The 144179-nt window shown below is 31.5% G+C and overlaps 13 protein-coding genes and 1 long non-coding RNA gene across 20 annotated transcripts; 9 read left to right on the top strand and 5 right to left on the bottom strand.

Annotated features, from left to right (window-relative positions):
* Positions 1-12543: 12543 nt before the first annotated feature.
* On the top strand, positions 12544-16293 carry LOC107413766 (small ribosomal subunit protein eS4z). Its single transcript, XM_048469722.2, has 5 exons — positions 12544-12699; positions 13569-13646; positions 13772-13952; positions 14567-14664; positions 15671-16293. Exons 1-5 carry the CDS (start codon positions 12697-12699, stop codon positions 16103-16105), a joined length of 795 nt encoding a protein of 264 aa, XP_048325679.1. The 5' UTR covers positions 12544-12696; the 3' UTR covers positions 16106-16293.
* A 25883-nt stretch (positions 16294-42176) lies between these two features.
* Positions 42177-45992, top strand: LOC107413773 (small ribosomal subunit protein eS4). The gene is made up of 5 exons (XM_016021815.4): positions 42177-42332; positions 43164-43241; positions 43367-43547; positions 44159-44256; positions 45370-45992. Exons 1-5 carry the CDS (start codon positions 42330-42332, stop codon positions 45802-45804), a joined length of 795 nt encoding a protein of 264 aa, XP_015877301.1. The 5' UTR covers positions 42177-42329; the 3' UTR covers positions 45805-45992.
* A 3865-nt stretch (positions 45993-49857) lies between these two features.
* Positions 49858-52854, bottom strand: LOC107413760 (uncharacterized). The gene is made up of 2 exons (XM_016021802.3): positions 52783-52854; positions 49858-50343 (listed from the first exon to the last, which is right to left on the bottom strand). Exons 1-2 carry the CDS (start codon positions 52852-52854, stop codon positions 49858-49860), a joined length of 558 nt encoding a protein of 185 aa, XP_015877288.3.
* On the top strand, positions 52793-54352 carry LOC107413759 (glucan endo-1,3-beta-glucosidase). Its single transcript, XM_016021801.4, has one exon. The coding sequence runs from the start codon at positions 52916-52918 to the stop codon at positions 54080-54082; it is 1167 nt and encodes a 388-aa protein (XP_015877287.3). The 5' UTR covers positions 52793-52915; the 3' UTR covers positions 54083-54352.
* A 948-nt stretch (positions 54353-55300) lies between these two features.
* LOC107413764 (L10-interacting MYB domain-containing protein) lies at positions 55301-58356 on the top strand. 2 transcript variants are annotated; one of them, XM_048470492.2, is made up of 4 exons: positions 55301-55541; positions 56973-57496; positions 57599-58076; positions 58311-58356. In XM_048470492.2, the coding sequence occupies exons 1-3, from the start codon at positions 55535-55537 to the stop codon at positions 58073-58075; spliced, it is 1008 nt and encodes a 335-aa protein (XP_048326449.2). In that variant the 5' UTR covers positions 55301-55534; the 3' UTR covers position 58076; positions 58311-58356. The 2 variants fall into 2 exon arrangements, with proteins under 2 accessions (XP_048326449.2, XP_015877292.3); XM_016021806.4 differs by having other exon boundaries at positions 57599-58356.
* A 755-nt stretch (positions 58357-59111) lies between these two features.
* Positions 59112-62865, bottom strand: LOC107413763 (uncharacterized protein At2g39920). 3 transcript variants are annotated; one of them, XM_016021804.4, is made up of 6 exons: positions 62708-62861; positions 62099-62154; positions 61838-61991; positions 60885-61332; positions 59966-60166; positions 59112-59580 (listed from the first exon to the last, which is right to left on the bottom strand). In XM_016021804.4, exons 3-6 carry the CDS (start codon positions 61905-61907, stop codon positions 59370-59372), a joined length of 930 nt encoding a protein of 309 aa, XP_015877290.3. In that variant the 5' UTR covers positions 61908-61991; positions 62099-62154; positions 62708-62861; the 3' UTR covers positions 59112-59369. The 3 variants fall into 3 exon arrangements, with proteins under 3 accessions (XP_015877290.3, XP_015877291.3, XP_024927976.3); XM_016021805.4 differs by lacking the exon at positions 62099-62154 and having other exon boundaries at positions 62708-62865; XM_025072208.3 differs by lacking the exon at positions 62099-62154 and having other exon boundaries at positions 61838-62048; positions 62708-62856.
* A 2736-nt stretch (positions 62866-65601) lies between these two features.
* Positions 65602-69654, bottom strand: LOC107413761 (uncharacterized). The gene is made up of 10 exons (XM_016021803.4): positions 69345-69654; positions 69037-69204; positions 68623-68838; positions 68325-68507; positions 67872-68093; positions 67274-67390; positions 67046-67189; positions 66659-66760; positions 66252-66320; positions 65602-66147 (listed from the first exon to the last, which is right to left on the bottom strand). The coding sequence occupies exons 1-10, from the start codon at positions 69513-69515 to the stop codon at positions 65914-65916; spliced, it is 1626 nt and encodes a 541-aa protein (XP_015877289.3). The 5' UTR covers positions 69516-69654; the 3' UTR covers positions 65602-65913.
* An 8217-nt stretch (positions 69655-77871) lies between these two features.
* LOC107413771 (sedoheptulose-1,7-bisphosphatase, chloroplastic-like) lies at positions 77872-81156 on the top strand. Its single transcript, XM_016021814.4, has 8 exons — positions 77872-78218; positions 79241-79360; positions 79461-79646; positions 79872-79953; positions 80055-80276; positions 80379-80479; positions 80565-80636; positions 80735-81156. The coding sequence occupies exons 1-8, from the start codon at positions 78105-78107 to the stop codon at positions 81014-81016; spliced, it is 1179 nt and encodes a 392-aa protein (XP_015877300.3). The 5' UTR covers positions 77872-78104; the 3' UTR covers positions 81017-81156.
* A 264-nt stretch (positions 81157-81420) lies between these two features.
* LOC107413770 (uncharacterized protein At2g39910) lies at positions 81421-85448 on the bottom strand. Its single transcript, XM_016021813.4, has 9 exons — positions 85154-85448; positions 84507-85056; positions 84259-84345; positions 83437-83627; positions 83079-83274; positions 82667-82731; positions 82126-82227; positions 81940-82039; positions 81421-81736 (listed from the first exon to the last, which is right to left on the bottom strand). The coding sequence occupies exons 1-9, from the start codon at positions 85192-85194 to the stop codon at positions 81725-81727; spliced, it is 1344 nt and encodes a 447-aa protein (XP_015877299.3). The 5' UTR covers positions 85195-85448; the 3' UTR covers positions 81421-81724.
* A 21346-nt stretch (positions 85449-106794) lies between these two features.
* LOC107413774 (LIM domain-containing protein WLIM2b) lies at positions 106795-110660 on the top strand. 2 transcript variants are annotated; one of them, XM_016021817.4, is made up of 7 exons: positions 106795-106928; positions 107057-107122; positions 107640-107862; positions 108262-108361; positions 108460-108494; positions 108621-108710; positions 110175-110660. In XM_016021817.4, exons 3-7 carry the CDS (start codon positions 107728-107730, stop codon positions 110385-110387), a joined length of 573 nt encoding a protein of 190 aa, XP_015877303.1. In that variant the 5' UTR covers positions 106795-106928; positions 107057-107122; positions 107640-107727; the 3' UTR covers positions 110388-110660. The 2 variants fall into 2 exon arrangements, with proteins under 2 accessions (XP_015877303.1, XP_048326266.1); XM_048470309.2 differs by having other exon boundaries at positions 106807-106925.
* A 1647-nt stretch (positions 110661-112307) lies between these two features.
* On the top strand, positions 112308-114667 carry LOC107413758 (proliferating cell nuclear antigen). Its single transcript, XM_025072245.3, is given in 5 exon segments — positions 112308-112618; positions 112621-112680; positions 113571-113747; positions 113845-113942; positions 114152-114667. Coding segments are annotated over 5 exon segments (786 nt in total). The 5' UTR covers positions 112308-112356; the 3' UTR covers positions 114341-114667.
* Positions 114668-116573: 1906 nt separating this feature from the next.
* LOC107413769 (proliferating cell nuclear antigen) lies at positions 116574-118906 on the top strand. Of its 3 annotated transcripts, none has more exons than XM_025071704.3 (4): positions 116574-116979; positions 117705-117857; positions 117963-118057; positions 118194-118906. In XM_025071704.3, the coding sequence occupies exons 1-4, from the start codon at positions 116652-116654 to the stop codon at positions 118515-118517; spliced, it is 900 nt and encodes a 299-aa protein (XP_024927472.3). In that variant the 5' UTR covers positions 116574-116651; the 3' UTR covers positions 118518-118906. The 3 variants fall into 3 exon arrangements, with proteins under 3 accessions (XP_024927472.3, XP_024927473.3, XP_024927471.3); XM_025071705.3 differs by having other exon boundaries at positions 116575-116931; positions 117960-118057; XM_025071703.3 differs by having other exon boundaries at positions 116575-116979; positions 117960-118057.
* On the bottom strand, positions 118777-125568 carry LOC107413768 (probable sugar phosphate/phosphate translocator At3g11320). The gene is made up of 6 exons (XM_016021811.4): positions 125347-125568; positions 125032-125267; positions 122076-122543; positions 121280-121383; positions 120923-121151; positions 118777-119326 (listed from the first exon to the last, which is right to left on the bottom strand). Exons 1-6 carry the CDS (start codon positions 125402-125404, stop codon positions 119177-119179), a joined length of 1245 nt encoding a protein of 414 aa, XP_015877297.3. The 5' UTR covers positions 125405-125568; the 3' UTR covers positions 118777-119176.
* Positions 125569-127858: 2290 nt separating this feature from the next.
* LOC132804942 (uncharacterized) lies at positions 127859-128795 on the top strand. Its single transcript, XR_009640246.1, has 2 exons — positions 127859-128056; positions 128464-128795. It is a non-coding gene; the product is annotated as an uncharacterized LOC132804942 (long non-coding RNA).
* The last annotated feature ends 15384 nt before the right edge of the window (positions 128796-144179 follow it).

Here is a 144179-nt window from a genome sequence, read left to right as displayed (position 1 = left end):
TATTATTCAAAAATTATTTGTGAGAAGAATTGTCTTTATTCTCTTTGAACATCTAAAACATCGAGTAGAGATCGAGTGTTTTAGATTGACTTATTAATAGGACATCCATCACCTATTGTGGCGTCTTCGACATATACTAAGATTTCTAATCACAAGTTGATTAGGGATCAAGGTGACCATTAGAATCTGAACTTAATTTCGATCCGAGCTAATATATTACAAAAGCAAGTCGATCTAGGTTCGTATCATCTACTTCACAACTGTTTACGATAAAAATTGTACAATGCCAATGAGAAAGCCTGTTCTTTTACTTATGTTTTGTCTTCTTTAATTTCCTTGGAGTTTTTTAAATTATTGATGTTAGTAATTCATTGTTCAGTAAATTATATTGGATGATAGCATGTGAATGAGTTTCTAAATTCATTTGTTAGGGATAAATCTAATTTTTAAACATGTATTTATTTGCAGTTGAAGCTCTGGAAAGTTCCTTCTACACAATTCAGGTAGAAAGGCATTCTGAATTTGAATGCCTATGATGGGTGAACTATCTACTATATGTGACACCTAAATCCGAGAAAATGCTTTAAATTTGAATTTTTGACCAAGTTTGATTGGAGTTGACTAGATTGACCAAGTGGGCTTCATAGTTGACTTTTTAGCACAGCTAGAGTTTGATTTTGACTAGGGCATCATTGAGAAGTACGCATTATCACAAGTTCGTAAACTAGCAGCATGCAAAAATCAGAATTAAAATCAGAAAGTTATGGGTAGATCAAGGTGAGGTACAAATTGAAAAAGCGAGGTCAAGATTGAATTTTTATTTGTATAAATTATGGCTGAATTATATATCATTATATAGTGTTCGACGATATGAGTCTGTAGACTAGTGACACACTTAATTTTGGACCTACAGTTGAAAAGTTATGGATCTATAAAGTTACACTTATTTTTCTAAAACTAATTTTACCAGGTAGTTTTTATCAAAAAGCATGTAAATAGATGTTTGAATATATCCTTGAGCGGTGCCATGTGTCACTAATCTACAGATGCTATGTGGCATATTTCTTTTTCTCTCCTCTCCCACAATGATGGCCATCTCTCTCTCTCTCTCTCTCTCTCTCTCTCTCTCTCTCTCTCTCTCTCAGGTTCAGCTGGAATAGATTATTTTTGACCACCCAACATCGACATGAACCAGCCACTGCCCAAACCTAGATGTCAATGACCTTGTTCACCAAATTTCATAGTTGGCTAGCTGGCAATGTGCCAAGGTTGGGGCTCCTAAAGCCAACGACTATTTTCCAACCACTGGCTATGAGTATTGTGAATTTGAGCTAAATATTCTTAATCCTTACCTTCCAAATTTTCCATTTGGTATATAGTTTGCCAATTACCATTTTGAATTAATTTTGGTTTGTGCTGGAAATTTTACTTGAAAATTCTTATTGCGTTGAGGTTTCCAATGATTAAAAGAGGCTAATGAAATACTCAGTTTTATGAAATTAGGTATATATAAGAAAAATCTCAATGTTGGGTAATAACTATTCATGGTCATTGTATAGCTGGACGCCTCTGGAGTCCAATTTTGAAAATCCAAAATAATAAAAGTAATTTTAAGATATTTAGAGAGTCCCAATATCTTTGAATAACATTATTGTTTTCTATGTAACTTTTATGGTATATGTTAGTATTCGAACAGAATTTGCGTTTAATTCTATAATAGAGCGAGGATGAGTAAACATCAGTATTGTGAGTTAAATATTTTTTTAAATGTATTTTGGGATTGATTAAACTATTGACCTTAAGCTAGATTTATCATTATGTTGTTTTAAATTGTTTTAAGGAATTATAGTGTGGACGTTTTATAAAATCTTATGAGTTTGAAAGTTGAATTTACATCAAAAACTGGAATTTAGATGAGCTTTCTATGTAGAGAATAATTCAGAAATTTCCGTTTATAGGAGAGACTTTGTTAGACTTTTTGTAAAATTTTCTATTGGGTTTTTCCTAGTGGTGACTATCCTAAGGTTTTGATAGATAACTTTGGAAGGGTCCTCACATATCCATACCCTTTTATTAGTATCAATGACAAAGTAAAACTAGATTTAAACTTCATCAAGTTTGATGTTGGGAATGTGGTCATGGTGACTAGTGGAAGGAATAGGGCGTGTGTTGGTGTTATTAAGAATAAGGAGAAGCACAAGGGAAACTTTGAAATGATCTATGTCCAGGATACCATTGATCATGAATTTGTGATCTGATTGAGTAATGTTTTCACTATTTGCGAGGGAACCAATCCATGGGTATCCTTTCCCAAAAGGTAAGGGTATTAAGCTTTCCATTATAGAAGAAGCAACAAAGAGACTTGGAGCCTAAGTTGCATTGACAACTTAAATGGTTGTGGTATAAACAATTTTTATAATCTTTAATGGAATTTGGTTTTCTAGTTTTAAAATATTAGCTTTGCAATTTAAGATTCAAAGTTTGATTGGATACAAAATTAGTTTCAAGAATAATCTTAACTTGTGTTATTTGAAAGTGAATTTTTACATAATTATATTTGATTTTTGTAGTGATGGTTTATCATGCCAACTTGGCATGTCATATCTAACATTTTGTTGAATCTCACCTTTTGGCCTCCTATCCCTAGTGTTTTGTCATTTTGACTTTGTGATTTTACTTTACTTTGAAACTTATGTATAACCTATAGTGCTCATCTTGCAGTAAGACAATTGAAGCATAATCTAATACTGCAAAGTGTCTGGTTAGCACATTTCTATTCTACTTGTTCTATTGAATACACTTCAACATGGATACTTGACATAGGAAGTCATAAAGGAAAACACTTGAGTTACTAAAATTGAAAGCAGCAAGTAGAAACCCAATACTAAATTAGTTCAATTCATTGATAAGCTAAGCTCAATAAGCTTACAAATAGCAACAATAGAAGAAAAACTCAGACTAACTTAGGCTTGGGGATGACCAAGCATTTATACAAGCTCAAATGAAAGAACAAATGGTTTTGACTAATGGTTACTGACTCACATGATGGCGTGGCAAAACATAAACAATGAGATAGCTTTTAGTTGACTCAACAAATGACATGATGCATCTTTGCTTGGTAACCAAAAAAGTTGAAAGTGCACTGTTTATCTAAAGGAAAACAAATACAAACAAAACAAAATAGACACATGGACCAGTAAGATTCAAACAACACCAACGGTAACTAATAAACCCTAAACCCCATTTGAAAATGAAGCTTGACTATAGCTTGATTCACAAAGAAATTCGTAGAAATTCCAAGCTTTTGGTTTATGGCACCATGTCAATATCTCTGTATAAAATCATATGAGATGAAACAGGGGCACTAGGTCTCTCCTTGAAGTAACTTTGCCATATAAATAAATAGGATGGGTCATATGTGTTTTCATAATAACTTGATTGTTTAGGCTTTGTATGAATAAATGTTTCTAACTTAAGTTGATTATTGATAAATTGAATGGTCTCCTTTTTTGACTATATTGAGAGCCACAAAGTACAAAGGAAAATTAGAGGTAATAATATATGTTACGTTGTACATTTATATATAGATAGTTAGTTTTTTATTGGACACCTTGATGGAAAAACCATTAAAACATTTAATCATATATTAGCCTTTGAGCTGCTTCAAAGGTTAACATTTAAAGATGTCTTAATGGTCTAAATAAATCAGGTGATGTACTAAAACTATAAGAGAGCAAATTTAACCTCAATTGGGCTAATTTAAACTCTAAAAATTAATTTTATATCTCAACCTTTAAAATGCCGAAGGTAAAGTTCTAATAGAAAACTATTAGGACATATTAATAATAAAATTCTCATGTACATATACCTATATAGAATAAGGTTCCAATAAAATATCCCTAAATTTTTTATGTTAAAAATATGTAAATCTAATCATTTAAAGCATTTGGATTTCATAAATGGTAATATATTACATCAAATCCAAAGGTTTAAAATGATTGGACACGAATATTCTTAAAAAGTTAAAAATAGCTTTGAGTTTTATTGTATATATATATATATAGGGGCTACAATTCAGACAGTCCTAATGGGTAGAAAATGGACAAAAAGCATGTTTTTTTTTCCTAGCCATTGGAGTGCAATAGATGGTCTAAATTAGAGATAGGATTTTCCTTCCCATTTCCTTCTTTTCCCACCCATCTTCCAACAGAGCCACCTACCATATTCTCTCCCATTTTCGGCAGCCATCCATTCGACACCCATATCCTTCCCACAATGTTCTCTCCCACCATGAGCCCGATCATTCGACACCCATTTCCCTCCCATCGTATGATTTTGAAGTTTCAAATCTTTTATCTAATTACTTATTAATTATTAGAGGTTCAAGAAGTTGAAAGTGGAAGCATTTTTGTCTAGATACCAAATGTCTGGATTAATTTGGTACATGTTTATTTTGAGCAAGGCAATTTTTTTGGCGGTGAAAATGGTAAGTCTCATCTTTATTTTATGCATTTTTATTATGTACCATGGATTGTAATCCCATTTCTTAGTGCATTTGTAGGTCTGAATGTGTTGAATCTATCGAGAAATGCCATAGGTTTGCAACTTTGGCAGCACCCTGTTTTGTTTGTTATTATTATATATTTTTTCTTTTATTTTATTTTGGGAATACTTGTGGTTTGGTGTTTTGTCCCATTGAACTTTGTTAATGATTTTGTATGCTGATTATTTTTCTTTTTGTGTACTTATTTAAATGAGAATAATTGCAAGTGTATTTTGATTTTGCATTCTGACTGTGTTGGATATGTGTTTTAACAAAATATCAATAGCTAAATGTCTTGGCCAACTTGCTGCTAGCTACAATGCTTTACAAGCAATAAGCTTGGAAGGGAATCCAGAACAAAAGAACGATGGAGATGACTAATTGAAGAAATATCTTCAAGGCCTTCTTCTTTATTTGGCTTATTTCAACAGGTAGTCTATGAAAGTCAGCACTTTGAAAGATGCTGCAAATATACCAGTTCGATTACACAGCAGTTCCTATTAGTTTGATCGTAGCCTTAGGCTAGATCATAAAGCTACAAGGAAGGGTAGCCACTCTAGCTAAATGGTCATTTGATTTGTACCTCCACAAACAAAGTTTATTGTTCTTTGTATTTTAAATTAGACTTGTGAGCATTCAAATTATTTTATTATGGTTTGTCTTCCTGTTATGAGCTACAAACTTGTGCTTGCAAAAGAATAAAAGATAGAGGAGTGGAATTATAATTGTAATTTATGCTTTGACTAGCAAATCGTATATTTCGTTGTCTGTGTTTACCTATATATTCAAAATGGAGTATAAAGCTGACTACACAGTTTCAAATGAATACGTGAAAAACTTCACAAATTGATTTAGTGTAATATTAGCAAAATGCAGTGAGTGAGCTATGGAATATTCTTAGTCAACACAAAAAAGAAAAAAAGAAAAACAAAATGAAATGGACTTCTAATGTGAATTTTACAACCAAGAAGAACAACTGAGATCTTCCTCTTCCCTTGGAACAAATTTATTTTACATATTTCATGTTATGTAAAAGAATTAGCAACCACTATCTCCAACAAAAAAATTTCAACCACTATCTTCAGCAACCACTATCTACACGCAATAATAACTCCATAATACTTTTTTTTCCTTTATTTTTTTTAATTTTTTTTTTGGAGCTTGGCGGTTCTACTAATTGAAGAGTTTCTTATATAGAGGTATGGAAAAGCTTCTTATATAGTCAAACATTTATTTATTTGTTGTATGCCAATATAGAATGATATAGACATTTTATATCTCCAAAATATATAATTGAGTATTTGTATCATATTTTTTGTTTTCCTAGATACACCTTGAGTTCAAGTAATCATAAAGAGTTTGACGATTAAAGATTTAGTCAAAGCCCTTTTAAAATGCCAAGACTAACAAACCAATGAATGATTTCTAAGAAAGCCAAAAAAAAAAAAAAAAAGGAATCAAGAAATAGATCGATCAATGAATGTTCTCAATAAATCATTTCTTATATCTAGCTAAGTTTAGCATACCTAAAGTGACTTATATGCCAAACTACTCGGCCAACAACTAACGAGGGAAGCAATAAAATTAAATCACAAAACCCAGTCATATAATTAATAATAATAATAAAAAATTCACTTTGCAAATTGTTTTGGCAACAAATACATTTTTTTGTTGCCGTTGGAGCTTCCTCTACTGGATTCATCTCCTATGTTGGATATTTCCTCTTCTCCATGTTCTCTATTTTTTTTTAATTAATTTATTTATTTTTACAATTGAATCTATAAACCAGGACTGATGGGTATGGGATATTTCTTCTCAAATAATGCTCTGTCTCTGTATCGAACATGGTGGGAGGGATATGAGTGTCGAACGGATGGCTGCCAAAATTGAGAGAGAATACGGTAGGTGGCTTTGTCTCTCTATCAAACATGGTGGGAGGGATATGGGTGTTGAACGAAATGGCTATCCAAAATGGGAGAGAACATGGTGGGTGGCTCTATCGAATGGGTGGGAAAGAAAGGAAATGGGAGGGAAAATCCTATCTCTAATCTGGACCATTTATTGTAATCCCATGACTAGGAAAAAAATCATGTTTTTGGTTCGTTTTCTACCCATCAGGATTGTTCGGATTATAGCCTTTCTCTCTCCCTCTCTCTCTCTCTCTATATATATATATATATATATATATATAACAATAGTGTGTTTTTTAGTTTTATAAAATTCCAAATTTTTTTTTTCCAATTTTTTGATATAGATATGATTTGAATCAAATGTATAAGCCTGTAAAAATAATAATATTTAATTATAAAAGTTTTAAATTTATAATTAAAATTTAAAAAAATAAGTTTTTGGAAACAGTTTCGTCACTCATAACAAAGCATACCAAGTTTGACAAAGCATACCAAGCGAATGAATGAGAGATTTCATCCAATTCAGGTTTGAACTTGTACATGCATTTTGAATAATTTTCACTTATTTGGACATCAACAGTTTTTACTAACCACTAAGCGGAAACTACCCAAAGAGATTTCGAGTATGAAAAAAATTGGAAAAAAAAGAAAAAGAAAAGGCACGCAGCCGATAATGGTCGAGCAACCGCAAGCCCCAACTGATGTGTTGGTTATTTGGGCCTAGAACACGAAAGAAAACAAGGAAATCCATCAATGTCAAATTCCTTGCATGAGCACGTCTTATTTTCTAAGTTAACAACTCCAACGAACACGCCATGGCCAACAACTTGAAACTCATATAAGTTCAATGGAATAACACGTAAGCCTCTGCCATTATTTGAGCGCTCTTGCATGATATTTTCCAACCAATTAGTAATAGGAGTTTACATTGTAGCTGCGTTAGTTCGACATTCATACCACCACTTTTGCAAGACATCATGAATGTGATCTAGTACTGTCAAAACAGGTTTATCCCTAGCATCAAGAAGCACAGAGTTCATTCTCTCTGCGATGTTAGTTGTCATTATGTTGTATCTATTGCCCGGAAAATGTGATCTAACCCATTTTGCAGGATTTGTATTCTTGAGATATTATACAACTTCAATACTAACCCCTTCTAAAAGCTGCATGGCCTTATCAAAATCCTCAACAATATATACTCTAGTTGCATCATTAAAAGTTGATATAATCGCATTGACATTACCTTTAAACTTCTTAGCACGTAAATTTGTACCAAGATGATATGTGCAGTGGCCATGGTGATTATTAGGGAAAACTGTACATATCGTTTTTGCAATGCTCTTGTGTCTGTCCGATATAAAAGCTATATTCGGATCATCCCCAAATGCTTCTTTAAATCTCTAAAAAAACCACGTGTAAGCCGCATCCATCTCCCCAGGGCCTATTCCATAAGCAAGTGGATAACTTTGATTGTTCCCATCCAAACATGATGCAATATATAACAAACCTCTATATCTATTCTTTAACGTAGTTCCATCGACAGCTACGACTCTTCGCATATGCTGAAACCCTTTAATGCTAGCTCCAAGTGCCATGAAAAAATATAAAAATCTGTTTTGATCGTCAATTTCAATTCGAGTAAACGTGCCCGGATTTTTGCTCTTCAAAACGTGACTCCATAAAGGAAGTTTTGCATATGAATCTTCTGGCGTGCCCCACAAACCTGATAATGCAACTTCCTTAGCGGCCCATGCTTTGTTGTAGCTTATGTTTACTCCGTAATTAGAGTGAATGTCATGCACGATATCTCAGGGTTTGTATTGCCGTGAAATCCCATCAAACGTTGGCCGGATGATGTCTCCAATAACTGAACTTGTTGCTTGATGATGATCCCTTTTCATGATATTTAAAGAGCAAATATGCTCATCCTTGAAGGCTTTTGTATTATCACCATGTAGCTTGGTAGCACGCATTCGCCACATGCAATTGTTGTTTACACATACAACCTCATATCGGACCCTATCGGACTTCTTGACCTTGAATTCAAAATTTCTCCTTAGTGCATAAAGACTAAGCTTCTTCTGTAGCGCATTCTTACTCGCAAAGAGTTGGTTGATTCAAATGATTTCATGGGCATTTACAGATGAGAAGCGACAATTAACCCTATGTTCAGCCATGGATGCGGTAGAATCCTGTCGAATGTCCAAATGGTTTTTGGTATAAGGAGAAGCAAGCACATCATCATTCACATTATCAATTGGACTATTACCATAAGGAGAATCATCATGTCGACTATCACCAGCTAAAAGTCCTGAATGTTGGGTCCAACAAATGTCACGTAACCCATCTTCACTACGATCAGTGTTGACCTCAACCTCAAATTGTTCATCTTTATCATAATCATGTCCACGATATTCATTCATATCATTAATGTCGAAGCACTCATTATCATGATCATGTTCCACAGATTGCACATTGTTTTCACAAATTTGATTTTCGGAGAATCCAAGTTGAGTTTCCGGCACATGAAGTTCGGTCGCTGGGGACTGCATGTCAGCATCAGAGGTACATATAGCTGTCTCTAGAACTGCAGATAGTGGGGCAGTAGTCATAAATCCTGAACTTGTAGGTACCCTATTCACAACATATCCAGCAGTATTAATACTCTGTGGAACCCTGGATAACACATCAACAATAAGTAGAGATTTGTCTTGAGGTCTATGTGAATTATACTCTTCTATAAAACTTAGTAGGTCTTCCTCACATTTTCCACAACGTACGGGTCACATGACAAACACACATGGTATATAAATTTGAAGATTAATTGATGTTGTGTAGAATCTAAGTTGAGAGCGTTGTAGACAATATCTTCAAGTTCTGCCAACGTACAATTCCTTTTGATATATATAATCTTCGTTCTTTGACATTGGTATCTCCAAGTACCTTCAGAACATACACTCCATGTTCCATCATAGAACAGTAGAACTGAAATTTGTGACATTGAGCACAAAGGGTTTACCAATTCAAAACATAATAAGTATCTCCTTGTCATAAGCTTGTGGTAATTCGTGAGGTCGTATGACTAAAAATAATTGCAATCGTAGAATCTTTGCTGGAAGGTTTAACTATAATCCTGAAGCAAATGTAATGAAAAAATACAAATGCATTTTCAGTAAATGAGTACAGAAAATAAGCCAAACAATTATGTTTAAATGTTGCATATTAACGCCTAGTAGAATAGCTACTCCTGATAGACATAGTGGATCAAGTAGATTAAGATGTCAAGTTTGTGGCATATGTGCTAAATCATAACATAACGGTAGCTTGAATGGATGCAATGTTGACAATGTGGTGTTCTATGGATTATTTTGTTTAACATCATAAATATAGTTACATTTAGCATGTCATTCGTATATAATAACATTATTAAAGTGGACAAATTCGATTGTCCAATTGGTTTGCTTTCAGAAAATGAAAAAATTAAATATTTTGATGGAACCGCTGTTAAATTTTCCAACAAGCAAGTGTTTCGTAATTACCAATGGACTGTATGTAACAAACAAAGGTTGTAATTTTCAAATGAAATTTTCCGAACCATTTATGGATTGTTTTACATAAAATAGCACCAATATAGAACTTGCACTTATATATTATGTCAAAACATGATAAACAATGAATCCAATATAAAGGGAAAAATATATACATATCTGTACATATATTTATATATATATACACATACAAAAAAATCTTTAACTCTGATCTGCACAAACGTACACTTTAATTACACCCTTTTGAAGTCTATGGGCTCCACAATGAAGATTTTCAGTCTTGTTGTTATCACAAAAGATTGGGGGTATGCAGGGAGAGTGAACTGAACTGAAAGTGGTATTGTGTTTTTTACAATGGTTGGTCAGTGCGAAGAAAGGCTAAAAGGTACGTAAGTAACTAAAAAGAAAGAGAGAGGGAGACACACAGGATTCATTGAATGTGGTAGCAGAGAGAGTAAAAGAGAGGGATAGAAGTTAATAAGGGTAGATGAGAAATGGGAGATGGTAAAAAAATTTGTTTAAATATTTTCCACTTTATTTGACAGTTAATGAGAAATGAGGGTAGATAAGAAATGGGAAACTGTTACATTTATTCTACACTTTCATATCCATTTATTTAAATATTTTTCACAAGTGCACAATTAATTCCCTCCTGACGACTCTCGTTTGGACATACTGCCACGGAGCCGCATTTTAAAAGTGATTGGAAGAAGCTTGCAAGTTGGGAATAGTCTACAATCTAAAACTAACTACATTTCAATGCATACCATTCAAACAAATTCAAATGGTTAGAAACTAGAGAGCCAATATTTGAGAACTCAATTACCATCCATTTAAATTCTCATCCTTTTTATTTATTGCTTTTCCACATTTCAAATAATATAAAGAATTTAATAATGAAATTGGGTCCTTACACATCATCTTGACACGAGAATCATGTACAAAAACTAAAAACTAAATCTGAATTAGCAAGAGAAAATTGTACAAGTGCTTTATGAATAAAAACTAGAGAATATTACAGCTCCTACAGCTCTGTTGGTATCAATCCCAAATTGACCCAATGTTCCCCATCAATGTCAAAATCTCGAACACCAACTGACACCACAATTGGTATAATGCCAAACTTTAGTGATAGCATTAAAAGCATATAGGATACCTCCACTAAAACTTTAGTGATAGACATTTTATATCTCCAAAACATACAGTTGAGTATCTGTGTCATATTTTTTGTTTTCCTAAATACACCTTGAGTTCAAGTAACCATAAAGAGTTTGACGATTAAAGATTTAATCAAAGTCCTTTTAAAATGCCAAGACTAACAAACCAATGAATGATCTCTAAAAAAGCAAAAAAAAAAAAAAAAAAAAAAAGGAATCAAGAAATAGATTGATCAATGAATGTTCTCAATAAATCATTTCTTGTATCTAGCAAAGTTCAGCATACCTTAAGTGACTTATATACCAAACTACTTGGCCAACAGCTAATGAGGAAAGCAATAAAATTAAATCACAAGACCCGGTCATATAATTAAAAAAAAGAAAAAAGAAAAAAATTCACTTTGCAAATTTTTTTGGCCAGAAATACCTTTTTTTCTTGCCATTGGAGCTTCTTCTATTGGATTCATCTCCTATGTTGAATATTTCCTCTTCTCCACGGTCTCTTTGTTTTTTATTTTTATTTTTATTTATTTATTTATTTATTTTTACAATTGAATCTATAGACTGGGATTGATGGGTATGGGATATTTCCTTTCAAATAATGCTCTGTCTGTCTGTTGAACATGGTGGGAGGGATATGGGTGTCAAACGGGATGGCTGTCGAAATTGAGAGAGAAAACGATGGGTGGCTCTGTCTCTTTATTGAACACGGTGGGAGGGATATGGGTGTCGAATAGGATGGCTACCAAAAATGGGAGAGAAAGGAAATGGGAGGGAAAATCCTATCTCTAATTTGGACCATTTATTGTAATCCCACGACTAGGAAAAAAAAGCATGTTGTTGGTCCGTTTTCTACCATTAGGATCGTTCGGATTATAACTCCTCTATATATATATATATACTGTGTTTTTTAGTTTTATATATTTCTAATTTTTTTTCCAATTTTTTGATATAGATATGATTTGAATAAAATATTTATGCCTATAAAATAATAATGTTTAATTATAAAAGTTTTAAATTTATAATTAAAATTTAAATAAATAAGTTCTTAGAAACAGTCTCATCACTCATGAATGAACGAAAAATTTCATCCAATTTAGATTTGAACTTTCACATGCATTTTGAATCATTTTCACTTATTTGGATATCAAGAATTTTTACTAGCCACTGCACGGAAACTACTTATAGAGATTTTGAGTATGAAAAAAAAAAAAATTAAAAAAAAAAAAAAAAAAACAAAGAGGCAACGCAGCCGATAATGGTCGAGCCATGACAAGGCCCAACTGATGTGCTGGTTATTTGGGCCTAGAACAGAAAGAAAAGAAATGGTCCAATTTATTTGGGTCATGTGTTGGGGCCTAGTACCCGAACCAAGCCCATATGCAAACCATTGTCTAGGGTTTTTTCTGAACGGAGAGCGTGCTCATATATAGCATATTGAGGAACCTGGGTGTGTCGGACTCGGATCCAGGTTCACAGACGAAGAGTGTTGGTCGGCTGCTTCCCCGTAGATATCCTTCCAAGCTCACAAAACCAAGATGGTTGGTTTTTTCGTTTTTTGTCTTGCGGTTTATTATTATTGTTATTATTAATATCGGGTGGATGTAGCAGGAGAGATTGAGCCATAAAATTCGATATGGAGTGTTTCCAAATGATTTTTGATTGCAATAGAAAGTACCAATTAAGCAGATATTTTTGTTTTTTTTTTTTTTTTTTTTTTTTTTTTTTTTTTTTTTGGGGTGAAACCATTATGCAGATATTTTGTCCTACAAAATTTTCCCTTATGCATATCACAATTCGGTGATCAAGCTATAGGGATTTTTTTTAATATATATAAATAAATTTAAAGAAATTCATAAACACATTTCCGTGTCTTCATTTTGTATATTGTTGGTACCCAATGTCTTGTCGTCCACTGTGGCGTTATTGCCTATGTTGGATTGGATAAATTAAGACTACAAATCAGTGAGCTGGTTTTTTTCCGGTGGGTATAAATTTTATTTTGTAAGTTGTGGCAGTATATTTCCTTGATTAATTTTTAAAGTATTGGGTTAAGTTTATACCAAAGTTCGTTGCCTACGTAACATTTGGATGAAGTGCAGCATTTGCAGTTAGAAATTAAAAAAAATAAAATTGGGGAATTGGAGAATTTCGGAGGTATACCTGTTGAAAAGATGAAATGCTAATGATCAAATAGTTTTTCATTTCTTTTCTTTTTTTTTCTACCCATTAACTCTTCCTCCCCCCCGATTCATTCTATTGTTTCCTTAGTTATAAAGTGTATTACACAATTTTTGTGTTACAAGAGTCGAGCTTTCTACCTAAACATTTTGACAATGACAAGTTTAAATGTGATTGTTTGAAGGCATCAAGAATTACTTGTTTACTTGTTTACTTTTTGCTCTGGCAGGCGAGAGGTTTGAAGAAGCATCTTAAGAGGCTAAATGCCCCAAAGCATTGGATGCTGGACAAACTTGGTGGTGCATTTGTATGTTGTTTCCACTACTTGGCTTTCCCTCTATTTTTTGTATAGTATGAATTAAATTTGATGGCTTAATGCATTATCATCATTGTCATTTATTAGTGTTTATACAAATGTTATTTCTTATTTAGGCTCCCAAACCTTCATCTGGACCTCACAAATCCAGGGAATGCCTGCCGTTGATCCTCATCTTGCGTAACCGATTGAAATATGCTCTTACATACCGTGAAGTGATTGCCATTTTGATGCAAAGGCATGTTCTGGTTGATGGCAAGGTTAGGACGGATAAGACATATCCCTCTGGTTTCATGGGTATGCTCATCATAGTCCTTTTGCACTTATCACTGCTTTTAATTTCTTTGATTTCCTTATATATTGTCTCTGGGAATTTGTTCAATTTGGCAAAGAAAATTCTCATGGAGAATCCTATTCATGGAATTTTTGTTCATGTCAACAATTAATGGATTCTATGGAAAATAATATGATGAACCGCGTTATATTCAGTATGAATACATTTTGTTTCCTTCAATGGCTTGGATTTGCCTCTTTGGCAGGTGAGAATGCTGAATTTGTAATGTTTCTGAGAAAAATGGCTGTTTTGTTTGGTTTTGTCAAATGTTTTTTGGGTCTAGAAAATTTTGAAATAATAAGTCTTCAGCGTTGTGTACAAAGTTTTTAATATCATGTCAAATGCTGTTTGTAGTTTAGAATAAAATATTACTGATTTGATGTATATTGTTTCCTTAATGGCCTGGGGGTGTCTGTTTGATTGTTAGGAAATGCTAATTGTAATATTCTTTGACAGTTTATTGTTTCCTTATTTTGTTGGTTTTATTTAGTCCTTTTGGCCCAAAAGTTTTTATTCCTATCATATTTTTGGTTGAAATGTTAATATTCACGATCTGCTTTGTGCATTTATTTGGCAGATGTTGTTTCAATCCCCAAGACAAATGAGAACTTTCGTCTTCTTTATGATACCAAGGGCCGGTTCCGCCTCCACTCAATCAGGGATGAAGAGGCTAAGGTCATTTGTTATCCTCTTAAATAGTTATATTGATGGTTCTAATTATATATTGGGTGAAAGTAGCATTATTACTTTTTGCTTGACCAAGTATAATTTCTTGGATTAGAAGGCCCATGGTATGATTTCACATTCGAGCAATGGCATATGTTTTTGTATGATAGCAAATCTGTTTAACTGGTCATTTTACTGTAAAGAAACACAGACTTTATTAAATCAAAAGACATTTCAATCTCTTCAGTTCTTTTATGAAATCTTGTTTGGTAATTTCATTTGTAGAAGAAGTAATGAAACTCTAGAATTAAAAAATAAGAAAACTACAGCCTCTCACTGTTTATGTGCATCACTTATTTTTCAAAAATATGGATATTTTAATAAATGTTTGTGTGTAGTTTTTTTTTTTTTTTATGAATGCCTGTGAAATGCTGTTGGCAACATGAACACCTTATGAGTCTGTGACATGGGGCAACCCTTCAATAAAAGTATGCCTCACTTCATGTTAAGAGTCAATTTAGAATCTGCTGTATTAAGTTCCGTTCTTTTACTTGTGTTACTGTTTAATGTCCATGGACTTTTTAAGTCTAATGATGTTAGGAGTTCACCGTCCAGTAAATTATACTGGATAAAAACTTCGTGAATTGATTTTTAAATCTATTTGTTGAGGTAAATGTCCCTATGATATTTTAGGGACATTAATATCTATGTCCGTGAAATGCTCTTATTTTTTTTGGATGATGAACGTCTATTAAATGCTGTTGGCAACTTGAACACCTTACTATGAGTCTATGACATGGGGACTCTTCAGTAAAAGTATGCCTCACTCCACAATTCTTTATCAATTTATAATCTGCTGTATCAAGTTCTGTTCTTTTACTTGTGTTTTGTCCTGTTTAAATTCCATGGACTTTTTAAGACTAACAATGTTAGGAGTTCACCCGTACGGAAATTATTCAGGATAAAAACTTTGTGAATCTGTTTTTAAATCTATTTGTTGTGTATGTATTTGCAGTTCAAGCTCTGCAAAGTCCGATCTGTGCAATTTGGGCAAAAAGGAATTCCATATTTGAACACTTATGATGGGCGAACTATCCGCTATCCAGACCCCCTAATCAAGGCCAATGACACTGTAAAGCTGGACTTGGAAACAAACAAGATAACGGACTTCATCAAATTTGATGTTGGAAATGTTGTCATGGTGACTGGTGGACGGAACAGGGGGCGTGTTGGAGTTATCAAGAACCGGGAGAAACAAAAAGGAAGCTTTGAGACAATTCATGTCCAGGATGCCACTGGCCATGAATTTGCAACTCGTTTGAGCAATGTTTTCACCATTGGCAAGGGAACCAAGCCGTGGGTATCCCTTCCTAAGGGTAAGGGTATCAAGCTTTCCATTATTGAAGAAGCAAGGAAGAGGCTTGCAGCCCAAGTTGCGTCGACAGCTTGAATGATTATGGGACAAACTGTTTTTGAGCTTTAATGGAATTTAGTTTTTTATAGTTTTGACGTATTAGCTTTGTAATTTTATGCTTCAAACTTTGACTCGATACAATGAGTTAGATGCACAATCTTTATCTGTGTTATTTTTGAAGTGAATTATTTCTATCGTTATGTGATTTTTGTGGTGGTTCATTAGATCACGCGACCTTGGTGTGTGTGTGTGTGTCCACAGAGAGGTGTTTTTATCAGGGATTTCTGGATGGAATTAAAATTCAGGAAGCAATCCAAGAAGTAATTATGGATCATTGGATTAAATAAGATTAAATGAATGGCTCAGATTGATTTGAACTCTCAGAAATAATTTGACTATTCATTGTTACTGCTTCAGGTAAAGCCATGCTTCAAAAAATACCACGCTTCGCTTTGAACCTCCTGGCGATCCTCTGATGAAGAATACTCCAACCACCACTCTTCCGGCAACCCTTCCTTACTACCCCCCTTCTGACTTATAATACTCACGCATATATTTTAACTAAACAATATAATGAATCAAGGACCTAATCCATTTAGGAGGAATCAATGAGAGCATATAGAAACCCAGATTATCAAAGTTCTCCATTTGCTGCTTCTCTCCGCTTCTTTGTTGGCTTGGGTGGCATCCAAACCATCTTAAAAGAATGACCAATCGGTTAACTATTTTGTACGACACCTCCACCTAAATTGGCAATGATTTTCATTTGTCCCTTTTTAGTTCCCACCAGTTGTAGAACTGCTGGCTTGGCGTCGTTCTCATTGCTCTTCCCGTCTATTGATTTTTTTATTTTTCATCTAACCATTTGCTTCTATTATTATTACTATTAGTATTGATCTTGTAGGATCCACAGTCTATATAATCGCAATAAATGATTTTGAAAAAAATAATAACTTTTTAAAGAATTAAAAAATAATATAACAAAAAATAAAATTAAAAAGAAAACATTATTCAATAGTTATATATCTGGTTGATTGGAAGTTAAAAAATCACTTATTCCATTGTCTATTTATAAGTAAAAATCTTTAAAACTTGATGAGGACACAATATTATTTGGAATGATAAATGTAAATATTTTTTAATTCTTAAAATCAAACCGTTGTTTCAAACTAAAGTTTTTTATTTTATTGTTTAAATTAATTTGAAAAATAACCATATATGGTTATCACCCTTTTCAATCTAAATATTGTAAACTTAATCTTATTTATATCCTCATCCATTCAAGGAAAAAAAAATATTTATTTTCAAAATAAATAATTAATCTTATTCAAGCTTTATTTGCTTTAAAAAATAATTATTACTTTAAAAAGGTATCATTTACTTTATTCAGATTCATTTATTACCTTTTAAATATTTTTGGATACAACCAATAAAAAATAAAAAATTCCATACACTTTCAATTAATTATTTCAATTCGGAACCATATATATGTAAATGCACTTATATAGTATATAATACTATAACAATAAAAATATATATTTTTGGATACAATCAATTAAAAACAAAAAATCTTCTACTTTTAAATAACAGTTATATTTAATATTTATTGATATTTTGATAAGGTTATAAACAATAAAGAGAAAAATAAATATTTTTTAATGATTTTGGAGGAAATTTAAATGAATACTATAGTGACACGTGACTTTTTTTTCTTCGTATACTGACACTTCTACTTTTAATTACTAATAATTTATAATAAAATATATTTAACTTATTTAGTAAATAAAATTAAATTAAAAAATTTATTTTGAATGTAAATCTTATTTTATCATATTTAACAATTATATTCCGAAAATGAGATCTCAAAATTTTTCTACTAATAAAATAAAATTTATTATTTATGTAATTTTTTAATATCCAAATAAGGAAATATTTTTATTATTTTCCATGTAATCACATTTGTATATTAAAAAATATTTAATATACTTTAATAGTATATGTAGACTTTAACACGTTTTGTATATAATACATATTATATATGTAGATATATTTTAATTTATTAATTTATAAATATTATATTATATTTTTGTTATAATTATACATTTTAACATTTTTGTCCCAATTAATATAATATTATAATAATAAAAAATATAATTTTGGGTTCAACCAACAAAATGTAAAAAAATCTCATACCCTTTTAATTATTTATTTTAATTTTGAAACATATATATATATATATATATATAGATGCACTTATATAGTATATAATATTATAATAATAAAAATATATATTTTTATATACAATCAATTAAAAATAAAAAATCTCATCTTCTTAAATAGTGGCTATTTTTAATACTGATTGACATTTGATAGGGTTATAAATAAAAATATATATATATATATATATATATATATTTTTTTAATGATTTTGGAAAAAATTTAAACGAATATTGTAATGACACTTGGCAATTTTTTTATACTTACTCTTCCATTTTTATATATTATATAGATATTCGATAACATGTAATATTATTATATAATATAATAATAGTATTATATTTTTATATTCAAATAAAAAGATATATTTGTTAATTTCCATATAATTATATTTGTATATGTAAAAATGACTAAAATATATTTAATTAAGGAAACTATATATATGCAAATCCATTTTACGTATTTGACTTATTTAGTAATTAAGATAAAATCAAATATTTTATTTATTCTAAATTTATTTTAAAATTGTTAACATATGTAATTTTATCAATATTTTAATAGTCATGAATAGTTATATCAAAAATTAATTTTATATATATTTGATTATTTTCATAAAAGATAAGATAATAAATAAAATAAAATAAAAATATATTTTGAAAGAAATTTAGAAAAAAATATGTTGATACGTTGTGTATACGATTTTTTTTTTTTTATACTATATGGATTATTATTATTATTATTTTGGTGTATCACAATAACCGTTTGCTATATATATGAAAAAGTTTCAATTGGTTGGCTTTTATCTCGGACCATAGTTAACTTTGTAATTTATTACGAATATGATCAGGTTGTATTATAAAATAGGAGCATATTTTAAGTTGATAAATTCTTTTTGCAATTCTCAACTAATTATATTCAATACCATAAAAATTAATTTTACTAAATTATCCTAATCTTCTTTTCATTTTGAATTAGGATTAAATTTTTCTGTTAATTTGTAAGCAGAGCTTAAAGATTAGTCATAGGGACATGTCACCTTCAATTTCTGTCATCCTCCTTAATCACCAACAAAAGCTAAAGCTCACTCTCTGTCTCTTTGATAAAACAAAACCCCATCTTAAACTTACCGCTTGCTAAAAAGTGAAAAAAAAAAAAAAAAAAGAAAAAAAAAACTAATCCTAATTCCTGCGAGAAAGCCACGCTCATTAGCCCAATCGCCTTTCTTTTGTGAGTTTTTGAGCTTAAAACATCTTATGGTTGTTCTTCTACTCCTGCTTACGGAAGCCCTCACTTTGTTGTTTTTTCTACCTTTATTACACTAAATCAAACTCACTGCAACTTGGTTACTGGAAAAGTAAAAATAAAACATAAATAAAGAATTATCCACTTTATTATCTTCGTGTTTGGGAGTAGCTAAAATCTTGGTTCTGACCGTTTCCAATACGCATCACTTTATATTTTATTTATATTTGCCATTTGGGTCAAGGGAAACTGAAGGAAAGAGAGAGAAATATTATATATAGATATACATATAATTTAAAAATAAATGAAATAAAAAAGGGTTATTTAGGAAATTAAAAAAGTTTATAAAATTTTTTTGACAGTGCAATTAGAATTTTTTATTTTATTTTTTTAAATTTTAAACACGAGGCAATAGGTAAAGGATACACATATAGGACAAAAAAGGAAGAAAAATAGCAACCTACAATTACAGGTTCAGCAGGTTAAAATCCATGGGAGGGGAAAAAGTTGTGGGAAGGAAAATTTGAAATGGATAGAAAAAATTACCCGTGGAGGGTTAAAAAAAAATGTATTTTTTATTCTAAAACTCATGATTAAGTAATTAAAAAAATCATAATATAATGCTTAATTGTTATTTAAGTGAAATTAATTAGTTTAAAATTTTATAATTAAAACAAATAAAATATTTGAATTAAATAATAAAAAAATTTACCCATTTTATATACAATTTACCATTTTATGGACATGCTACTATTTTATGAACAATGTTACTACTTTTCAGACTTTTACCTAATTTATTGAAAATGTTATCATATTTATGGACATCTTGCCACCTTTATGGAGAACGTTACTACTTTTCGGCTCTACCAATTTTACAGATAATGTTATCATTTTATGGACATGTTACCACTTTTATCGATAATGCAACCATTTTTTTGACTGTTACCCGTTACTATTTTGTGGATAAGTTACCATTTTTATTGACAATGTTACTACTTCTTGGATAATTATCCATTTTTCGAAAATGTTATCATTTTATGGACATATTATCACTTTTACAGACAATATGTTACTAATTAATGAGTTTCATGCTCACTAATCTAGCCCATTCTGGCTTAATTATTTGTATGTTTTTTGAAGTTTCTTATGTTATTTGATATGTTTTGTTCTCTTTTGTATGAAAATCTTCAATTATGTGTTTTGGAGATTATTAGCTTAAATATTGAAGTTTTTGGACATAATGAAGCTAGTTCTTGAGAGCCAAGACAAAATAGTTGAAGATAAGCTTTAAAAGCTGTGTTACGTGTGCACATTCTCATTTTGAGAGTGCATATGCCACTTTAGGATTTCCAAGGGCAAAATTTCAGCAAAGGTCATATGTGTATCTCGCTAGGAGAGTACACATGCCGCTCTTTAATGGTCACCTAAAGGATGTGGCATGTACACCCCATTTCCATGGTAATTGCAAGAGATTTTCCCTTCAAAATTTGGCTAAGTATTGGATGGAGCAAGGGGTTTTAACAAAGCATGTAAGTTGTATGTACCTCTTTATGAACCAATTGATGAAGATTTAAGCATGAGATTAAGCCTAATCGGGTAAGGATTATGAAGGCTCTTGAGAAAGTGGCTATATTATGCAAAGCTTGGTAATTAGGTTTGGAGACTACACCACATTAAGAGAGAGAAAGGATTTTAGAGAGAGAAACTTTAGGGATTTGGGAGATTTCTTGAAGACCCATGGCTTTGGGTGATTGGAGAAGTCATCATTTATTTAAAATTTCTTTATTTCTCACTCTATACTCTTAATTTCTAGTATCTTGTAATAAAATTCTTGGTTATTTTGTACAAGACAATTTTAGATATATGAAATTTTATTTTATTTTTTGTAGTTGTTGTTTCTATGGACAAAAGTGGGTAGATCTTTAATCTAGGACCTCGATGTGGCTCAAATTTTGATTATGATTGCTTAATTTGGTTAGTTAATGGTTTAATTTCTTTCCAATTATTTGTGTTTCTTTGGATTAATTGAAGAACATATCTAATTGGAATGAGTATGTTGTTGGGTGCTGGTTAGATTGAACAATTAGAGCTTGGATATGTCTAATTTAGTAAATTAAGTACTAAGAAAGCACAATATAAGCACTAATTTGAGATTGAGAGAGCTAATTAGGCTTGGGCAACCTAGATCTTTGCTTAAATTGAATTTCAGAGAACCAATATGAGTTGGGTAATTGGAAAAAAGGAATTAATTGCATGGTTAGTTGGTAGAATTAGGAAGAAATTTCAATTTAAGTAAATTTGCTATATTTCTCGTTTACCTTAAGAGAACGAGTGAGTGAATTTAGGAACCTTTGTTGATAATTAGAGTGGAATCGGTCATTAATTACCAAATTAAATAGTCAAATAATAGGTTTAAGTGAAGTTATAGTCCCAAAGTTTGTATTTTATAGATTTCCAAATACATCTATGGGGTGTTTGTTTATATTTCTTTGAATTTGCATTTTTAGTTGTTGATTTAGTTTAAAGTTTTATTTCTTATTGATTTGCAATTGTTGTTAAATTTAATTTCCTAAATAAAATTAGCTAATAAATATCTTTGTTACCTAGTTAGAATAGTTTTTATTGGCTTAAAATGTAGTCTTTGTGGAAACGATACTCTACTCATTGATTTTATGACTTGTACGATTTGTGCACTTGCGATTTCGACTCAATTAAGTTTATGGCACCATTGCTGGGGATTGAGTTGTTTTTAGTTCTTCTACTTTATCTAATATTGAAGTTAAGCTAGTTAATTTTAATTTAAGAGTTTTTACTTTTGTTGTGTTTACTTTGAATTTTTTGTTAATGTTGCTTAGTTTTAGTTTCTTGCTTTTTTGTAGGTAAATGTGAAAAAGTCAAAATCTGGTTATTATGCCTTACAATTTGGAAATTGAGAAAACTTTGCATAATCTAATGAAAGTAGGAAGACTACAAGAAAATAAGTTGGAAGCAATGTTGGAGAATCAAACCAGTGATGCACCTCCACAACTAAGATTTATTTAGGACTAGACTACAATTGAGCATCTTCCAGGTATCAGAAGGCAACCTATCAATGCAAATAACTTTGAGTTGAAGCCTACTTGTATTATGATAGGAATACCTTCGGGGTCTTTCTTGGATATTTAAAATGGCTATGCCTAGGCAAAGCCCTATCAAAATCTCTATTGAAACACCGTCAAAATCTTTGCCATAAAATCATATATTACCCCAAAAGCAATTAATATGTAAAAAAATACTTTCGAAAGGAACAATATATCAGCAACATAATAATAGACCAATTGATACAATCCTAGGTCGACTTGCTCCTAAACCTATATTATATTAGTCCAGATCGAAAAATTAAATTCAGGTTATAATGGTCACCTTAACCCCTAATCAATTTATGACTAGAAACCTTGGTATATCATGAAGACACTACAATAGGTGATGGATGTTATATTGATAAGTCAAACTAAAACAGTTGATTTCTGTTAGGTGTTTTAGGTGTTCAAATAGAATAAAGAGAATTCTTTCTCATAAATATTTTTTTGTATGCATAATGTACTTAATTTTATTGAGAAGATAAGCCTTTAAATAGGTTTGAAAACACAAATAAAACCCTAAACAATTAGGTTAAAACAGGCCATAGAGAATAGGAAACTATGCTTGGCCGAATTTCACATTCCTTTCCTAAACTAATTTGTATTAATTAATTCCTTTATTTTGAATTAGGAATTAATTAACTTACAATCAAAATAATAAAATTCTTTACAATCAAAATAATAAAATTCTAACTTTTCTAAGTTGATTTGTCCAGCAAATAAACAAATAAAAACCAAAATAAAAGATAATTTTCTAAAACAAAAAGTCAAACTCAAATTAGGAAACTAGTTGACTAGTTGACAACTAAGTTATTTTTATTCAATCTCCAACTAGTTTAGGCTCCAAATCAGCTCCTATATGCCATGTAAGATGCCAAATAGGATTGATGATGATTCTCATATGTTGCCTCTTGATTGGAATAAGTCAAACTTGCTTGATCAACAAAAGAAGTTAAAGCCAGCACCTAAAGTGACAATTTCGGCCAAAAAGAAAGGCTATGCGCAAATGAGCTCTTTCATTGCTTTTGCTTTTGCCTTGACATGATTCCATGGCCTCTTGGTGATATCAATTGAGATCACAAAGTGTTGAATCCATTCCTTGCTGCCCAGGGTCTAAAAATGTACCAAAACAGCTTGTTGGGTCTATTTGCACCTTCATGACTTGCATACACAAGATGGGCTTTGGTTCTTCGGATAATTTCATGCCCTTTTGAGATTGAGTCACATCTTGAATGAAGCTAACCATATTATCCTTAAATTTCCTAGCTTGTGCCCTAGTGATTAGTCTCATCTTTATTTGTAAAAGATCAGCACCTCAGCGGGTAGTCAGTTATATGGGTACCGGCGAATTCTCATCATTCCCCTCCTCTTGAAAAGGATTTTCCCTCAAATCAAAGTCATCACCTGCAGCAAATGGAGATAAATCAGCAACATTAAATTTAGCACTCACATTATACTCACCTGGCAAGTCAAGTTTACAAGCATTCTTATTGATCCTTTCCAAAACTTGAAAAGGTCTATCCGCTCGAGGTATAAGCTTTGACTTTGTTTGTTCAAGAAACCTCTCTTTTCTTAGGTGTAAAAAACCTAATCTCCAGCTTCAAATAAAACTTTTATTCGGCCTTGATTAGCATTCTTTGCATATTGTTCCATCCTCCTCTTAATGTTTGTTTTGTCTTCTCATGAATCTTCTTTACAAAATCAGCTTTTTACTTTCTATCTACATTAGTATGTTAAAGTGAATGTGTTAAATCTAAAGGAATCAAAGGATTATTCTTCCCATGTTCTTAAATTTCTACTTATTAATGCTCTCAACAATGTCGACAAAGTTCTATTTACTACTTTAGTTTGTCCATCAGTTTGTGGATGACAAGTAGTTGAAAATAAAAATTTAGTTCCTAACTTAGCCAACAAACTTTGCCAAAAATAATTTAAGATCTTAGCATCCCTATTCGAAATAATAGTCCTTGGTATTCCATGCAATCTTACAATTTCCTTAAAGAACAAATTAGCTATATTAGTTGCATCATCAGTTTTATTACATGCAATAAAATGTGTAATCTTAGAAAACCTATCCATAACAATAAAAATTGAATCCTTACCTCTGTGAGCTACCCCTCCTCTTGAATTGATTTTCAATATTGATGGCCACATAAAGCATCTCCTCCAATTCTACATATTGTTGAAGCTCCACTTGGTTGGCTATCTCGCGAAACCACCCAAAAACCTCGCCATGGTTGTCTCATGATCCTCATTCATATTTAGCCCCATCATGAGCATCTCCATCTCTTTGTACTAATTCTCCACGGTCCTGCTTCCTTAAGTTAATGATTGGAGTCTTTGAAGCGGCAACATATGATAGTGAGTCGGCACAAATCTCTTTCTCATGGCTCCTTTCATTTGTCGCTAAGTAGTAATCAATTCATCACCAACTCTCATTCGGATACTTTGCTCATTTATCCACCATTGGAGTGCATAATGTCCAAATTCCAAAGCAGCAAAATTTAACCTTCTTAACCTCTGAATAGTTATGACAATTGAATATCATCTTCATTCTCTCCTCCCACTCTAAGTAAGCCTTCGGATCACTCTTTTCTATGAATGGTGGTATGTTGACCTTAATGTTTCCAAAATCATCATCTTCCTCCCATGTCTCCCACGGGTTGGCCTTCTTTGGTATGCAAAAATACCATCGACCCCCTCTTCAAAATCATTGCCAAAATTACCTCTTTCAAATTCTTCCCTAGGCCATCCATGACCTCCTCAACCTCGACCTGGGCCTCCATGTGTATCAAACCTTGGATTCAGCCCATCTTGTGATGTTTCTAATTTTTCCATAATTTGATCTAGGTGATCAAAGTGAGCATTCATCCTTTGAAGTTGTTCTAAGACCGCCATCATATCAGTAGGTTCACCTCCACTTCCTATTACTCGAGAGTCACCCTTGAATCCTATGGATTCTTTTTCATTAATTCTAAATGAGCCGTCTCCTCTTCTCATCCTTGAATCTTCCATGTTAGTATAAATAACACAAAAATTCTTACCAAAATCACTCCCTCACTTGTCTCACTCAAATAAGATCTTGACACTCGTGTTTGCACACTAGTTTCGGCTTTTATCCTCTTTTAAGCTCACACTCTCTTGCCTTTTTCCACTCATAAAAATATGTCAATGTTCTAATTAAAACACACACAAAACATAAACTAGATCACAAGTATGCTTTAATTAAACTTATCAATAAAACAGCAACTAAAACGAACTAATACCAAGTGAATTGACAAAACCTAGTCTCGGTCTAACTAACAAAAAATAAGGTAATTCAACAAGCAATTTTTGGAATCAATAAAGAACTGACCAGAATATTAAGAAACTAATAATTCAAGGATAAAATTTAGAAAAGAGATTCAAACAATAAACAAGAACAACTTTGAACAAAATATGGAATAGTTGTTAGTTGTCGTTCTTGTAATTTAAGTATTTGTATCAAATCCTTTACCAATTTTAATCCAAACAATTTTAGCACTCAAAATTCAATTTTTCAGCAATGAAATATTGAACAAATAGGCAATAACTCAGCAACTCCAACAATTTTTCAGCAAACAAATACGAATTCCAAACTTCAACTAAAACTAGCCTTTTGTAAATCCTTTTTTTTTTTTTTTTTCAGTATTCGGCTTTTCTATCTTTCCTCTCTCTCTTTTTTTTTTTTTATTTATCTACTCACAGAATATAAACACAAGTTCAGTAGCAAGAATCAACATTAAAAATTGTAATTCAACACCAAAAATTCCACCAAACCCGAGACTAACTTTCAACAAAAACAAATTGCACAATTTTTGGATTTTAATGCAATATGATTTCAAACTCCTTTTTTTTTTTTTAATATATGAATGTAACTAATTAGGATTAAAACAAAAAATTAAAATAAAAAATAAACCAAATTACGAAGAACTATGATGCAAAACAACCAACAAACTAGAAAACAAAAATTTGGCTAAAACAAAGAGACAAATTCGGCAATGAAGAAAAATATGGTTTTTATTTTATTTTATATTTTATGTAGAATGTGAATGAGGTAGAAGCAACCTTAACCTAATGCTAAAATTGTGGATTAATACAAAATAAAGTAGAGAAAATAAGATAGATCAAACTTGAACAAAATTCGGCTCTGATACCAAATGATATGAACCTAGGTCGACTTGCTCCTAAGCCCATATTATATTAGTCCAGATCGAAAAATTAAGTTCGGGTTCTAATGATCACCTTAACCCCTAATCAACTTGTGACTGGAAACCTTGGTAATTAATGAAGACACCACAATAGATGATGGATGTCCTATTGATAAATCAAACTGAAACACTTTAATTCTATTAGGTGTTTTAGGTGTTCAAACAGAATAAAGAGAATTCTTTCTCACAAATATTTTTCCGTATGAATAATGTACTTAATTTTATTGAGAAAATAATCTTTTGAATAGGTTTTAAAACACAAAATAAAACCCTAAAGAATTAGGTCAAAACAGGCCATAGAGAATAGGAAACTATGTTTGGCCGAATTTCACCTTCCTTTCCTAAACTAATTTGTATTAATTAATTTCTTTATTTTGAATTAGGAATTAATTAATTTACAATCAAAATAATAAAATTTTATTTCTCAGTTGATTTTTCCAGCAAATAAACAAATAAAAACCAAAATAGAAGATAGTTTCCCAAAACAAAAAGTCAAACTCAAATTAGGAAACTAGTTGACTAGTTGACAACTAAGCTATTTTTATCCAATCTCCAGCTAGTTAGGCTCCAAATCAGCTCCCATATGCCATGTAGGATGCCAAATATGATTGATAATTATTCCCATAGGTTTCCCTTTGATTGGAATAAGTCAAGCTTGCTTGATCAACAAAAGAAGTCAAAGTCAGCACCTAAAGTGACAATTTCGGCCAAAAAGAAAGGCTATGCCCAAATGAGCTCTTTGATTGCATTTGCTTCTACGTTGTCATGATTCCATGGCCTTTTGGTGATATAAATTGAGGTCACAAAGTGTTGAATCCATTCCTTGCTGCTCGGGGCCAAAAAATGTACCAAAACAGCTTGCCTGGTCCATTTCTGCCTTGGTGACTTGGATACACAAGACGGGCTTTGGTTTTTCAGATAACGTCATGTCCTCTTGAGATTGAGTCACTTCTTGCATGAAGCTAACCAGATTTTCTTTGAATTCCCTAGCTTGTGCCCTAGTGGTTGGTCTCGTCTTCATTTGTAAAGTATCAGCACCGTAACAGGTAGTCAGTTGTACGGGTACGGACAGATTCTCATCACCAACAATGAATATATTTAGACGTGATATATGTAACATGTCAGCTGAGGTCTAGGGGAATTGTTAAAAAGAAATAAAATTATAAGACAAGCTAAGTAAGTAAACAAATAGTATAGTATGAAAATAATCATGTTATCCTTTAAAACCTCATTTTCACTCCATGAAAGTTTTTTTTTCTTGAAACAGCTTTCACAAAACCCATAATTATTTCCAAACATAACACATCTCATATTCTATAGAATAAAAATGGATAGTATCCATAGTTTCCATAATTTTATAAGTAAAATAACATTTTCATATATTATAGTTCATATAAAATCTATATCCATAAATCATAACTCGGTATACTATACTCCCTGTACATCATATTCCCTGTATATCATATCCTTATAAATATATATATATATATTTTTGTAATATCTCAATGTACCATATAATATCCCTATGAACCATAGCTTGTCATAGGATCACACGTGGCATCCTAGTATGCCGTAAACTAGTGAGGAGGGGAAACTATTATATAGCCCTAGTGTTTTAAGGCATTGCAAATTGAAACTTCTCATCCAACCTTGATAATCATGTGATCAAGTAAGTGATGGTTAATAAAGCGCACGTAGCTGAAATCCATCAAATTCATAATCATTGTACAGTATGGTATATTAATAAATTTAGAAACCAGTATCCAGCCCACAATCTAAAATATAAATATATATATATATATATAATTAAAAAAAATCCATTATCATCATAATAAAATATTTCTACAAGTATCATCATATATAATACCAATAATAATAATAATATACAGTAAACATAATTCTATAGATACAACTTTTGTAATATACTAGAAAAATGATACATCAAATATTTTCCCATAGAACAAACTAAAGTATATGATTATAATAGTTTCTAGGTATAATATGTATCATAATTAAATATATAAATTCCCCAAAATCATTTTTCAAAATAAAAGTTTACTCATAAATCCTCTGCCAAATTACCTCCAATATCCGTGCCGATGGCTAAATAATAATAAAATATGTTATAGGCTTCAAAAATTAAACCAAAAATATTTGTGTGTATCAAATGTGTTAAAATAACTTTACAACTCCAAGATTACAAAAATTGGACAATAAAGAATCCAATTATACTATGAACCCTAAGGACCCGACACCCAAACTTAGAGATTTTTACCTTATGGCCAATTTCATAAAATTGAACCGTCTATTGGGTCCTAGTAGTAATTACAAATGTAACTCCAACTTTAATTTATCCTAGGTTATCCAAACACAGTTTAATTTTATCTATTATTTATACAAACTAACCCATCTTGAGTAACTGTCCAAACCTTAACCAAAATTGATAAATTATATATCAAACTAAACTTTTGGAATGGGTAATAAGATGGTAAGCTCACCTTGTTGAATTGTCGCCCGTGGTGGTTATAAAATGGAATTAAAATTTCAACTAACTTCAATTCTTCATATCCAACAAATGACTTAGAATATAACTAAAAAAGAGTCATATTCGAATTTAGAAAGTCCAAAATAGATGGGTAATAGGTATGAGAGGGCTTGAAATGGCCAAATTCTTATGACCTGATTAGAGCAATATTGCTAGCTTCGTAAACCTGATCTAGGTGCGACCGATGGTAGTTCAGCATATAATTTTGTGGTTGAGGTCACCCAAGGGTGGGCAATAATGGTGGTTGACATGCGTACTATTTCAATAGCAAGAAACTGATCAATTTTGTCAAACCCAATGGTGGAGGGAGGTGGGTTGCAAGTCAACTTGACCTTTTGCGGGTCTGCTTGTGTTTTGAGGGTGAGATATTTTGGGTATTTTTTGAATTGTTTAGTAGTTGGCATGCTTCCGTATGTATATATAGACCTTTGGATTAATAACAGACAAAAACTTAAACTAGTTTGGACACATATAAAAATACTTATATTTAAAATTTGTTAAAACCATACTATTTAATCATAACTTAGAATTAGATGTGTTACCAATCTATGAATTTGTATTGATGAGCTCTACACAATGGTACAAACATCTAAATTTTATTTCAAAGAGTCAAATTTTATCCCACGTAAGAATCCAATTTTGTTAAACTTAGTCAACATTGGTCAAACCGCTCAAAATTTCAACTTCTGAGTGTCTTCTTGGGATGTATTGTTATAACTTACCCCTTTAGGAAAATTTTATCTACGAAATTTCATACCTTGTTATTGGAACATGTAAGAATGCTAACACCATATGGTCTTATCGTTTGTAATCCAACATAACTTCCATTCTCTAAGAATCTATAAACTTTCCATTAGCAGAATTACCTGTATGACAGATCATAGTCAACCCAACCAAGCTCATACTTAGAGAACATGAATGCCACAAAGCAAAATCAGTAAGTACTCACTTTCTAACCTTAAAAGGGTAGCACCTTTAAACCTTACCAAAATAGTCAACCTTTCTAGTACCATAACTACAATACAAAACAAACTCTAATATCTTCACAAATAAACCAAAACAAAACCAACTCCTGATATCAACAGCAAATCCACAAGAATCATAATGGTAATATGAGGTCTCTATTAAACTTCCAAAATTAAAAATTACATAAGAATGTATCTTCTAGCAATCAATTAAAAAGTCATCTCATAACCATTAATATCACTCATACAAAAATCACATCTCTTACTGTTTATAACTAACTCTAATAATTCATCCGTCAAAACTAAAAATATTTTTATAATTTAAGTCTAATTTCCTCAAACCAACTACTAGTGATAGAAAATTAAAAGTGAGATCATATTTCTTGCTTTTCCTCTCGACTTCTCATTCTCACAATTATAAGGTCTACATTCTTCACTAATTCTATGATCCTCTAGTCATCGATCAACATGATCCTACTCATTAATTTACCAGAGCCACAAAACAAAATTTTCACATTTATTCTAATAAAAGGTCTTCAAATCTCTCATAAAGCCTAGTATAATAATCAAGATTATCAACCCACAAGTAACCAAATATATTAACAACTACCAAATTAAAATACAAATAGAAACAAACATCCAAAATATTAAATTCAAGCTCTCTCATCAACCCAAATATCATTTTTAAGAAAGGCACATTTTTCTTACAAATTTGAGCAGACTCCAAGAGTTTATACCTAGTAATAAAGAAATTTAAGTCTTAATATTAATATCATAACCAATTAACAAGAGATTAAATACTAAATCCTTAAACTAGTGAAGAAAAAAGGATCCATCTAATCTTTTAGTCTTTGTACATCCTCAAAACCAACAATACCTTTAAAGGTGAGAAACCATTGAAAAGTATCAACTAGGAGAGTTAAGTATCCAATACACCTCTTAAAAAGCAAAAGTCCTGTAATAAAACAAAAACCAAACCTGAGTTCAGTCATTTTTATTCTCTATAAAAAACTATTCTTAAGCATCTGTCAATAGCATAAAATATGGGTATAAACTATTCTTAATCACACCATCAGAACGATCTAGGTGTCGGGTCACGATGAACACTCTACATTTACCTACCTATCATACTTTCTCATCTTTATCTCTAGCTGTAGTGGTAGAATGCTGCCTAGTGCAAGTGGAACCTCCTACAGTTTGGCCTGCCTATGCCCCATAATCTTTCAACATCAGTAATCTGCTATTAGCTATAAAAACTCCAATCTCGTCTGAAATCGCCCAATTGTCTACTATAAAAATAATCTTCTTGCCTCTGATAATCCAAAATTGATGTTTGCACATGAACTACAAGAAATATGAAGACCACTTTTAAACTGTCCTCATAATTTCATATTCGTGGAAGCAGGAAAGTTGTGAATGTTGGAATTTGCTCTACAGGTTTCCATGGAGATTCTTCATTTACATGGTTCCTTTACAATATTTTCTTCATGGCAAGGACTCAGGATGAAACACATAGTCTTTCTTGTTGCGAATCTTTATTAGTTTCTCCTCATATATTAACATCATGCAACTATAAATAAAACTACTATTAAAATTCTATTTTGGTGGCAACTCGGAAGATCATCGGGCCTTCATTTGTAAAGTCATGAACTGAATGAAGATATTTAAGTATCAAGATGTGAGCTAAGTATCAAATACACTTCAAACAAAGTAGACATCATGTAGAAAATACATGTATAAATCCTAAGGAAGAATTATGCACCTTTTGTAGGATAACACCTCTAGTAGATTTGATTGTCTAAACATAACATCCTTGTAAAGAAATCCAATGAAGCTTAATTGGTAGCAAACTTTTCCATCTTCAAAATAACACAGAAGCCTTGAAAGTCCAAAATAATTAAGTTTACTTCCATTTGTGATTGCTAATCATGATTGTACATCCAAATCAACCATAAAGACTAAAGATTTCTACTTGAATGTGTCACCAAATTATGTGATATGAAAAAATGTATATTTACATAGTTGATAAAAGTATATGCATAAGTCACACAATTTATGTATCATACCAATATCTATGTTTGGAGTAGCCTGATCATCTCACTTGTGTCATGGAAAAAACTCTACCTTAGTTTGATGGTCATCCCTTTTAACCATTACTTTTTCCTAGGTTTCAGTTGTACTTAGCTGCTAGCAGAAGTACCATCAACGTGTCCTTTTTTAGTACTCTATCTCCTAGCACCACCAGCCTGTTGATGAAAGAAAAAGGAAAAAAAAAAAAAAAAAAGACTAAACCTAGAAGCTTCAGCATTACAAACGCCCAATTAGGGCACTTTCTTTTGAAATGACCAAGCTATCCATAATGTTAGTATCCAATTTATTTCTAACAAATCCCTAAGTGAAATTTGCCACAACGGCTATATGAACACAATAATTATGCCTGGATTATCCATCGTGGTGACCATTAAACTATCTAAAATGTTGAGAACCACTGATGCAAACCACTAACTATGAACTAGTATCATTTAAAAATGTGATTGCATAAATTCCACAACCCCTAACACCAATACTACCCTTACTAATACCAATACTACCAAATAGCATTTAACTGTAATAGCTCATTTTGAATAATCCTTTATTAGGAACACCTAGTGAAGTACCGTTATCAAGTCATCGTCGAGCATTACACAAAGCACTCTGCCTTTCAACCTTAACAACTACACTTTGAATAGTCTTAGACAAAATCTTAGCTAAACAATTTATGTTATCCATCCCTTATACAATCTAATTAATACTCCACATCTAGAAGGCATCCTAGATCAATATGAAAGAAAAGTGAACACAAAAGTCACTTTCAAACCAATTAATAAAACTGTGATAAATACACATGTTTGAAAGGATGAATCAAACATTGAAAAACAATAGGAAGTTGCAACTCAAGTATCACAACTTAGCATAAATATCAAGATAGAATGCAATTGTCTAAAGGATAAAATAATATTGTACGAAAATAGTAGTGCCACTCAAGTGTCATATTGCTGACATATCAACATCAAGAACGAACATAAATGGCAAAAATGATAAAGCATATATCTCAAGCAAATGGACACAAACATAGGTGCAAATATATAAGAACAAAAAAACCTAACGCTCTAATATCAAATTGATAGGATAATCCTTAGGGTCCTTCCTATACACTTGAAATGGTCCCTCCTAAGGAAAGCCCATACAAATCTCTACTGAAACCCTAAATGAACTTTCCGCATAAAATTGGATACTACCTAAAAGCAGTTTATACGTAAGAAAACACTTTTAAAACAATTATCAACAACAATAGTGGATACAATAATTTCAAAATTAACATTTCAAGCAAGCTTTATTTATTCCAATCAATGGCAATATGTGGGAACCGATACTATTCCTATTTGGCATCCTACATGGCATATTGGAACTGATTTGGAGCCTAGACTAGCTGATGATTAGATAAAGACAGCTTATTTGGAAAGCTAGTTAACTACTTTCCAAATCTGAAATTGACGTTTTATTTTAGGAAATAATCTTTTATTTTAGTTTTTATTTAATTATTTGTTGGATAAATTAATTTAGGAAGGTTAATATTTTATTATTTTGATTGTAAATTAATTAATTCCTATTTTAAAATTAAGGAATAAATTGATACAAATTAGTTTAGGAAACTTGGAAAAATTCGGCACTTTCCTAATCTCTTTCTATGTTAGCCGAATTTAACGTGATTGTTTTAGGATTTCTTGTAACTTTAGCCTATTTAAGGGCTTATTTTTCAATGGAACAGCAACTTAGATTACTATTCAAAAATTATTTGCGAGAAGAATTTTCTTTGTTCTCTTTGAACACCTAAAACATCGAGTAGAGATCGAGTGTATTAAATTAACTTATCAATAGGAGATCCATTACCTATTGTGGTGTCTTCGACATATACCAAGGTTTCTAATCACAAGTTGATTAGGGGTCAAGGTAACCATTAGAATCTGAACTCAATTTCGATCTGGGCTAGTATAATACGGGTTTAGAAGCATGTCGATCTACATTCGTATCACCTACTTCACAACTCTTTATGATAAAAATTGTACAATGCCAATGAGAAAGCCAGCTCTTTTACTTATGTTTTGTATTCTTTAATTTCCTTGGAGTTTTTTAAATTAGTGATGTTAGGAATTCATTGTTCAATAAATTATATTGGATGATAGCATGTTAATGAGTTTCTAAATTTATTTGTTGGGGATAAATCTAATTTTTAAACGTGTATGTATTTTCAATTCAGGCTCTGCAAAGTTCTTTCTACACAATTTAGCAAGAAAGGCATTCTGAATTTGAACACCTATGATGGGTGAACCTATATGTGACACCTCAATCCGAAAAATGCTTTGAATTTGAATTTTTTATCAAGTTTGACTGGAGTTGACTAGATTGACCAAGTAGGCTCCATAGTTGACTTTTAAGCACATCTAGAGTTTCATTTTGACTAGGGCATCATTGAGAAGTGCGAATCATCACGAGTTCATAGACTAGTAGCACGCCAAAATCGGAGTTAAGATCAGAAAGTTATGGGTAGATCAAGGTGAGATTCAGACTGAAAGAGCGAGGTCGAGATTGATTTTCTATCTATATAAATTATAGCTGAATTATATATCATTATATAATGTTCGAAGATATGAGTCCATAGACTAGTGACACACTTCATTTTGGATAGATCAAGGTTGCACTTATTTTTCTGAAACTAATTTTACTAGGTAGTTTTTATTAAAAAGTATCTAAATGGATATTTGAATATATACTTTAGTGGTGCCATGTGTCACCAATATACAGGTGCTATGTGGCATATTTCTTTTTCTTTTTCTCTTCTCTCCCACGACGATGGCCATATCTCTCTCTCTCTCTCTCTCTCTCTCTCTCTCTCTCTCTCTCTCTCTCTCTCTCTCTCTCTCTCTCTCTCGGGTTCAGTTGGAATTGATCATTTTGACCACTCAACACCGATACGAACCAAGCATGCCCAAAACTAGATGTCAATGACCTTGTCCACCAAATTTCTCATTGGCTGGCTGGAGATGTGCCCAGGTCAGGGCTCCTAAAACCAACGACTATTTTCTAACCACCGGCTATGAGTTTTGTAAATTTGAGCTTAATATTCTTAATCCTTACCTTCCAAATTTTCCATTTGGTATATAGTTTGCCAATTATGGATGAGTATTTAAAATATTACCATTTTGAACTAATTTTAGTAATTATGGTAAAAACTGGTCTATGTTGGAAATTTTACTTAAAAATTCTTATTGCGTTGAGGTTTCCAATGATTAATAGAGGTTAATGAAATACTCAATTTTATAAAATTAGGTATATAGAGGAAAAATCTCAATGTTGGGTAATATCTATTCATGGTCATTGTATAGCTAGACTTCTCTGAAGTCCAATTTTGGAAATCTAAAATAGTAAAAGTAATTTTACGATATTTAGAGCATCCCAATGTCTTTAAGTAACATTATTGTTTTCTAAGTAATTTTTATGGTATTTGTTAGTACCTGAACAAAATTTGTGGTTAATTCTATAATAGAGCAAGGATGAATAAACATCAATATTGTGAGTTAAATATTGTTTAAAATGTATTTTGGGATTGATTAAATGATTGACCTTAAGCTTGATTTGTCATTATTTTGTTTTAAATTGTTTTAAGGAATTATAATGTGCACGTTTTATAAAATCTTATGAGTTTAAAAGTTGAATTTACATCGAAATTTGGATTTTAGATGAGCTTTCTATGTAGAGAATAATTGGGAAAGTTCAATTTATAGGGGAGACTCTATTAGACTTTCTGTAAAATTTTCTATTGGGTTTTCCCTAGTGGTGGCTACCCTAGGGTTTTGATATATAACTCTAGAAGGGTCATTATATATCCATATCCTTTTATTAGTGTCAATGACACAGTAAAAATATATTTAAACTTTATCAAGTTTGATGTTGGGAATGCGGTCATGGTGACTAGTGGAAGGAATTAGGGGCATGTTGGTGTTATTAAGAATAAGAAAAAGCACAAGGGAAGCTTTGAAACGATCCATGTCCAAGATACCATTTGGCATGAATTTGTGACCCGGTTGAGTAATGTTTTCACTATTTACGAGGGAAGCAATTCATGGGTATCCCTTCCCAAAAGGTAAGGGTATTAAGCTTTCTATCATAGAAAAAGCAACAAAGAGACTTGCAGCCTAAGCTGCATTGACAGCTTAAATGGTTGTGGTATAAACAATTTTTGTAATCTTTAATGGAGTTTGGTTTTCTAGTTTTAAAATATTAGCTTTGCAATTTAAGATTCAAAGTTTGATTGGATTAAAAATTAGTTTCAAGAACAATCTTAACTTGTGTTATTTGAAGTGAAGTTTTACTTAATTATATTTGATTTTTGTAGTGGTGGTTTATCATGCCAACGTGGCATGTTGCATATCTAGCATTTTGTTGAATCTCACCTTTTGGCCTTCTATCCCTGGTGTTTTGTCATTTTAACTTTGTAATTTTACTTTACTTTGAAATTTATGTATAACCTACAGTGCTCATCTTGCAGCAAGACAATTGAAGCATAATCTAATACTACAAAGTGTCTGGTTAGCACATTTCTATTCTACTTGGTCTATTGAATACACTTCAACATAAATACATGACATAGGAAGTCCTAGAGAAAAACACTTAAGTTACTAAAATTGAAAGTGGGAAGAAGAAACCCAATACTCAACTAGTCCAATTCATTGATAAGCTAAGCTCATTAAGCTCACAAATAGCAATAATGGTAGAAAAACTTAGACTAACTCAGGCTTGGGGATGACCAAGCATTTATACAAGCTCAAATGAAAAAACGAATGGTTTTGACTAATGGTTACTGACTCACATGATGGTGTGGCAAAACATAGACAATGAGATAGCTTTTAGTTGACTCAACAAATGACATGATGCATCTTTGCTTGATAACCAAAAAAGTTGAAAATGCATTGTTTAACTAAAGGAAAACAAATACAAACAAAACAACATAAACATATGGACCAGTAAGATTCAAACAATACCCACGGTAACCAATAAACCCTAAACCCCATTTGAAAATGAAGCTTGACTATAACTTGATTCACAAAGAAATTCGTAGAAATTCCAAGCTTTTGGTTGATGACACCATGTCAACATCTCTTTATAAAATCATATGAGATGAAACAGGGGCACTAGGTCTCTCCTTGAAGTAACTTTGCCATATAAATAAATAGAATTGGTTATGCGTTTTCATAATACCTTGATGGTTTAGTCTTTTCATGAATAGATATTTCTAACTTAAGTTGATTATTGATAAATTAAAGGATCTCCTCTTTTGGCTATATTAAGAGCCATAAGGCACAAAGGAAAATTAGAGGTAATAATATATGTTGCATTGTACATCTATATATATATAGTCAATCTTTATTGGGATACCTTGATGGAAAAACCATTAAAACCTTTATCATATATTAGCCTTTGAGTTGCTTCAAAGGTTAATAGTTAAAGATGTCTTGATGGTGTAGATGAATTGGGTGATGTACTAAAACTATAAGAGAGAAAATTTAACCTCAATTGGGCTCATTTAAACTCCAAAAATTAATTTTACATCTCAAACTTTAAAGTGCTGAAAGTAAAGTTCTGATAGAAAACTATTAGGACACATTAATAATAAAATTCTCATGCATATATACATATATACAATAAGGTTCTAATTAAATATCCTTAACTTTTTATGTTAAAAATATGTAAATCTAATCATTTAAAGCCTTTGGATTTCATAAATGGTAATTTATTACATCAAATCCAAAGGTTTAAAATGGTTGGACACGTATATTCTTAAAAAGTTAAAAATATCTTTGTGCTTTATTTTGTGTGTATATATATATATATATATATATATGCTACAATTCAGATGGTCCTGATGGGTAGAAAACGGACCAAAAGCATGTTCTTTTTTTTTTTTTTTTCTAGCCATTGGATTACAATAGATGGTCTAGATTAGAGATAGGATTTTCCCTCCCATTTCCTTCCTTCCCCACCCATCTTCCACCCCATTCAACAGAGCCACCCACCGTGTTCTCTCCCATTTTTGGTAGCCATCCCGTTTGACACCCGTATCCCTCCCACCATGTTTGACAAAGAGATAGAGCCACCCATTGTGTTTTCTCCCATTTTCGGCAGCCATCACATTCGACACCCTCCCACAATGTTCTCTCCCATCATGAGCTCGACCATTCGACACCCATTTCCCTCCCATCGTATGATTTTGAAGTTTCAAATCTTTTATCTAATTACTTATTAATTATTAGAGGTTTAAGAAGCTGTAAGTGGAAGCATTTTTGTCCATATGCCAAATGTCTAGATTAATTTGGCACATGTTTATTTTGCACAAGGCAATTTTTCATTGGCAGTGAAAATGGTAAGTTTCATCTTTATTTTATGCATTTTTATTTTGTATCATGGGTTGTAATCTCATTTCTTAGTGCATTTGTACGTCTGAATATTCTGAATCTATCTGGAAATGCCATAGGTTTGCAACTTTGGCAGCACCCTATTTTGTTTATTATTATTATATATTTTTTCTTTTATTTTATTTTGGGAATACTAGTGGTTTGATGTTTTGTCCCATTGAACTTTGTTAATGATTTTGCATTCTGATTAGTTTTCTTTTTGTGTACTTATTTCAATGAGAATAACTGCAAGTGTATTCTTATTTTGCATTCTGACTATGTTGGATATGTGTTTTAACAAAATATCAACAGCTAAATGTCTTGGCCAACTTGCTGCTAACTACAATTTTTTACAAGCAATAAGCTTGGAAGGGAATCCAGCATAAAAGAATGATGGAGATGACTAATTGAAGAAATATCTTTAAAGCCTTCTTCCTCATTTGGCTTATGTCAATAGGTAGTTTATGAAAGGCAGCACTTTGAAGGATGCTGCAAATATATCAGTTCGGTTATGCAGCAGTTCCTATCAATTTGATCATAGCCTTAGGCTAGATTATAAGGCTACAAGGAAGGGTAGCCACTCTAGCTAAATGGTCATTTGATTTATGCCTCCACAAACAGAGTTTATTGTTCTTTGTGCTTTGAATTAGACTTGTGAGCTTTCAAATTGTCTTTTTATGGTTTGTCTTCCTATTATGAGTTACAAACTTGTGCTTGCAAAAGAATAAGAGATAGGGGAGTGGAATTATAACTGTAATTTATGCTCTAATTAGCAAATCGTATATTTCGTTGTCTGTGTTTACCTATATATTCAAAATGGAGTATAAAGCTGACTACATAGTTGCAAATGAATACTTAAAAAAGTTTACAAACTGGTTTAGTACAACATTAGCAAAATGCAGCGAGTGAGCTATGGATCCCATACATGTACAATAATTATACACATATCCACCACCACTTTATATTTAAGAAAGGCAGTTGAGAATAAAAAACAGAGAACTGACACCATATATTTACAAGGCATAAACATGTGTGTGACCACAAGAAAACACACTTTCTTAAACACTTATCAACAAGTTGCAACATGCCTCCTCAAACTTTTTCCTAGATGCCTTAGTTTGGATAAAAGCAAAGAGATGAGAGGTTAATTATCATCCAACAAGTAGTAATATTAATACTATTCTGGATGCATCAACACAGCTTCTTATAGAGCTAATACTTACTAGGGGCTAAAAAAGTAAGAGAAGCAAAATCCAACTAAATGTACCTGTGTCAATTGTTAAAATAGTCAATTATAAGGCGAATAGAAAAGTCATTTGGCAGTGTTCCTAACAAATAATAATAGGCTTGCTTCTTTAGAAGAAATTCACAATGATTATTTTTAAAGTTTATAAATGTCTATAGAAAACAGCGGGGGGAATTCCAACAATCCATGCAATGGAACAAATTATAACGGATCTATAATGAATATTCTTAGCCAAAAAAAAAAAAGAAAAAGAAAAAAAGAAAAACAAAATGAAATGGACTTCTAATGTGAATTTTACAGCCAAGAAGAATAGCTGAGATCTTCCTCTTCCCTTGGAACAAATTAATTTTACATAATTCATGTTCTGTAAAAGAATTAGCAATCACTATTCCAACAACAAAAGTTTCAAACATACACACAAAAATGATACTACACGCAATGATAACTCCATAATACTTTTTCTTTTTTCTTTTTTTTCCTTTATATATATATATATATATATATATATTTTGGAGCTTGGTGGTTCTACTAATTGAAGAGTTTCTTATATAGAGGTATGGAAAAGCTTCTTATATAGTTAAAAATTTATTTATTTCTTGTATGCCAATATAGAATGATATAGACATTTTATATCTCCAAAATATACAGTTGAGTATCTATGTCATATTTTTTGTTTTCCTAAATACACCTTGAGTTCAAGTAACCATAAAGAGTTTGACGATTAAAGATTTAGTCAAAGTCCTTTTAAAATACCAAGACTAACAAACCAATGAATGATCTCTAAGAAAGCAAAAAAAAAAAAAAAAAAAAAAAAAAAAAAAAACAAAAAAAAGGAATCAAGAAATAGATCGAGTAATGAATGTTCTCAATAAATCATTTCTTGTATCTAGCTAAGTTCAACATACCTAAAGTGACTTATATACCAAACTACTTGGCCAACAGCTAATGAGGGAAGCAATAAAATTAAATCACAAGACCCGGTCATATAATTAAAAAAAAAAAGAAAAAGAAGAAAAAAATTCACTTTGCAAATTTTTTTGGCTAGAAATACCTTTTTTTCTTACCATTGGAGCTTCCTGAACTGGATTCATCTCCTATGTTGAATATTTCCTCTTCTTCACGGTCTCTTTTTTTTTTTTTTTATTTTTATTTATTTATTTGTTTTACAATTGAATCTATAGACTGGGATTGATGGTATGGGATATTTCCTCTCAAATAATGCTCTGTCTCTCTGTCGAACATGGTGGGAGGGATATGGGTGTCAAACGGGATGGCTACCGAAATTGAGAGAGAACACGGTGGGTGGCTCTGTCTCTTTATTGAACACGGTGGAAGGGATATGGGTGTTGAACAGAATGGCTGTCAAAAATGGAAGAGAACATGGTGGGTGGCTCTATCAAAGGGGTGGAAGATGGGTGGGAAAGAAAGGAAATAGGAGGGAAAATCCTATCTCTAATTTGGACCATTTATTGTAATCACATGACTAGGAAAAAAAGCATGTTTTTGGTCCGTTTTCTACCATCAGAATTGTTTGGATTATAACCCCTCTCTCTATATATATATAGATAGTGTGTTTTTTAGTTTTATATATTTCCAATTTTTGGATATAGATATGATTTGAATAAAATATTTATGCCTAAAAAATAATAATGTTTAATTATAAAAGTTTTAAATTTATAATTAAAATTTAAAAAAATAAGTTCTTAGAAACAGTCTCATCACTCATGAATGATCAAGAGATTTCATCCAATTCAGATTTGAACTTTCACATGCATTTTGAATAATTTTCACTTATTTGGATATCAACAATTTTTACTAGCTACTGCACGGAAACTACTTATAGAGATTTTGAGTATGAAAAAAAAAAATAATTAAAAAAAAAAAAAAAAAAAAAAAACAAACAAACAAAGAGGCAACGCAGCCGATAATGGTCGAGCCATGACAAGGCCCAACTGATGTGCTGGTTATTTAGGCCTAGCGCAGAAAGAAAAGAAATGGTCCAATTTATTTGGGTCATGTGTTTGGGCGTAGTACCCGAACCAAGCCCATATGCGAAATCATTGTCTAGGGTTTTTTCTGAACGGAGAGCGTGGTCATATATAGCACATTGAGGAACCTGGGTGTGTCGGACTCGGATCCAGGTTCACAGACGAAGAGTGTCGGTCGGCTGCTTCCCCGTAGATATCCTTCCGAGCTCACAAACCCAAAATGGTTGGTTTTTTCGTTTTTTGTCTTGCGGTTTATTATTATTGTTATTATTAATATCGGGTGGATGTAGCAGGAGAGATTGAGCCATAAAATTCGATATGGAGTGTTTCCAAATGATTTTTGATTGCAATAGAAAGTACCAATTAAGCAGATTTTTTTTTTTTTTTTTTGGTGATCCACTTAGCAGATCTTTTGTCTATGCATATCACAATTCGGTGATCAAGCTATAGGGATTTTTTTTTTTTAATATATATAAATAAATTTAAAGAAATTCATAAACACATTTCCGTGTCTTCATTTTGTATATTGTTGGTACCCAATGTTTTCTCGTCCACTTTGGCGTTATTGCCTATGTTGGATTGGATAAATTAAGACTACAAATCAGTGAGCTGGTTTTTTTCCGGTGGGTATAAATTTTATCTTGTAAGTTGTGGCAGTATATTTCCTTGATTAATTTTTAAAGTATTGGGTTAAGTTTATACCAAAGTTTGTTGCCTACGTAACATTTGGATGAAGTGCAGCATTTGCAGTTAGAAATTAAAAAAAAAAAAATTGGGGAATTGGAGAATTTCGGAGGTATACCTGTTGAAAAGATGAAATGCTAATGATTAAATAGTTTTTTTTTTTCTTTTTTTTTCTTTTTTTTAAATCCATTAACTCTTCCTCCCCCCCGATTCATTCTATTGTTTCCTTAGTTATAAAGTATATTACACAGTTTTTGTGTTACAAGAGTCGAGCTTTCTACCTAAACATTTTGACAATGACAAGTTTAAATGTGATTGTTTGAAGGCATCAAGAATTACTTGTTTACTTGTTTACTTTTTGCTCTGGCAGGCGAGAGGTTTGAAGAAGCATCTTAAGAGGCTAAATGCCCCAAAGCATTGGATGCTGGACAAACTTGGTGGTGCATTTGTATGTTGTTTCCACTACTTGGCTTTCCCTCTATTTTTTGTATAGTATCAATTAAATTTGATGGCTTAATGCATTATCATCATTGTCATTTATTAGTGTTTATACAAATGTTATTTCTTATTTAGGCTCCCAAACCTTCATCTGGACCTCACAAATCCAGGGAATGCCTGCCGTTGATCCTCATCTTGCGTAACCGATTGAAATATGCTCTTACATACCGTGAAGTGATTGCCATTTTGATGCAAAGGCATGTTCTGGTTGATGGCAAGGTTAGGACGGATAAGACATATCCCTCTGGTTTCATGGGTATGCTCGTCATAGTCCTTTTGCACTTATTACTGCTTTTAATTTCTTTGATTTCTTTATATATTGTCTCTGGGAATTTGTTCAATTTGGCAAAGAAAATTCTCATGGAGAATCCTATTCATGGAATTTTTGTTCATGTCAACAATTAATGGATTCTATGATGGAAAATAATATGATGAACCGCGTTATATTCAGTATGAATACATTTTGTTTCCGTCAATGGCTTGGATTTGCCTCTTTGGCAGGTGAGAATGCTGAATTTGTAATGTTTCTGAGAAAAATGGCTGTTTTGTTTGGTTTTGTCAAATGTTTTTTGGTCCCGAAAATTTTGAAATAATAAGTCTTCAGCGTTGTGTATCAAGTTTTTAATATCATGTCAAATGCTGTTTGTAGTTTAGAATAAAATATTACTGATTTGATGCATATTGTTTCCTTAATGGCCTGGGGGTGCCTGTTTGATTGTTAGGAAATGCTGATTGTAATATTCTTTGACAGTTTATTGTTTCCTTATTGGTTTTATTTAGTCCTTTTGGCCGAAAAGTTTTTATTCCTATCATATTTTTGGTTGAAATGTTAATATTCACGATCTGCTTTGTGCATTTATTTGGCAGATGTTGTTTCAATCCCCAAGACAAATGAGAACTTTCGTCTTCTTTATGATACCAAGGGCCGGTTCCGCCTCCACTCAATCAGGGATGAAGAGGCTAAGGTCATTTGTTATCCTCTTAAATAGTTATATTGATGGTTCTAATTACATATTGGTTGAAAGTAGCGTTATTACTTTGTGCTTGACCAAGTATAATTTCTTGGATTAGAAGGCCCATGGTGTGATTTCATATTCGAGCAATGGCATATGTTTTTGTATGATTGCAAATCTGTTTAACTGGTCATTTTACTGTAACTTAGAATTGAAAAAAGATTCACAACTAACAGACTTCTATTAAAATTTAGCCCCAAAAAAAAAAAAAAAAAAAAAAAGAAGAAAGAAAGAAAGAAAGAAACACAGACTTTATTAAATCAAAAGACATTTCAATCTCTTCAGTTCTTTTATGAAATCTTGTTTGGTAATTTCATTTGTAGAAGAAGTAATGAAACTCTAGTCTTAAAAAATAAGACAACTACAGCCTCTCACTGTTTATGTGCATCACTTATTTTTCAAAAATATGGATATTTTAATAAATGTTCGTGTGTAGTTTTTTTTTTTTTTTTTTTTTGTTTTGATGAATGTTCGTGAAATGCTGTTGGCAACATGAACACCTTATGAGTCTATGACATGGGGCAACCCTTCGATAAAAGTATGCCTCACTTCATGTTAAGAGTCAATTTAGAATCTGCTGTATTAAGCTCAGTTCTTTTACTTGTGTTACTGTTTAATGTCCATGGACTTTTTAAGTCTAATGATGTTAGGAGTTCACCGTCCAGTAAATTATACTGGATAAAAACTTTGTGAATTGATTTTTAAATCTATTTGTTGAGGTAAATGTCCCTATGACATTTTAGGGACATTAATATCTATGTCCGTGAAATGCTCTTATTTTTTTGGATGATGAGCGTCTATTAAATGCTGTTGGCAACTTGAACACCTTACTATGAGTCTATGACATGGGGACTCTTCAGTAAAAGTATGCCTCACTCCGCAATTCTTTATCAATTTATAATCTGCTGTATCAAGTTCTGTTCTTTTACTTGTGTTTTGTCCTGTTTAAATTCCATGGACTTTTTTAAGACTAACAATGTTAGGAGTTCACCCTTACGGAAATTATGCAGGATAAAAACTTTGTGAATCTGTTTTTAAATCTATTTGTTGTGTATGTATTTGCAGTTCAAGCTCTGCAAAGTCCGATCTGTGCAATTTGGGCAAAAAGGAATTCCCTATTTGAACACCTATGATGGGCGAACTATCCGCTATCCTGACCCCCTAATCAAGGCCAATGACACTGTAAAGCTGGACTTGGAAACAAACAAGATAACGGACTTCATCAAATTTGATGTTGGAAATGTTGTCATGGTGACTGGTGGAAGGAACAGGGGGCGTGTTGGAGTTATCAAGAACCGGGAGAAACAAAAAGGAAGCTTTGAGACAATTCATGTCCAGGATGCCACTGGCCATGAATTTGCAACTCGTTTGAGCAATGTTTTCACCATTGGCAAGGGAACCAAGCCGTGGGTATCCCTTCCTAAGGGTAAGGGTATCAAGCTTTCCATTATTGAAGAAGCAAGGAAGAGGCTTGCAGCCCAAGCTGCGTCGACAGCTTGAATGATTATGGGACAAACAGTTTTTGAGCTTTAATGGAATTTAGTTTTTTATAGTTTTGACGTATTAGCTTTGTAATTTTATGCTTCAAACTTTGACTCGATACAATGAGTTAGATGCACAATCTTTATCTGTGTTATTTTTGAAGTGAATTATTTCTATCGTTATGTGATTTTTGTGGTGGTTCATTAGATCACGCGACCTTGGTGTGCGTGTGCGTGTGCGTGTGTGTCTGTGTCTATATATATATACACAGAGAGGTGTTTTTATCAGGGATTTCTGGATGGAATTAAAATTCAGGAACCAATCCAAGAAGTAATTATGGATCATTGGATTAAATAAGATTAAATGAATGGCTAAGATTGATTTGAACTCTCAGAAATAATTTGACTATTCATTGTTACTGCTTCAGGTAAAGCCATGCTTCAAAAAATACCACGCTTCGCATAGAACCTCCTTCTGGCGATCCTCTGATGAAGAATACTCCAACCACCACTCTTCCGGCAACCCTTCCTTACTACCCCCCTTCTGACTCATAATACTCACGCATATATTTTAACTAAACAATATAATGAATCAAGGACCTAATCCATTTAGGAGGAATCAATCAGAGCATATAGAAACCCAGATTAGCAAAGTTCTCCATTCGTAGTTTTGTTCAATTTCAAATGTTCGCAGCAGTGGGTAATTGCTGCTTCTCTCCGCTTCTTTGTTGGCTTGGGTGGCATCCAAACCATCTTAAAAGAATGACCAATCGGTTAACTATTTTGTACAACACCTCCACCTAAATTGGCAATGATTTTCATTTGTCCCTTTTTAGTTCCCACCAGTTGTAGGACTGCTGGCTTGCCATCGTTATCATTGCTCTTCCTGTCTATCTATTTTTGATTTTTCACCACACCGTTTGCTTTTATTATTATTATTATTATTATTATTATTTTGATGTATCACAATGACCGTTTGCTATATGTATGAAAAAGTTTCAATTAAAGATACAATTAGCCTGGTTGATAAAAACCATACTTTCTTATCTTTTCCTATTCAGGTTCGAAGTTGTAGCAAATCGGCGAAGTCGCTAATTACCAAAAAAAAAAAGAAGTTTCAATTCATTGATCTTTTGATTTCGAGTCTTCGTCAATTTTGTAATTTATTGTTAATATGATCAGGTTGTGCTATAAAATAGAGGCACATTTTAAGTTGATAAATTTTTTTTGTGATTCACAACCAATTATATTCAATACCACAAAAACTAATTTTACTAAATTATCCTAATCTTCTTTTCATTTTGAATTAGGATTAAGTTTTTCTGTTAATTTGTAAGCAAAGCTTAAAGATTAGTCATAGGGACAGGTCACCTTCAATTTCCGTCATCCTCCTTAATCACCAACAAAAGCTAAAGCTCACTCTCTGTCTCTTTGGTAAAACAAAACCCCATTTTAAACTTACCGTTTGCTAAAAAGTGCAAAAAAAAAAAAAAAAAAAAAAAAAAAAACCACTAATCCTAATTCCTGCGAGAAAGCCACGCTTATTAGCCCAATCGCCTATCTTTCTTTTGTCAGTTTTTGAGCTTAAAACATCTTATGGTTGTTCTTCTACTCCTGCTTACGGAAGCCCTTACTTTGTTGTTTTTTCTACCTTTATTACACTAAATCAAACTCACTGCAACGTGGTTACTGGAAAAGTAAAAATAAAACATAAATAAAGAATTATCCACTTTATTATCTTCGTGTTTGGGAGTAGCTAAAATCTTGGTTCTGACCGTTTCCAATACGCATCACTTTATATTTGATTTATATTTGCCATTTGGGTCAAGGGAAACTGAAGGAAAGAGAGAGAAATATAATATATATATTCATCCAGATTTTTCATTGTGCATTCAAGTATAGGCCCTTTTTATAGTTCTAAAGTAACTCTTTAAACTATAGGAGGAATATAAATTGCTCATGAATTGATAATAGGCTTTATTTTCCAAAGATGTTCCTTTGATTAGGACTTACATTATCTTTGATACGATTTCTTTAATAAAAGCAATCGCAATCCTTGATTTTAGGAAGTGATATTCCTTTTGCATGATTTTTTTTAATTATTATTATTTTGATTAAAAGAAACTTTCATTCAAGAAACAACAGCATCACCTAAATCAGCCTGAATAGTATGAAGAAGCCATTTTAGCCTCTCCCTTCATCCAGGTATCATAAGAAACTAAAGACAACCCATACCAAGCTAACTCATGAACTGCTTGATTAGCCTCTCTACTCACAAAATAGCATTTTTTTTTTTAATTGCAACATTAGAAACCAGCAAATTCCTAATATCTTCGACTGTAAAACAGATTAAGCCCCAAATACATATCACAATCTCGGTTGTATTGCCATTTGTGAATCACTAACGACCTCTTCACCATTGAACCCTATCTGTGTACAAAACACCGAAGCCCCTCATCATGAATAGGCAATATAACTCGGTCGTTAACGGACTAAACCTCTGCTGAAATGGATTTGCCATGGCAGCCATTACATCTTCCTGATCTTTCCTTGTTACTACACCCATACCAATCCTTCCTTACACAACTGCAACATCCACGTTTATTTTAACCCCCTCCAATTCTCGGCGCTTCCATTTTTGACCTCTACAGTATTGACAATATTGTGAGTTACCTTATATTGATTTACCTTAATATCTTTGATCTTAGGTATGATTTACCGTATTATATATATTTAATACTCATTCATGGAGAATACTAATTAAGTATAGAGATAACTCATAACAGGATCATGACTCATATACACGTTGGGGAGGGAAATTAGTGTTGAACCCCAAAATTATAATAAGAATTAGATTAATAATAATAATAATAAAACGTGTATAATAAAAGGCTTAGTAAGTTCACAGTCAAGATAAGCTAACTAGATGATTAAACAAAATTTGATTTTATATCTCTATTAAATATGATATGTCATTAAAATAAAATTTATTTATCTTGTAAGGACAGTCTAGTAATAAAAATTATTTTTTTTATATATAATAATCCGAATTTAAATTCTATGGTTTTAAGTAAAATAAAATTTATTTTAAAGGTAATTATGAATAAAGATAATACTCAACAACCCCAAGAATATCAATGGAACCTGAATTCGAATTCCGAAAAATATAAAATATCCCAATAATTAGCTAGGGAAGAGATAAACAGAACTTCTAGTCTCTATATATTACTTCTTAGGAAAACTTACTCGATAATCTGCAGGATCCAAATTCTATAGTAATCAAGTTTTAATTTCCGCACAAAAAATATAATTATTTATTTACTATACGTGCATAAATCTGTTACTGTTCATGCTGGGGAAACAAATTAACTTACCAATAAATTGATGAATAACGTTTTAAATTTATATATATATATATATTAAGTATTTTAAATTTATATATATTAAGTACCATGTATCGATGCCAAAAATTTAAAAATGAGAAGCCAACACAATTTATCAGCAATGTTTTCCTTCACATGTAATCAATCTCATTAATAGAAATGAAAGAAATCAGAGTGTCAAACTTGCAAATGGAATACTAAGATTTGAACTCAATACTTCACACGATTGCTTTGATTTAATATTAATTTTTCATCTAAAAAGGTGAAGCTAATAAGAAGTGCATTGTGCATCTGACTATGAAACGGAGCGCCCAGTATATGATTCTTTTAATATTATCAACCATATTTATTTGTTAGCCACATATATATATTAGAAAGTCTAAAATCCTTTGTTTAATTAAATCGAAGTATCTATGTGACAAAGCCTTCAACATTAAACAAAATGACAATTTAACATTTGAATTCAACCTTAAAACCCTAAATATGATATGGTAACTCTTATATATACATATGTAGTCAATCTTTTATTATATGGATCAAATAGTATTGTACTAAAGATATAAGAAACCAACCCTTTAGACTTGGTTAAAAATAGACACAGCCCAAGCAAATTCAACTGTTAAATCAAAAAGACATAGCTATACAGACAGAGAAAAAAATGCGTGTATTTTATATAGCAGCAGCTCAATCTATTTAGGAGATTCTGCTTTTATAGCACCCTCGATCCTATTAATGCAAGATTTGTAGAGAAACCCCAGATAATCAATAATGCTGTCCTCACTTGCACCTTCAATGGCGTTTATCTCGAAAGACCAATCAAATAGCGTTGAATCCTCTCCATAATCTACAAGCTTCAATGAATTTTCAGACCCATCTAAACCTACATTGCTTGCTTCCATTGCATACACATAGGTAAACGTTGAGGAATCCATGGAAAGCAGCGTCTCCTTGATCCATGACCTTTCTCCATCTTGTTGAGGAAACATGAACCCCGAAACGAGACGAACGTAGCCTGGAACACCATCTTGGCCGGATAAATCCGTGCACCTTTCAACCATCGGCATCCATTCCGGTAGTCTTTTAGTCTGTGAAACTATATTCCAAACTTTTTCTATGGGAGCATCAACGATGCTACACACGGATCCACGCCACTTCCCTTTTTTTACCTCGATTGCCTGCACCAATTGATCAAAGGTTGCATAAACTTTATAAGTACTCCTAGTGTTGAATTGCATTTGAGCTAGACCTCTTTAAAAAGTCCATACATATACAGATTTATATGTAGGTAGACTATATATATATATATATATATATATACGTATGTTTATATACCATGTGTCTGTCTTGCATGTCTTCTCTTTTCTGTTCCAAAACTTCTCTGCAGCTTGATTTCCCTATCTTTTCTTCCAAACAATTTGATCTTGATATTTTATTTGGGATCAAAATAAACATAAAAGATGTTGCTATATGGAAATTGTATTCTATCCATGAAAACATAACCATGAAAGAGACAAAGAAGGAACTCGCCTAGGGGATACTCCTAAGTTAAGTTTCATAGGGATTTACAATATTTTGTTGCATGGAAAATGTCTTATAGTCATAAAAGTTTTAAAAGTTACATAATAATTAAAGTATTATTATTTGTTACCAATAATGATGATTACATATAGAATGATTGCTAATATGACAATCGTTAATTGATTGTATTTAACTATGCAATGATTTTTATTTTAAAACTTTAGAGGTATAATTGGTAGAGGTCTTTAAATTATATTGTTATTGACAATTAAATCTTCAAACTTTTTTTTTTTTTTTTGACAAATTGATTCTTGAACTTGCCAATTTGTTTCATCGTCCCAAACTAAATTTCCATCCAAAATTTCGCTATCATGAAGGATCATAATTGAACTTTTATATAGTTTAGGGACTACAAGCGTAATAAACATTAAAAATATCTAAATAATACTTTTAAATATATATTTTAAATTAAAAAAATTATTAATAATTATTTAAAAATCTTTAAAAATTTTATTTTTTATAAAAAAACATGAAAATAAAATTGGGAAAGTACTTTATCCTTTGAAATATTTTTTAAAAAGGTTTAATGTTATTTTTAAAATCAAATGTCACTTAGTACCATTTCATTTACGTCCTTTATTTATTTATTATAAAATATAATTTTTTTTTTAATTTATGGGAATGATTTACGATCATTTTTAAATTTATATTGGTTTTTTTATTTTATATTCTCTTGATAAATTTCAAACATTTAATAGTCAATTCAAATTTTAGATATAGTTTTATATGCCCCAATTTATCCCCAAAAAAAAAATGGATATGGTTTTGTATAAAAAGTATAACTTTTAGATTTGAAAATAATTATTGAAAAAATATTTTTTTTTGAAAATATTATTTAGTTTTTTTTAATATTTCTTGCACATGTGGTCCCTAAATTATATAAAAATATTACTTTAATCGCTTATAAAAGCAGAGTTTTGGATAGAAAGTTAATTAGGAATTAAAGGTGAAGCAAGTTTGTAAGTTTAGTGACCAATTTGTCAAAAAAAATAGTTTGTAGATTTAACTATCACTAGCAATATAATTTAGGACCTTTGATGACAATATCCCAAAATATAGAAAGTGAACTATTTGGATAGCCATTTTAAATTGACAAATAGCATATAAATCCCACAAGTAATAGTTATCAATAATGATAAATAGTAATTTTCTAAAAGTTAAATACACTTAGCCCCTTAAACCATCACAGTTTTTGCACTTTGCCCATCAAATTACAAAAAGTGTCACATTACCCCCCCTAAATTACTGTTTTTTGTCATTTTAATCTAATTATGCAGTTTTTATAGAAAAATTTTATGAAATTAATCATACACAAGTAATTTAACTACATTGGAAAACAGTTTTATTATGTTTTATTTCCTTTTTAATTAATGTTTATGGCTTAATTTTATCAAATTTATTAGAAAAAAAAATTGAAGAGTTGCATTAAAAAGACAAAAAATATAAAATGATAATTCATAAGTTTAGGAGATAAAGTGTAGGAAATGGAATAGTTTAAAGAGACAAAATGTATTTAATCATTCTCAAATAAGAAATATAAATAAATAAAATAGAAAGATTTTTTTTTTTTCTATATCATTGGTATGGGATTTTAAACTTAAAATCATTGTTTAAAAAAAAAAAAAAAAAAAAAACTTTGTCATTGGATTGTATTGTCCTCAGAGACAAGAAGAATAATTATCCATCATTTACCGTGGTCTATTTAATTAAATTCCAAATTATTATCTTAATAAATTTTGCTTTCCAAGACTTTTATTTTATTTTTGTTATTAGTTTTTTTTGGGGCGTGGTCGGGTTGACTCTCAAAAAAAAAAAAATTCGGTACAGTCCGTACCGCTAATCAAAAACCGTCCATTTAACGGGATCAGTCCACCATCTAATCTTCTCGTAGCCCGTATGTGACGTGGACAGCAGAGATGGAACCTAAACCAGCTATCACACCGCTGGCTAAATGTTGCAACTGTACTGAATCCTTCTCTCTAACCGTAACTAACGTCCTGCGTTCCCCTAACCTATAAGCTTCGCGCAATACGCACTCCCCAAGCAGCAACCCCTACTCCTTCTTTCTTAACCTCCACCCCCTGGCGCAGTATAGCTTCGTTCCCCATTTCAAAACCCAAGAAATCCCTCCAAATTCTCTCTCTCTACCCCTCAAGAACCAGCCAAGCCATGGCGCTCAGCTTCTTCGTTTTCCTCACTTTCGCTCTCTTCTCTCTCTCTCTCGTGGCCAGAACCACCACCACCACCGTTGGCGTCACCTTCTCCTCCGCCACTTCCGCCACGCACACCAAGCCACTGTCGCCGGAGCAGATAGCATCCACGGTGAAGTCTCTAGGTTTTGGCTCCGTCCGTCTTGAGGTTTCGGACCCAGCAATGGTCCGAGCTTTCCTTTACTCCAACACCACGCTCCTCCTCACGATTCCGAACCACCAGGTTCCGGTAATCGCCGCGAACAGGTCCAACGCCGTGCGGTGGCTCTACGTTAACGTGGTACCTTTCTTCCCGAGAGCCAAGATCACCACCATTTCCGTCGGCAACGACCTTCTAGAATCTACCCCGAGCTTCTCGAGCTTCCTGATCCCGGCGATCAGGAACATCCACCTGGCGCTTCGCGATCTCGGGATCCGCAAGATCTCCGTCTCGACGACTTTCTCATTCATCAATGCCGTCACGACGTCGTTTCCGCCTTCCTCCGCGGTTTTCCAAGAACCGGCTCTGGAAATCGTGATCAGGCCGCTGCTTCAGTTCTTGCGCGACACCAATTCGTCTTTCTTGGTCAACATCTACCCCTACAATCTCTACAGGCTCCACGGCGAGATCCCAATTGGGTATGCTCTGTTCCAGGAACACCCTTTCAACTTCAGGGACGATTTGACCACCGGAGTCCGGTACCGGAATCTTTTCGATATGATGGTGGATGCCGTGGTAAGCGCCATGGCCGTCGCTGGCCACGAGAATATTCCGGTGGTCGTGACGGAGACTGGGTGGCCGAGCTCCAGCGCGGATCCGACTGAGGTGGAAGCCAACGCTGCGTACGCCGAGATGTACATCAAAGGTTTGGTGAAGCATCTGAAATCGGGGATAGGAACCCCACTGAGGAAGGAAGGTGTATCGGAGGCTTATGTGTACGAGCTGTTCGACAAGGAAGTGAAAACCGGTGCGACTCCGCATGGACGCAGTTGGGGAATTCTGTATCCGAATATGACCAACAAGTATGAGATTGAGTTTTCTGGGTCGTATAGAAACTATCAGGGAAGAAATTCTCTGGAGCTGATTGTTGGGTTGTTCTTGGTTTTTGCTCTCTTCCATGGCTTCCTTGTTTTTCCTCTGCTGTAGAGAGTTTTTTGGGTTCCCTTTTTTTCTACTGAATTTGAGGCTTCCTCTGTGAATAACTTCGAAAAAAAAAAAAAGTATAGCTTGTGCTTTTGCAGAAAGCGTTTGATGTGGGTTGGTGTTTTTTTGCTCTATGCTGTAGAGATTGTAAGCCAGTACCACTTCGATGTCTTTTTTTGTGTAGAAAAGTCAATTGTATATTACGAGGGAATTAAAAAAGTTTTCTTTTTGAAAATCTCATTTGTACCACTGATTGATGTACTTCGGAATGAAACATTGCTTTAAGCTTTGCAGAGAAATTGTTTGATTTTTTTATATAAGCGGCTCGATATCTTATTTCCCGTGGGGATTTGATTGAATTTCAGTCAAGTTTAGTCATTTTTTTGGTAATTGGTCATCCGGGATACTCAATCAGTTTCTTTTTTTTTTTCTTTTTTTTTTTTTTTTTGGGTGTAAAAAACACCTGGTCATATTGTGAATGACTTAAAACAGAATTCAAAGAAGAAAAACTATGAAAGAAAAGATTAGGACTACGAAAGCAAAGATTAAGGAGGTTTTAAGCCAAATGAGCTGTGCATAACAATATGCAGATTTAAAAAGAGCCTGGATTGGTAATGTTGAGCAATGGCGGAGAAGCTCAGAATTGAAAGTACACTATAATGTTGCATAAATTTCTGCTGCTCTGTCAATATTTAACTGAAGGCTGTTTCTGTAGTGTTTACTAACCAAAATAAAGCTTATGAGCTATGTTCTAGTGTAAAACCTTTACATATAAAAAGTGGTTCAGTGATCGAAGAGCCACACTTCGTTTATTATGGAACTTTCTGTGTCACTAATGTTAAAAAACGTGCGCGTATGGCTGCTAAATTTTAGATTCAATTCATTTCCCCAAAAAAATAAATAAATAAATCACATGTGGTTTTTCTTATTGTTTAAATTCATTTTTTAAAAACGCTTTTTTGTTTAAAAACTACATTAATAAAATTAATTGAAAATAATTAAACTAAAATATTAATATATAAACATCAATGGATTTTGAAAATTATATTATATTTAAAAAGGAAAAGAAATTTTAAAAAAAAGAGATGGCGACAGTTACAGAAGTAGCAGTATAAATATGATGGTGGGCCAACACGTGGGGAATTACGTGACCAAACTTGTCGGATTTGGGCCCTATTCATCGACGTTGAAGCTTGATGATGGTATTGAGGTCGAGACTACTAATTAATCTCGACCCAGAAAAAAGGAAGAAAAAAGGAAGAAAAAGGAAGGTTTTGAATTTACTTCAATTTTTTTGGGAAAAAAAATAATAATAATAGTAATTTTCTATTATTTTCCATATTGGGGTCCCGAAGATAATAATCATCCTCTTCGAGTTTGATAAAAAACTGAGGCCCTACTTTCATCATCGTCTTAAAAAGTTGCTTCCTTTCATCTCCAGTGGCTGCCTTGTGAATGAAAGGTAGAATCTTTCTCTCATTTTTATTAAGTTTCTTGTCCTGCAAATGACTGCAATCAAAGTGATTTACAGCACTAATCTTATTTTAATCTCTAATATATGAGTCGTGGGTGAAAATATCAGTTCTTAAGAATTGCCTTTGTACGTGAATGTATGTATACATATTCAATTTCATTTATATTAACTTCATTTTTTTTGGATGATGATGATTTGAGTTTTTTTTTTTTTTTTTCTTTTGAACAAGCAATCTTGCCTCCAATTTTAATTGCATTGACCATGAAATTTATAGGATTTTTGTTAGATTTTTAAATATGGGTTAGTACTTTTGTATTAATATGTTGTATTACAAGTTACAACCAGTTTAATTTTCTCTCATATTCCTGCTTTTGGTCTCCGGGAAAATGTAGGAACAGAACCGCAAATAAAATTTTTCTTCTCTTCATGTTAGATTTTTGTTGCCTTAGAATGAAGCTCTATTAAGTTGGGATGTTTCTTTAGTTGATCTGGGCTTTTGTGTTAATAGACAGAAACCTGATTTTCATGATTTTAAATTATATCCTTGATGAATCATATGGTAAAGAATGAAGATTGTGAACTAGAGAAGGTTGTGAGATGAGCCCTGGTTGGAAGAACATATTATTTTATCTTGTCTAAGTTTCTTAAGTATTCCACATCTTTTATTTTCTTTTCTTTTCCTAGTTAGAGACCAATTCTCCAAACGCTCATAGATTCGTTTTTTTTCTCAATATATTGATGCTAAGGTTTCTTACTTAGTTCATTAGTTTCTTATCTATCCTAACAGTAAACAGAACAGGCTATTTTCTTTGGACTTCCTTCTAGTCTTTGTAAAATATTATTCGTGATTAATTTCTCTTGTTATACATAATTAAAATATTCTCCTTTTTTTTTTTTGTTTTGTTTTGTCATCTTGGATTACATTATATATCTAATTTCAATTAGTGAAAATGTAAACTAGATGTTTTCAATTGAGAATCATTTAGTTATTTTATTTGTTTTAAAACCTCGTTCATATAATATGAAAAAGTAAACTTGGGAGAGGTGTGCACATGGATAATTAATTTTCTTATGTGAAAAAAATAGAGAAACTTTTGCTATTGATTGAAGGATGTCTGGTTCATCAACTCAAAAGGTTGCTTGGACACCCAAGTGCCACAATATATTTATTGATTTATGTCTAAAACAGACATTAAAAGGGCATAAGCCTGGGACACATATTACTAAGGAGGACTGGAGGTGTATCGTTGAATCATTCCATAAAAGGTTAAGGTTAGGTATTACTTAAAACAAAGAATCACTGGGTCTTCATTAATCCCAGATTTGTAATAACAGTAGTTGATCACAGGCAAGCACAATTTCAATTTAAGAAACTCCAGTTCACTGACAAATTGGAAATCATTTTTGATGGAACTGTAGATACTGGAGGCATGGAATCTGCTGGTGCTATTTGTGGAAAGAGGCCAAATGATGGTTCTGCCACCTCCCTTTCTCTATCAGGAGAGCATAGTATAGAAATTATAGACGTGGAAAACGAGCATTTTTGTGATGTGCCTGTATCGAAGAGTGCTGATAAGGCTCAGAATAGACGATCTAGAGCGATTACCGGTGAACAGAGTTTATCTAGCACATCCACTCGGAAGGCAAGAGCCAATTGGGCTCCTGCCATCCACGAAGTTTTTGTTGATCTATGTCTAGAAGAGACTTTCAAGGGGAATAAACCAGGGACACATTTCAACAAAGAGGGTTGGACGAGCATTCTTGAATTGTTTCACAAGAAAACTGGTTTAAGGTATGATAGATTACAATTGAAGAACCATTGGGATGTCACCAAGGAACAGTGGAAAGTCTGGTGTAAGCTAATTGGCACAGCTAGCATGAAATGGGATCCAATTACGAATGAATTTGGTGCAACAGAAGCAGATTGGAGCAACTACTTACAGGTAAGCTATGTAACTTAATAATATTGTTATTTCTTTATGTTTCTATGGGAAACTAAGGAGGTTCTGGGTTGGTAATGGCATATTGTTTTTGCTTTGTTACAGAAAAACCCGGAAGCTACACAATTTCGTTTCGAAGAACTTCAGTGTGCTGACAAACTGGAAACCATATTTCATGGAACAACAGTTATTGGAGAGACAGAACCTCCTACTCAGCGTAGGAAGCATAATCACAATTCAAGTGCATCCATGTTGCATATGGAACAATCAATAAGCCCAAAGCCCCTGCGTATGGCCCCATGTCTTCCTAATCCTGTCGAACCAAGGACCCCATTAATAATTAATCAGAAGAGTGCTGTACCAGTTCCCACCGCACCAAACAAGCTTACCTATAGTATTGGTGAATGCATTGACTGCCTTGATGCAATGGAGGAAGTCAAACAAGGAAGTGACCTTTACTTGTTTGCATTGGATGTGTTCCTCAAGAAGGAATATAGGGAAATCTTTCTTCAACTAAAGAAGGCCAGTGTAAGAATTTCATGGTTGCAGCGTCTGCAATCAGTTGGTTCGCCATTGAAATAGGGTTGGTTTCTAGTTTAGAGTTTCTCTTGTTTGGTACATATAGCCTATAAGTTGTTTTTTTGGATAGATTCGAAAAGAAATTTTATAAGGTTTTAAGTTTCTGTGGTCTTTTAAGATGCTCTTGCACTTTCTTTTTAGCTTCAGAAAGCTAAATGGGGGTTTATAGGCCAAAGAAATGAATTTATTTCTTTTTTTCTTGCAGTTCTTAAAGGTTCTTGTTCTTTTTATGTTGCAGGTTGTTCATCAACTGTCCTTATAATGTGAGACACCTTCCTTTTTTCGATCGTTTGATTGGCTAAAAATAGTAGATCGGCTAAAATGGGTAAAGAGACATAAATAAAATAATAATTAACATGACAAAGTGTTGCACTTCTGCCATTGTAAATTGATAGTTTAGCATGATCTTCAAAACTTGTAATATTTAAACCTATGATTTTTTCTTTTTCTTTTTTTTTTTGAGAAATAAATCTAAGAATTTAATTACTTTATTTTCTATTTAGAATGGGTGGCTTATGCGTGACTAAACCATATGTTTTGAGGTTGTAGATTAGCTTCTTACCTTGATCCACATTATTGGATTCGGCTCCTCAGCTTATATTTTTTGTGGCGACTTTCACATACTTTAACACTTAAATGTATATAATTATTTTATCTTCCAAATATACTTATAAATATACGTATAAATGGCTTACCAATTCCACTCAATAAAATAGTTTGATATAAACTAAAACAACCAAACAACAAAAACAAAATAAATGATTCTACTTTGAATTTTAACTCAGATGAAGGCTTTAGATTCTACAGGTGTTAGGCTGTTAGAAAATTCATCTGAAAGATACTGCGCAAAAATATTCATACGAAGTTAAAACATATATTTACCACAACATAATTAAAATACCTGCTCTCTAATGCTCGATTTTTCAAATTTTATATTTTTGTTCTGAGTTGGTTTGTAATTTGTTTATTTTTAATAGTATCATTTCCAACCAAAATATATATATATATGTATATATGTTGGAACCTACATCCAAGAAAATAGTGGAAGAAAAAAATGATATAGAAAAAAATAAAAATAATACAATGGGTAAGAAACATAAAATATAACATCGATAAAAACTATATACAAGTTTCTTCTAACCAAAGCTTCTTGTATGGCTGATTTGGATTTACATGATAGTTGGGTGATGACGATAATTAATTAAAATTAAAAATTAAAAAATTAAAATTAAGACAGGAAAATATAATAATAATAATAATAAAAGAACAAACCGATTTTGCCACCTTGGAGTATGATCTATGATGTTTTATCTGCATTCTCCTTTTGATCCTCAAAATTGTAATATAATGGATTTGGAACCTTAAAAATGTGCTCTCTTGAATAGGAGCCTGTTAAAGCATCCAAGCGACTGCTTATCGTGCCCCTTAACCGAAAACCTTCTTTAAGCAATGCCGCCTTTCGTCTAGAAAGGTATTCACAGCTATCCATATGCATTTCGTCTTCTGATCTGCAAGAGCATTTATCATTTTGTCAAACTTCATATCTGACGGATAATACAGTTTCTAGCTGCTTTCCACTCAGATGAGAAAAAAAAATGGTAAGCTAAATGGATAACAAACATACTGACAAAATTTTGAAGTTCATTCAAGAACGTATCCTAGCAATCATGTTACATGGGCTCAAATTTCTTTTACAAACATAGTATGAGGCAAGAAATTAGGAGTGCTTTAGACTTAAACTGGGATTTTCATTCTTGCACCAAAAGATGTTGGCATCCAATGTTCCATGATGCTTTTTTCTTTAAGTGACATTATCAGAAGACCTCCATCACATTTAACTGACATAATAACATTCACATATAGTGCTAAAACAAAGGAACATAGCATTAGTACCTCATTATCAATGAAGACCAATCTCTGTATCCTGAAGAAACAAGGTGCTCTATGGTGGCATTCTTTTGTCTCTCAGCCCTTCTTGAAAACAAAACTAAAGTCCAGCTTCTATCGTGAAGTTTTTTGTAGATGTTATGAATAAGCATTTCTTTGAGATGCTTTACCTCTTCAATACAATTACTACAACCATACTGATCATATCTGTGCCAAAACACAACTCAATTTAATCAAGTCAATAGAATAGTACATCAAGATAAAAAAATAAAACAGAATCTAATAATCTACAAGTTAAAAGACTCAAAATTGGACAATCGGAAATATCAGACTAGCCCAAACATCTGATCCAGATTGATTAAACAAACTCATTTAACATTAAGAAAGGAATTAAATAGGCACATAATTCTCTCTGTTACCATAATTGAAGCTATTCTTTAAATATATTTACCCAGCCAATTATTCTTTTGCCTTATGGACAAAGAATAATTAAATCAAAATTCACCTCTAAAAACATAAGATGGTGGTGGTGGTGATGATGATGATGATGATGATGGAAGATGAAGCTTCTAGCACATGCAACTCTATAACAAAAACCTTTGATTTTACTTTAGAACCATGTGTACTTTGTACAAAAACATGGTCAATCACAAGTTGGAGAAAATATTATTTTCGTGCACACACAAAAAAACATAAAAGGTTGTGGGAAGAGGATGTCTGGTGACAACATTAAAAGAAATGACTTAAAGGGCAGAAGTTCTTTGCCTATTTCAAACAGTATACAAGTAAAATTTGAAGAAACATGTAAAAACATAGGCCTTTATAAAATTTGTAAGCCTTAGTGTGAATCTAGTAATGTCAAAAATCTAAAAGGTATTCCCAAAGAAGGAATAAGAAAATGTTTTGAAAGATACAAGGCAGTTACCTTTTTAGCAATATATTATCATTGTGAGGGTTTGAAGAAAGAATATCATCTACATCCATCAACACCACATCAAGACCATCATTTAGAGGGCTAACATTGCTGAAAAAGTTCTCTACCACCGACATGGTAGAGTTTAAATCTCTTGCATATTGGCCTTGTTTGATATACAGGACAGTGGGGACCCTGCAAACTATAGGGATGTGACCAGATTCCAAGTTGTTGAGCTCCGCATGCATAACAAAGATCTTGCATTTATTGTAGTCATAATCTGATTTCTGACTCTCAATAAGTCCTGCACTCCTACTTTGACAAGATTGCAGCATTACAGTAAGTGCAATCAGCAAAGTAATAAATAAAACCCCAATAGTTACAAGAGCAGCAATGAAAATTGTGGCAGCAAATGATGTCATGTAGAACCCCGTCTCTACCACATAATGGCTTTCTCTATCTGTGTTCAACAAAAAGGAAAAAGGTAATCTGTTACTAGAAATTTAGATTTAAGCTCAATATAACTTTTCTTGTCTCGCCCTGTTCTATCATATTAATAGTTAACAAAAGCATGGTAGATCATGTCACACATAGTCGTAGACAATAGACATGCACTCCAGAAGTTGTGTTGTACTAAACTAAGCAACCCCATACTAATTTTCAGAACAATGCTATTCAAATGCCATAGTAATTATTTTCATTCAATCCTATAATTAATAGTGTTTCTCGAGGTTTTAACTCCTCATTTGTTATTGATTTTTTAGCAAACATTTGACCATAAAAACCTTTAACTTCTTATTGAAGTTCATAAAGATGATTATGCTTACAGCCTTCTTCCACTTAAGCCATGTACACAAAGTCTATTGAATATTCATGTATAGTCCTCATGATTCACCAAATTTTGTACATTATATTTTCTATCTCTTTGGGTAGTAGAGAATAAAGATTAGAAAAGATGGCATTACCAGAACCTCCTCTACTGGAAAGACTCTGAGCAGAGTACTCCCGCTCCATTTGATGCCCATAAGCAGACATGGTTCTAATCTAACCAGCAGATTACTGGTTCAGCAGTAGCAATATGGTATTGCAGATCCCTCCGGTTAATAGAAGGGTCACCAGCTATTTACAAAGACAAATTCATTAATACGATGCTCTCATTTTAGCCTTGCACTGTAACTGTAAAGCAAATTTCAAATATAATATGTCTAGTTAAAATCATAACTTACAAGAAACTTCAAACATTATGCTGACAGCTATCAGAAAACGCCTCTATCTCTTTTGCCTATAATAGAGGATAAAATTTCATGATCAAGAAGCTGAAACTATCTCCATTTATGTATGTATATACCTTGTGCAGAAAGTCGTTATGTATTAATACTATGAACCATATCACTCAATAGAGACCCACTACCACCCTTCGGCCACATCTAGGAAGCTCGATCAAATTTTACAATCTACAACCTTTGGATGAACCCCAAGTTCATCAAAATAACACATAGGTATGAAATCAGACCCACAAAAGTTTCAAGAGACTATGTCATGAAAATTCCAGTCATTCCACAGCATGAGCCCGAATTAATTAAAAAAAAAAAAAATTTGTTTTTTGACACCAACCCTTTACTCTTTTAGCCATGATTTTTCAATCTAAGATTAAAAAAAAAAAAATTAAAAAAATTAAAAAAATTTAAAACAAAATCAGTCATAAAGAAAGCTAATAATCTCCTGAATACTTAAAAAGCCGGATCAAGCTAATAATCTCCTGAACACTTAAAAAGCCGGATCAGATATTTTATTCACTGCCAAGGACGAGAGAGAGAGAGAGAGAGAGAGAGTACCTGAGAGAGACGTTGGAAAGATGGTTGTTTCTGGGACAGCAAGAAGATAAGAGTCTCGAAGCACTATAAATCCCGGAGGCAGATATTTCGCCATTAATCTCTATCACTGTCTTTCCCGTGAGGAAGTTTCCTTTCTTACACTCCAAAAGTTGGTTTCTTTTTACATTGGGACCTGTTTGTCATTGCATTTCGATGAAAGGGTAATTTTGTCTCAAATCTCTATGAACCGATAGCTACAAGTTCTGGGTCCGACCATATAGATTATAGGAAAAATCAAAAAAACAGTTCGTACCATGGGTCCCTGTTAATTATTACAATAATTCTTAAAATATGGTTGTGCACGTGAGAGTATACTTACTACTTTTCAATTAGAAAATATTTTAGAGAAAATAAATTTTGAATAATATCTTCCATGTTGGGTAAACATAATTTCATTTCTAAATGTTTAAATATGGATATGCAAAATAATTCACATTCTTTGATCACATACCACATCTTCAAATTTTGGATACATATCATTATGATATTTTTTTTAAAAAAAATTATAAATTATCTCAAATCTCACCCTCATTATTCGAATTTATATTCTTATAGTATAGATAGAAATATTTAACCATTGAAGCTATATTTTTTAATCATTATGATCTTATTTGATAACATGTTGTTTGTTTTTTATTTATCCATAGAAAAACAAAAATAAAAACCAATATAATTTCATATGGTTTTTCAGTTTGTATTTATGTGTTTTTTTCTTTTTCTTAACTTTCTAAGTTATAATTAATAACTAATATTTGAAATAAACAAACTAAATATAATTAAATAGAGAAAACTAAAAATAAAAAACTAACACATTAGCATTAGCAAATGACAATGAGTATTGGATTTTTAATATATTAAATCATATATATGTTTACCAAATGAAACTGACAACTAAATTTTTAATATATTAAATCATATATATGTAGTATAATTATTTCTAATTTGATAATATTTAATAATATTATAACCATTGATTTTATATATAACAGTGGATTTTGAAATTTTTTTACGAATACAGTTATATAAAATTTAATACCATATATTTTGTCTAAACTCTAAAATAAATCCCAATTTAATGTTTTATAAAATTTGTAACCGTAAACAGATTTAATAGGAAAGAGAATTAATCAACACAAATAATAATAATAATTTAGAAAGAAAAAAAAATATATATATATATATATCTATATATATTTGCGATTGAAAATAAATTTTAAGAACTACATCGATTAATGGATAGTAAATAATTTTTATTTAAAAATTTTAACGTCAAATAATTTCTTTTCTTTTATATATATATATATATTTTTTTTTAACACGTTTATATATATATATATATATATATATATTAGGAATGAAATATTGGGGGAATTCAAACTCTGATTTTTTTTTTCCTTAATAAATTAATAAAGGAGATCAATGATGAAAATATCGGTATCGATGAAAATGTCGAAAGTATAATTTTATGAAAATATCGATAAAATTATAGAAATTGTAAATATTTCATTTACAATATAGATTTTTGCATATGAAATAATTAATATAGTAAAATAGTATAAAAATACAATAATTAGAATATAATAATAATAAAATAGTCTATAAATATTAAAAATTGTTGTAAGTAAAAAAAATACAGTATTTCTTATACCAATATTCAAATTTTTTTTTACCATTAGTCAAGAGTAGGAATGGGTCAAATCCGAACCGGCCCGACCAAACTGACCGATCCAAATTATTTGGTTTGGTTTGCGTTGGGTTTAAGTCTTTAAACAGATCAGTTCGGTTATGGATATAAAAAAACCCTTTATGTTTGGTTCGAAAGAAATTTTATCCAATCTAACCTGAATCAACCGGATCCATCTTATATAATATGTTTTATTATTGAAAATTGATAATTAAAAAGGCCTAAAGAAACTTTATACAATTTTGGTCTAATATGTAAAATTTATATTTCAAAATAGTATAAATAAACCTGTCAAAAAAAAAAAAAAAGCATAAATAAAGAAGTTTGGGTCAAGGTTCAACATGAGATCCAACATGAGAGCCAAATTGATCCAAACCGTGAACCCAACCCAAACTGACCAATGGCCATTGGTTTGGTTCGGTTTCGGGTTGAACATGGTGGTCGTTTCGGCTCGGTTTCATATTCAATCCAAACCGAATTGATCAGTTCGATTTAAAAAAACCCATAAAACCAAATCGACCCATATTATTGGCGACATCTCAATGATTTCCTCGACATTTTCTTCCTTGAAGGGGATTTCATCATTTCAAACTTAAATATTTAGTAGGAAAAAAATAGCGGTTTTACTACTAGATTGTGTTATGAGGATTATAATCAATAATTCACCAAATCAAAAGAAACAAGAAAATTAAAGTTTGTATAATTCTAATTTAATATATATGTTACTCCATTAGTGTATTTTTCCCATTCCTAGTAAGCGTGATCAATATAGGGGAAGCATTCTTCTTTTTTTCTCGGAGAGGAATGATAGCTTGAAATCCAATTAACTTACCCAAATTGCCAAAGGCAGAAGTTTGATCGAAACCGGAATTTTTTTTTGTTTTTTCAGTCAGCCAAAGGAATAAATAAATAAAAGAGCAGCAACAAACTTTGTTCCCTACACGGGAGAATAGTAACCAGACATAACTATTCACCCTCCTTGCATTCAAATTCACGTTTGTGACCTAGACAAAATACAAGAGCACTCTGGAGAAATTGCTGAGGTTGAAAAAAGCCACTTTTGACACTTCTCCATGTCCCATTTCTTGTAGGCATTGATTACCCACAAGCACATTTATCTCCACCTGATTGAAATTTTCAAAACCAATTTCACTAGAAATGCCAGAAGATGTAATTCTTGGGCAAACCTCATCACCAAAACTTTAATTTATAATAGTTCACATCTATTTCCGTGCTATTACAACTTATGAATGCCAAGTATCAACTTCTCAAACGTTATGTTGATTACTGGCATGTTCAGGCATTATACTTCAATCTTGGCTTCTACTAGGCACCCAAAAATGATACAGTTCTTCCTAAGCGATCTCAATCTGATCGAGTTTTACCTAACAAAATGATTGAATCCTAAGTACACAGTGAATCCTAAGTACACAGTGAAAATTTGGATCTTGTTGGTCCCTTCATCAGGTCTTCAACTATGAGATCAAAACACTGTTTTACCATCCACCAAGTTCACTACTCTGTGGACCTCCCTTGCCAATTTAACAGCAACTCCAACATAGTTGTGTGGTGTCAACTTTAATAGATTGGTTTTTGCCTCCTTGGGTAATTCTAAACCTTCAATAAATTTTCTTATACTTTCTTTGGTAACTTCTCTTCCTCTGGTTAGTTCCTTCAATTTCTCATAAGGCTCGGGAACATCATATCTTCGCATAACCTGTATACAAATAAAGTGTAATTGGTTAGTGTATTCCTTTAGAGAGAAAATAATAGAAAACAAACAGAACTGATCAGGAAGACAACTAGAGGAAAGATACATACAGTTTGTATTGGTTCAGCAAGAATCTCCCAACAATTATCCAAGTCCTCATGCAGCCGAGCTTCATTGACCTAAATTTCAAAACATTTTCAGTCAAAAATATTTCCCTATACAGAATCAACTTTTTCCTTGTGTAGAGATATTCATTTAAAAATGTCAATTCAGCCGGTCAAAACAATCATTCCTTAGGTAGTGCCAACTCTCCAGATATTATAACTCTTATTAATATTTTCTAGTGTAAGCGAAGCTAGAACATCTGTAACACTTAATAAACATGTTATTGTGTCATCTGATCTATCATATTTCAATAGATAAGAATCCCTCCATTTCATACTAAATAACTTGTCAAATACTGCTGCATCAACATAACCTCCAGACAAGCAATGTAGAGCCAGTATTAATAACATACCTGAAGCTTTGCAATTCCTTGCAGCGTGCTTTTGTAGGCAAGAAGAGAGTGTCCCAGTCCCAAGCCCAAGTTTCTTAGAACGGTTGAATCAGTTAAGTCACGCTGCAAATATAAAACATGGAAAAGGGAAAAAATTGAAGCCAAGGAACACTTTGCAACCACTTTCTCTAAATAATACAAAGGTAACCATAATACTAAAACCAATTAAAACTGTGATTGCATTGCTGATTGAAAAAACAACTAATTTGATAAGAAAAATCACATTCATCCACCATAAATTTCAGAACATGCTAGTATCTACACAACACCTTCGGCATCATTAGTCAAATCTCAATGTTCCTGTGCTGGAAGGAATCAAGATAAAATAGAAACTAGAGTATATTTTACCTGCCATCTCGAGATAGGTAACTTCATGCTTAAGTGAGATAGATTTGCATTAGCCACGCCAAGATTACCTTCACTGTTTTCAAAATCAATAGGGTTTACCTTATGAGGCATTGTTGAAGATCCAATCTCACCGGCTTTAGTTATCTACTCAAATTAAAAATGAAATGTTATATTTTAATTTACATGATGAAAATTATTTATCATTCAAAAGAACATTAGAATACTCACCTGCTTAAAGTAACCCAAAGATATGTAACCCCATATATCTCTATCAAAATCAATCAATACATTGTTGAACTGGCAAATTGCATCAAAAAGTGCCGCCATATAGTCATGAGATTCAATCTGAAAAACCAGCCAAGTGATTTAATCAGAAGATTATGCATGTTTGGTAGGAGGGAAATGGAGGACAGATATTCAACATTAATAAAGGAAAGGAAAAGGTAAGTCATTTATTTAACAAAACACAAAAGAGAAAAGAAGATCAGCCAGCCCTTCTTAGCCCACCAAGAATCACTCTCCCTAATTTATAAATTTTTCCTCCTTTCATACCTCTCTGTTCCTTCATAATTTCATCCTTCCTTCCATAGTGCTAGTTTCCATTCAAAAAGTTTTAAAAATATCTCATTCTTTTTGAAAATTTCTTCTTAATCAGTACAGCAGAGGTCAATATCATTATTCAAAGTTATCACTAACAGACAAACCAATAACTGAAAATGTTAATCATAAAATCAAAAGAAAGGAAGGGGCTTTCCCCACAAATACTCATAATTTGTAAATACTAAGTAACATAAGGATATAGGAGTAACAAGTGCAACAAACATACTTGAGTAACATAAGGATTGAAACTCAATCCAAGCGAGGTTACAAACTCTTCAGCAATTTGGGGCCAGTCAACATCAGGATATGCAACGAGATGGGCATTGTAATTACCAACGGCACCAGCAAGTTTTCCCAGTATCTCAACTTGGGAAATTTTCCCCCTGATCTCACTTAACCTGTAAGCAAAATTTGCCATTTCCTTGCCCAAGGTTGTTGGTGTAGCTGGCTACAAGAGGAACAAGTAAAAGTACAATATAAATCATGCTAGAAAGTATGAAGAAATAAAAGATGACAGACAATTATAGCAACTAATAGAGTTGAAAATATGATCCTTTCACACCATTGCTCAGAATTTAAATATTTTCACAAATTTCTATGATCAAGGTGGAGGAATTAGAAACAGCCTTGTTAAAAGCAGATGCAGTTAGTTAGATACACCTAAGAAATAGCTATTCACCTGGCCATGGGTGCGAGAAAGCATGGGAATATGGGCGTTCTCCTCAGCCATGTTACATATTTCCTTAATCAAATCAATAATAGTTGGAAAAATAACATTTTCCAAAGCATCTTTCAGCATCATTGCATGAGAAAGATTGTTGATGTCTTCAGATGTGCAGGCAAAATGGAAAAATTCAAGGACCTTCAACAGGAAACAGAATGAATAGTTGATCTTCAGATTTTGAACATTTATTATACAAACATGACAGTCAAATATATTTTAAAAAAATCCAGAAACCAACCAAGTGTATCTAAACCTTAGCTATCTCTGGATGTGACTGACACTTTTGCTTCAAGAAGTACTCCACGGCTTTCACATCATGATTTGTCACTTTTTCAATCTTTTTAATTTCCAATGCATCATTCAGGCTAAACCCATCAACTAGTCCTTGCAAATAAGAACGGCCATCTTCGCTGACACTAGGCACCTCTTCAACTTCAGGAATTTGGGAAAGTTTCAACAACCATTGTACCTGAGACATATTAATTATCAATATTGAAATGCATACCCCAAAAAATTGGAAAGAGATTCGTAATCAGTTAATTTAAACTGAACTAAAAAATTTACAATATTTATCTGACCCATTGGACATCGTAGCATGGTGCTTATATTCTTCTTTCAGAAACAACAAATTCAACAGGTTCTAAAAAAATGAGAATTAGAAATATACCTCAACTAAAACCCTATAGTAGATTAGTGCATATTCACTCGTATAAGGAGCCAATTCTTTCACTTTATTCCAATATCGACCATCCAACGGCGATATAGCTGTCAAATTCGAAAGCTCAAATTCAGCAGATTCTCTACGCAGTTCCGCAGGCTTACTATTATTCACCACCTGACAAATCAAATTCAAACAAAACCCAAAAAAAAAAAAAACAAAAAAAAAAACCCAAGATTGCCCACTAATAGTCTGTGAAATTTATGGTTAAATAACAACAATTGAGCTTTAAAAATAATAATAAACAGTAACTAAACCTTCTGAAATGAGATATTTGTGCCGCTACGTGATAATGATGAGGAAGCCATTGAAGAGCGATAAAGGTAGAAGCTTGGACGGTCGCTGGGTCTCTGATGGTTTGCCGGTAAAGGGCTAAAGCAAGGGAATCGGTTGGTGTTAAAGACCTTGGACATAGCTCCAAACTCCATGAAAAAGCGTTGGGCCCGAAACAGAGAGCGGAAACTTAGACCTGAACTAGAAGTGTTGCTGCGGCCTCTTCTTTTTCTTTTGTCAGAAAAAATTGATTTCAAAAATTCGAAGGGTTAAATTGATAGTTTGTGACCCTCAAGTTTATCGTAATAACGAATCTGGGATTTTATATAGTTTTAAAACTTTCGATGAGATCTTATATATGCTATTTCATTATACATTAAATTCAATTAACAAAAAAACAAAGAGTGATTCAAAAAAAAAAAAAAAAAAAATCAGAAGAAGAATGCAAGTTTGGTAATGATTTATTCTTAATTAAAATATTTTAAAACTTGCGTTAATTTTGTTAATTTATTTCTATCAATATCAATTATGAACCTTTTTTCTTAAGGTATGAATTTTATTGTTTTTTAATTAACATTTTTTAAAACTTATATATATGTGCAATTCACATATGCCTCTCATATATAATTTCTAAATAAGTTGTAAGCAATTAAGAGCCAAAATTATAAAATTTAAGGTATTTCGTAATAAAATGATCAGAAAGAAAATGCAAATTCCACAATAAAGTTATCAAAAGTTTGAATCGTATACCAACCAATGAGAACTCGTCAATGTTTATTTTGTCCATAATTACAATAATAAAATGTGGCCACGAATCAATAAAAATCCTTGAAATTTCATTGTTCTAATTCATCAAATTGTAATTTATCAAATTGTAATCTACTAGGTGAGAAATTTATTTTGTAATGTTATACCATTTGTAACATCCGATTAATATCCGATATGCAATTTTTTTTATTTTAGACAGTAATCATTATTATATTTGAATCTTAATCTGTATTTGAAAAATATAAGGTTGGATATTAAATAACTTATTAATATCTTATCTTGTAATTATTCGCAATAAGTATCATGATCTACCCTTTTGGAAGGTTCAACTGTTAAATTCGTTGTTTGCTTACAGGCTCCATATAATTCAAAAATATGTTTGGTTATATTTTTAGTTTTCTGTTTTCGAAACATTGTTTTCAGAAATGAAAATAGAAAGTTATTTTCTCTTGTTTAACGAAAACAAGAATCGTTTGGCTGTTGATGTTTGAAAACAGTTTTCAACACCAAAACACAGAAAACATGTTTGGTTTAATAGTTTTCAAAAAAAAATTAAATAGTTTTTGTTTTTTTGTGTTTTTTTTTATTTTTTTATTTTTTACATACAAGGTTTGGTTTTTTTTTTTTTTTCATACAAAGAATCTTATATATAATATATGTAGCTATAATATATATATATATATATACATGATATTAATTCATTCACATATTAATGAATTATATACATATATATATATATAATATAATATAAAATATATATTAAAATATAATATAACATTTTTTTTCCGTTAAACTTTTTTTTCTATTATTATTGATCCATTTTTTTTCCTATTATTATTGATTCATTGATATTATAATATATATATATATATTTATTTATTTATATGTATGTATATAGTTATATACTTTTTTTGACTGTGTATATTTAATTTTTTTATTGGTTTATAATTAGTTTTCTAGAACTATATCTCTCCATTCCATGTGTACCACATTATCAATCACTTATTTTTTTATTAATTAATTATGAAATCTAATTGATATTATATAATAAAATAATTGTTACTAATAGGATATTAAATTTTATAAGTCTAATATAAAATCTCCAACTATAAATATCCATTAAATTACTAATTTTTACATATTACTAACATAGTCATGCCACATTACTTGTAAAAGTTGATTTCGATAAGCTGCCATAGCTGTTGCTGCTTCGTCTGACAAATCTATACTATTGTTTGATCCACTTGTACTTGCTTTTTCTTCTTCAATCTCTTGCTCTTCTTCATCCCATTGTCTAAACATAACATCATTTTGTGCCTACTTTCGAATGAAATTATGTCGTGTACAACAAACTATAACTATCAAAGGTGACAACTTTGTTTGTAAGGTGACATTATTTTTAAAATTCGAAACCGCGCTTTCAACACACAAAAACAACGTTCAATAACATTTCTAAGTGAAGAATGCCTATAATTAAACAGTTCTTTTGGTCCTTTACCATGGTATTTTTGCAAATGATATCTTTCACCTCGAAATGGAGGAAGAAAACCCATGGTACATGGAAATCCAAAATCGACAATATAATATTCATCTAAAAAGATAGTAAAAATGAAATCATGTATTATACAACTAAAAAAATCAAATAATACAATAAATTTTTTTATGTTTACCTTCTTTAGGTAATGAAAATTTATTCTCAGATCTTATAATTGCCTCAAGAAAAACTCTTGAATCATTTACAGTGCCCTCCCAGCCAGTATAAATGAAAGTAAACATTATGTCGAATTGCATGCACATAAAACATTTTGAGTCACTATAGATTTTCTACCTCTATAGCAAACTTGCTTTTCAGCAGGAACATGTAACAGCCCAAACCATTTACATGCGATATTATCCTCTTTGGGCTTGGGGAATCCTCTTACAACCCAGTCCTCAAGGTTTTAAAAGGCCTCGCAAAAGAAAGGTATCCACACCCACTTATAAGGAGTGTTTTGTTCCCCTTTCCAACTGATGTGGGATTTTAAATCCTCCCCCCTTGGGACCCAGCGTCCTTGTTGGTACATCGATCCGAGTACTGGCTCTGATACCAACTATAACAGCCCAGACCATCCGCATGCGATATTGTCTTCTTCGGGCCTGGAGAATCTTTTTACAACCCAGCCTTCAAGGTTTTAAAAGGCCTCGCAAGAGAAAAGTATCCACACCCACTTATAAAGAGTGTTTCGTTCTTCTTTCCAACCGATGTGGGACATCACAATTCTCCCTCCTTGGGGCCCAGAGTCCTCGCTGGCACACCAATCCGGGTACTGGCTCTGATACCAACTGTAACAAGCCAGACCATCTGCATGCGATATTATCCTCTTTGGGCCTGGGGAATCCTTTTACAACCCAACCCTCAAGGTTTTAAAAGGCCTCGCAAGGGAAATGTATCCACACCCACTTATAAGGAGTGTTTCGTTCTCTTTTCTAACCGATGTGGGATTTCACAAATATGTGCGCTTATATATGTGCTATCAATTGCAACAATACATTTCTGAAAACACCAAAATATTATAATATTAGTTTTAAAAAAGCAACTGAGAGTAACAAAATTCATAAATTATATTTACAAAAGCAAGTATTTACCTCAACCATGGAAAATATCTTGGATTGTTGATGATATGTGAAGGCAATTGAGAGTTTGTATGGCATGTCAATTCTTTTCCAAGTCTACATATTGCTCTTAATGTCAAAGTGAAATGTCTATCCACAGTTTCAAGGGAATGTTGAAAACGATCCGCTATAAGTCTCATTCCCACATTGTAACCAATTATTATAAGAAACATAGCAAGTGCTTCTTCAACTCTAACTTCTTTAGTATCTTTCAAATATTCATGTTGCTTCAAAAAAGTACAAAGAGAAAAAAAAGTATTTTTGTCCATACAAAACAACTCATAGCATGTTTTTTTAATGCCCATTCAACAATTCTGTTATAAAATTTTGACCACTCAACATTGAAGTTCTTTGAGGTATTTTTTCTAGAAAACATTCAGTGTACTCACATGCATCAAGAAACATCATAAAGTCTTGAAAATCTTCACCTGAACTAGAGGAAGAGGAACTATCTATATCATCCATAGATGAGTTTTAACTATTGTCCTTCCGGCATATAATATTAAAATATAAATATATATTAAGATGAAAGAATTAAGAGATCTCAACTTCTAAAACAATTTAACCATCTGGTAACCAAGCACATCATTAACCAATTGTAGGCAAACATAACATTCATTTGAACATATCATATAAACATATAAAATCCAAAAAATCCAAACATATAAAACATACAAAAATCTAAAATAATCCAAACATATTATCCCAAAAACATTAAACCGACAAAATTAAATCCTAATGTATCAAATCCAACTAAAGATATAAGTATGATATATGATAATGTAGCTAAAGACTATCTAACCAAGCCTTCTTCCAAGGCGAAGACATATGAATAAATATCGCTCTCCAATCTGCCTCTCTCGACTTTTGTACTGCTTTAAGATAAGTAGCATCGTCAACTCCATCTATTGCTTCAAGAAGGCTCACACATGTAGCAATGGAACAATCTTTTACATTACCAATACTATTATCATCCACACTATAGGAACTTTTATATATTTCTGCTTTAGCTTTAGCAACTTCTGTCTTTGCCTTTGCTGTCTTCAAATTGCTTGTTAATTTATCAAAAGTTTAGAGGATCATCACGACTAGTGCTAACATGTACACTCTCAGCCTCCAATTCCATCTTATCATCAGTATTGGGGTGGATCACTAGTAGATGCATGACGAAACACTCTAGTAACAATTGACTTGTTAAATATAATTCCTAATAGCTTGTAATGCTTACATCCTTTCTTTTGAAATGAAATTGCTTTAGGATGCGGCTAAAAGAATAAATAATATATTCAACATATAATAATAATAATAATAATATATTGTATATCCTCAAATGAAAGTATATATACCCGTGTATAGTTTTGCCACATTTCCTTTGTAGCGTTCACAGTATTAGTTTCAGTATCCCAACCAAATCCAGTTTGTTGCAATAGCTCACCAGACTCATGATGCTTACTCCGAAGCCTATTGAATTTTTGCTTAATTTGCTTCATGTTGTAGTTTCTTTTAGACTTATTATTCAGAGCTTCAAGCATATTAGTCCATTCCTTTGAAGTGAACTGCCCATCTTTTATACCACCCTTATTTATCAAATCTACCATAACATCTATATAAATCTTTTCATTGGTAGCACCTATAGAGTTGAATCATCACCACCATCATTTTCCATTGTGGACATCGTAAAAGTATATTACAGAAAAAATAGACAGCAGAATTAAAGCAATCATCATAAACATATTTAGGAATTTAAAAGTTTCAGCAAAGGCAATCATCATATAGGGCTCGTTTGGTATTGGATTGGAATGAATTATATAATGTAATACTATACTGTGCTTGGTATTATAATGTATCATACTATATATTTTTATTTTTATTAAAATAAAAATATTTACCATGCTTGTAAGAAGGGGGAAAAAAAAAACAAAAAAAAAAAAGTCTCTTCCCAAAAACCCCAATCTATTATTCTTCTGGTCATCTAATCTAGATCAATTAAAAAAAAAAAATTATTGTTCTTGTTAATCCAAATTTTATTCACCCAAAATTTTTAAATCATTTTTTTTAAAATTTTTCTGCTTAATCAAGAACCCATAAATTCAAGGAAAAGGTAAAGTAAATGGCTTTGGCTTTGGAGGTTGTCATTTTTGGATGCCGGCACCGATTATGCAGACAATGGCGGGTTTTGGGGGTTGTGGTTATAGTGGGAGTGAAGAGGAAGAAGATTAAAGAAAGAGGAAGAAGACAATGGGGGGTTGGCTTTTTTCTAGTTTTTCTGATGCCGACGCCGATTATCCAGATAGTGGGGAGTTTGGGGGTTGTGGTTGTGGTGGGAGTGAAAAGGGAGAAGACTGAAGAAAGAGGAAGAAGACAATGAGGGAGGTTGGGTTTTTTTTGGTTTTTCCGATGCCGGCGCCAATTATGCAGACAGTGGAGGGTTTGTGGGTTATGGTTGTGATGGGAATGAGAGGAAGAAGATTGAAGAAAGAGGAAGAAGACCACCCGGGGGGGGGGGGGGGGGGGTTTGGCTTTTTTCTGGTTTTTCTATTGTGTATGAGTTTTGTATTAGTTAATACAACTCATTTGGGATGTACTGGTTAATACACTGCAGGGTGTATTAAAGGTAGAGAAGGGTATTAGATAATCCAACTCATTTGTATTACCAAACATTGTATTAGATAAAATAATACTATACAAAACTCTAATACATCCCACCAAACTCATCCAGAGAGTGAGAGAGACAAATTTCATGCTGAAACAAAGACAACAATTATGATATATGAAAAGGCAATCAAAGTGAAACTGGAAGACCAAATTAACAATAGTGTAAATACCAAACTTCATCACTTAGTAAAAACAAAACATAGCAGAATCCATTTGTCAAAAATGGGTTTGGTCAAAATTAAAAAAGAGTCAAATAAAAAAAAAAGCGAGGGAGACGAATTCCATGATGAAACAAAGATTTAAAAAAAAGAAAAGAAAATTGAAGCTATATAAAATGGCAAGAAAGACAATGATGGTGAAACTAGAAGACAAAATTACTAATAGTGTAATATCAATTTTCATTTCTCAGAAATACATAACAAAACCATTTATTAAAAATGGGTTCGATCAACAAAAGAAGAAAGAAAACACACCAAAAAAAAAAAAAAAAAAGAGAGAGAGAAAAAAAAACAAAACAAAACAAAACAAAAAGAATGAGAGATTGAGGGAGACAAATTCCATGATGAAACAAAGAAGAAATTATTAGGAGCTGTATATGAAAAATGCAACAAAGATGATTAGAGTGATGAGCTCCAGTACTAATATGCTGCTGCAGAGTACATTCACTACCAAAAGAAAAAGTGATAAGATTTTGTCCACACTTTCTCTCTTTAACAATTTTTAATTGCATCATCCAGATTGCCATTGATTTATAAAGAAACAGATCTGAACAATTTAAAGTCAACTAAATACATTACTTTGTATGATATGGAATAATGTATATAGCACAATCTCAATATCATTTGAAACCAGCAGAGGGAAAAATGAAAACCCAGATGATAAACTTACAACTATGATCTGGAAGAGATGCAAGAATTATGTTCGTGTTAAGTTGGGGTGAATCTTTTCATCAACATTTGACACTCTTTACTTATGACTAATACAGGGTCATCTTGTTCCCATCAGTAAGTAATGTTCCTCTAACAATTGTAGTAAATCTATTTGATATATGCATGCATTAGTAGCTAAATCAAAAAACATTAGTTTTCTTGAAACCTCTTGTTCATATCTCTCATCAAAAGATTCTAGTTTTCTTGAAACCTCTTGTTCATGTTTATCATCAAAAGATTCTATCTTTCATCAAAAGGTTCTATTCAATAATGTCTATAATTATGCTCTAATATCATTTGTTACACCTTGTCAATATTCGATAGTATTTGGTGTGAGATTTATTTTTTCGAAAAAAATATCACCCATCCTAGGTTTAACTTTAGATTTCTTTTGAAGCCTGAAATCAACCATTTTGAAAAAGCCTCCATATTATAAAAATAACTACTATAACATTTAAATAATCTCTTAATATAAATATAAAAATAACAGTATAATTAAAATATGTTGTGGTATATTATCTTAACAAAGAAAAGTATCGACCACGAAGGAAAGAATTGACAAGATTGGTAATTGCATTCTTGACTTGTGAAGAATTGTACGATGAAGGGTTCCCCCAGTTGCTCAATAGACGTGCTTCCATTACTTCTTTCGAGGACAGCCATATGGTTTATTAACCAAAAAAAAAAAAAAAGAAAAAAGAAAAAGAAGACAGCATACGATCCTCTATAATAATTTTGAAATTCAAATCACCCCATTTTTAAATAAAGCTTTATTAATTCAGAATCATTATTTAAAAAAACAGTACCAAAAATATTATATGTTGAGAGGTGACCATAGATATATTGGTTCACTGTTGTTCTATTTGTTTGATTCACTCCTCCTGTTCCAACTTTCAGAAAAGCCTCGTGGTTTTTTGTACAACAATATTCAAATTTGAATCCCTCCATCCTTAGCTTCACTAACTCCTCCACAAGAATTCATGAACTCTTGTTAAAGGAAAAACGTCTTCCTTATTACGTGTAAAAGCTGCTTCAAAATTTTTATTTTTTTGGGTAAAAACATCTTCTTAAAGGAAAAACGAATATGGTTAGCTTATCCTTTTCGAGCAAACTTTATGCCAAATTGCCAAATTGCAAATTGTGTATGCAAAACAGTTTCAGTTTTTTCTTTTTTTTGGTCAGAGTACCTATAACAAGTTATCCAAACCCCTTATTCCCATAATTCAAACCCCATGTACCTGTAGATATAAATATGGATGCTCGACCTTTAGACTTACCCATTTCGTCTAAAACAGTTTCAGTTGACATAAGCATTCACCATAAAAAATTAAAAAAATTAAAAATAAATAAAAAGAAGAAGAAAGAAAGAAGAACACAAACGTACAAAAGAAAATGGGGCATGGGGGCAAGCTTTTCCCTCACCACCATATCTAGTAGGGATAACCGAGGCAGAGCCACATATTTATGAGCCAACAAAATAAAAAAAAAAGGAAAATATATCTAATAAACCACAGCCCACAAAACAATACAATACAATTTTTCGTCAGCCTATCTACTATTCATCAACCCCCAGGCGGCAGCATGCCATTAGCTGCTTATCTAGTTTACTCATAACCTCCCAACCTTACTCTCCCGCTGTTCTAAAATTTCCTTGTGCCTCTGGAAAAACCTTTTTGTTAGCTCTGCATTAATCCACCACTTGGTGTTTTTTTTGAGGTTGCTAGTAGGTCCGTTACCAGCATGGAGAGAAGCATGGCTTGCTGCGCAAACAGGGCATTCCTGCCTGGTGTTTCCTCTCAGCATTCCACTGCTTTAGTGGCTCCTCGATCCATTTCTTCATCTTTCACCTACAAGGTTATTACATGGATTTTTTGCACCATCTTTTTCCTTTTTTATTGCTCACCTTCTTTTCTACAAATTTATACTTGGATTTTTATCTCTCTGTTCTAGTATTCTTTTTCTGTTAACTATATGTATAAGCCAAATATTTAGCAAACACGAAGACTCTTAAAACTCGTGCTTCACTATATATTTTACTCCCAAGGTTGATTGGCTTTTTTCCTATCCGAAGTTTGTCATTAAATGATATGCAAGTTGTCAATAGGTTATGGAAAAACAAATAGTGATATAAGAGAAGCTATCAGTTTTAGGCACTAGGATTTGTTGTTTTCTTCCGCTGCCCAATTCATCTGTTTGTAGAATTATGAACTACGTAGATTTGTTTTTTCTGCTATTTTCTTCCAGATATCATTAATTGTTATTTTCCATCTTGGTTGCTATATAAATATATAAATATATATGTACATTATATTTAGATTCATGGGAGAGACATGTATTTCAGTGTAAGTTCATTTTAATGGAAGGCCCTGAGGGAAGTTGGCAACTGGAAAATCGGCTTCTAATTAAAATGGTTTGGTGCGCCAAGTTATACCAAAAGCACAAAACATAAGCTAGCCTGTTTTGGTTAATAAAAAAAAAGCAATACAGTATAGGCTAGTGCATTAATTTATTTTTTGTTATTAGTTTTTTTCCGTGAATAAACCATTATCATCTTCTGATTTCCATTTTTATGATGAGTTGATTAGAGAAGATTTACGACTAAAACCAACATCTTCTTAGCAAAGGACTTGAGCCTTGTCATGTTGTATAGGTAAAACACCTCATAATTGTTTTAATGCCACTTGCGTGCTTCCATAAGAAACACTAAATTGTGACATTTCCTAACTTCGCCCAAATTCAATTTCTGGTTGTTAATACTTTTAAACCATTGTATCAAAGTAACAAATTAAAAATAAAATAAAAAAGAAAAAGAAAAAAGAAGCACTGTATTGGTGAACAAATTTTCAAAACTTGGTGTTTTGGGATATCTTTCACAGAGCCTAAAGTCCTGCTCACTGTTTGGGGAATCATTAAGACAAGTGCCAAAATCATCACTCAAAGTTTTAAAGATCAAAAACACTTCCCTCGTCACTAGATGTGCCATCGGTGATAGCCTGGTGAGTTTTAGAGAATCATATAGCTTCAATTTTCATGCTCTAAATCCGCATCCTTGAAATGCATAATGTGAACTGAATGATTTGCAATGTGTGGTTACAGGAAGAGTTCCTTACAAAAGCAACCCCAGATAAGGGCCTGATCAGACTGCTGACATGCATGGGAGAAGCACTGAGGACCATTTCTTTCAAAGTGAAGACAGCTTCTTGCGGAGGAACAGCATGTATCAACTCTTTCGGCGATGAGCAACTGGCCGTGGATTTGCTTGCCAACAAGCTTTTATTTGAGGCAAGTCTTGAATTTACTCTGCATGAAGTACCTTCATGACCATGGTTTGGTAGTAATAGTCAATGTTAATCATCCATGTATGCCAATTTCAAGTCGAATTGCTTAACCTTTTTTCCTCACCCGCTATGGAATTGCTTGAAGGAGTTGAAATAGAATCCTATTTGAAAAACCTTATAAATCATTTGAGAATCAGCAATAAAAACTATCGCCTCTTTTACACTGCAGGCCTTAACTTACTCACACTTCTGCAAGTACGCATGCTCTGAAGAAGTCCCAGAACTCCAAGACATGGGAGGCCCAGTTGAAGGTCTGAAAATGTTATCCTGCAACTATATATATAACTTATATAACTAGCAGTAAAATTACATGATTGATATGATAATTTTTGGGTATTACAACTACGAACAGGAGGATTTAGCGTTGCTTTCGATCCACTTGATGGCTCCAGTATCGTAGACACAAATTTCACAGTAGGCACCATCTTTGGTGTGTGGTCCGGAGATAAGTTAACTGGTGTAACTGGTAGAGATCAAGTTGCTGCAGCCATGGGGATTTATGGTCCTAGAACTACATATGTTCTAGCTCTTAAAGACTTCCCTGGAACCCATGAATTTCTTCTTCTCGACGAAGGTTGGTCTGCAGTTTCTCTACAATTCATTAAGTTTTAGCAGTAATGTAGCATAGATTATGTCCAGAAACATATAAGTACTCCAAATACTGTTTGGTGGTCAGGTAAATGGCAACATGTGAAAGAGACAACAGAGATTGGAGAAGGAAAACTATTCTCCCCTGGAAACTTGAGGGCCACATTTGACAACCCAGATTATGACAAGGTTCATAAAATATCTCCTTCACTTTTGGTAGTTCAATAAACATACCAGGGTCTCATAAACTACTTTGTTTGTCATACGTAAACAGCTGATCAACTACTACGTGAAAGAGAAATACACATTGAGATACACAGGGGGAATGGTTCCAGATGTCAATCAGGTAGTGTTTCCTTCTATAATCCTTTCAATTTTTAAGGCTATAGCATTCCAAAACGATAAAACATTTTACGGGTTTTTGTTTTTTTGGGTTGTGTGCAGATAATAGTGAAAGAGAAAGGGATATTTACAAATGTAACATCTCCATCTTCAAAAGCCAAGCTGAGGCTCTTGTTTGAGGTAGCTCCATTAGGGCTGTTGGTTGAGAAAGCAGGAGGTCATAGCAGTGATGGTCGTCAATCTGTTCTAGACAAGGTGATTAATAATCTTGACGAGAGAACGCAAGTTGCATATGGATCCAAAGATGAGATTATCAGATTTGAAGAAACTCTATATGGATCATCCAGGCTCAAGGGAGGAGTACCTGTTGGTGCCGCTGCTTAAGCATCCTTTTTTTTTTTTTTAAATCTCTTTCCCATGTTTTCTGTTTTTTCCTCTTGTGGATCACAATCAGATTCTAAACTATTTCATAAAGTAGTTTTATGGTAGCGCATAGAAAAATATATATCTATATATTAGAAGAATCTAATGGCTAATCCTTCATCCTTCCTATTTGATGCAAATTTCTGGAACAGCATGGTTCTAAATTGGAGTTGTTAAGCATATAATGCCTTGCCTTTAAGAAAAGTAATGAAATGATTACAATGTTTCTTTCTTCATTTTGTATCCTTTTCGCAATGCTGTAAAGAAAATCACCATGGTATCAAAAAATGACAAAAGTGGAAACCAATAGAAAATTTCGAGAAAACTCCTTATATATTAAAAAGAATCATTTAAAGCCCAATAAATAGCCAAAAACCTGAAATGAAATGAATAGTTGATGAGGTCAATAACTGAGCCAAGTCAAGTTCCTCTTTCACAAAGTTGATGTAAATATACAAACTTAATCTAATAAACTACGATCAAGAAAAAAATTTAATAAACAAATCCATATTACTGCCTCACGTGAACATGGAAAGAGAACCCATTCCAATTTACATATACAGAAATGTGTTTCAGCTTAATTACAGCATGTTACGCTCAATAATTCACACCCTGCATACCATCATTCTTCACAAAAGAATATCAATCCCTCTCGCACATGATCACAGATCACTGGACAACCTACATAGCATTGACAAAAATTATTAAAATAACACTTTTTTTTCCAACTAAACTTCTAGCTAAGAATTTGGAATACGAAGAACAATCTGTCACTAACAGAAAACATTCGAAGCCATTCAAAGTCAAACATAACACCTGTGTTTTGTGAATCTGTACAAAAAAGAAATTAAGAGAGACTGATAGGGATCAAGGTAAGTTATTACCGTATCAGTGTTTCTTTCATTTAAAAAGAGAACCATATTGGCCAAGTTTGGATCATCTTTGTGCTTGTCATAAGCTGCTTCAAACTGCAAGCCTTTGCACCTTGAGATCCCACGAAAAATTTCAGATGAATAGGTTCATATAGAAAAACAAAGCTTTATTAACATGGGTAAATGCATAATCCTTACCAGCGCAGCTGGACCAATATCTCAGAAACAAGTTTCCGAATATCTCCACGGGACCTTCTCAAAGCTGCTTCCTTATACAAAGCTGCAAGTTCATCCACCAACCTGAAAAATGAGCAATAAATAATGTGAAATGGATTTCATGAATAAATGTCTGCATTGTACATGATACATCTCAGATTCAAACTTCAGCAAAAGATGGGGATGGTGACTTCTCAACTTAGAACTAAAATTGGGTGCAAATTGGAAGTGGAAATAGATGCTCTAGTAGGATGCAATTTAAAAGACTAAAATAAACTCTTCTAATCCTAGATTAAAATAATTTAGGGTTTATATGAAAGTAAAAGACTGACTTCTGGTGATCGCTAAAGTAGTAAATGGTAGCCTTTGAGAAGCCAATATTTATGAAGTACCTTTCTATACAACCGTCTGACTCTATCATTGCATGAACCCTTGGTTTGGAAGAAAGGAAAGTATTTTTAACAGAGCAATTCCAACTAAGCATGCACCACATATAATAATAGATTATAGTTGTTATCTTTACCTCTCAACATGCGGTGTATTTCTTATCCATGTTAACCTCATAACTGTCTGAACTCGTTTGAGAACCTGCACAAAGAGTAAATTGCAAGTTATTACCTATATCATTCCAGCGATGCCCAATTAGAAAAGTCAATAGTCCTGAAACAAAATGATGATCTGAAGAAGATGTCATCTCCAGAACCAAGCCTACATGCTAAAGCCTCCTTTTAACAAGCTAGTAGAAGCCTGAATTTTGAATCTTATGCGAATTTACTAACATCAAAGCATCACAAACTACATATCTTTTCACACACACAACTAATCACAAAAATTTAGAACAGAATCCTCATTGAGAAATAGCATTTCTTTAGTAAGGAGCTCTCAGCAGGATTTTACTCAAAAAATTAAAATATAGAAACCAAAAAGGAGCTCACCAGTAGAACAGTCTCATCATCATCAGCATGCATCCACTGAAAGAAAAGAGGAAAAATGCGCCTAAAATGTGCTAATAACACAAGACCCAAACTATTAAAAAGTGGCTCGATATGTAGAAGCCATGCAACACGGCGCTCCTTGTTCCTTGGGTGGCGCTCCAAATGACTCAACATCTCATTTAGAATCCTTTCAAACCTATATCAGCATATGTTATTAGGAGCTTCATCTCAATTGCTAGGAAGATGCATTTATCAAAAAAATAAAATAAAATTACATTTATTTTGATTTCAATGGACATCAGAAACTGCTATGCATTACAAAAATCATAGAGCAAATGAACATAGAACAACTATCTACCATAAGCTACGAGGATTACTTCGCTGGATACAAGTAACGAGAAGTACTGACATCTCCACCACAAAGTGCCATATTTCATCACTAGAAGCAATATTTTGGCAGCATGCATCAAGAATAACATCTTCAAACCAACCAAGCTCAGCAGCATTCACATTTTTTCCTATATGTATAAAGCTAATCATGCCTTGCCCCTGAAATCAAACACAGAAAGGAGTATCACCCACATGTTTTAATGCATATCTTATAATACATTTCTGTCAGAATCATTCTATTATCACTCTCTCAAACTGTATAAAAGATGAACAAAATAATTGATAACTTTTACCCAAAAGAAAAAAAAAAAAAATACAGATATTGAGATGCCTGTAGATCGCAAAAAATTTCAGGCTTTTTAATGGGCAAACCTTTTGAAATTTATTACATCTGCCGCATCCTCCACATCTATATAGGACTTAAAATCCCATAAAATGAAATACCTATAGGAACAAGCAGTGTAGATTGAATAAGGGCTAACTTGACTTATAAAAACACAGAACTAGTGGTCCCTTTACAATTTAAACACTTATCGAGGCAATACAACCTACTTGACAAGGTAAACCACACCAATGAAACTGTCTTTAATAATTTCAATTGGAAGGTGGTTTATGCTTTCTATTTAAAATACAGAATTGAAACAAACAAACACTCAACTATAAATGATGATATCCAAATGGCAAAACAGTTGAATAGATTGAATACAGCAATAGGCACTCAAAAAGAGTTAATCAATAAACATCACATAGCAACTTATTACAGGTCAGTTTAAGCATTACAAGTACATACTTTCACCTCTGGTGACCAGTGGTCGAGAGCCGTTAGCCCACAAGGAATAACTAAGGGACACAACTTTCCCAAATGTGGATAATCTATCTGCAGAATAAAAATAAAAAATAAAAAATCATATTAAAGCCACAGTATATTAATTCACATTCAGAATCTAAACCATCAACACATACACACACAACCTAAAAGCCTTTTTTTTTTTTTTTCTTTTTTTTGTGAACAGAAAAAAGTGGCATAGATTCGAAAACCTGTGTGACAAACCATCTAAACTGATTAGCAGCCACCATGGCAAACCCGACCGGCATTCTAGCTGTAGCGGCAGAGAACTCATTGCACTCATCTGATTTATCAATCGAACTCTGTTTGATCGCGTCCTTCAACAATGGAAGAACCTCAGGAACCAATTCCACAACCAATCTCTTCTCGTCGGGCAGCAAACCGAAATTGATTCCCAATTCGCCAATCTTCTTCTTGCTTCTTTCACCGCAAGAAACGGAATATGCTACAGAGAGCTGACGAAAAGCCGAGTCGGCAGCAGCTGAGAGGTGCTTGGGAATCCATGAGAGGAGGTCGTGGGTTGAGGATTGGGAGGAGGAAATCAAAGCACACGCTAGACAGAAGTTTATGATTGAGGAACGAATTTGGTCGTCGTCGTCGTCGTCGCCGCCGAAGTTAGGGTTTTGAGGTGAGGGTTTGTGAAGGAGAAGAGGTTGGAGAACAGATTTGACGGAAAAGTTACTGCCTTCCGGCGGAGTGTACGGGGTTTTCAGCAGAGATTCTCGTAGTGACTCCGATAATCTGAGAAGCCGTAAATTAAACAAAGAAAATTAAAAATTAAAAATTAAAATAAAATGAAACTTAGGGTGTTTCACAGAGAAAAAAGAGAGAATATTACTGAACGATAAGGTGGTAGATGGTCGATAACGAGTCTGACATTTGGAACCTCGTTTGGCTTGGAGTTTCTGCTGGATGAATGAGGGATGAACCGCGCTTGGTGTGGAGGCGAGGCGGGAGGGAGTGAGATCGTCAAAACGCTGTCGTTCGGATGTTTAGAACAGACCACAAAAATATGTAGATAGATATTCCATGTTTCATCCGGACAAAAAAATGTGAATGTATTACTGATCGTTCGATTAAAACTAATGGTTAAAATTAGAATGCCAATTTTCCTCTCGAAAAACCTGCTCCCACACAATCATTTGAACCTAAGTTCAAATTTAGCAAACCAAATTATAAAAATAAATAAATAAATAAATAAAATAAAATAAAAAACCACACATCCATTATTCAGAATCTAATCTACAAGCCCAAGCAGAATGAAAAGAACAATTAAGAAAAGAATTCATGTCCATTTTCTAAATAATATAAAAAATTTAATTAATTAATAATTGTTTGGATTTTTTTTAAAGGAAAAAAAAAAAAATACCAACTTTTTGGGCCGTTGCCTTTCTAAAACTGCTTGTTCCATGCCTCTACAGAGTGACATCTAATAACTTGTCCCTCTTCTGCAGCATTTTTCTTTGAAAAAGTTATCACCAAAGACAAACAGATATTTATCATCACAAAGAAAGGAAACCAAAAAAAAAAAGAAGAAGAAAACGCCTCTGATTTGGTGTTTGAGTAGAGACGCCTTGCCCTTTTAAACGAGCAACATGGTTGTACATCTTTAGGTATATGGAGATTGAAACAAAAAACAAAGAAAAAAAAGGAAAAGGTGACGCTTTTCTGAAAAAGCATCGCCAAAAGAGAGAAAAGCCGATGATTTTTTAAAAAAGCAGCAGCTATTATATAGATTTTTTGTTTTTTAATTCAACCGCCTCGGCAGTTAGAAATCAAAGACGGAATGCTTCCTTCAAGCTTGTTCTGCCATAACAGTAGCAATGTCAGATTCTAAAGGTTTCAAAATTCCACAGGAATCGTCCCGATGATCTGGTTGTTATCCATTTCAATATGCGTGAGCTTCTTGCAATTCCCGAACTCAATTGGAATCTCATCGGAGATTTGGTTCACACTCAATTGGAGTTCCTCAAGCGATGTCAAATTCTCAAATGATTTTGGAATGCTTTCGGTCAAAGAATTCATTGAGATATCGATGACGAAAAGCTAGTCGCAGTTTTCGAGCTCCAGTGCAATAGTATCGACCAAGCCGTTCTGCCATAGAAGAAGATTTTGAAGGTTCTTGAGGTTTCCCAATAGGCTTCGAATCGGACCAATAAGCTCATTCAACCTTCAAGGTTCTTGTTACCACCAGCTCTAATAAATTTGATTCGGTTCAAATTCCCTATGCTATTAGGAATAACCCCACAGAGTTGGTTATCGTATAGAATCAACCACTTCAAGCTCGTGAGGTTACCAATTGCGCTAGGAATTGAACTTTCCAAGCCATTCGAATTGAGAAAAAGCTGTTCAAGCTTTTACAGCTGGCAAATCCTGGTTGGGATTTCACCGGTTAAGGCATTGTCACTGAGGTCTAGAACAATCAGGTTGGTGAGGATTCCAATTTCTTTTGGGATTGGACTGGTGAGATTAGTTCCCGATAAAACCAGCTTGTTCAATGATAATAAGGAAGTGAAATTGGTTGGGACTTGGCCGAGCAAATCAACGTACCTCAAATCCAGTTCCAGTACTTCTTCTTTGAGGTTGCAAGTGACATCGAACCACCCACATGGAGTTTCGTTACTTGGGTCCCAATTGCTCAACGAATAATGGATGTCTTATACAGGCTTGTGGTTTTTTTTTTTTTATAAATTTGGTTTGCTAAATTTGGATTTAAGCTCAGCTGATTATGTGTCTCTTGTAAATTAATTTGCTGAGATTAGCAGGGAAGCTTGTGAGAGCAGGGAAGCATGTGGGAGCAGGTTTTTCGAGAAGAAAAATTGGAATTGTAAACTGAACCGTTGATTTTAATCCAACGGTCAACAATACTTTCACGTTTTTGGTCCGGATGAAACACAAACAAATCGGTCCTATAGAATCCTCTATATATATATAAACAGTCCATCTATAGTGCGGACGGTCATGCGGACTACAATATTAGCGACGGTTTTTCATAGTATTGGTGACGATTTTCTAAAAAATCATCGTTAATACTATGAAAAACCGTCACTAATACTGCGGTCCTAATGCGGACTGTCCTCACCATAGAATTTCCATATATATAAATTAGACAAAAAATAAGAATAAATTTAATTTTATATTTTTTATTTTGGTATAAGAAAAGGATGGCAAATCTACCTACATTCACTTTCAAATCACTAAATTCGATAACGAATAAACAACCATAAGAAAATTAAAAATAAATTTAATGACTTTTACTTAAAAATATAAGGATCTAAAAATAAATTATTAGACCAAATAAAAATATAAATATAAATATAAATATTAAAATCGATAATAATAAATTTATTTGTATTTTTTATATTAGACCAAAATATGAAAGCATCAAAAATTTTTAATTTGTTTTTATTTTTGTTTAAATTTTATTTTTCTATGGTTCGATTGTAAAAAAATTATTATAAATTTTTGATATAAAATTAATTTATTTAATTTTTGATCTAATAAAAATATTTTTACTAAAGCAAAATTTCACATTTAATTTTATTTTTATTTTTGTCTAAATTATATTTTTGTAATTTTGGTCTAATTTTTTTATGGTTTAGGTGTAAAAAAAATATTTTTAATTTTTGGTCTAGTAAATTTATTTTATTTACTTTTTTGTTTAATAAATTTTATTTTTATTTTTTGATCTAATTTTAGATCCAAAAATATTTATATTTTTTGTAATTTTAATTTAAATAATATAGAAATGGATAGAATTTTTCCAAATAAAAAATGATAAATATAAAAATGAAAAAATAAGAATTTATTTTTTTCAATTTTTTTGGCTAAAAATGAATTATGACATTAGTATGGTATCAGCATGCAAATATCATCTAACAATAAAATTAATACCATTTGGACTGATTTACAACAAATTAAAAACTTTAAGATTCAATTCAAGTAATTCTAAACTTTCGAGTTCAATTCTCATAACTCTTAAACTTTAAGGTACTAATTAACAATTAACCCAAACATATACATGCGTATATACATACATATATATAATCATTCGTAATAAAAAAAACAAAATATGCTTGGATTAAAAAAATCCATGCCTAAAAATATAGAATACATTATTTTTGGCATACGTTTCTTTTGGTAAAAAAAAAAAAAAATCATTGGGGTTTTGAAGAAATCACAATTATTGATCATAATCCAAACAAAAATAGGAGAAAAATCATACCTAAAAGGGTTGTTTAGTACACATTGTTGTATTGTGCTGAATTATATTGATATGAACTGTATTGTATTGAATTGTGCTAGAATATATTATATTATACATATCTTGTATTTGGTGCAGGATCGTATAAAATAGTACTTTGTTAGTACAACATACTTTACTAAACTATTTTTTATTTTATAAATGATTGTTATTAAAAAAATGAACATTACAAAAATATCATCTGTTACTCTATATAATCTATGACAATAATATAGTTTGATATTAAATAATTAAAAAAATAATGGTTTCATAGAGTTTAAAAAAAAAATACCTCGAAAAGAAAATTTTTAAATGACTAAATTCACAATAGAATCTAGGTTTTACCAAATGATCCCAAATTTTATAAATTACGTTTTGCAAACCCCTTTTTTGGTATCTCTTTAAAGTGAATTTAGCCATTCTACAATTTTCAATAAAAATAAAATTATGAAGCTAATACATATTACATATCATCTACATATCATCAATTTAATATTTTTGTAACTATACTCATGAATACTACTCCTACAATGCACCTAAGAATAAAGATTTTCTATCCATTATAATTCTTTTTCATAGATTGGATAAGATTGATTATTCTCATTTGAACATATTTTTTGGAGAAGCCTTCTTTTGATGTTAAAGGTATAGGATATATTTATTTTGAGCTTCTTATAGTGAAGAATATGATTAATATATGTTTTTTTTGAATTTATTAAATTATTCTTGACATTCAGGCTATGAGTGATAAACTTTTATCTTTTGACCTTTAAAAACAACATAAACAGTTGCACAAATCATATCCATTATAATTTTTTTCATAAAGTGGATGAGATTGATCATTCATATTTGACCATATTTTCGGAGAAACCTTCTTTTAATATTGAAGGTATAGGATATATTTATTTTAACATTCTTATAATGAAGAATATGATTAATATATGTTTTGTTTTTTTAATTTATTAATTTATTCTTAACATTCAGGCTATGAGCGATAAACTGCTATCATTTGACCTTTAAAAATAACATAAACAGTTGCATAAATCATATCCAATCTATATATATAGAAAAATAACACTATATATTACAATCCAAATGTAAAGACAATTTAAAAAATTATATATATAATGAAAAACCAAAATATAATCTAAACTGTAATTTAAACGTAAAAAATACTTCATAATTTATAATTGTAACAACACATAACATAATAAAATTCTATATAATTGTTCAAACATATTTTGAAAGATCCATAATAATGCAACAAATAAGTAAATAAAGTTTTCATAATCCATACTAAGCACACAACACTCATTTAAGCAAATAAGGTTTACACAATTCAAACTATAGCTAAATAAAATTCTTAGAATGCAACCATAAAGCAATATAGCAAAGTTAGTCCTTCAAACTTGATGAAACTCCTTTCATTTGTCTAAGTAACCTCCTCATAAACATCTCCCTCACCATAAATGGATTTAAATGTTGTAAGATAATGAGGCTTCTCTACTATATCTTTCAAATCATTAGAAATATCAGGTCGATCTTCATGATCTTTCACAAAGGTATTTGTTATCACCTTCAATTGATATTGTTATGATCTAAATATTATAAAAATAAATTTATCTACTAGTTTTAAGTTAAAGTTGAACATCATTATCCCAAATGCATATTACAAATGCATTACAGCACATCCTTCCATGCAAATCCATTTATATTAAGCATGTCAAATACAATTCCATATTGGTTTTTACATTGCATCATATCAAATACAATTCTATATTGTTTTTTCCATTGCATCAACTTTGAATCTATATGATTGAAAGATGCATTATCACACCGAAATCCATATGCTATTATATCTTCAAATATAGGTAGTAAAGCTTCTTCTTCAATCTTAGTCTATGACCATCTTGATTTTAATTGACTATTTCATCTAATCATTTCTAAATATGCGTATTAATAACTTTAACGGATATCAACAGCCAAGCACTTCGAAATTTATCAAGATTGACACATTACATCCTAAACTTTTTTTTCCTGGCATTATGCACTCCAAACTTTCTTTTTGCTTGCACAATTAGTTTTTATGTTAAAAATACATAACGGAATGATCAGGTGCCTTGCACGTGCTCATCAAACAAGGTTAGATCAGGTCACTTCACTGATCTTAATTTAGAAATTAGGGTTTCATTTGAGGAATTTTTTCATCGAAATCCCTTCTCCTTCTTCTTCTTCTTCTTCTTCCCTCTATATCCATGTCTGTTCTCTTTCATTCCTCACCTTTTTCCCTCCCCACGTGCTCTTTCAAACCCAAAACCCCTTCTTTTTCTTTTTCTTCTTCTTCTTTCAAACCACCACTCTTAGTACCACCAACAATCTCAAAGCTATGAGGGAATGAAGTTCTCTCTCTCTCTCTCTCCTCTTTCTCTGTCTTTGTCCTCTTTTTATGGTGTACCCTCTCTTTCTCTGTAACTCTCTCTCTCTCTCTCTCTCTCTCTCTCTTCTCTTTTTTTTAGTGTACTCTCTCTTTCTTTGTGACTCTCTCTGTCTCTCTCTCTTTTCTCTTTCTCTGTCCTCTTTTTTTTTTTTTTTGGTTACATACTATCTTTTTCTTTGTAAATCTCTTTGTCTCTATCTCTTTGTACTCTCTCTTTCTTTATAACTCTTTCTGTCTGTCTCCTCTCTTTCTCTCTAACTGATATTTTAGGAAAGCAAAACTCCATTTTAGCAATGGATCGAAGATTTTTTCCCCCCTTTTTTTTGCCCTTAAATTTTTTCCTACACATTTCTTGAACTCCAAATGGAGCCTAAAAATTGTAAAATTACCTAATCTACTGGCATTTGATTATTTCATTATGCATTTTTAACAGAAAAACCAACGGTGTAAGCAAAAAGGAAATTTGGGGTGCAAAATGTTAGAAAAAAAAAGTTTAGGGTGTAATGTCTTAATCTTGATAAAGTATGGGGTGCTTACTGCCAATACGTCTAATTTTAAACACATTCACAATAAAATATGTCCAACCTTCATGGCCTTTTACAAGGTATTTTCTATCACCTTCAATTGATCGATAGATTTGTCAAACATTTGCAGAAATAAAGTAAATACAACCTCCTCAACATTGTTAGAATATGTTTCTTTTCTCTTTTTATATGTGAAAGTAGCAGTTGACCTATTTTGCATCGAAATTGGAGAGCTATCTTCCACATCAAGAGTATTAATGCTTTTTTCTCTATTTACCTCTTCAACCATATGAATAAGAGTTTTAGCTTCTCTCCCAGTTGCCATATTTTTTTCAAAAATATTAGCCAATTTGTTAAATATAGAAAAATGTTTTCATTTCCATCCATCAGCATTCTTGTTGTGCTACAGTATAAAAAAACTAAATTTAATTATATTGTTGTAATGTAAATATTCTAAAAAATAAATTTATCTACTAGTCTTAAGTTAAACCTGGCCATCATTATCTCATACCTCATCATTATCCATCTCAATGCATTTTAGCATATCATTCCATGCAAATCCATTTGCACTAAGTATGTCAAATACAAATCCACATTGTTTTTTCAAGGCATCAACCTTGAATCTATAAATTAGAAAATCATGCTTCCGAGACCTTCTCAAGACGGTCAGTGTTCCAGGTTTGAAAGATCCATTATCATGCTAAAATCCACATGCCATTATATCTTCAAATAAATAGTAAAACTTTTTCTTCAACTGAGTCTATGACCATCTTGATTTTGATTGACTACTTTGTCCAATCATTTCTAAACATGCATATTAATAATTTTAAACACATTCACAATAAAATATCATGACAGCTTAATTCATATACTATACTTTCCTAAATAGTTTATTTTAACATATATATATTGTTGAGAAGTCTCAAAATTTGTTAATTCCAAATTAACTAAGCATGTCCTACAAATATCAACACAAGAATTTGCATAATTAATGTTCATAAAATATATATATATATATAAATAAATGTAAAAGAAAATATATTTGGAAGAAGAAAATAAACATCAATTGACATGGTAATTTCTTCCTGTGCTTATTGAATGAATTAGGAGATCATTATTAGCACAACTGAAAACATAAAATAAAAAACAACTTAAAAATCCCATAATAAAAAATAATAATGAACCTTCTTGAGTGTTATTGTTTTGGCATAAAAAATAAGATTTTCCATCATACTTTCTTTCATATATAATTTAAGAGTCAAAGCTAAGATCTTTATTATTGCATATAAATCTATGTGGACCTTCTTGATTGTTTCTAATATCTTATTGATATATATAAATATATATATATAATTTTGTATAAATAAAGTCCAAGTATAAAGATTGCCAAAGATATAGTGATGAATTAGTTCTCTGGACCCGAAATAAAAAATTACAGTTTGAATAAATTATAGATAAGCAAAAAAATAAGTACAAATATCAAATAAACTAAAAAGTCATAATAGTCCAAACATACATAATGTTAAAATACAAAAACAATATTTTCATCACCAGAAGTCAAATATAGAAATACAAGTTACTGGTGCCTATTTTCTCTCCACTCTTCATATATTTGACTTGCTAAGTTATCCCTCCAAGTTATCCATTCATTTGAAGAATCGATTGTACCAATTGTACCTATTCCCTTGCTTTCTTTATTTGCTATATTTCTACCATTAATATTTGCTTCATTCTCCATTCAATCGATAATCATTTCATCTCTAATAAAGTTATGTAACAAGCAACATGCAATAGTTATTCGACATCGAGTTTTGATTGGGTAAAAGGATGGACTCCTTAAGATACTCTGTCGCATCTTAAGCAATTCAACACATCTTTCTATTACATTTTTCGCTACAGAATGTTTCATATTAAAGGATTCCGTAGGGTTAGTAGGTTAACTACCATCTTTTTATTCTAATCAGTATTATCGAGTTCCTTTTTAAAGTGCAAGAAATATTTCCCCATTTGTGTACCTACCATCCATAAGGTAAAAATTTCATATATTATGAAGAGAAAACATTAGTTTTTGTAGGTGTTTTTTATTTTATTATTCAATCACCTGAATTACAAAAATTTTTATATACCTATGAGAACTCTTAATCTGTTTGGCCTAATTACTACATCCTAAAGTACTTTAGAATCAGAGACAGAGCCTTCCCACTGTTGTAACACAAAGTTAAACTTCATATCACGTGAATAAACACCAAAAACATTGGTTACAATTTCTCTTTTTTTTGGTTGAGTAACTTAGTTTGTCATGTTTGAACATACAAAACTTAATATAAGTTCCATCCAATGCACCGAAGCAATCCTATGTAAAGTATAGATGATTAATGTATAAATAACAAAATACAAATATACTAAAAATTTTCTATACTTTTGTTAGCTTATCTTAAACCATCTCCATCTATCATCGGTACAATTTTACGAACTGATTTTAGAACATGAAGTAACTTATCTTACAACCATAATACACCATATAATATAGAATTCAAATACCTACTAATTGTTTCTGCAGATCTCTTAAATTTATTCCCAACTGTATGATTCTTGATATGGTGAGCAAGTATATATAAAAACATACACGCTTACACTTCTAATAATACTACACCATCATTCTTGATCCTTCTATCACTATAAAGTAGTTCATATAATATTCCAAAAGTTCTTCTATCCACTCAAAGCTGATTAACACATTCCAAGTCATTATTGCCTATTATACTATCTAAATAATTCAATCTCATCTAATGTCTAACAAAGCTTCAATTTCTAAGCATGTAATTATTATAATGCATTTATCTTCTCTTTAATATCCACAATATTATCATCAACATTAGACCTATCATATGCAAGGTTTCTCATTTAAAATAATTTCACAAAATCCAATTTGTACCTTGAATCAATATCATAAGACCAATGCTCAAATAGTATAAAATCAATGATTATTAAAATATTATAAATTGAATATAAAATAATATAAACATAATTTTACAAAATAATTATTAACATATAGTAAAACCACAAATATTAGAAAATCAACAATGCACTTAGAAATATAAATAATATATCATACGATATACCTAGTGTTATCAAATGGTGCACTGCATCCCAGAAAACTACTCAATAGTAAAAGAAAGAAACATGTGAAGTGAACCCACCTCACGACGTTTAATGTAGGAAATGTTTCATGGTAATAATGAACATGTGGAATGAACCCAACCTCACAACCTTTAGCATACTACATGCATTGTGGCAAACTTACGCGCTATAATATATTATTGAACAGAGACACTGGTACTATATGGTATACCAATAAAAAAATAACAGTACAATATTCATAAAGCAATCTTTGTAAGTCTGTAAAACAATCTTTGTAAAATCATATTTTTTTTTAAACAATACTATATCATAAAACATAATTTCATATTCAACCCCAACTATTTATTTAAATATTCTAAAATTCTAAATTATCATTTCATGCCAAAATATAAATATAGCAGTGAAATGCACATAGAAATATAAAATACTTAAATATGCTTAAAAATATGCAATTTCCAATCCGCTTTCTCAAAATCAATTAATTTTCAAAATAAATAAAACATCAATTCAAATATCAAGAATATTTAAATGCCATGATACACAAGTTCATTATGAACTCATTAGAGTTTGAAACATTTAAAATCTTTCAAAAGTCACATAAAATAATTGGATCTAAAAAGGAAACAAATTGATTTCTTTCTCTTCAAGCCATGTTGAACATCCATTTAGATGCCACATGTCATGGCACGTGTCCAAAGATATCATGTTATTAAAATGCCACATCATCATGCTATTGAAAATGATCAAATTACCTCTAACATTGAGCTCCTTTAGGCCTTTATATCCGCAACCTTCAATGCTCAATATTGTTGTCAATTTTAATTCTTCCTTAGCAAAACTCTTGCACTCTTGATTGATAAACACCTCATGGATAAGACTATTTAATACTTCTTTAAACCTCTTTGCATAAGCTTTTATAATTGGTCCAGCTGGCAACTCCAATGACTTAGAACTCCATCTTTGAGTGATCCCATGATGAACCTCCTCTCCTCTTGCAAATGATTTGTCCTCAAATCGTCACCTACATCAAAAAGGGATAAGTCAAGTATATTAAAAGTAGCATTAATGTTATACTCACTGGAAGATCTAGCTTATAAGCATTGTTTCCAATATTCTGTAATACTTGCAATGGTCCATCTCATCTTGGCATAAATTTTGATTTCCTTTGCTCAAATAGCATCTTGTTTTGCATATTGCTTTATCTTCCTCCCTACATTTGCACATGCCTTTTCATATAGAAGCTTGACCAATTCAACTTTTCTCTTCCCATCTATACTAAGTTTTTTACTTAAAGGTAATGGTAATAAATCAAATGAAGTTAAAGGATTAAAACCATAAACAAGTTCAAAAGGTGAAAAATTAGTAGTAGAATAAATAGTCCTATTGTATGCCAACTCTAAATGTGGTAAATACTTTTACCAAGTTTTAATGTTTTTACTATTTAAAGCTCTTAACAAGGTAGATAAAGTTTTATTTACTACTACCATTTGACTATCAGTTTGAAGATGATAAGTAGTAGAAAATAACAACTTAGTACCTAGTTTAGCCCATAAAATCTTTCAAAAATGACTTAGGAATTTAACATCTCTATCAGAAACTATTGTTCTAGGTATACCATGCAATCAAATAATTTCTTTGAAAAATAAATTCGTAGTATTGGTTGCATCATTTATTTTATGACAGGCAATAAAGAGTGTTATTTTAGAAAACCGATCAACCACAACAAAAATAGAATCCCTTCTACTCTTTGTTCTAGGTAATCCTAATACAATGTTTATAAAGATATCAATCCATGGATGACTAGGTATAGGTAATGATGTGTATAATCCATAAAGGTTTAAATTTGATTTGGCTTGTTTACACTTAATACACTTGTCACAAATTTTTTCTATATCCTTTCTTATACGAAGCCAATAAAAATATTTATATAATAATGCTAATGTCTTAAGTACACCAAAATGTCTCATTAAACTGCCACAATGAGATTCTCTAACTAATAATTCATGGAAACTTCACCTAAGAATGCATAATTTATATTCCTAAAGATGAAACCATCAAAAAGATATAACTTATCTTCAGCATGCCTTTCACGTTGCATATAAATTTCAGTGAATTCTTCATCACTTGCATAAAGACTATTAATATGTTCAAACCCTAATAACTTAGTATGCAAAGTGGAAGGTAAAGTATACTTTCTTGATAATACATCAGTCACTACATTATCTTTACCTGATTTGTGCTTGATTACGTATAAAAAGGTCTCAATGAATTTCATCCAACATCCATGACGCCTATTGAGTTTAGTTTGACCTTTCAAGTGCTTTAAAGACTCATGATCAGTGTGTAGTACAAATTCTTTTGGCCAAAGGTAATGTTACCACATCTCCAATGTTCTAACCAATGAAAAGAGCCCATTATCATACGGTGGATAATTCAATGTAACTCCACTCAATTTCATTGAAATAAGCGATTGGTCTACCTTCTTGCATAAGAACAACACCTATACCAATATCTGATGCATCACACTCAACTTCAAATTTTTTAGCAAAGTTAGGCAAAGAAAGAAAATGTGCATTAGTAAGTTTATCTTTTAACAAATTAAAATACTCATTTTGCTCATTTCCCCATTTAAAGCTTACACCTTTCTTGATCACTTACGTAAGTGGTGTAACAATGGTACTGAAGTCTTTCAGAATCTCCTACAAAAACTAACCAAAACCATGAAAACTTCTAACATGGTTATAGATGTAGGGGTTGGCCATTCCCTAATTACTCTTATCTTTTCATTGTCAACCTTGATGTCTTCTGCACTAACAACAAAACCTAAAAATATAAATTTACTAGTGCAAAACGTACATTTTTTAAGGTTGGCATACAAATTTTCTTTTCTTATAACATCACATATAGCTCTAAGATTCTTAGCATGCTTTCTAAACTTCAACTATATATAAAGATATCATCAAAATACACAACAACAAAGTTTCCTAAATGTGCTATTAAAACATAATTCATAGGATGCATAGATGTATTAGGCACATTAGTTGAACCAAAAGGCATAACTAACCATTCATACAATCCATGTTTAATTTTAAAAGTTGTTTTCCATTCATCACCCTTTTTTCATGTGAATTTGATGATATCCACTTTTAAAATTCATTTTAGAGAAAATACAAGTACCATTAAATTCATCAATCATATCATCTAACCTAGGTATTAGATGTCTATACTTAATGGTTATATTATTAATGGCTCTACAATCGACATACATTCTCCATGTTCCATCCTTTTAAGGCACTAATAACATAGGCACAGCACATACTTTCTCTAACATAGTTTTTATCAAGAAGTTCACTTACCTAACGTTGCAATTCCTTCATTTCCTCTAGATTGATTCTGTATGCAGGCTTGTTGAGAATTGTAGCTCCAAGAATGAAATCTATGTCATATTCAATTCCTTTTAATAGAGGTAATCCTTTAGAAATTTCGTCTGGAAAGATATTTTCATATTCCTGCAAAAGAGACATACAAACTAGGCAAAATAGGATCATCAGGGTTAGCCAAGTAATTCAAATAACATTCTTTATAAATTATTACAAACATTGACTTCTTGATCAAGAAAGATTTCTTAATTTCACTTTGTTTTGCATAAAATGCATTCGTTTTCTTTCCCCTCTTTCCCTTTTGTTTTCCTTTTTCTTTCCTCTCACTTTCACCAAGCGATTTAACACTCTCTTTCTTAGAATGCAGCTCAACCTCACGTGATTTCCTCTCCTTTGAGTTTTTGTTGTTAGTCGAAGGTGGAATCATTCTCTCTCCCTTTTGATTTTTGGTCTCTCTTGCAATTTGCTTCCCTATTGACTTTTGCATGGCCATTTGATCTTCCAATACCTGTCTAGGAGATAATAGTGCAAGTCAACACTTTTGTTTTTAAAATTATACTCATATTTATTAGTTCGACCATGATGCAAAGCATCTTTGTAATATAGCCAAGGATGGCCTAATAACAAATGTCCAGCCTCCATAGGAACTACACCACACAAAACTTTATCAATGCATTTCTTAATATTAAAAGTAACCCTAACTTGTTGAGTTACCTTTATATCACCACCATCATTCAACCATTGTAATATATAGAGATCTATATGTTTAAAGGTAGGTAAATCTAGTTTTCAAACAAGCAAAATACTAGCAACATTTGCACAACTCCCATCATCAATTATTGTGCTACTATCATACTACATACCTTGTTTTAGATTTGCATTTAATGTGAAAGATGTTCTCACATTGTATATCCTCCTCATCTTTGTACAATGCCAATGCGTATCTCGCCACCAAATTCAATCTTTCATGATATGGCAGCTCTTTTTCGTCTCCACAATCATTGCAATCTTCTAAATGTGGCATCCCCTTGTTACTTAAATCCTTCTCCTCGAACTCTACTTCTCCACTCTCTTATATTACCATTATCCTTCAATTTGGACATTGGCTAGCTATATGTCCCTTTCCTTGACACTTGAAATATATTATATCATGATTATGAGAGAAGATTGGATCGGACTTACTTGATTGGAATGGCTTAGAACTTTGGATCTTAGCTTCTATTTTAGGCTTTAAAGTTATTTTGAAATCTGATTTGACTATGTTGGTGTTCCACGGATTGATTGTTGATTTCTAAGGGCTTGGTAAGCTGAATACACGTGTGGTACCCCTCCTTTTGAGTTGTTGCTGTATTTTGATCGTCATATGCAACATCTCCTCTAGATACATGTATTGGTGCAAATCCACCTGGTCAACAATGTTCTTGTTTAAACCCGAAAGAAAATAAGCCGTTGTAGATTCTTCATCCTCCATCATATCAACTCTAAGCATTAGAGACGCCATCTCTTGGTGGTACTCCTCTACACTCCTTGAACCTTAAGAACAAGCTTGTAACTTTCAATAAATACTACGATAATAATGGCTAGGTACAAACCCCTTTCTCATTAAAGTTTTCATCTCTTCCCATGTGGAAATTGGTGATTGATCAGCTGTCCTCCTAGTAGTGCATTCCTTATCCCTCCATTTTAAAGCATAGTCAAGAAACTCCTAGCTTGACCTTCTTAGATTCCGAGTAATTATGACAGTAAAAAATCATTTCAACTCTTTGCTCCCACTCAAGGTAAATGTCGGGATCCATCTTGCCATGGAATGAAGATATTTTAAGCTTGATACCCACATTGTCTTCCCCACAATTCCTCCTTATTGTACTAGTTGAATCAGCCTCTTCATCTCCATTGATTTTACTAGTACGTTCATCACTTTGCACACCTTTTCCCCTATTCCTTCCAACTCGTGGAGCTGTTTGTTGTACGAAAGCATCTATCCTTGATTTGACTTCATTAATTTCTTTCCTAAGCTCTTTTATTTTTGCCTTCAATTAATCCTTGAATTCCACCTTAAGCTTTTTTGTCAATTTTTGCCTTCAATTAAGCCTTGAATTCCACCTTGAACTTCTCTGTCATGTCACCAATTAGAGCTTGTAAAAATCTTGGATCAAAATATATTTTTTATGCCATTTATTCTAAAACAATATTAGTAATATAAGCACAATAACATAAGATATCCTCATAATTTCACTCCCTCATACGTTTCACTCAATTAAGGTTTTAACACTCATATTTGCATACTAATTTAGCTTTTACTTTCTAATGAGCTCACACTCTTTTTTTTTTTTTTTTCCTTTCTTACTCAAATCTATTGGTTCTTCGCAAATTAATCCCAAACAATACTAAGTTGGAAATTAGGTCCAATTAACTTATCAACAAGATTGATTAACTTAGAAAAACAAGCAACAAGCAAAAACAAATAATAGAGCAAGTAGTTTTGATCAACGAAAGAAATTGACCAAAGAATTGAAACAAAATGACCATAAGAGCAAACCTGGAAATAACAAGTAATTTAGATAGCATAAATATGGAAATAACAAGTGATTTAGATAGCAAAAGACAATTTAAGTTGACAAATAATCAATTAAACCAAAGAATCAAAGAGTAAGGAAATAATACCTTGAATCAGCCTTAATTGTTTCTTTGAATCTTAAGGCTTAGTGCTCCTTTTTCTAGCCAAACCTAAATCACTCAATTTGTAATATATATCTTAACCAAAACCAGCAGCAAAATCAAAATAATCTTCACAATAAACTTCAGCTTCGACCTTTTTTTATATCTTTTTTTTTTTAACATTTTTTTTGTACTAAAGCAACAATAACAAAGTTCACAATATCACCAAATATCAATTTTAATCCAAATAATTCAACACAACTCAGAAATTATACCAATGGATTAAGTTTGATACAATTCGGTTCCATTAATGTATTTCAGCTAGGATGCAATCTAATGTATTTTTTTTTTTATCAAGATACGATGATGATAATGCAAAATTAATTACTAGTATTTAACATGAAAGGATTACACAAAAACCAAATTCTTCAAAGAGAACAACTAATGCAATTTCAGCCAAAATTCAAGATTGGGAAACAACAATATTTTTTTTTTTTTTTGAGGATTTGATGATGATGAAGAACTAACACAAATATATTAATAATAATGCAATCTAACCTAATGCTAAGTTGCAACAAGAATACAAAAATCAAAACTAAAAGATAATCAAACTTGAAAATTAGAATCTTGCTCTGATACCAAAATTGATATGAGCTTAAGCAATCCAACCTAGATTCATATAAAATAATACTCGATCATCTAATTGATTTAGATTTTGTAAAATGAATGACGCCACAAAAGGGTTACGGAAGTAGCATATTGATAAGTTAAGGATTGAACTTTAATTCTTAAGTTAGAAAAGTTCAAAAGATAATTGTTAGAGAACCAATAAAAAAGTTCAAAGGATAATTGTCAGAGAACCAAAAGGTTTAACTCTCATAAGTATTAATTTTTATTGAAGATAAAAGTTGTTGTATTAATGAAATTAAAGCCTTTTTATTGGCAAAAGTACTTAAAATTTGGGCAATAATGTTTCCTAAATCCTAAATTCTAACTTATTTTCTAATTTAAATTTGACTTATCAATTCCTTTATAGTTTAGGAAAGTGACTAATTACATGACAAATTAACATTAGAAAACTAGTTAACAATTAATTGTACAGCTAAAAATAATTAAAAACATAATAAAAGTTAAAGGTTTCCTAAATAAAAATAAAACAAAAATTATAAAATTTGGATAGCAAATAATTTGGTGATCTAAGTAAAACACATAACTCGGCTAAAAAGGAAACAAACTGATTTTTTTCTCTACAAGCCATGTTAGACAGCCACTTAGATGTTACATGTCATGCCACTTAGATGTTACATGTCATGCCACATGTCCAAAGATGTTATGTTATCAAAGTGCCACATCATCATGACATGTCATCATGCTCTTGAAAAATAACCAAATTGCCCCAAACATTGACCTTCTTCATGCATTCATATCGCAGCCTTCAATACTTGATATTGTTGTCAATTTTGATTCTTTTTTAGCAAAACTCTTAGGGTTCATTTGGTGTATAGTATTTGATTATATTGGTATGAGCCGTACTGTATTGGATTGTATTGGAATATATTACATTATACTTATGCTGTGTTTGGTGCTGGATTGTATAAAATAATACAGTGTTTAGTATGTCTTGGTATTGTACTGTATTATTTTTTATTTCTTAAATTATTGCTGTTAGAAAAATAAACATTACAAAAATATCTTATATTTCTCTTTCCATATTATTTCCATTTTAGAAAAAATAAAATAAAAGTTTGAAAAAACTAAAAACTTACTAAATTAGCAATTAAATAAAAACAAAGGTCTTTCCTCATATTTAATAAATAATATCTCCATTACATATTACATATCAAATAATATGTTATTAGTTTAATAATTTTGTAACTATAATCATGACTATTGCTCCTACAGTGCACTCAATAAGAAAGATTTTCCATCCATTATAAATATTTTCATAAATTATGTAAGATTGATCATTCTCATTTAAGCATATATTTGAAGGAGTTTCTCTTTGATGTTAAAGGTATAATATATACTAGTCCTGAGTTTCTTCAAGTAAATCAATAATTTTGATCCATATCTATCTAAAAGAAAAATAAAAGTAAATCAACATTATATATTTCTTCTAAACTAAATGACAAAATTAAATTAAATCATATATAAATCAATATTATTTACTTCTTCTCAACTAAAAGGCAAAACTAAAATAAAACATATATAAATCAATATTATTTAATTTTTCTTGAATAAAGGGCAAAATTAAAGTAAATCATATATGAGGTAATGTATTACTCTCTCTCTCTCTCACACACACACACAAATAAAGGGCAAAATTAAAGTAAATCATAAATAAGGTAATGTATTACTCACACACAGACACGGGGAGATAGAAAAACTCATTAGCTTTGACCTTTTGTCCAAATTCACTCTTTCTTTTGTGTCCAATTCACACACATAAAGAAGGCCCCTAGGATTAGTTTTTGGCCCAATTTAACCTTTTTTTGTGTCCAATTCACACACACCTCCATTTACTCTTCCTCTCACACACACACATATACAAACACATAGCCCCATTCAATTGCATATTGATTGAAATTCTTTTTTTTTTTTATAAATATAATTGACTGAAATTTTAACATTTCGACAAATTTCTAATATAATTTTATCAAATGGAAAACAAAATAAATTTAACTCACCCAGCAAATAATAGAAAAAAAAATAAAAAATTTACAACCACAAATAAACCTCTAAAAATGCTTATCAATTCTTCAAAAATATCACAGTCGTATACAACCCAGTCGGAAAAGCATTAACAAACAAAAATAAAAAATACAATACATTTTTCTTCTTTTCTGCAAATCGTTGTGAGGAAAGGCAAAAAGAATGAAAGAGCCAACAAGGTCTCTCAATAATCTTTCTGGGTGGAGAAAGGTGAGGTTTTTTTTTTTGTTTGTGTTTTGTGTGCCTTTTGGAAAATTTTGAGCTTTACAGTTTTGCGAAGATAGAAAGGTAGAGAAACAGAAGGTTCCAAGGTTCTAGAAGTGAAAAAAAAAAATGACAAAAGAAAAGGACCCCACCCAAGAAAGCAAGTGATTTCGTTACGAAATTTGAATCCAATTTAAGCAAGCATTGCCTTAACCCACCCCTTAAAAGTGAGCATAAATTGATTTACATTGATCAAATCGAAGAAGTTTTCTTCTTTTGGGTTAATTTTTGTGTTTTAAGCAGTATGATTTTGTTTAAATAATTGTCAAAAAAATTAAAAAAGATAACAAAAAATAAGGTATTAGTTTAAAGCCCAACTCAACCAAATTGAATTGAAGATTGTCTATTCACTCTCTCTCTCTCTCTCTCTCTCTCTCTCTCTCTCTCTCTCTCTCTCTCTCTCTCTCTCTCTCTCTCTCTCTCTCTCACAGATCAACAAGCAAATAAGCAAGCAAAAACATCTCTTACAACCTAGTCGGCCATGAGAAAACTTACTTACAATTAATGTGTAAAGGTTAGGAGAAAATAAATCAGGTGTAGTTATGATTTTTCTTTGTAATTGGTGGATAGAAAGAAGGAAAAAAATTTAAGTTGAGAGTGAGAAAAAAAAATACAAAAACCATCAAACGGATGGTTTCTTGAAGACATGAAAAAAAAAAATTGGGGGAAATTGGTGAAGATAAATTGCATATAGATGAGATGTGAGAAAAATAAATAAATAAATAAAGAAGAAAGAATTGGAGAAGACTTACCCGAGACAGAGATTGGGGGAGGAGAAGCAGGGTAGAGGGTTGGCGCAGATGGATTGTATTAGGTTATACACGCAAAAAGTAGTGTATTAGATAATACACCATCACTCGAATAAAAAACATGGAGAGGTATTATGCAATACAATACTCTTCATGTGTCTTCAACTGCTAAACATAGTATTATATAATACAATCCAGGATAATATCTTTCAATACATTGCACCAAACAAGGCCTTACACTCTTGATTGATAAGCATCTCCTAGATAAGAACATTCAATGCTTCTATAAATCTTTTGCACGAGCTCTGATAATTGGTCCAATGGGCAACTTCAATGGCTCAGAACTCCATCTTTGAATGTTCCCATAATGAACCTCATCAAAATATGCATATACTCTCGTAGAGTCCTCCATTTCCAGTAAATGACAATGTGTTGAACAGAACCAAATATGAGGTCATTGAAATTTCATAGGGGAAGTTATTATCAGAAATGAAGACTATTTTGGTTCAAAGGTGGGATTTTCTTAATGGACAAGTGGTTTAATAGGTAGAATATGTATAAATAACAAAGCTTAAGTATAGATATTGGAATATGACCAGATATACAGGCTTGGCAGAGCAAATAATAAAAAACAAAATCCTAACTCTAAAATGAATAAAAGAAAAATAATTTATAAATTTAGAGAAGATGGAGGGGCATTTTAGTAAATTCAATATTTATGGGATTGTATATAATTTAATTGGAAGTCCCAAAAAAAGCACTTAAATAAAAAATATTGTGTGAATCTTTTCCAACTAAAATATCTTATTAAAATTGAAACATTTTGTATCTAAAATCTCTTTTGTTTTAAAGTAATCAGATGAAAAATATTATTTGTCACTATTAATAAATAATTATCAATAAGATCAACATGTTAAATGATAATTTAAATAGTTATCGTTGAAGATTTATTTTTAAAATTTTAAAATAAAATAAATAAAACATATGTATAAGTATATAAATACGTAAAGTTAACCCCCAAAAAAAAAAAAAACATTATCCAAATCAGTCTCCATGCAAAGCATGTGGACCAAAGCAAGCTATTTTTCTTTTAATAAATTTGGTAAAATTATGTATATTGTCCAAAAATAAAATGTACTAGAATAAAAACATTTCCAGATAAAATAATAGAAATTGTGTATGTGAATTTTTTTTTTGTCATAAGAGATTTTTAGATAGCCATATTTTAATGATTTGGATTAGAAGCTTTTGTATGCCGGAAAGAGTTTTAAAACGTTAAGAATTAGAAATAGATTTTCAAAAACCATATTAAATATGATTTAAATTCATTTATGAAAATAACATTATTAAACTTAACCGATAGGAAAAGTAATAAATTAGTGCAATATAAAAGGTAAAGTGTAGATAATTATACAATTGGCACGGTAATGCCTTTTTTTATTTTTTAATATCTCCGGAAATCTAGAGGACCGAGATTAAAGAGTCATTAAAGGTCATGATGTAGGTCCATGATGAGAGTTGGAGCGCGTGACCAGGCTTGTCTTCACTCTGAAAATACATTTCACGCTTTAAAATTATAAATGATTTTTGTGAAAAGAACAGTCACAACCATCACAATGTTCCTCTAAACTGGAATCGAAATTGGAATTTTGGAATTGACCCATCTCTCTCTCACTTCACAAAACAACTCTTATGCTGTTTCATTTCAATTTCGTTCTACAAGCGTGCATGCACTACACCAATACATGTAGCAGGCTTTTGTATTTTTTATTATTATTATTATTTTTTTTTAGTGATCGTTTAATACCAAAATTTCTTTCTTTTTTTTTTAAAAAAAAAATTATTTTATCCTAATTCCTAAGAAAAAATTATGGAATTTTTAAAGTGATAGTTACAAAGTAACAAACTTAATTTTAATGTAAAGTCTTGTATATATATATATATATATAATTTTCATTTGTTGAAATAATCCAATATCCATCATAGGAACTACATATTAAAGTATCTTTGCTCCCGATTTAATGCGTTATCTCTCTTTTAATATTTATGGGACGGACATTTAATGATTATACCTCACCCTGTATTGATTATATATATACGTACACATGGTTCTTCAACATTTTATTAGCTGTCAAAGAAAATGAATTTTCGGTTAAAACTTTATTTTGTACCCAATTATCTCAAAAAAGAAAGAGAAGCCAAGTAGGAGAAGGTCAAATTTTTTTTTAAAAAAAAAAAAATGTAAGAGATTAGAAAGTGGGGTGGATTTGTAAATTTAGAAGAAGCGAAGGGTCCCGAAGAAAGCCACATAAAGTGAGAGTCGTTGGATGAGAGACAAAGTGGAGCCAAAGCGTTTACAGCATTTATTTTTATTTTTATTAAAAATCTCTACTTTCAGGCTTTTTTTATTTTTATTTTTTATTTTTCTCTCTCTCGCATTGGATTTGGAGGTCTATTTCATTCCCTTATAATCCTCTAAGCTGCATCCGCTCGCTGCAAAAAGTGGTCCAATCTTTTTACTTTCTTTCTTACAACACCTTCTTACCCATCTTCTGATTCCTCCTTCCAACACCCACTTCATTTTTTTTTTCTTATTTTTTTTGTAACTTTTTTTTTTTTCTGTTTTTGATTAGTTTCACATATTGTTTCCTGGAGTTTTAGCTCTAAAAGATCCACCATTTTTCTCTTCATTCAAAAGGGTATGTACCTTTGACTCTTTTTAACAACTTAAAATTTCTCAATGTCTCTGCCACCAGATCTTCATCGTTTTCTTTTTGCTTTTTTTTTTCTTTTTTTTTTCCCGGTATGATCTTTGTTTTTGTTCTTTATAAATGAAATTCTGCAATCTATGTTACTATAGTTTCAGATCGGTTATCAGAAAAGTGCAGGAAAATATTTACTTTTTTTGACTTTTTTTTTTTTTTTCCCCTATGAATATTGATAAGGTCTATTCTCTCTCTCTCTCTCTCTCTAGAACTCTCTGCTGTATCTGAGTCGAAATGGTTAAATTTGTTTTTCATGTTGAGTAGAGCTTCTTGTTCCCTCAACACCCAGATATGATTTATCAATAAATCCGCTTGTTGAAAGTTCAAATTTGGCTGGATGCTTTTATTTTCTTGCCATCTATGCCTACCAAACAGAGTCATTGATTTCTCTGTCTTTCATTTGAGTTGGTTTGACTGCCCATTTTCGTTATTTGATTGTCTGTTTACACAGCAATAGTTGAAGAAGGAGGAAATTCTTGGTATTGGTTGGTGGTGGTCTCGGGTAGTTGAGAAGGTTCAGATCTAAAGCATAAAGAATTATGTCGTTCATTGGCACCCAACAGAAATGCAAGGCCTGTGACAAGACAGTTTATCCAGTAGAGCAACTGTCAGCTGATGGGGTCGCTTACCATAAGTCTTGCTTCAAGTGCACCCACTGCAAAGGAACTTTGAAGGTACTGAATTTTTTTCTTTTTTATTTATCACATTGTCCGCTTTCTTGAGTTGGAAGTCTATGGTAATCATTTTCATAGATTTAACTAGGCTGCGAGAGATAGAGAGAGAAAGAGAGAGAGAGTGAGAGAGAGAGAGAGAAAGAATTCACTTTTATCGTTATTTTTTCTATGTATAACCTCGAGTTGGATGTGTATTTTGAGAGAATTGATTATACCATGCAAATGCCTATTCCGCATAGTTTCATTATCCAAATCTGCATGTATTTTTGTTCATTAGAGCTGGTTTGAGAAACCCAAAGACCCATAATCTCTTAATGAACATAAGCAGTTTCTGAATTTGTAGGTGGAAGTTTGTTCTGCTGTTAAAATGTGTAGTTATTTTTTATTTTTTGTTTTCAGCTAAGCAATTATTCCTCAATGGAAGGTGTTCTGTATTGCAAGCCTCACTTCGAGCAACTCTTCAAGGAGACAGGAAATTTCAACAAGAACTTCCAGTCTCGTATGCCTCTTTCCTTTTGCCTGTTAAAATTCTTTAGTGGATTTTCAATAAATTTCTTCCTTTACATATTTAATTTTCATGAATTCTATTTTCAACAGCTGCAAAGTCAGCTGACAAGCTAACTCCAGAGCTGGTAAATAATTTCTTCAACACTGCATGTTGTTTGAAATTAATTAGGGTTGGATGAATATATATATTGCAGGGTGTTTTATATCTAAGTGGCTGTTACCCTCATTCTCTATCGTTATGTTGCTTTCAGACTAGGTCTCCAAGCAAAGCTGCCAGCATGTTCTCTGGGACACAAGAGAAATGTGCCACTTGTGGTAAAACGGCATATCCACTGGAGAAGGTATGATCTTTTTTTATCCTGAAGCATTTATCTTCTACTACATCCCATGTAGGCCAGGTTTCTTCTGGTGCTACCTTTCTCTTTACATTTTCCCATTTCCTACACATCGCCCAACCAGGAGTGTTGCATTCAGACGCCTGCATAATTTTTCAAACATTCAGATGCCTGCATAATTTTTCAATTGTATAGTTAGGCACACACTCAATGCAGATGGGTTCATTTAATTTCTCATCAAATTTCTAATTATCTGAGGTGAGCGCGTGCACAGATTTCAAATTACATTGGTGGCACTAATTTCTCTTCTTCTTTTTTAAAGCTGGAAAGCTTACTTTCAATTAAAAGGGATAATAGGAACCATTAACTTTTCATAGAAGTAGAAACAATATAGAACAGATGTTTTATTGTTGCCTTTTCTAGTTTACATGGGAGTAGGAATTGAAGTGAGTCCTCCAATGTGCCAAGGGGGACCATGATAGAAAAATATGTTCCAAGTATGAAATATGAGTATGACTTAGGCAGTGCTTGGAGATCTGGTGGCCTGCTAGAGAGGCATATGCGGTCATTGAGCTCACTATAGTTTATTTAGAGACTTAAGCTCAACTTTTCAAGTCTTAACTGGTGGCTGCAGATCAGGTTACCTGTTCTAGAATAGTAGGAAAGCGCCAGAAGTCAAGAGGGGCCAAGTCTTTAGGATGAGTTTAGGCATGTAGCCACCCTCAGTATAGTCATTTGGAGGCTCAAATTTGGCTCAGATTAGTTCCTTCCATGAACCAATGGACAATTCCAACCAAAGAAAAACCTCAATTGACCTCATTAGTAGCTGGTGTCACTGAGAAAATTATTAAGGTACACTTTACAGCAGGAAGATGCACAAAATTATTTTACGTCAGTTGAATGTGTATTGGATTGGGTGTTGTATTTCTAAAGCAACTAGTTCAGAGTACAATATAGTATGCGTGGTATTAATTACATGACGTAAGTATAAGACATGCTGTTGGTGGCATCACATAAGTAATTGTTTATTCTCCTGTTTGGTTAAACAAGAAAGGAAGTTTTGGTGGCTAACTGTTCAATGAAGTTTGTTGAGTCTCTAGATACAGTTTTCCAATTATCCGTTAGTAAAACATATCATAATGATACAGTCCATTGTCCTGTAGACTCATCTCAGTTCCAGTTCCACCTACTTCTGCTAAGCTTGAATTTCAAGTTACTAGCAATACTTATGGTAAAGTAACAGACTACCAAACAAAATAGTGAACATGCCCTCTTTTATAAGGGGCAAGTCAGCTGAAGTTAATTGTTGTTTAGTTTGAAGTAAGCTAGTGAAGTACCATCATAGCCATAAATGTCTCAGGTTGCATAATATTTGGATTCACTACCAATGCTCACTAGTGCATGCTGGCACGACTGAAAAAAGAAGGGAATTGAATACAAGTTGAATTTTGCGGTGCCAAAACTTTGCAGGTGACAGTGGAGAGTCAAGCTTATCATAAATCATGTTTCAAGTGCTCCCATGGTGGCTGTCCTATAACTCCGTCAAATTATGCAGCGCTAGAGGGAATTTTGTACTGCAAACACCATTTCTCTCAGCTTTTTAAAGAAAAAGGGAGCTACAACCATCTTATCAAGTCTGCATCTATTAAGCGTGCAGCAGCAGCCTCTGTTCCGGAAGCATAAGTGCCTAATTTTTATGGTGTGGTTACATATCATTTTTTCTTTTTCTTTTTTTTTTTTTTAGTTTTTTATTTTTGAGTGTGTTGTTCGCCCCCCCCAACACTAGGCCAATCCATATTGGGAAGGACTGGCAAAACTTGGTTCTTCTCTGTTGTCTATGGCTCATCTGTGTTGGGCATATTGTTGTGTTTGCTTGTTTTTATGGGATGTGAATCCAACGGTTGTAAAATGACATGGTCAGTATTTCCTTTGCAGTAAAATTCCATGTTGTCTCCATTTTTCCCACCTTTCATTATCTTTGGGGATTTCACATAGATAAAAAGGAAGTTCAAAGTCAGTTTACAATTGCAGCGTTGCACCAAATATGAGGGTTAGTGTATTGGAACGTCTAGCGTACCCCTGAAACGTTTTTAACTATAAGAATTTTCTTATAGAGTATTTCATTCTGTAGCACCTTTTTGACAATTTATTCCACTTTTAAACAATTAATTATTGAAAAATATTATTTGTCTGTGTAGGTTAAAATTTACATGTCAAATAACAATTTAAGTAGTTATTAAGAAAATTGAAATGGGTAAATATAGTTAGTCTTCTATTTTTCTAATTTTTCAATACTACATTTCTATGCAAAATATCAGTATAATTTTTTTATATTTGACTTTGGTTTTAATAAAGTATCAGTTTTTAAAATTCTTAACAATAAAGTTAGAAATTGAATCACTTAACTTTCATTTAATGAAAATTTTTTTACTCATTTTTAAAGATAAAGATTAATAGATAAGTAAAAATAATATGATCAAATTTATAATTATTATTATAATTTTTTTGGAGAAAAATATTTTTAAATGTATTTAATATGGATAAGCTTAATTTTTGAAATTATATTTGAGATAATCATGATTATATATATATATATATATAGAAAATAATTATGATTATTATATATCAATTTGTTATTATTATTATTATTATAAATTGGAGAGAGATTTTAGCACCAATATTTTAAAGATAATAGCAATTTAAAAAAAAAAAAGAGTGTTAGTTATTCACTTATTTATTAAGTTCTTATATATATATATATATATATATATATAAGAGTGTAAAAAACCTTATCAAAGAGGCAAAAGGTCAAATTTTAACATCATCAATAAAAAAATTTTAAAATAATACAATATTGAATCAAAACCAAATATAATAAAACTATACTGATATTTTTCATAATAAAAAAATAACAAATTATAGATGCTATAATAATATTTATCCTAATAAACTTAAATATCTTCTATTAAAGTTTGTATATCAATTGCTGATTCACCATTTATTTGTTAAATAGGAAGACTTTTGATTATTAGTGGTTTGGCTTCAAAGAATAGTGCTTATTTTGTTGCAGATAATGTTTGCACGAACATTCGGTTCTGTGATTGAAGTTGTTTGATTGAATAAAATATATCAAAGTAAAATATATAATCTTAATCAAACCGGTCCCATTCAGATACATTTGGATTTTATTCTTTTTAATCGAATTTAAAATATAAGAAACTAAATTGATCAATTTTCACTTGGGTTGCCAGTTTTATGAGTTAAAAAAATTCTGAACCAAACCCAACTTCCTCTGCTTATTATATTCTTCTCTATATCTTAGGTGTATCATAATAATAATACTAATAAGTTGATTAAAAAAAAAAAAAAAAGAGAAAGTTTTTATTTATTTATTTATTTATTTTGAAATGAGAGAAAGTTTTACTTAATAAAACTAAATTAAGAAAGTTTTCCATGTTACTTGGAGTTACATATAAGGGAACGATGCCGTTTCAGTGTCCTTAATGGTTTGGAATGTATTGGGTTTTCCCGCGTAAGAAAATAAAATCCCATTGGTTTAAACTCATCAACTGCCAATTTTCCAACCGACTCTCTCCGTTTTCTTTCATTCTCATTTTGTGAAGCTGTGAAGCTCTAAAGGCCAGAGAGAAGAATGTTGGAGCTGAGGCTAGTTCAGGGAAGCCTCCTGAAGAAGGCTTTTGAGGCTTTCAAAGACTTTGCCCTATTCGACGCCCATTTCGACTTTTCCGACGCCGGTTTCTTGCTCCAAGCTATCGACTCCATAGGCGTCCCTTTGGTGGCCTTTCTTCTCCGTTCCCAGGCCTTCGAGCATTACCGTTGCGACCGTAGCATCTCCATGGGAGTGAACCTCGGCAACATGGCCAAGATATTCGATTGCGCCGGTGACCACGACATTGCACCGTCAGAGCTGATGATGGTGCTCCCGATTTCATCACCTTCGTCTTCGAAAACCCCAGTAAGAATTAACAAAAAAGATCCATTTTTATGGATTTTTACTTTTTGGCCTTCTTTGATTTGTCTTGGGTGGATTTGGAACGGGGGGTAATTTTGGTTGCCCTTTTCGATTGAATACTGAGAAAGTTTTTGGAAAATTTTGGGTTTCCTATGAATTGTAAAGTTTGGATTACGGCTGCAATCAACTTCTTTGATCTTTTTGTTAAATGGGTCTCTCTGGGAAAGAAAAAAAAAAAAAATGCGTTGATTTAATCATTTTAAGGTTCAAGAATTGGCTCTTCTTTAATTTTTCTTGGGGGGCTTGGAATAGGGGAAGAGTAATTTTGTTGCCCTTTTGATTCAATGCTGAGAAGGTTTTCTGAATTTGAAGAAAAGAAAATCTGGCCTTTTCATTTGCTATGAAAAAAGAAGATTTTGGGCTTCCTATATGTGAATTGTAAAGTTTGGATCTGGGGCTGCGATCAACTTCTTAGATTTTTGTGTTAAATAGGTCTCTCTGGAAAAAGCGTTGATTTGATCATTTAACGTTCATGAATTGGATCTCTTTTCTTTTTTCTTTTTCACTTTCTTGCGATTAAGTTTTCCAAAATAATTTCTTGGAAAGTTAAGTGAATGAATGTTCATTTGATTTGTATAGTTTTTTTTTTTTTTTTTTTTTTTTTTTTTGGGGGGGCATTCGATTGAGTATTTCCTTAAATGGTTTAATTTTGTTGCAAGCCATCTTTCTGTCTTATTGTTTCAGAGAACCGTAAATGAGTTTCCTATCCCCATGTTTTCCTTCTTTACAGTACCAATTCTGTTATCCTTTTTTTTTTCTTTTTTTTTTTTTTTTTTTTTTGGGTTCTCTTTTTTATTTTCTGATTGCTTACCCAAAATTCTTTTGGCCTGAAGTTCAAGCTAAGGTTTCTCGTTTTGAAATGAACCTGATGGACATAGACACGGAGCGTCTAAATATACCTGAATATCAAGAAGCAGAATTTCAGGCCATTGTTAGGATGCCGTCGTCCAAGTTTGCTAGGATTTGCAACGAACTTAACACCATTGATACTGATACTGGTACTGGTACTGGTAATGTACTTCCACACCATGTTAATTTTAAACAGTTGCTATTCTTGTCTGAAAGTTCCGTATTACTGATTGTGCTTGGATGAATGAGTTGTTGCAGTTGCGATATCTGTGACCCAGGAAGTTGTAAAGTTTTCTACTAGAGGTGATATTGGTATTGCTACTATAATTTGCAGACAGAATACTAATGTGGACAAGGTTAACTCTTTTTCCTTCCTTTCAGGACTTGTGTTCTCAAAATTCTTTGATACAGACCTTATCAACCAAAATCTAACATGAATCACTAGGTAGTAAAACCCAGAAAAGTTATAGCAGACATGGCTCCTTGTACTTTTCAGTAGAAATATGATTCTGTGACCGAAATTTTGTTCAGACATTTGAATGTGGTTTTAATATTATGTGTGCAGCCAGAAGAAGCCACTGTTATAACAATGAAAGAACCAGTCAGATTGTCCTTTGGTCGTTGGTACCAGAAAGCATTTACTGAGGCAACCAGTATGGCAGACCAGGTGAAAATCAGCCTCTCATCAGATTTACCATCTGTAGTTGAGTATAAAGTGGCAGAGATGGGCTGCATGAGGTTCTATACTGCTTAAGCTTGAACTAATACCAGGTCTCGAGTAGAAACCAAAGCAAAAACAGAAACTGACCTTGTAGGTGAACACCAAGCCAAATTTGGAGATAAAGAAGCCTAAAGAAGAGACTAAGCCTCTAGGTATCAATACAAGGACCAATAGTAGATTCAAAGTCAATTTACTGAAAGCAAGCTTCAAATGGATGCCAAAAGGTGGAATTAGGGATGTTTGAGTAGCTATAGTTAAACTAATTGCCTCTGCTTTTCCATACTTGACTTCAGTACTCTTCTAAGTTCAGAGGTTTTAATATTTTTGAGATGAATGGAGGCAATAATCTTTTGATGCAAGTAGCTGAGTACCATAGAAAGGCTTCTGATTGACATTCCATTACCTTCTAATAAGTGCTTTATATGATATAAGCAACTGCATGGTTCTACCAAATAGCAGCTTTTAATAGATTTGGTGGACAGCGAACTGAATATTTATCTTCTGAAATACAGGAAAGATATAACATATACGAAAGTTGAAAAATTATAACCTCTTTTATTCAATCAATTAATCAATATAAAAAATGTTAACAACAGACTGACTGTTGTGTTTGCTTGTTTTATGGGATGTGAATCCAATGGTTGTAAAATGACATGGTTAGAACTTAGAACTTTCTTTTGAAGTTAAATTCCATGTTGTCTCCATTAATCCCACATTTTGTTTTCGGGATTTTAAGAGATATAAAATGAAATTAAAAGTCTGTTTTCCATTGCTGTTTTAAATATTTGTCAAAATTTTGCACAAAATATCAGAGGTCAGAATATTAGAATATTTAGCAGACAGTTGAAGCGTTTTAACCATAATAATTTTCCTTTTTCTTATGGAATATTTTAATATTTAGCATCTTTTTTGACAGAATTTCATTCCATTTTTAAAGAAACTTTTTATTGATTTTGTTCAGACGAATAGCATGCAAATTATTTAATTTTATTTTTTTTGCAAGTAATAGCATGCAAATTTTGCTGAAGAATAATGTTTGTAGGAACATACGGTTCAATGATTGAAGAGGTATAATTGAATAAAATATACAATATTAATCAAACCGGTCCCAATGGGATACATTAGGATTTTATTCTTTTCATTTTCTGGACCAACTCGAATTTAATAAATATGAGAAACTAAATTTATCAGGTAGACAATTTTTATAAGTTAAAAAATTGTGAACCAAACCCAACTTCGTTAATTATATTCGGAATATTCCAATCTTTATTAAAAAAATTGATTTTCTTAAAAAAAATGTTATTTCGAAAGAAATTAAATAATGTCTTACAAAGACTGTGCTTACTTTTTTTCTTGCTACATCAGTTTTGTAAAGTATCTAGACAGATTTATTGGTAATTTTTTTTTTTTTTTTGTGAGGTTTTTTTTTTTTTTTTTTCTGAGTGCTTGTCAAAAAAATTTAACAATAGATAGAGCTATTGAAACATCTTTAATAATTTTATGAATTGCAATATATTTGGTATAGAGATTGAAAGAGTGTCCAATTTATATCTAATTTATGTGGCATTAATGTCTATCAATTCTAAAATCAATTTTCTAATGGTTTTGTTTACATTCTAATTAGTTAATGATGTATATATTTATTTTTTTCTTAAATAAAGTTATAATTATTAATAATATATATCTATTTATTTATTTTTAAATTATATAGAGATAAATATTATTTTGCTGAATTATATTCTTTTACAAACCAACTAAAACAAACATTCTCTTTAACAGTGCTATTGAAACATCTTCTGGACTATCCCAACAAGAATACGTGTGCCCATATAAGCCCATATATATATATATATATATATATATATATAAGACTAGCAAAAATGTATAAAAATACAAGGGGAAAAAAAATGAAAAAAAAGAAACTGCGATCTGGTGGAAATTGATTATTTTGATTTAAATTTATAGTATTTTTTATAAAAAAAAATAAAAAACATTTTTTAAATTTTGAAATGAAAATTGAAAACACCATTTTAGTTAAATGATAATAAATTTAAAAGAAAAAAAAAAGTCAATGTTGGTTCGTAAAAATTCCTTTTTTTTTTTTTTTGTTTTTTGAAAAAGGAAAACGGTAATAATAAATGAGCCCTCTGAAAAAGGAAACGACGTCGTTTTTTTCTGTCTTCGTTTTCCCGCCTGCGAAAACGTAAACGAAAACGAATTCCATTTGGTTATAAACGAGCCCTCTGGTATTTTGCTTTGCTAACTGTATAACTGCTCTCTCTCTCTCTCTCTCTCTCTCTCATTCGCATTGTGATTTGTGAAGCTCTGAGAGCCCTAAGCGAAAATGTTGGAGGCGAGGCTGGTCCAGGGAAGCCTTATGAAGAAGGTTATGGAGGCGATCAAGGACCTCATCGACATCGGCAATTTCGAATTTTCTAGCACCGGTTTCATGCTCACCGATATGGACCCGAACCGTTTCTCTGTAATGGAATTTTTTCTCCATTCTGCGGGTTTCGACCATTACCACTGCGATCGAAACCTTTCCTTCGCCATGAACCTCCACAATTTGGCCAAGATTCTCAACTGCGCTGCAGACGACGATATTCTCACCATCCAAGCCCAAGGTGATGGTCTTGCCGCCGATTCCATTACCTTCACCTTAGAAAGCCCTAGTAAGAATTTGGCAAATACGGTCTCCTATTTTGTTGGATTTTACTTTTGGATCTTCTTTTTCTTTGGGGGGTTTTGGGGCTTAGGGACAGAGAAGAGCAATTTGTTCCTCTTCTTTTTCCTTTTTTTATGAATGGGTTGAAGAATTGGTTTAACATTTTTATTTTCTTTTTCCTTTCATTTCTTGAATGTCCTATTTTGTTGAAGAATGGGTTAAACTTTCCCTAGGTTTCTTGAATGTCAATGAATTTTCATTTTATTTGAGGTTCAATAATTGGGTCTTTGGAAAAGAGGAGATTAAAGATGCAAGAATTGGTTCTCTTTTCTTTTTCTTTTTCATCATGTTTTCCCAAAATCCCTCGGAATGTGAATGAATTTTCATTTTTTTTTTTTAAAGGTTCAAGAATTGGGCCTCTGGAAATGAGTAGATTTAAGGTTCAAGAATTGGTTCTCTTTACTTTTTCTTTTTCATTTCTCACCATTTTCTCAACATTTCTTGGAATGTGAATTAATGTTATTTTATTTGTAAGGCTTTTGCATTTATTCAACTCAATTTATTGCAATGAGTATTTCCTGGAATGATTTAATTTTTGCATGCTATCTTTCTGTGTTCTTGTGACTATGAATTTGGTATCTGTTTGTTTTCCATTTTTAATATAGCAGTAAGTCTGCTGCTTTTCTTACCCTTTATTGCTGATTGCTTATCTAAAATTCTTTTGGCCTCAAGATCAAGATAAGGTTTCCAAGTTTGAAATGAAGGTGAAAAAAATAGACAGCCAGCAATTTGGGATTCCAAGGACAAAATATCAGGCCATTTTTAGGATGCCGTCTTCCGAGTTTGCTAGGATTTGCATGGATCTTAGCAACATTGCTGATACAGGTACTGTTACCTTGACAACATGTTAATTTTAACCAGTTGCTGTTGTTGGCCGAAAGTTCCGCAGTAGTGACTAATTGTGGTTGGATGAATGAGTTGTTTCAGTAGTGATATCCGTGACCAAGGAAGCTGTGAAGTTTTCTGCTAGAGGTGACATAAGGGCTGCTACTATTGCTTGCATGCCGAACACTGATGTGGACAAGGTTATTCTTTTATTCCTTGTAGCACTTTTAAAATTCTTTGGCATTGACCTTGTAACTTGTACCTACACTAGAAACACTATGCAGTTTCACAGAAATTTTGGTCAACATTTGACTATGGATGTGATTTTATGTACAGGTTGAAGAAGCTACTCTTATAGCAGTGGATGAGCCAGTCGGATTGACCTTTGCCCTCAAGTATATGAGCTTATTTACCAAGGCAACCCCATTGGCAGACCAAGTGACTATCAGCCTGTCATCGGATCAACCTGCTGTAGTGGAGTACAAAATGGCAGAGATGGGCCACATAAGGTTCTACTTAGCTCCCAAGATTGAAGAAATGAACACTGAACCTCTAGGTGAAAATGAGGACGAAATGGAGACTGAACCTCAAGCTGAAAGCAACCCTCCAGTAGATACCAAAGCTAAAATAGAATTGTGGGAGCTGACTAGCTTCGACTAGACTCATTGCCGCTGCTATCGTTCTGCTATCGTTCTACCTTTTCATGGTTGACTTCAGTACCCCGTTTGACATTTTGAGATTCATCGGGCAATCGTATCATACTTTGGTGTAAGTAGCCTAGCACAGAAAGGCTGATTGGCAATCCCTTTACCTTTTTGCTAAATTCTATGATATACTTCCGTAACAGCATGATTTACCAACTAGCAGCTTTTCTTGGGCAGCAACTTGAAAATGTTTCTTGTAAAGTATAGGAATGATATAACTGAAAATTATAACTGTTTTTCATGAATTAATCAATATAAGAAATGTTAATAACAGACTGATTGTGTGGAGACCAATTCTACAACCCTTCGCCAAAAGAATTAAAAAAAAAAAAGGAAGAAAAAAAACATATTCCTCATAACCCCAAGCTGGGAATAATAGCGATATTTGAGTCACTTATTAATTTCCTAATTTGACTAATCCTGCTTTGTTGCTGATACAAATGGAAACACTCTCTGAGGCTTCCAGGGGGGAAAAAAATATAATTCAGAGGGCAAAATCCTGACACCAACTGATTTCATGTGGCCCAAATTTGCCTCCAGGAAAGGCTCCGCTGCATTCCTCACAGAAAAAACAAAATATAAGGGAATTCCACTTGATCCATTCCCAGATTGATTTTATGATTTACTTCTTTTCTTGGCTTCACTATAGAGGACAACTCCAAGGACTGTGAGAGTATAACCCAACATTCCCGTCACAGAAACAGGATTTCTAAAAATTAAAATCGAAACCACCACAGCTACAGCTCCTTTAGCATTTCCTAGTACCTGAAGAGCCATTACATTACTTTTAATATAAAATTTTATAATCATACATCTAAGAATTATCATGCATAGTAATTGGAACTGTGAGGAAGTAAAAGATGAATACTAAAAACTAAGATAATAACAAGGTAATAACATGAAGCCCTAAACACAAGCAAATGCAAGAAAGTCCTACGATGACAAGAAACGAGTCAACACATAATTGTTTACTTCTTCAATGAAGCACATATTTCAAAAAAAGAAGCTTGTGCTGATGAATGAAAATACTGAATTTTTCATTATTTTTATTATTATTTTTTTTTTATGTGCAGGCTTCCATTTATGCTTTTACTACAAAGTATAAGAATCGAAGCAGAAAAAGAAAAATACAAAACACCACTTGATCAAATTATTTAAGGTGGACCTATCAAAAATAAAACCGTAAAGAAAAATACAAAACACCACTTGATCAATTTTTTTAAGGTGGACCTATAAAAAATAAAACTGTATTAAGCTTAGTTTCGTCCACTGTTAGCTCCCCACGCTCCACAGACACCAAATAGCAATTGGCATCTATCAATCTAATCTAGTGCACATTCCATCTAGCTAAATGCTTTTAAGACCATGTGTTACAAATTGAGTTTAAAAAACATAACCTTTTTACGAAGCAATAAAAGCCAAATCAATGAGGTAAAAGAAAAAATATAATTAAGCTATCATTCAGAATTTAGTCAAATTTTCTGTTAATATGAGTCCCAGAAAAGCATATTTTCAAATAAAATATATTAGGACAAGAAAAGGATATTTCATATTAAAATATTGGAACACCAATTTACATAAACCAATAATATGTCTCAATTTAAGCCCAAAATCTATCTTCTAAAGTTTCTGAACAGGTAACCTACATAGTATAGGACAAGAGTGAGAGAGGGAGGAAGAGACTAATGAACTAAATCTAACCCACCCAAGTTTATCAAATACCTAATAGTGACCTATGTATGTTTCTACACACAAACATATAACCAGCGCCAATAGTACAACCAGACTGCCTCAATGTACAACAAGGGATAAAATCTAACAATGCTTAGAAACTTTCTTATTACCCTATTATAGAAATATTCAGGCACCTTATTACTTCATAAAATATACTTCCAACCCCGTGCAGAAATTTTAGTTTTTTCTTCTGGAACAGAGCTTCCGATTTTCATTTCCCATAATCTGTACTTAGCCTTATGCTTGAATTTTTATTCTGTGTAGCATCACCTAAAATTACATATTCGATAATGTTTTTCAAAAACAACACATATGCACCCCATATGCTACTATTCCATAATTGTAAAAGAAAAACAAATGTGCCAAAGAGGCAAAAGATTGACCCGAACAGCTTATATCATGTTTAGAAATCAGCAAAACATTTCTACAGCTCTTTACTTCTCTATAATTTATATTTACTCCACATAAATGAATAACAGACTAAAAAAGAAATATCATAAACCTAGCAATACAGTTGAACCTTCTACACTTTCCAAGAAGGCAGAAAAAGATAATAAGACACGGAAAAATAGGCCTATAATAGCATATGTAAATTTTCTTATTGACAACCAGATGAGATAAACATACCTGGAGAGTCAGAGGACTCGTGTGTTTCGTGACCAAAAAGTTGGTCAAATTTACAAAATACGCTAATGCTGAATTGAATATCAGATACCATATGATCTTGATATCATCTCTAGCAAGGGCTAGCGTAATACCAACTACATTCTCCTCCATGATGAGAGTTGCAGGAAGAAGAAAGACGACAGCAATTGGAGCCATATATAGAAGGAGGTTCATAGAGTTCAGCTTCTCCCTTGAATAAAATTAAAATTAAATGCTTTTCAGTACTACATTTTATAAAACTTTGAATTTATAAAAAAACCTTCTCCTAACAATTTCAAGCAAATACACAACAGAATAGCAAGCAAAATAACTTCTTACCCTTCAGAGGAAAGCAAAATCCCTTGCAGCACTGACTTGAGGGCCCTTGCAGCCGTTGCCGCAACACAAATAATAAACCCAAATAGATGGAAACTCGGCTCACCCTATGGCCATGGAGAAATGACAAAAATTAGATAAATGGTCTATGTAATAAGATATCTCCCGAGACTGAATAGAAAAGTCCCTAATTAAAAACTAACAGTATCTAGAAGCAGTTTGAAATCCACATTCAATAAAGGCACTTGAATCAATTTAAGGAGACAAGGAATCCACATAGCGAGTATAACCTCAAAGACTATAAACTAAGCAAATAGAAGTAGTAGAATTGGACAAAGAAACCCAATTTATGCAAAATCACAAATGCAAATAATTGAAAAGTTCCTCACATCTGAGGTTCTAAATTGTACAATCCTAAAATGTTTAAAATTGCACTTCCTTTCTTTTCCTAGATCTTAAACTAAAAAAGACACATGCAAAAACTTTTCTTCTACAATTAATATCAGGATTCCTATTAAATCATATGGCAGTAAAGCTAGTATAATTCTACATAAAAACAAATCATTTTTCAACAGCTGCTACACAAAGAGAAAAAAAAATAATAATAATAAATAAATAAAAAACCCATATAAACGACTCATAAAAATTCTCAATAAATTTGCTCAATTTGCTTAAACTACCCAATATTAAAGGAAACCCATATCCAGAAATCAACGAATTCTCAATAAAATTTCTGAATTTGAATTAGAAAAATGAAAATAGACGAAGGAAAAAAAAAAAAAGGAGAAGAGCCCATTACCCCGCTTGCGATGATGACCCCTGTAACAACCGGAATGAGGGTCACATAAGTAAGCCAAGCCTCCCTCTTTAGCGTCATAAGGTAAGCAAATACGGCGGTGAAGAAAGGCGTGGTGGCACCAATAGCCTGGTTGAAAGACACAGGCAAATACCGAAGTGAGATGTTCCCAAACACAACCGACACGCAAAACACAAGGCTGAGGGCGGAGATCTTCAAGAATTGAACCCGGGATCGAATGGTCTGCATAGGAACCATCTTCATCCACGCTATAGCAACGTAGCTAAACAAAGAACAAGCGGTCATGTGGCACATAGTGAGGAAGATCGGGTACTTGAAGCCATAGTTGCTGAGCAAGTACTTGTTCAGCAAGAGGACACCAATGTTGGAAGAGTACCAGGCGCTGACGAGCCCGATCGTGAAAAAACGGCTTGTGGTCTTCATTTTCGGTGGTGGGTCTTGATCGGACGGCTAAGATTTCCAACACAAAGACAAATAACAGGGGTTATTAGCCCAGGTAAAACCAAAAAAAAGAAGAGTTGAGGTCAGGTCAGGTGTTTATGGGTCGTACTAAAACGGAACGGATCTGAAAGGGTTTGGAAAGATCTTAGGCATTGACGAAACCCAAATAGAGAATGACAATGAATATTACAAATAAATATGGGGTGGCCTTCCATGGATCTGAGAATTAAATTTCATCGCAGAGACAGAACAAAAATAATAATAATAATAAAAATCTTTTTTTTTTCCTATAAAATAATAAAGGAAAATGTTCAACGAGAAAGAAAGTAACCGAAAAAAAAAAAAAAAAATGAGAAAGAGCGAGACGGGTATGTGTTAAAATAAAGAAAGGTTCAGCGTTTTGAGGACAACCGACGAGGAATGTGCCTCTCTCTGCAATTTGGGACAGACAAGAAAGAGAGAGAAAAACCGAGTTTTAAAAGCAGAGGAGGTAGACGCGCTTCGAGGGTTCGTTTTTTCCTTTTTTCTTTCCTTTTCTTATTTATTTTACTATTTTTATTTTTATTTTGTTATTTTTTTTAATTATTTTTTTATTCCTCATTTGTTGTCTCTTAAAATGTCATCTACAGTTGAAGAAAAGCAAGTCTTTGACTAATACAAAATTACTATTTATATTAGAAAATATTATTATTAGGTATGTAATACGTCTAACAGATGGCATATTTGATACAAATAATTGAAGACTATTCTGCATAGAAATAAGAAATTAATTATTATTTGGTTCCGTTATGTATTTATTTTTTTATTTTATTTTTTAACTAAAAACTTAACACGCGATAAGTATTTTATTCCATCACGTATTTCAAATTATTTCAGATCTTTTTTAAAAGTAATAATTTTATTTTATTTTTTAAAAAATTAAAAATTTAATGTGTGATTTTCAAGCTCAAAAACGTGAATGCTGCTGCTGTTACACTAAAATTAGTTTTTGTGATGTTACTTTTGTTACTTTGCTTGCCAAACGTAATACATGAATTTTAATTTCTTCTTTTTTTCATGGATGATTCCGAAAATTCATATTATATATGTATTTGAAAGCCCAAAAAAAAAAAAAAAAAAAAAAAGAGAAATCTCAATGGAATCAGAAGAATAAATAAATTGAAAATAAAAATACAAAATAAAGGCAGTGTTCGTGCTGAGAGAGAGATAAAGAACGTGTTTGGGGATGCTAACAAGACTTGGATTCTACAATTCAACGACTTTGGGTTTGGATAGGTTAACAGCCGGTGGTCGTTGATGACTAAGAATGAGGAATTAGAATACTCAACGACGCGTTTAATTGGAAAATAATAAGAAAATGTAAAGTAGGTTAGGCAGCAAAACAGCAAAAGAGTGAGCGCGGTCCAAACGCTGCGTTAATATCTTTTTTTTTTTTTTTTTATAAATAAAAAATATATTAAAAAATAATATTGAGATTACGTGTATCTAGGCCATGTGATATAAATACCATGGACTTAAAAATTGGATCATGCAAGGAACTTCCTCCACGGGTGGGGACCACCTTACATCTATGGTGGGACCCCTCGTATCTACATCATTCATTTCCTTCTTCATTAAAGTCTGACTCTCTCTTCCAATTTTTTTTTTAAAAGAAATTTCCATGCCATTTGCCTTTGGACTCCTTCACCCATAATATGCTTCATTTTGTTTATATTTTTTTTTCTCCCTTTTATTTATTTCTTTCTTTAAAAAGTTAGTATTTATGAAAATGATGTTTATATTTTTGCAATTCTTTTATGTGCATATATTTTTCTATTTTTTATTCAAAAAATAGTAAATTTGAAATTTGAAATTTTTGATTACTCCAAATAATAATCCACATTACCGAGTTAATTGAAATCCAAAAAAATTAATTTTGACTTTTTTTAAAAAAAAATTAAAAATTTATATGAAAAAATAAACTTTTTGAATAAGATAATTACCAAAATAACAATAAATTTATCAAATATTTATTAAATAATAAAGTATCATTATTTAATTATATTTATTATTTTAAAATTTTTATCTTTTATAATTGAATTATATTAATATTTTAAATAATAACACATCGCTATCCTTTGCACTTCTAGCATTATTCGGTCAATAATTAAAATATGAAGTAAATCCCATTAATTAATAACAAATAACACTGCTAAGTCCAGCCAGTTATTATAATAATTATTTTTTTTTCTGATGGAATGAAATAGGTAAATTCCCACTTATTAAGTTCAAAATTAATTAGGTTCAAATGAATTACCTTATTGAATATCCAAACATTACGCGATGACTTTTCTTAAATATGTCAAACAACCTCTTAATTTTTGTAATAAATATATTTTTGAAAACCGTTATCTTCTCTGTAATAAGTATTAAAAAATAATGGGAAAGATTTTGTTAGAAAAATAATAATAATAATAAAATTCGAAAATACAGAGAATTAATTAGGAAAGCAACCAACCTTGTTATTAGTCCAAGAGTGACGAAGGTGTGGTTGAGCTTGAGCTTGAGCTTGAGCTTCTTCTTGACCTTCAGCAGGAAGCTGGGGGTCCGAAATATGACCCGAATTATTCCCTTCTAGACCCGAAACAACAACAATTTGAGATCCTCTGCTGCTTCGGAAACCTGTAAAAATTCTCAAATTGTTCTTGCCCGAACAAGAACAACTCAGAACCCATTTCAATTTCTTTGCAGCACCTGAAACCAGTTCCCAAATAAACCAAACATTTGAAAATCAATCTTTCGAGTTTGATGGAAGAAAAGTGAGAGAGCGTACGGTGGTGATTCAGAGGCAAAATTGATGGTAGTGAAGCACTTAGCACAATCTGAGCCATAGAAAGAAGCAGACGAAGAAGAAGAGGAAGTAAAACCCGTCCTCTCCACGACTCGGTTACTTGAATCGGATTCGGAGCCCCAAAGAGCTGAGAGATTTGGTGACCCAGAAAAAGGGTCCGGCAAAATGTGACTGCATTAATGCGTGGTTTTTTGTTTTTTTTCACCTGCGACGACTTGAAATTGGCAAACTTTGAGCTCGGTTTTAGCCGACGTGGCGTAAACTTCGATGGAGTAGAGAGGGAATATTATTTTTTTTTGTGCTCTATGGTTTGGTTTTGGAATAGAATATTCTGTTTGGGCTCGTTTGATTGGTTGAGGATTTTGAATAATTTGTAGGTTTTTGGTTTTGAGGGAATGAGTTTGATAACGAAGTTGATATTTTCCGGACGTATTGAGGCGAACCCAGTTTTAACTTTTTCTTTTTTCAAAAATAAAAAAATAAAAAATAAATAAAATTATACAGTTTTGATGTTTTTTATAGCAGAGTAATAAAATCACTTTGTTTTGTGATGTAAAACTAATACAAATTCCTTCCAAAAACAAATTTTAAACAATATATATTTTATGTAGTTTTTTATTTTTTTTAATTATTTCGTCTACCTTTTAAATTCTATTAACCAAAAAATATATATATACATCTATCTTTTTCTAGGCCAACTACTTTATTTCTGTGGTCTTATTATTGAGAATGATGACATGGAATATAGATCAAAAGACTGAATTTGAATAAGCATTTATATCGGTAGGGTTAATATCATTAAAACCCCAAATTATTCGTTGCTCTAATTTTGCCTTTCAACACATCAAGACTATTACATTGCACCTTAAATTTTGATTCTTTTTCTTCATTTTGCTCCGATTAATGACAAACATCCAAATTTTAAATGCAAAGCTCATTATTATATATAGCTCATGTCACTCCTAATGGAAATATTTAGGGATAACAATTGTTTTTACTAATTAACAATAAGAAAATATTGGTGCCATGGGTTAAAAATTTACATCATTGTATTATTTTTGTATAAATAATCATACATTATTTTTATTAGTTAGTCCAATTGAGATCAATACTAAAAATTGAAAACGAAATGTAGCACCTATGTCTATATATGGTCTGAGTGATTCAAAAAATGTCTAGTTTTTAAAAAGTCTTTAAAAATATTGGAATGGATGAGAGGAGAATTTTAAATAAATATTTTAGTTTTGACATAAAAGTCAATTAAAATATATGTATTTATAAAAAGATTGAAAATTATTGACATTTTCAATATCCTTAAGACTTACTTTTAAAAATTTTAATTAAATATTTCATGATTTTTATAAACTTTTTAAAATCTTTAAATTTTTAAATTGTGTACTCCATGTTTTTTGTGACTTTTTAAAAGTTTTTAAAAATTTATACTGAATAAGAATTAACAATGAAATTAGAATGGCCTTCCCGTATCCATCGTCTCCTAATCTTTTTCCATCCCCACTTTGTATTCCGCAAGAAGCACATTTCTTGTCCTCATCCTATGGCAAAGGCATTTTGCCCTACCTACTCCTTATCCTCATCTCAGAATACTGTGATATTTAATATCCACAATATTGAATACCCTATTATTTTTGTTGAATTTTATAAGTCTATATTAGATATATTCATATTTTTCCAATTCTATAAAGGTCAATTAAAATTTTGATTGAATATATCCTCAAGTTTTTTTTTTTTTAATAAAAAAATTACCCTTTACCTTGGATGTCCCTTACTTCTTTTTTAAAAAAAAAAAGACTAAAAAATTTAGAATTGTCATTTTATGTTAGAATTAGAGTTTGCCATTTGCAGGAAAGAACTAGAATCTGTAAGGTTATCATTACGTTAAATAAAAAATTTTAGCTATTATTTTTAGTTTCCATAGATGGATTTTTTCTTTGATTAATTGTGAGAAAAAAAATTATTATTGTAGAACTTATTTAATTTCAATCACAATAAGAAAAATTGTATAGAAGTGATTCAAGAGTATAATCTCCTTTTACCAATTGCCTAGAGTCCCTTGATACTTGCAACTTAATAAAAAAAATTATAAACAAAATTATAGCAATCCAATCTTTTTTTTTTTTTTCCATAATTCAATCCAAAACAAAATGAAAACTAAAAAGAAAAAATGTCAAAACAAATATGCAGTCGAGGAGAAAAAGAAATTAACTAGTAGGACTAAGTTAATAGATGGCAAGATAGACATTCACAATTCAATCCCTAAATTTTTTTATTATTATATTTTTTAAGAAATCAATATGAAATTAAATGAAAACTAACCGGTTTGTCCATTTTCTTGTTGCCTATTTTTATAACATTATTTTTAAACTAAGAAACCAAAAATAATTAACTATTCATTTGAAAAAAGCAAGGGCATTTGGCAATCTAAAATTCCAAGCATGTTATAGTAGTCTTAAGGGTGTGTTTGGTAGGCTGTATTAGTATGTATTGGGCTGTAATGTATTACACAATTTAGTGTTTGGTGACAGATGACATGCGAAAGTATTGTATTATGTAATACCTTTCCATGTTTTTCCTTGTATAATCTAATACAAAGTTTTTTTCTTGTATTACCTAATACAATGCTCGATCTTGCTGCTTCTCCCTGCTTCTCCTCCCCCATTAATCTCTGCCTCTGGTAAGTCTTCTTCTTTTTTTTTTTTCTCTCTCTTCAATCAATCTGTTCTTTTTTTCTTTTTCTTTTTTTCCTTGTATTACTTCGTTTTCTCATATCTCATCTATCTTCTGTGTTTTTTTCTTTTTCTTTTTCATAACCTAATACACAGTTTTGTCTCCATCTACGCCTCTTCCCCCTCTCTGTCTCTAATAAGTCTTTTCTCTCTTTTTTTTCCCTTCAATTAATCTGTTATTTTCGGATTCTTTTTTTTTTCCCCTCAAATCTCATCTATATACAATCTCTCTTCACCAATTTCACCCCATTATTTTTTTTTTCTATCTTCAAAAAACGTTTTCGCATTATATTTTTTCTCACTCTCATCTTAAATTTTTTCCTTCTTTTGATCTGTCAATTATAATGAAAAGCAGAATTTTCATAATCTGTCTCACGTCGATTGCAAGTAAGTCTTCTCATTTTGTTCCTTTCTTCATGAGAGCTGCTGATTTGTGTTTCTTTTCCTTTGGTCGATGGGGTTGGCTGCAACCACTGTGTTTTTTTTTTTTTTTTTTTTTCCCTTTCATAACCATAAACAGAATTAAAGCATTGCTTTTATTATTGTTGCAGTTATATTTTAATGTTTTTTATTGTCTTTTGTATCTATTGGGAAGAATAAAACGATGTAATATGAGTGATAGCAATTGTTTAATATTGCATGTAAGCTATTTGATAAATTGTCTATGAGAATTCAATGATTTGCCAAGTTCTGCCATGTGTGAGAGTGGCTATGTTTACTTGGCTTTCTGCCGTGTGTGTGTGTGTGTGTGAGAGAGAGAGAGAGAGAGGCCTTCACGAGAAGGTACTTGCAATTGCAAAGCATTATAACCCACTCACTTTAATTCTCATGTGAGTTGGTCATTTCGTTTCTTTTAATTGATTGACATTTTTTATTTTTATTTTAATGGAGACCAATTGCCCAAGAAACAGTTTTTGAGATTTAATGGAATGTAAGAAAAATATAATTCCATAATACTTAAGGAAAAAAAAAATGTTATTAACATGTTTTTTTTCTTATCTCTTCTCTTCTCTGTTTTTAAACTAAATATTTCACTTGTATCTTCTGTTCTTCTTTTCAAATTAATGAAATTATCATAAAATTGAGAATAAAAAAATAATATGGAAAGAGGAATATAAGATATTTTGGTGATGTATATTTTTTTAATAGCAATAATTTATGAAATAAAAAATAATACAATATAATATACTGTTATACCAAATATTGTATTATTTGATACAATCCAATATCAAACACAGCATAGATATAATATAATACATTTCAGTACAATCTAATATAATACAACTCCTACAATACGATCCAATACTGCGTATCAAACGAGTCCTAAGTGTCTAACCCATTTGGATTATCCTATCTATCTAGCTTATTTGAGTGGTCCCAAGTGTCGGGACTATTTTTGTGGTCCTCATTCTTAAGTTCATTTGAGCAATCCTTAAGCATTGGGTTGTTCATATGTTCTTAAGCTCCGATCTTGTTCAGAAGATCCTAGGTCTCAATTTCGTTGAGTGACACCAAATGGAAGCTCATATGAGTTGTTATAATGTTAAAAATGTTTTCAAAACAAAGAAATACTATTTCTTAATATTCGTTTTTTTATTGGTTTTGTTAATAATTAATTTCAAAAAACAACTATCAAATGCCTTATAAATTCTTTTAACAACTATTTTTGGTTTTGTAAAACAAAAAATTGTTTTCAAACATCTAGCAAAATAGGCCCAAATATGTGGTTTTAATTAATGGGAACAATGGTTTTCCATAAATATATTTATTAGAAGTCATGTGATTTGCATATGTTTAAAATTTCAATATTTATTAATTTAATTTAAGTAAAATCAAGGAAAAGTAAAAACTTGGGGTGCAAATAATTTCGAAAGGTAGAGCAAAATAAAAGTAAGGGATACTTTGGGAAGTTAGTAATATTAACCCTAATTTTATGACTAGAAGTTATTTGGAATTATAAGAAATAAATTTTACTTTGATAGATTTCTCTATCAAACTAAAATAACCAAAGAAAATACATAAAAAAAAATGTTCTTTATTACTATTCATGTATGATTATAGTAGAATATATGCTACTATTTAAATATTTATTTTCAAAATTTTAATATTCAAAAAAATAAATGATTTCATTAAAATTTATTATATAAATTTCAACAATGATGATAAATTATAATATTCTATTTTAAAAAAACAAAGCGTCTCTTCTTCCATTAATATGATTTTGAGGGGAAAAAAAAATCAAAATTTGAACTACAGAGATTTGTAAATGCAGAAAAATAAGTCTTTTTTCTGGTGATAGTGCATAACAGTTAGTTAGATATGATTGTAAAGTAATTAATTATGAGATAAATTATGTTAATTGTAGGAGGTGGAAAGTCAATGGAGGAATGGCCAACTATGTTTGAAGAGCTTCAAGCTGCGAAGACCGGTCCAAAGATCTAGACGGCGTCTAACTTTTGCAATGCTTTCCACCCTCCGCGTGCTATAAATTCCAAATTTTTATGAAAAATTAATACTTTATGGTAAAGAAACTAATCTTGCTTTATATGTCTACTTTTTTCCAATCTTCCAATCATATTTTTAAATGATTTCACAAAATTGAATATGGGAATCCCACATATAAGTAATTATCTACCAAGCACCAAACCCAAAATATTTCATTTTATTTTTTGGTTAGTGTGTTAAAAAAAATCATATTTTCTTTAAATGGAGAGACATGCATATATTATTCCAGTTTTGACTTTTGATAATCAGTCACTATTTCCCTTTTAAGAAAATAAATAAAGCTCTTAAGATTTTAACCCCTTTTTTCCCTTTATTTTTTTTTTCAAAGGAAGAAAAAAAAAAAAAAACTTTCTTTATCACAAGTGTGGCTTTTATTTAGATTTTGGTTCAAGTAATGTAAAATTACCCAACCAACAAAGGACAAATTTAAGCAGCAAGAATGTCGTATTAAAGCGAAGTCTAACAAACTGAAAATTGAATTTGACTGCCGGGGGTTTTAAGTTTTGACCTGCAACCAACCATCCAATTTGTTTTGCATGCTATGCTGCTAAGTGGCCAAATTAAAGTTGTTGTCAAAATCTGTGATTATCTTCCAAAATTAGAGGAATTGAAAATAAAAAATATATGATGAAATAACGTACATGGTATTGGAATGGAAAGTATTAGTAGGCAGATTTTTTTTTTTTTTTCGTTTTACTTTTCAAATAATAGTAGGTACCTTGGGGTCGACTTTTTTGCGAAAATTCCTCCATAATTCTTGGAGGCTAAAAGCATTGCAAGTTATTATCTATATGCCCGTTTGTAATGATCCAATTTCTACATATATATATATATATATATATATGTAGTTATATATATCAAATATCCTACTTATACATATATATATATATATATATATATATATATATATATATATATATAACTAGGATATTTGCCTTGTTAATGGCTACTTCTTGGTCCTCAGTTACATACATTTCAAGTTATCTGGTAGGTTCATCTTTATGGCCCTTTTCTAAAGTAACTTTCTTCATCAATAATTCATTAAAAAAAAAAAAAATCTTCATCTATAAGTTAATTTTTATATTTTTTGTGTATGTTGCAAAAAACCACATTGTTTATTACTTTTTTTTTTCATTTTTTTTTTTTTATTTTTATTATTACACATTGCTTACCGTTGACATCGCTTCGCATATGGATACAAGCGTAATATCTGTTACTGTATTAGATATATATACTTTTTTATTTTTGAATTTACATATATATTTATATATCTATATATATATATATATATATTATATCGCCTGTATTATTGTTTTTTTCAACCAGGATTACATTTTATAAATTCTAAACGATAAATAGCTATTATCGTTTTATCACGAATTTTAAACTTTCTTTTCAAAATTAGGATTATTGTAAATACAATCATTATTAATTTTTTTTTATTTACAATAACAATAATAAAAAAAACTAAAATTTAAAATAAACAAATCAGATAAAACCGAATATAATAAAATAAAAATACAATTTTTTTTTTAAAAAAAAAATCATCACGTTACCAATGAGAATGCTGTCTTCTCGCAACATTGTTTTTCAGTTTTTTTTTTTTTTTTTTGGTTGTTTTTTTTGGCTGTTAGCCTCCTTTCTGATAATTAAAAAAAATAAAACAAAAAAATAAAACAAAGAAGAAAGTTTTAACGTTTACTAATTATCCACTGCTGAAGCGGTGGAGGTGAGGCTGGCATTTGGAACTAATTAAAAATATTAATCTAGATCTAATTTAGACTAATAATAAGAGACGTGAAATGCTTTAGGCTATGGGCAGAATTTTTAATATACATCTAAAAACTTGTTTCATTAAGTGCCAGCGGCGGCAACGAATAGTAAAACACCTGTATAATTGCTTTGATTATATTTATTGTAAAGGGACAGTGTGGAAATAATTAGGTGAAGCCATTAACTAAAGAAAGTTCTTAACGTGGTGCGTATACCACAAGGTTACATTGCTTGATTATATTATGTAATTAATTAATTATATTTTTTTTTATGTAGCTTCCAATTCCATTAGTCAAGTTTTTTCACACTGTATTTTTTAGACCCTTTCAAATTTATTATAATTACAGATATTATCCTTAATTTTAATATAATTTTATTTATTTATTTTTACTGTTAAGTTTTTCCTATTAAAATTTAACTGATAATGGATAATAAGGTAATTTTAAATCAAAATTGTAAGTTTCATTGTTAAGATGACGTTGAGCTCAATGTTCAAGTCACAATTATATGTTTTTTTTTTTGTTGAATCTGATTGCACAGAAGGTTTGAACCAATGGATGATAAAGTCTGCTTTGTCTGTCATTTTTCGACCCCAGAAGGTTTGAGCTAATGGATGATAATGTTATATTGTACAGATGAATTACTCCGCAAGGGTAACTATTGAAATTTTACAAAACCTCAAATTCTATTTCGTATTTTTCCTTAATTAAGGGGGTTTAGCTAGAATTTTTCCTATATATATATATATATATATTTGTCAACTTTTTGCATCCTAATTAAAGCATAACCTATTTTTATTTTTCCCAAAAGAGGTACTTTGCGTGTTTGTATGTTTTACAAAACTCTTATGTACAACTATGGTAACGCTAGCTTATTTGTAGTTTCATGTTTCTAAAAGACAAAGGAAAATAGTAACAAAAGTAAAAAAAAATTACAAAAATAAAAATACAGAAAAGACAAAGGAAAAGATCACACATTGTGGTTTTGTCCTGCTGCACCCTTTTGAACTTATGAAAAATCGATAGTTCTTTTAGGGTTTCTTTTTTTTTTTTTTTTTTGTTTTTTTTTTTTTGTTTCAATGCTTTAATAAAAATGAGTTTGGTGATGTTTAGTATAGTTTCTGAAAAGTTAAAAACAATTTTTAAGATTAAAAAATATTTAGATAATTTTTAAAAAAGTGTTTCATATCTCTAAAAATATTTTTAACCAAAACTAATGAATGATTGTTTTAGAAAAATATTTATAAAAAAAATATAAAAGTAAAAAATATATCAAACAAGTTTATAGATTTGAATAATAGGAAACGTTTCTAGAATGTTTAATCAATAAGTGAATTGTTAGAAGTTATACCAAACAATTATTCCCATAAGAGTCTGAAAATGGTATGGCCCATTGTTCTTTTTATGCGTCAAGACTCGTACAAAGAGTCAAAGAGGTGTTTATATATATATATATATATATATATATTAATTATTTACTTTCCATGGAGTATATTCTACGAAATATGTTTTATTTTGGTATATGGTATTTTTCTTTTAGGGTATGGGTGGTATGGGTATTTCATATATAATTTGAACTTGGAATTATCATTAAAAAAAAAAAAATAGTAACTTTCCTGTACTTGAGAAGAAAAACAAAGACCTTTTTTTTTATTTTTTATTTTTTTTTTCATTTTACAATGAAACTATCCATAAATTGTAAGATTTTTTGTTTGACGTTTTGGTTCCCTTGGTAAAGCTATCGATAAATTGGAAAATTTAAATAGAACACCTTCAACCTTATAAGCTAACAGTGAGAATATGAAATCCAGAAATATGCCGATGACTATTACAAGTATAGAGAGGGAAACAAGTGGCTTTCATGGCCTAGAATGAAAAGAAAGAAGTGTGAAACATTAAAAAGCTTGTATCCATAATCATACCTGTTTAGATAAAGAGTAAACAGAAATTAATATCATTTGAATTATATTTTTTTAGAAAAATCATTTTAATTGCCAGTACAAAAACAATTGATAGTCATAAAAGAATCTTATTGTATGAATGCGTTTACTTCTCATGATAAATAAAACATCCACATAAACATTTCATGAATTGTATGGATAATCAAAGGGACAAAATTAAAGAATAAAATTAATATGAATTTTAGATGGATATATCATATCATTTATGATGATTTAAATTCATCATCGTAATTAGGTAAAAATCTCAATTATATTTATGGAACAAAAATCATAAATGTATATATATTATTTGATCAGGAACAATGAATGAAATTCATTATTTAGGATTGTAAAGGTACATCAATGTTTAGCTTTTTAAATTTTTAATTTTTTTAAAAAAATAATAAATAAATAAATCAATAATTTACCTTTTGTGAAATGTTGATGGATAAAATAGTTTAGCTTATGGTAAAAAAGTCATTCCAATTTGCGAAAGAGATAGTCTTAAACCTGAATTTGCCAAAGAGATCGTCTTAAACCTGCGTTAATGACAATGACAATGACTGTGTGTATGCAATTCACTTATGGCACTCAAACATGAAACAAAGTAACAAACAACAAATAGATTTGTACGCATTTTGTCCACCTTTTAGATATCTCCATCATTACTTTTGTAGTGTATACAGAATCTAAATTAAGTTATATGTAAGAATAATTCACTCGAGAAAAAAAGTTATTAAGAATGACTTTGAGCATATGAAGCCCAAAATCTTAAAACAACCCAATCACGAGAGTTTGGTTGGGTTTGTTATAACTTCTATTTTTTTAAATTTTTTTAAAAAATATTTAGGGGATTGTATTCAATTTAAAATTTAAAAAATTTTAAAATTATTTAAAAATTTAGAGGTATTCGATTTATATTTTAAAAAAATTTATACAAATTTAATAATATTAAATTTAGCTTTTAATGGATTTTATAAAAATCTATTAAAATTCAAATGTATTCAATTAGAATTTTGTAAAATCCTTTTAAAATCTAATAGTATTCAAAAAATTATTAATTTTAAAAAATTTTGAAAAATAATAAATTTAAAAAAATTTAAAAAAATTTTAACAGTTAAATTATGAAGAAAATTATAAATATAAAATTCAACTTTAATCACAAAAATTTTATTAAATTTTTATAAATTTTTTATAAAATCTATAAAATTTTATCACAATGCATCAAATTTTTTAAAATATATAATTTATTTTAAATTTATTAAATTTTAAATTAAATAAATCATGTACTTAATTTTTCAAATACATATTTTAATCAAAGCTATCTAAATGTGTAAATGTGTAGTCTCTCAAAAACAGAAAAGAAAAAAAACAGTGGTTGCGGCAGATACTGGTTGTGGCAGCTGACAATGTGGGGTCCAACCAGCTTCAGAACATAAGGAAAGGTCTGCGCGGCGAGTGGGTGATGCTGATGGGCAACAAGGCCTTCCTTAATCTTACTCCCCTTCTCGTTGTATGTTTTTTATTTTGATTTGGTTTGGTTTGTTTTAGACATTGGATTGGTTTTAATAAATGTTTAATTTACAGGGAAACGGGGGTCTGATATTCACAAAGCTAATAATAATAATAATAATAATAATAATAATAATAATAATAATTGATTTAATTATTATTATTATTATTATTATTATTTTTTTCTGATGGAATGAAATAGGCAAATTCCCACTTTTTAAGTTCAAAATTAATTAGGTTCAAATGAATTACCTTATTGAATATCCAAACATTAGGCGACGTCTTTTCTTAAATACGTCAAACAACCTCTTAAGTTTTGTAATAAATATAATTTTGAAAACCGTTATGTTCTCTGTGATAAATATACCTAATTAATAGAAGAGAATGCCAAGTATTGAAAAATAAAGGGAAGGTTTTGATAGAAAAAATAATAATAAAAAATCGAAAATACAGAGAATTAATTAGGAAGGCCACCAACCTTGTTATTAGTCCAAGACTGAAGAAGGTGTGGTTGAGCTTCAGCTTCTTTCTTCACCTTCAGCAGGAAGCTGGGGGTCCGAAATATGACCCGAATTATTCCCTTCTAGACCCGAAACAACAACAATTCGAAATCCTCTGCTGCTTCGGAAACCTGTAAAAATTCTCAAATTGTTCTTGCCCGAACAAAAGCAACTCAGAACCGATTTCAATTTCTTTGCACCACCTGAAACCAGTTCCCAAATAAACCAAACATTTGAAAATCAATCTTTCGAGTTTGATGGAAGAAAAGTGAGAGAGCGTACGGTGGTGATTCAGAGGCAAAAAATTGATGGTAGTGAAGCAGTTAGCACAATCTGAGCCATAGAAAGAAGTAGAAGAAGAAGAAGAAGTAAAACCTCTCCTCTCCACGGCAAACTTTGAGCTCGGTTTTAGCCGACGTGGCGTAGACTTCGATGGAGTAGAGAGGGAAAATTTTTTTTTTTGCTCTCTTTGGTTTGGTTTCGGAATTGAATATTCTGTTTGGACTTGTTTGATTGGTTGAGGATTTTGAACAATTTGTCGGTTTTCGGTTTCGAGGGAATGAGTTTGATAACGAAGTTGATATTTTCCGGAGGTATTGAGGTATACCCAGTTTTTCTATTTTCTCTTTAAAAAAAAAAAAATAAAATTATACAGTTTAGATGTTTTTGTACAGCAGAGTAATGAAAACACTTTGTGATGTAAAACTAATACAATTTTTTTCCAAAAACAAATTTTAAACACTATATATTTTATCTACTTTTTTTTTTTTAATTATTTCGTCTCCCATTTTATTATTCTATTAACCAAAAATATATATTATTAAACAAAAAACCAAATATATATATATATATATATATATGGTATTGGTATGATACAGTTTGTCTACATACGGATTTGCATAAAAATAAATATTGATTTTTACTATATAATAATATAGTCAATATTTTTTTAAAGGCGTCGATTTTAATGCAGATCTGCATACGAATAAACCACACCGTAATATTATTCTCTCTCTTTATATGTATATATACATATATATATATATATATATATATTTATTTTTTTAGGCCGTCTACTTTATTTCTGTGGTCTTATGATTGAGAAGGATGACATAGAATATAGATCAAAGGGTTAATATCATTAAAACCCTAAATGATTCGTTGTTCTAATTTTGCCTTTCAAAACTTCAAAACTATTATTTATCAAAAAAAAAAAAAAAAGGTGTTTCAAAAATATTACATTGCACCTTAAATTTTGATTCTTTGTCTTCATTTTGCTCCGAGTAATGACAAACATCCAAATTTTAAATGCAAAGTTCATTATTATATATAGTTCTTATCACTTCTAATGGGAATATTTAGGGATAGCAATTATGCTTTTACAAATTAACAATAGGAAAATAATGGTGCCATTGGTTAAAAATTTACGTCATTGTATTATTTTTGTATAAATAATACAACTGCTAAAATCATGACATTTATATATTGTTTTTATTAGTTAGTCCAATTGAGATCAATGCTAAAAATTAAAAAAGAACTATAACACCTATGTGTATATATAGTCTGAGTGATTCAAAAAATGGTCTATTAGACTAGAGTTTTAAGAAGCATTTAAAAATTTTGGAATGGATGAGAGGAGAATTTTGAGCAAATATTCCCTATTTGACTTAATTGAAATATATATTTGAAAAAGACATTAAAAATTATTGACATTTTCAATATCTTTAAACTTTGAAAAGTTTTAATTCAATATTTCATAATTTTTATAGACTTGTTAAAATCTTTGAATTTTTAAATTGTATATTCTATGTTTTTGTTAAAAGTTTTTTAAAATTTATATAGAATAGAATGAACAATGAAACTGGAATGGCCTTTCTTGTACCCCATCGACTTTTAATTTTTTTTTCGATGCCCACTTCGTATTCCATTTATTTTAAAATGGAGCAGGGTGGGGATTTCCCCAATGGAGAAACTGGGGCAAGAAGCACATTTCTTGCCCTCGTCGTGGAGTAAAGGCATTTTGCCCTACCCATTTCTTATCCTCGTCTGAGAACAATATGACATTTACTAACCATACTATTGAATACGTTTATAGAATTTATAAGTTTATGTTATATACATCTAGATTTTTTTCAATTCTATAAAAGTCAATTAAAATTCTGATTGAATATATCTTTAAGTGTTTTTTAATAAAAAAATTACCCTTTAACTTGGATGTCCCTCACTTAAAAAAAATATATTTATATACATATATATATATATATATTTAGAATCCTCATCTCAAACAATGTGACATTTACTATCCATAATATTGAATACCGTATTACATTTGTAGAATTTATAAGTTTATGTTACATACATCTACATTTTTTCAATTATATAAAAGTTAATTAAAATTCTGGTTCAATATATCTTTAAGTTTGTTTTTTTAATAAAAAAATCACTCTTTAGCTTGGATGTCCCTTACTAAAAAACAAAAAAAACAAAAAAAGTTTTAAATATTTAGGATTGGCATTTTATGTTAGAATTAGAGTTTGCTATTTGCAAAAATGAACTAGAATCTGTAAGGTTATCATCATGTCAAATAATAAATTTGAACTACTATTTTTACTTTCTATTTGATAGATTTTTTCTTTGATTAATTGCAAGAAAAAAATATTATTGTAGACCTTAGATTTTAATTTCAATCAGAATAAGAAAAATTGTGTAGAGCTGATTAAAGAGTGTAATCTCCTTTTACCAATTGCCCAGAGTCCCTTGATACTTGCAACTTAATATATATATATATATATATATATATAAAAGTATAAGAAAAATTATAGAAATCCAATATTTTTTTTTTCAAAATTCAATCCAAAACAAAATGAAAACTTAAAAGAAAAAGTGTCAAAACAAAAATATGCATTCGAGGAGGAAAAAAATTTAATTAATAGGACTAAGTTAATAGATGGCAAGAGATATTCACAATTCAATCCCTAATTTTTTTTTATTATATTTTTTAAGAAATCAATATGAAAGTAAATGAAAATTAACTTGTTTGGCCATGTTTTATGTTGCCTATTTTTAAAACATTATTTTCAAAATATAAAACCAAAAACAATGAACTATTGTTTTGGAAAAACAAAGGGTATTTGGCAATTCAAGATTTCAAACATGTTATGGTGGTCTCAAGTGCCCAACCTATTTAGATTGTCTTGAGTATCAAGCATATTCGAATTGTCCCAAGTTTTAGGGCCGTTTATGTGGTCCAAAGTCCTTGGTTTGTTTGAGCAATCCTCGAGCATTGGGTTGTTCAGATGTTCTTGGGCTCCAATCTTGTTAGAAAGATCCTAAGCCTCAATCTGATCAAGTGATATCAAATAGAAGTGTTGTGAAAATATATGAATATATATGTATATACATGTGGATAAAATAAATATAAACACAATACAAAAAATTAATACTATTGAAATTAGAACCTGTATGTTCTTCTGTTAATGGTGATCTACTTCTTGACAATTTTACCAAAGCCTGTGTGATATCACAGTCTCCTTAAAACGTTATTCGTCCATTGGTACAGGAGTTTTGTAGCGAACATCTTTTAGGATACAATGGCTGCAAAGAAATTAGACAAGGCACCTCCAAGATTTTTTCCATGAACTTTTTGTGTACTTTCACTTTACCACACTATAAAATCATTGTAATTTTCTCTTTGTGTTTTTTTTTTTTACGTAAAAAACCAAAACTCTTTTTTCTGTCAATTTTTTAAAAACTGAAAAGAACATGCATACTCCAAACTCTCAACAAAGAGTTGGTTTCCCGTAAAACTCTCAACCTACTTATTTAAAATTATTATTTGATTTTTTAAAATCCCATCAATTTTTAAACCAAACTGTAGGAGATAAAATCAAAGCCCAAAAGAAAAATCATTCACACACATGGGCCAGGGCCCAAAACTATAATAATCCCCCACATTGAATGATTTGACTTCTAAAACAGAACATAACTTTGGTGGTAAAGCTCTGAAGTTGGAACCTATATAGGTAGGTAGATGTTACTCTTTAAACCTTCCCCTGTAAGACTACATCTTCTTTACTGACTTATGGTAGATGCGATATTTTTGAACCATTTTGTCTTTTGTGTAAATGACAATATAGCCCACACATGATTCCTTCCTAGTACATTTTAGTTTTTACTGTTGTGTTCAATTTGGCCTTGAACACATTCTCTAGTTCTGCGAGAGTTTCTAAAGAATTGCGCCTTAATAATTTTCCTTTGAAGCTGCCACTCTTCTTTCTCACATAGATGATTCCTATTTCCAATATAATCAACATAACTATGCATCGATTACCATACACAACTTATAGGAATCATTAAAACCATACTTTATACTTAACCTTTTTCTATTACTATGTCATTATAGGAATGAGCAGAGGATAATGATCTATACTAGTCTTTACAATTGCGTTGTCTTATTGAATCTAAATCTTGGAATCTTCATTCAACTAGGTTGGGTTTTCATCGTATCAACTTTACTCACGGGTTTTAATCCCATTTCCCCCAATGACTTCTCAACTAATTTTCTGTTTGACCCTTTGGTTAGTGGATCCGCAATGTTATCTTTTAACTTTACATAATCTATTGAAATAACTCCAGTTGAGATTTAATTGTCTAATGGAATTGTATCTACGATGAATGTATCTAGACTTTCCATTATACATAATATTCTATGCCCTGCCAATCACATATTGACTATTACAATGTAAACTTATTGCTGGCACAGATTTAGGCCACCTCGAAATGTCCTCTAAAAATTGACGTAGCCATTCTGCCTCTTCTTTACATTTATCCAATGCGAAAAACTCAAATTCCATAGTGGATCGAACTATCACAATTTGTTTTGAGAACTTCCACATTACGGCTGCACCCGCTAATATGAACACATAGCCATTAGTGAATTTTGGATCCTTTATATCTAATATCCAATTTGCATCACTGTATCCTTCTAATACAGTAGAATATCTTGTATAATGCTGTCTGTATTCACGAGTATATCGTAAGTATCTTAGTACTCTAACTATGCCTTTCCAATGATCTTCATTTGGATTACTCGTGTATCTACTCAGTCTACTTATTGCGTAGGCTAAGTCTGGTCTAGTACAATTTATCAATTACATCAGACTTCCAATCCCCTTAGCGTATTCTACTTGAGATACACTTTCTTCTTTATTTTTGGATAAGTGTAAACTCATATCTATAAGTATTCTGGCTATAATAGTATCATTATTACTAAACTTAGTCAGTATAAAAATCCACATAATGCGTTTAATTAAGAATGATTCCATTCGAAATCCTTGTGATTTTCATATCTAAAATCTCATCTCCAAACCCCATATCTTTCATGTCAAATTTGGAATTTAACATGGCTTTTGTAGTTCGGACCATATTGTCGTTAACACCTACTATGAGTATGTCATCTACATACAAACATAGAATGGCATATCCATTCTTTGTACCTTTTATATAGATACATTTGTCACATTCATTTATTTTAAACCCATATTTTAGTATTGCATTATCAAATTTTTGATGCCACTACTTTGAAGTTTGTTTAAGTCCATATAAGGACTTTATCAACTTACAGACTTTCTTTTCTTGTCCTGGAGTGGAAAAACCTCAGGTTGCTCCATGTATATCTCTTCATCTAGATCTCCATTAAGAAATGCTATTTCTATATCCATTTGATGTACTTCAAGATCCCGCAATGCAGTGATCGCCAGTACCATCCTTATGGAATTTATTCTCGTTCCTAGAGAATAAGTGTCGAAATAATTAAGGCCTTCTTTTTGCTTGCATCCCTTAATTACAAGTCTTGCATTGTATTTATCTATTATTCTATCTGCTTTCATATTCCTTTTAAAAATTCATTTATAACCCAAAGGTTTACAAACTGGAGGAAGATCTACTAACTCCTAAGTGTGATTCTGCAAGATGGAATCAATATCACTTTTTATAACTTCTTTCCATAAATTCTCTTCAGGAGAATTTACAGCCTCTTGGAAACTTTGAGATTCATTTTCTAGGATATAAGTAAGAAAATCTGAACCATAGGATTTTTCGATTCTTACTATTTTGCTACGTATAATCTTAACCTCAGTCTCATCTTCATTCTCTTGTTCTCGATTACTATCATTATTATAATCACTAATAACATCGTAAGTTTGTTTAGACAAACTTGGTCCTTCTTCCACTTGATATGGAAAAATATGTTTGAAAAATGATATATTTTTTTATTCAATTATTGTGTTCTTGTGTATATCAGGAATTTTTAACCCATACATAAGAAATCGATATGCACTACTATTATGTGCATATCCTATGAAGATGTAATTAACAGTTTTAGTAGCTATCTTCACATTCTTAGGTGTAGGTACCACTACTTTAGCTAGACACCCCTACACTTGTAAATATTTGTAGGAAGGTTGTCTTCCTTTCCACAACTCATAAGATGTCTTTACCTGATCTTTTCAGGCACCTTATTTAAAAGGTCATTCGCCGAAGAAATGGCTTCCTCCCACAAATTCTTAGGTACTCCAGAACTTATCAGCATTGCATTTATCATTTTTTTCAAAAATCTATTTTTCCGTTCAGCCACACCATTTGATTGTGACAAATATGGTGGAGTAACTTCATGTATTATGTCATGTTGAGCATAATTCTCTCCAAATGGAGTCACATACTCCCCACCACGATCACTTCTGATCATTTTAACCTTCCTGTTGAGTTGATTCTCAACTTCCGTTTTATAGAGAATAAATTTCTCTATAGCTTCATCCTTTCTCTTTAGCAGGCATATATAACAATATTTCGTGCTATCATCAATAAAGGTGATAAAATACTTATTACCACATCTAATCGGAGCATTTTAAATCACATACATCACTATGTTTTAAATCTAAAGGTTCATTATTTCTATCAATTGTTTGATATGATGACCTCGTTGATTTTGCTTCCACAAAATTTTCACACTTATGGTTGGAATCAATTTCAAATGTGGGAATATGATTTAAGTTAATTAACCTCTGCAGAGAATTAAAATTAACATGTCCTAATCTACCATGCCACAAAATAGAATACTCAAGCAAGTAAATAAAAGAACTATTAGGTTTATTCATTTCTTTTGGCTTCATTGTTATTATAGTGAGTTTAAATAAACCATTGATTATATAGCATTTTCCCACAAATATTCCAAATTCGGACAAAATAATCTTATTTTGACTTAAATACTAAGCGAAAACCATGTTTGCTCAGCAGTGATCCAGATACCAGATTTTTGCGAATGTCTGGAATATACAATACATTATTAAGAGTCAGCTCTTTTTCCGAGGTCATCTTCAGGATTAATTTGCCCTCACCTTGGATTTCCGAGGTAGCGGAATTATCCATGAACAACTTCTCCCAATTCTTCTTTGGTTCGAAGGAAGTGAACATGCTCCTATCCGAACACATGTGGTGGATCGCACCAGTATCTACCCATCGCTCTCTAGAATTAGATCCCACCAAGTTCACCTCAGACATCACAACACTAAGGTCAATGTCATCAACTTCTTAAGTGATATCCTCCATCACCTATGCCTGGTTTCTCTTTCTCTTTGGCAGCCTACGTTCCGTAACTCTGTAACCCATCTTATCACAGTTAAAACACTTGCCTTGAAACTTGGCCTTCTTGGAGATTCCTTCTTTAGGCCCCAATGTGGAAGCTTTTCTAGTTTTCTTCTTGTTCTTGGAGCTCTGACCATGCTCCACAACATTAGACTTCAACACAGTCTTCGAAACTCTTTTATCAGACTTCCTGTTGTCATC

This window comes from Ziziphus jujuba, chromosome 8 (assembly GCF_031755915.1).
Source record: "Ziziphus jujuba cultivar Dongzao chromosome 8, ASM3175591v1".
In the NCBI taxonomy this organism is placed as follows: domain Eukaryota; kingdom Viridiplantae; phylum Streptophyta; class Magnoliopsida; order Rosales; family Rhamnaceae; genus Ziziphus; species Ziziphus jujuba.
This window is presented reverse-complemented; position numbering and strand designations above follow the sequence as displayed.

Excerpts from the sequence above, each read along its gene's own strand:
- LOC107413766 (XM_048469722.2), top strand. Across the intron at positions 13,953-14,566 it reads ATATCCCTCTGGTTTCATGG|ATGTTGTTTCAATCCCCAAG; the intron begins GTATGCTCATCA and ends TTTATTTGGCAG. Across the intron at positions 14,665-15,670 it reads TCAGGGATGAAGAGGCTAAG|TTCAAGCTCTGCAAAGTCCG; the intron begins GTCATTTGTTAT and ends ATGTATTTGCAG.
- LOC107413773 (XM_016021815.4), top strand. Across the intron at positions 43,242-43,366 it reads ACAAACTTGGTGGTGCATTT|GCTCCCAAACCTTCATCTGG; the intron begins GTATGTTGTTTC and ends TTTCTTATTTAG. Across the intron at positions 44,257-45,369 it reads TCAGGGATGAAGAGGCTAAG|TTCAAGCTCTGCAAAGTCCG; the intron begins GTCATTTGTTAT and ends ATGTATTTGCAG.
- LOC107413760 (XM_016021802.3), bottom strand. The coding sequence starts at position 52,854 with ATGGGGAACGAAGCTATACTGCGCCAGGGGGTGGAGGTTAAGAAAGAA. Across the intron at positions 50,344-52,782 it reads TAGGGGTTGCTGCTTGGGGA|GCAATCGAGGTAAAAAAAGG; the intron begins GTGCGTATTGCG and ends CAATTGGTGCAG.
- LOC107413759 (XM_016021801.4), top strand. The coding sequence starts at position 52,916 with ATGGCGCTCAGCTTCTTCGTTTTCCTCACTTTCGCTCTCTTCTCTCTC.
- LOC107413764 (XM_048470492.2), top strand. Across the intron at positions 57,497-57,598 it reads ATTGGAGCAACTACTTACAG|AAAAACCCGGAAGCTACACA; the intron begins GTAAGCTATGTA and ends GCTTTGTTACAG.
- LOC107413763 (XM_016021805.4), bottom strand. The coding sequence starts at position 61,907 with ATGTCTGCTTATGGGCATCAAATGGAGCGGGAGTACTCTGCTCAGAGT. Across the intron at positions 61,333-61,837 it reads TTCCAGTAGAGGAGGTTCTG|ATAGAGAAAGCCATTATGTG; the intron begins GTAATGCCATCT and ends TGTTGAACACAG. Across the intron at positions 60,167-60,884 it reads GATAATATATTGCTAAAAAG|ATATGATCAGTATGGTTGTA; the intron begins GTAACTGCCTTG and ends GTTTTGGCACAG.
- LOC107413761 (XM_016021803.4), bottom strand. The coding sequence starts at position 69,515 with ATGGAGTTTGGAGCTATGTCCAAGGTCTTTAACACCAACCGATTCCCT. Across the intron at positions 68,839-69,036 it reads ACTATAGGGTTTTAGTTGAG|GTACAATGGTTGTTGAAACT; the intron begins GTATATTTCTAA and ends AATATGTCTCAG. Across the intron at positions 67,190-67,273 it reads CTTTGGGTTACTTTAAGCAG|ATAACTAAAGCCGGTGAGAT; the intron begins GTGAGTATTCTA and ends TAATTTGAGTAG.
- LOC107413771 (XM_016021814.4), top strand. The coding sequence starts at position 78,105 with ATGGAGAGAAGCATGGCTTGCTGCGCAAACAGGGCATTCCTGCCTGGT. Across the intron at positions 79,647-79,871 it reads CCAACAAGCTTTTATTTGAG|GCCTTAACTTACTCACACTT; the intron begins GCAAGTCTTGAA and ends TTTACACTGCAG. Across the intron at positions 80,277-80,378 it reads ATTTCTTCTTCTCGACGAAG|GTAAATGGCAACATGTGAAA; the intron begins GTTGGTCTGCAG and ends TTTGGTGGTCAG.
- LOC107413770 (XM_016021813.4), bottom strand. The coding sequence starts at position 85,194 with ATGTCAGACTCGTTATCGACCATCTACCACCTTATCGTTCA. Across the intron at positions 85,057-85,153 it reads ATCTACCACCTTATCGTTCA|ATTATCGGAGTCACTACGAG; the intron begins GTAATATTCTCT and ends ACGGCTTCTCAG. Across the intron at positions 82,040-82,125 it reads ATATTGGTCCAGCTGCGCTG|GTGCAAAGGCTTGCAGTTTG; the intron begins GTAAGGATTATG and ends TGGGATCTCAAG.
- LOC107413774 (XM_016021817.4), top strand. The coding sequence starts at position 107,728 with ATGTCGTTCATTGGCACCCAACAGAAATGCAAGGCCTGTGACAAGACA. Across the intron at positions 107,863-108,261 it reads ACTGCAAAGGAACTTTGAAG|CTAAGCAATTATTCCTCAAT; the intron begins GTACTGAATTTT and ends TTTTGTTTTCAG. Across the intron at positions 108,711-110,174 it reads CGGCATATCCACTGGAGAAG|GTGACAGTGGAGAGTCAAGC; the intron begins GTATGATCTTTT and ends AAAACTTTGCAG.
- LOC107413769 (XM_025071703.3), top strand. The coding sequence starts at position 116,652 with ATGTTGGAGGCGAGGCTGGTCCAGGGAAGCCTTATGAAGAAGGTTATG. Across the intron at positions 116,980-117,704 it reads CTTCACCTTAGAAAGCCCTA|ATCAAGATAAGGTTTCCAAG; the intron begins GTAAGAATTTGG and ends TTTGGCCTCAAG. Across the intron at positions 117,858-117,959 it reads TAGCAACATTGCTGATACAG|TAGTGATATCCGTGACCAAG; the intron begins GTACTGTTACCT and ends GAGTTGTTTCAG.
- LOC107413768 (XM_016021811.4), bottom strand. The coding sequence starts at position 125,404 with ATGGCTCAGATTGTGCTAAGTGCTTCACTACCATCAATTTTGCCTCTG. Across the intron at positions 121,384-122,075 it reads GGGTCATCATCGCAAGCGGG|GGTGAGCCGAGTTTCCATCT; the intron begins GTAATGGGCTCT and ends CCATGGCCATAG. Across the intron at positions 119,327-120,922 it reads CGAGTCCTCTGACTCTCCAG|GTACTAGGAAATGCTAAAGG; the intron begins GTATGTTTATCT and ends ATGGCTCTTCAG.